Source organism: Aythya ferina (assembly GCF_964211825.1).
Source record: "Aythya ferina genome assembly, chromosome: 11".
Taxonomy (NCBI): domain Eukaryota; kingdom Metazoa; phylum Chordata; class Aves; order Anseriformes; family Anatidae; genus Aythya; species Aythya ferina.
In genome coordinates, this window is record NC_140307.1 from 10,194,563 (window position 1) to 10,337,339 (window position 142,777).

The following is a 142,777-nucleotide window of genomic DNA, read 5'->3' on the forward strand; positions in this document are numbered from 1 at the left end:
AGGCCTCATCCGGATCCATGGGATTTTTGCAATTGACTTCAGCTGGGGACAAGACTTCATCCTCTGTTTGGCAGCCACAAGAACACACCAGTGTGCCACACTTTGTAAAGGAGAATCTCTCATCCGTTTGGGACAACAGAGAGAATTTCAGAAGAAAGTGTGCTTTGAGAAACCCAAATATATGCAGAATGCTGGGGTTAACTCTCTACTAGACAAAATAGCTTAGGGTCCTTGAGAAGATGGGTCCACAACTCTGTATCTTCCAGAATATGGATCTGAAAAGAGAATAAATCAATGTTTACAGGTGGACAAGACCTTAAGAACAAAAGCAATATACAAACTATCATGTCATGTTCATTTCACAGCCAGATACGCTTCCATAAGCTTAACCCTTTTTTGTAGCTGGGGATGAAAATGCACTTCAATGCAGGATTGGAAAGACTAAAACATTAGAAAACGCTAAGAAGCTTCAGTTCAAATTTCCAGTTTCCAGCTTATCAGGAAACATGCAGTAAGTGCATTACTCCATCTTGGTCCAATTCCATCGGATATTTCTAAGTCCCACACAGTGCTGGTTCATAACACACAGTTTTCTGACGCTCACCAAAATGATCTAATAAGCCAGAGAACACTAAGACAACTTCTCTCTCATGAATGGTAGATGGAATTTAGCAAAATGAAGTAAATGGTGCAAACCAATGAGACAAACTCATCTGATTTCTCGTGGGAGTTTTTTCCACAAGATTGCCTGGCTGCTATTTTCTCCCCTTGGAGAAAGCCGGTCCTCGCCATTTCCCCATGGAAGCAGTTTTATCAAAGCAACATTCAAGGCTACAGACCCTCATGGACATGGAAGGATTATCACTTCTCCCATGACTATCCAGGGGAAACTCAGTGGGCAGAGCCAGACACGTGAGGTCTTCAGACTGCAGGGATTAGGCAGGGATCGAGGTCCCCTTCCCATTGTAACTTGCAAAAAGCACAGGTATGCTGGAGAGGTGCCACCCCACAGCCTGGGGAAACAGCTGGGCGGCTTCACAGCCCTTTGAAAATGTATTCACCCTGCTCTTTTTCCCTACTGCATCGACTTTGAGTGTATAGGATTGAAATTCTGTTTTGGTGTTCCAGACGTCAGGAGACATCCAACAGTTGGCTGTCAGAGAGGGAAGCAGCTCTGTGGTCTGTAGCTGGAAGGCGTTAGGTTGCTGGTGAGGTTTTCCTTCCCTGATGGTCCCCATGGGATCTCCACCTGATCCTGGGGATAATCCCAGTGACTGCGCACAAGGTTAAAGGACGCAAACCTAAAGCCTGCCCCACAGCTTCCAAACTTTCTGTGAAAGAAAGGATAAATCTACGCAAGATAATAGAAAGATGAAAATAATCCCTCTCGATGGCAGGGTATTAATTATAACTTTGTGTGGGAGAAGTTAAAATCCTCCCTGATGTGTGGATGAGGCGCCTTGTCCCCAGCACAGAAGAGCGGTGTCTGTGTGGAACTGTCCTGCAACCGGTACGAGCGGGGCCGTGGCTTTTGTATGATTTTGTATAATTTTGTATGATTTGTGCCCTGTGCTGGTCCCACGGCAGAGTCACCACGGCGGCGGGGTAGCCAAGACACGGCTCTCCCACGGGGATGCCATTTTGCCCTCGGTGGGTAGGAACTATCCCAATTTATCCCCATAAAATCACACGGGGCGGCGGGGCAGGAAAGGGGGGGGGGAGGGGGGGATTTTTTCTTCGCTTCCCTGGCAAAACGGATGAAAAGAGCGCAAAGGTGCCCCCCAGCTGTGTGTCCCCCCCTTCCCACCCCCAGCAGCTGCAGCTCCCGGCACCGGGACAGCGCAGCCGGTGCTCGGCCCCCCCCCCCAGCACTTCCCCCAAACTTTTCTCACCACCCCGAACCCCCCCCGGCCAGTCACCCCCCACCCCAAACCCACCCACCCCCGTCCCCTTATCCACGGGGGTGGGCACCGAGAAGCCCTCGGGGGCTTCCCCCACTCCATCCACCCCCTCCACCGCCGCCTGCCCGTGCCCGGTGGCGGAGAGTTGAAGGGGTCCCGGGCTTGGGGGGGGTCCCGGGGGTGCTCCCCCCCTCCAGGCAGCAGCGAGGGGGCGGCGGGAGGCTGCTCGGTGCCGCCGCCGCCCGGGAGGGAGGTTATGTAAGGGGGGAGGGAGGCGGTGGCAGAAGAAGGAGGAGGAGGAGGAGGAGGAGGAGGAGCGGGAGGAGCAGGACGCCTCGCCGCCGCCTGCTGCCGCCGTGCAGCCGCAGCCAGCCGGGAGCGGGATCGGGATCGGGGCGGCCGCATGTGCGAAGTGGGGACGCGGCCGCCGCCGGCCGCCGAGCGCGGGGAGCCGCCCGGGGGTGCCGCCGCCCCGGCCGAGAGGTGCCGAGACATGGGGTGAGTCCGCCGGGCACCCAGCGCCCCTCTCGCGTCCCGCCCCCCTCCCCCGGCACCCCCCGGCTCCACGCGGGGGTGCTCGCCCCCCAGCCCCGGTCCCTCCGCAGGTGCGCCCCGGTCGCCGCCGAGCAGGGAGGCGGCGGTTCGTTAAGGCAATTAATTCATTAAGCACTTACCGCCCGGCCGGGGGGCGCCCACCCGAGCCGCGCCGGCGGGGGTGGGAGCGCGGCAGAGGGGAAAAATTAAAAAAAATAGAGAAATAGATCAATACAAGCCCAGCTCGGGCATGCTGCTGGTGGCCACAGGCGGAGCTGGGGGGTCCCGGGCAGAGCCGGGGGGGCCCGGCGGGGGCAGCGCTGCCGGCCCCGGGGGCTCCGTGGGTGCGCTGGGGTCGTGCTGGGCTCTGCCGGGGCTCCCCGCCGGGGGGGGGCCGCCGCCAACTCGCCCGGACGGTGGGAGCCGTGCGGCAGTGTGGGCAAAGCCGCCCCGCACACGCACCCCAACCCTTTTTCCTCCCGGGGAATTGAGCCTGAGCTTTCCGAAAATCAGCCCTGCCTCGTTCCCAGCCTCCAAGTTTAATAGGGGGCAAAAATTGCCGGCGTTAAGGCAGGTCGTGAACTGAACGGTAGGGAGGGGAGGTTAACGTGGTGCTCTCGGCTGGAACTGCATGCGGGTTAGAGACCCGTCCTTTCGACCAGAATGTCTTGGGGGATTCCAAACCCACACGGTTAATTTGCTTTATTTTTATCCTATTGCGGTCCCTTCCACCTTTTCCTTGCTTCTCCTCACCCCCCTGTGGCAAGGAACCGTTCTCCGTTTTCTGGGCATCCTCATGCTGCTCCCAGCTGTGCAGCCTCCCACTCGAGATGCATTGATTATTGTCAAAGTGCTACCATTTGAGACAGTGTGGATAAATAATGAATTAAAATGCCACGCATGTGCCTGAATCGGATACCCAGCAGTTCTGAATAGGAGTGCAGGGGCAGAGGGGAGAAATAAGATCCGAAGAGTGTCTCCTGATGTTTTACTTCAGGATTACGAGGGGCTCTTCTTCATTATGTAAAGTTCCATTGGAAATAGCAGAGGTAGTGTTACAGCTTGGGGTTGTGGAAGGAAACATCAACACCTGGCTGGAGCAGTATGGCCACTCTGAGCCCAGGCTGGACAGGAACATCCAGCCCAGGGGAACTCATCCCAATCCTTCTTACCTGGGTGTCTCTAAAAACAAATAGTTTTGTCGTTGTTGTTTGATCTGGCTCTGTGCCGGTGGATGAGTGCAGCTGTGAAATTTGGCTGTGGCATGGAGGGAATCACGGGGCAGGTGGCAGCGATGCCCTGGCCCTTGGCTCAGCGTGGTGCTGCTCTGCCCACAGAGCTTCCCAGGGCCTGGGTCTCCGGAGTGCCCCAGGTGTGCTCGTGGCTGCACCCCTGTCTGTGCTGCCCTGCTTCATGGCACCTGCATAGGTATGAGGCACGTTTGTCGGTCCGGTTCCATACCCCAATGTAACACATTTGGCTTCGATTGAGTCGTTTCAGCCTGACACTGGTGCTGGGGAGGAAGATCAAGCTCCCGACACCATTCATTCCTGGGGTTTCAGTGTGGGTTGTACACACTCATACGCGCTGTACGCAGTGCAGGCGAGGTGTTTGCTGGATGTGTGTTTTGTAACTGTTTCCTGTCGTTATCTCGCCATCCACCTTTCTGACATAAAAAACATCAAAGTCTGCCCATGCAGGTTACTGCAGCAGGGGCTCAGCACACCTGACGCAGGAGCCACCCCTTGTGTCCCTGCTCCACCTCTGCTGGGAAATCCTTTACCTGGGTGTGCTTCAGCCTTGCCTTCTGTGAAATGGGTGCCTTTGTACTTACCTGTCCCTGTGACGCACTCTGCGATGGGAACACAGTGCCCAGCCTTTTGTATTGGAAGGAGCAGATTTTGTCCCAGGAATTCCAGCAGGATTTGCTTCCTGGGCACGCTCTGGTGTCACATAGGCAGGTTCTCACCGAAATTGCGACAATAACTTGATTCTTAGCACTTAAACGATTTTTTTTTTGTGTGTGTGGGGGGGGGGGTGACCATTGCTAATGATTCATTTAAATGCTGCCTATGGATTTGGCAGTGACTGATGGTGCTATGAAACCTGATATAGCTACTTGAGCTCAGCAAAGCTATTTAAATTGCTTATTAGCTGTGAGCTGAGCTATTTAAACTGTTGGTTTAGTTCAACTTAGTAGGCAGCAAGGTAGTGTCAAGTTTTACAAAAGTCATTGACATGTTTGGAAAAAATAAATGCATGTAATTCAGGGGATGTGGAAACAATGCTTTTTTTTTTTTTTTTTTTTTTAAAAAAAAAAAAGGTGTTTAGGCAAAAAAAAATCTGCCTCAGTGCTCATTAAAGTCAGTGTGAAGGTTCCTGCTGACCGAAAACCATTGTCTTTGGGTCAAGCCATTGTTTGAGCTCCCACTGTACAAATGTTTACTTTGTAGAAAAAAACTTTCAAAATCACCACTTTCTTCCACTCAACACATCTGGCAACTGTCCTTACCTCAACAGTACCAGGGATTAAACTTTAGCTATTTAAATAACCACAATGTAACAACAAATTTCCCATTGCGGAGGCTTTATTTTGTCTGAAAATTGCTTGATTTGTGTCTTGGTGTTACAAACAAACCCAAGAAAATGGCAAGCTTGTCTAGGGCTCCGATTTCTGTGAGCTGTGCATACTAATCTAATAGCCAGCATCTGATTCAATTGACCTCAATTTAAGCAGTATAAGCTAACTTTCCAGTTAGAAAGATGCCTCAGTCTTAGTTATTAGATGATTTTAAGGAGGTATTGGCTAGCTTCTTCCTCTGTGGTTACATTCTTTTACTATTTTCGTTTCTTTAGTGTCTTGGTATTTCCTTATCTGTCAGTGACAAAATATTTCTTGTTATGAGGCATGTGACAAGTACCCAGTTTGGATTAGATGTGGAAATCACTGCTGCTGAAGCTGTTATTTATATTATCTGTTGGATTAAAATTCCACTAATTTAAATATTCTCTAGCAATAAATTTGAGTTTCAAATCAGTTTTTATAAATCACATCAAATGAAAATCAGGCCTCCAACTGTTAGAAATTACCGCGAAAAGCTGCATGCCGATGTAAAAGCCGTATGACTGTGTATGTATATGTGCGTGCTATATAGGTTAATGATGAATTAGCACACATTTCGTGTGGCTGGTGAGAGCTGCTTCTCTGTGCTGCTTCTACGGGAGCTAACGTGGTCTGCTGGCGCTGGCTGGCTGGCAGCCCCCTACCCAGCAGGTGCCTCTGCCTGCCCCAGGTGGGCTGCAGGCCCCCACCACCCCCAGGAAGATGGAGAAGGTGAGTTTCCAAGCCTGGCTCCAGCGATGAAGTAACCTTGTCTTAGGGAGACTTCTGGACCCATGAGCAAAACTCTGCCCCTCCTGTAGTATTTATCATGAAAAGGTACGGTTGGGGGCCTATATTTCTGAGAGCAGTCGTATGTAATGCTTTTATTATGCAGTGACATTTAAGAGCACCAGGGAAGACTGCCTTGCACTTTTCCCTTCTGCTGTTAGCAGCAGCAGTGTCCATCGGCCGATGGATGGCTGCAGCCATCCGGGGAGCAAAAGACAAAAGGGAGGACGAGGACAGAAAAAGGTGATGGAGGCAAAAGATGTGATGAAATTAGTGTTATGGGAAAGCATTAATTTTGGATGCTGTTCAAGCTGGCCTTTCCCGGTACCAGCAGTACTTTAGATACCATGGTGATAAGCTTCGCCTAAGACGCTCCATAGCGGGGAATGGCGTGTTGCAGAGGAAACTCACCTTGGCCTTCATCCAGCTCCTGCTGGGATCCACGGGAGTCTTGCACTGCCTCCCTCCAAAGTTTGGCCAAGCCATCTGTCCCCAGGGAAGGGGGGGACGGTGCTGGATGTGCCTGAGCAGCCACAGCACTGCACTCCCAAAGCAACAGCACCCGGATGCCATCGTAAGGCCACCGCAAAGCCATTGTCCTTCAGACAGGGCTGGGGCAAGGCAGGCAGCCCAGTTGGTGCTGTGGGACTATTTTAGGGCGTTTTATGGTCTGTAGCTTCAGTTCAGATCCTAGCATAGTTCAGGGGGGTAGATTACACCAGGCAGCATCCACCTGGTGATGGTATTCAAGGAAAGAGACCGAGACCCAACAGACGCTAAGGCTGTCAGTCTTGGGATTTTCGAGGCAGCTGCCTGGGGATGCTTGGTTCTTCACTGCATCTATTCCTTATGTAGCTATTCCCATTTTTTTGCAGAGTGGGTATAAGCGGCTGCTGTTCTGATTTGGGGAATTCAGCATCTCTGTGTGCAGATCAAGGAGGTGTTTGTACAAAATCCAGTGGAAAAGTCAGGTCCAGAGAGCTTTAAGTTCTGGAGCTTTATCTTGAGTTCACTGAAATGGATGGGAGAACTCAGTTGACCTCAATGGCATTTATAAAACCTGTTCTCTGTAGCTCCTTTAACAAGTTTAACACAATTTTAATAAGGTTGGAGAGGCAGGGAGCTGGGAGACCTGGGGTGGAGACAAAGTGGATAGGCTGTGATAAGGATTTGTGTGCACTCAGGGATGGTGTGGTGTGTTCAGGTGAGAGCAAACCTGAAATGTTGGAGCATTTCACTCAGGTTTCATCAGGTAAAAGCCCTTGTCCCTTTATCCACAATTATTTGGGGAGCTTGTAATGCTGAAGATAAATGCACATAACTGAATTAGGGCAAAAATCCCATGGGTGAGTAAGAGCTACGGAAAATGAGAAATTGGGAGAAATTGCAAAACAAGCTAATAGAGGAGCAGGAAGAAATGATGAATGAATGACTGCCATGAGAGATAAACAGTGGGCTTAGAGATAACTTCAGCAAGCTACAATAGGAAAAATCCACCAGTACCACAGCTGGTTCAAGCGCCCTGGTGCAAATTTCACCAAAATTTGCTCAGGTAGTCAACGTTGAAGAAATGGTGAACAAAAAGAAAACTTAATGCTGAGAGAGTGATCGTAGTCAAGTTTCTCTCAACTACTAGACAAATTAATTACTGCTGTTAATTTGATTGTCACTTGAGAAGAAGCTTATAGATAAAATATCCTCCCCAAAGTTGGGATGTCCCTCAAGCCCCTCTTTCTATTTGAATAGAGGATGGTGAGTAGGTCTCCTGGTAACAAAAGCATCATTTGAAATGTTAAGAAGTTATTTGATGTTCAGTTCCTTTAAACCATAAGTAGTTTTAACTGGTTCAAGGTCTGACAAATTGTCTTAAATTGTTTGAGCACATTCCCAGTGTGACTGAAAGGGGCAGAGAGGAGCAATGAGTTTGCTGAGAACCCGAGAGCAAGGGCATCAGCCTGGTTTGGCAGCGTGACTTTCTGCGTTGCCTTTTATTCATTCTTTTGGTTGTATTAATGCAGTGCCTACAATAAATAGCCTCACCCCTGAAACTATATTTAAGGAAGCATAAGCATTTTGAATCAGCTGTTGGTTTTCCTGTTGACTTTTTGATAGGGAGTTTGCTGAGTGGGAAGGTCTTCGGTGCTGAAGCTTGCTCTGTGGTCAGATCCCTGCCTGCTTTCACCTTGAATGCTGTCCATCACCTTTGTGTGCTGCAAATACAGCACGCGGCTTATTTATACTGTGCTTTGGTGGTGGCTCTTTAGGATGTAAATGTGCTTAGGGGAACATATTTCAGTGAAGTTTCTCCCAATAATTCAGCTCTGTGCTGTAAATAGCTGACAATCCTGTTATTAAATCTCAGAATGTGGCAAGGCAAGGGCACTGCCTTCAAACAAAGACAGGAAGCGTTTAAGCTTGAGCATTAAAGAAGCACTTTTAATGGCAAGAGCAATTAGGTAGGGAATAGGCCATTAACATCAGGGGAGGTTACTGCTGCGCCACAACCACACATCACCCGGTGCAGGTTAGGGACGGCGTGAGGAGGGCTTGTGTAACAGCTACTCATGCAAAATGTACAAGATGAGATTGGATGATGCAGTTGATCTTTGATTATATTTTTGATGACGCATCCTAGCTGCTCTCTGCCTGCTGGTAGGAGAAAGATTTGCCCAATGCTGCTGGCTTGGATGCTCTGTGCTTAGCTCATGCGTGACACGAGTGGCTGGCTGCTCGCTCCTACTGACGTAGCAGCTATTAGGGGCTATCGGGCCCTCTTGCATCACTGGCAAATGCTTCGTAATGGTAATTCTGCCACTGGGGTCAGGATTAAAATGAAGGAAATACTTTAAATAATTGATGCTCTGGGCGTTTTAGGATTTGTTTAAAAAAGAATTGGTGTTGCTGGATGACATCACTAAGCGGGACAGCCTGCTTAATGACTCATATGGGAGCAGTAGGCTCTGCTGTGTAGGTGTTGTAGGATTTGTGGGCTTCATGGTGAAGGCTGGCAAGGCTAGGAGCTTTAGCTGCAAAACAACTGTGGCTTTATCATGGAGAAGAGAGCAGATTTGACACAGGGGAAAGAGGGCCTGGCAGTGGAGGTGTGAGCAGAAGTGGCTGCTGGTTACTGTGCAAAGCCTGTTCCCTTCTGTGGCAACTCATCCTCCTTTCCTGCCTCCCCCACACGCCAGTCTGATGTTATTTATTTGATGCAGCTTATCAAAATGCAAGATTGTAAGAATTTCTGAAGTGACAAACTGTTTTATTTCCGTCTGGAATTCTCACCACAGCCTACAGGATTTAGGAACTCGAACCCTGCAATTCAGAAAGAAATTTTCTGTAGAAGTTGCACTCCTCTGCCTACACATCGAGGGGCCTGAGAGAGCCCTCTGGAGCTGCTAGATGTTGCTTCCCATTAGGATTTGCATTATAATAATAATAGGAGTCCTGCCACTGCATTCTTATCAGACCAGGTTTAGTACATCAATGCAGCGAGACAGCAAAGGCCTCACTGGAATACATTCAAGAATATGTAGCCAGATTGTACAATTTTTTTTTTCCTGAAGCTGCTTCTAGTTGCGCTGAGGATCCTTCCTGGAGGACTGTGAAATGGTGTGTATAAGTGCCGACTGTGTAAATATTTGTTGTTTGCCTCTGTTTCACGCTTAGCGGTAGATCCTCAACAGATATGGAACACTGTATTTGGGGGAAAAAATATGAAATTTAAGTCTTGCAAGACTCAGAAACATTAATTTCACCATGTGGAGGTGTGAGCATCTTAATTTCAGTATTCATTACTGCTTGTTCCTGCATTGGAAGAGGGACAGGTATTGTAGCCAGAGCTGGGAGTATTTAAAAAGGCTTTTCCTTCTGGAAAGGTTGTGCTTCAACCAAGATGCACGCTCTCTCCTTTGTATTAATTGCATTGCAGTGACTGAGTCAAGTTCTTTGCTTTTGGTGAGTTGCTCTATAGTCTGCAACAGCAATGCTTTATTGTTGCCTGTTTTATTGGGATTTTGTATTCAGGCTTCCCACTATAAATCTGTTGCGCACATCTAAAATGTCTCCCTGCAGTTGTTTAAGTGGGAACATGTGATCTGTTTTGTGATATTGAAAACTGTCAATAAGAGCATTTGAAAAAAAAAAGGGGGGGGGGGGAGGGGGGAGGGGAGAGATGCTCTGAGCTGAGCCATGCAACATGCAGCCACCCACCAGAGCCCAGGGCTGCACAGGGGCCGCCGTGCTGCCTGCAGGGTGCGTGGGGAAATGCAAGAGTGGGACACCCGATTACTGTCCCTATCACTGATAGTGATGCCCAGAGATGAGGCAGGAGCGCTGTTCTGGTAGGTAGCTCAGGCACTAGTGCAAAACTGGCTACAGCTTAGGGACCTCATGTTAGTTATACATCGATTTACATCTGCCTGCTCTGTCTGTCCCCCTGCCTTGGTGTTGTCCCCTGTCTAACAGGGATGTGTCTACATGCTGCACCTCCAGGAGAGGGGTAAAGAGGTGCCCCCACTTACTCCTCCACGTATGCCAAACCCCTGTCACCAGAAGGCCAAAATAGTCCCAGACCTGCCAGGAAGCTTCCACGTGGAAGAGGCAGCCCCAAGTAGCTCACAGGGGAGATCAACAGCTGCCCTTGGGTGTATAGGAGATAAAAGCATCTTTGGACACTATTTATGTACACGTATAATCCAATGATTGTCATACTAATCCCTTCTTCCAGCTGGAAGAGGGAGAAATTTGTTCTTTCGTGGGACAATAAAGGAGATTTAGCTGCCTTAAACGTTATGGCACAGAGGTGAGCGAGAGCTCTCCCTTCATGATTATTTTATCTTGTATGCTTGACAGCTGTCTGTCACTTGTATATAGTCCATTACAGGAGACAGCCCTGTTTCTGTTGTGCATTTATAGAGGTGGTCTTCATAAGCTTGTATTTAAGGGATCTTCTGAAAATGCTAATACATAAATAGACTAATTTGGTTTATGGTCTTTTTCAAGACAAACAGAAACTGGCTTGGCTGAGAACAGGGACTTGACACTTCATTACACCCACCCAAATTCAAGGCAATTCAGTTAAAAGCTTCGATCTCTTATCTCAGGCACAAGAAAACCACGATAGCTGTGGGAAAGGGTCACACTGCGTGCTCTGGGACGGGATCTGCTGGTTCGGGGAAGTGGTCCGGGGATGGGCAGCGAGACGGGCCTCCTGCACACATCCAAAGTCTGCCTGGGTCTGTGCGTCCTCCGTCAGCCTTCTCTCGGTGCCTCTTCCACCTTCCTCTGTGCTTCAGAGCAGGCAAATGGGTTTTTGTGCATAATGATCTCTTTTGAGAGATCCGAAGGACAAATAACAGCTTTAAAGTTTTGCACAGCCCCCTTCACATTGCGCTGCTCAGAGACGTTCCCCAGACGCAGGCGGTTCTGAGCAGCTGGTTTTTGAGGCCCTCAGAAGTGCACATCACGGAAGATGCATCAGCTCTCAAGGACTTCATTAGCAGTACCCAGCCCCATGCTTCCACCAGGCTCTCTCACCCCACTTGTCCTCCCCAGGCTTCTCTGCAACACCCGTGGTTTTGCAGAAAGTTTTGCAACCCTCTTAGGCTGTGCTGAGCCCCTCATGATGCCAGGGTTAACCACCTCTCCTGTGGCTCTGGTCACCTGCTTTTCCCTCTGTAGAGAAGGTCTGCTCTGAATTTTTGGTCTCCAAGCAGTAACCCTGCGTGTGCGTTGTTTAGATCTGCTTGCAAGAACTTCTCTCCATTGACTTAGAAATTAGCATTTCAAATTCTGTGGGGGAGGAATTGCCAAAGTTCTTATATTTTAAGCTTCAAATTAGAGTATTAGAGTTTGGAACAGAATCAAAATATCTAATCCACTTTGCATTCCCTGTTTGATCTTTCCTTTCCGCCTTATGAATTGGCACTATTGTCCTTAGGAGGTACAGCGAGATAGTGCTACTCTGGGAGGCTTCTCCCACGAAATGTAAAAGCAGCGTTGCACTGATTTACAGTGCCCTTTCAAATAACTGTTAGATTAGCATAGATGACACGGGGTTGTACTGGAGAGAGTTTATGCTCGTCAGCTCCATTATTGAATGTCCTCTGAATTATTGGCCGGAGGAGAGAACAGGCTCACGGCGGCTGGGCACAGCTTGGTTGGCTCGGCGTTGCCTCGTATTCCCTAAAAGAATGACTGACTTCTGGGATTTAAGCAGGCTGGTCTGTGCTTTGCACCCCAGATGTAAGTTTCTTGTCCTCCCTTCCATCTCTGTCTCCATCTCCTTCCGTCTGTCCTTGCTCTATGGTGAGGCTGCAATCTGGCTCCCTGTGGGCCACAGCCCAGCCTAGTGGGGCAGCAGCGTTTTGCTAGGGGGAGCACGTGGAAACAAAGGCAGCCAGTTGCTTGTCTATGGAGAAATGAGCAATTGAAATGTTTTATTTTTTTGGCTGCTGCTTAAGGGTAGTAAAGCTTCCTAAGAGAAAACAGTGTTTAGAGATCTGTAATAGAGGCCTGATGAGACAAATTGATCGAATTCCTGGGGTGCTAAAGTGTGAATGTGCAAAAAGCCTAGTAAGAATTTCTCACCAATTGGCACCTGATCTGCAGCGGCTGTGTGAGCAGTTGATCCATGCTGCATGCTAACACCAGGCACTAATTTTAGACCACGGGGTCTATGAAGAGCACAGTTCCCAGCTCTTGACTTGCTATAATTTACTTAAGGCAACCGGGAAGCTGGTGCATGCACTTTGTCTATTCCAGCAAGGGAGGCATCTGCCTCCACTAGCAAGGAGTCTCGTACCAGGAGAGCATGCTTGAAACAAATTGCTGTGTAATACAAGAGATGATTTTTAATCCTATTTTAAAACAAATGTTCAGGGTTCTATCCTGAAAATGAAGAAAAAATAAATCATTGGAATTGTGTAATATGGCTTATTATTCTGGCATAAAAAGCCCATCTAGAATTTATTGAACTGATTTTGCTCACATTTGTTTGGTATAAATAAGCAGTAACTTAAAACAGAGAGGATCGGCTCTCCTGCGTGTACTCTCCAGTGGTTTTGAAGGGTGAATTTGCCACCACTTAAATCCTATAAAAGTTCAAAGCTCTACAGCAGAAGTATTAATAAAGGACATGGCCGTAAGCAGGTTGTGTCATCGGGGATGCATGTCGGCCTGACGTATCATCTGTGGAGTGCTTTGTTTGCCTTTGGTAAATGTGATGAGCTCCAGGCTTTGTGCTGAAGTGGCACTGCCAAACTTAGCCATGGCTTATCTGGCTGGCACTGAGCAGGATGAGCCTCTGCTTGTGATCCGGCCGGTCAGGGTGGTTTCACAACATTGCTGGAGCGTGGTGCTGCCCTCTCCAAGCTGGTTCCTCTCTTGGGAGCAGATATGGGGACAGGTGAATGAATGCAGTGCATGTATGGTCTTCCTGCAGAGACCCTGCTGCCATGCGTGGGGCTGTCCTCTGCATCTGCTTGGGCCAGGTGGCTGCCTTGAAAACTGTAAGGAAAATAACTCCAGTGTGTTTTAGACCAGAGAGAGAAAGACTAGGAAAAGTAAGTACCCATACCAGTGCTGCCAACTTTCGGGGCAGCTGGAATATCAAGCAGCAAATAGTGGCAACTACACAAGGGTGATGCCGAACAGCTGCAGTGAGGCATGTTATCCTCTGGCTGTAGCAGCAGCGCTGTATCTGGCTGGGACCCGGTGCACCCGGGTGGTTTCATCAATAACAGCGTGATGCCCGCCGGCATCCAGCCTGTGCCGAGTGGGAACCCTGGGAGGGAGCCTGACCCTAAGCACCAGCCCTTCCAAGCCAGTTGTTTTTGTCCCAGTTCATGGAAAAAAAATAAATTAGGTTATCTCATTCCTTTAAACATTTTGGTAAGTGTTAATATGCTTTTGGTGCAGTGGAAATAATTGCCATATGGCTGCAAGATTTGCCATCTGTCCAGAGAGGCTGAAATGCAATTAGTCCATGTAGTCCATTTATCAATCCATAAGTGACAATATTCACAGTCCTGGCAACTTTGGTTGCTGACAGAATCAGCGCTTGTATAGGCCTACCTGTCTGCCCTTATTACAATCAATACATAAATGAGATGGAAAAAAAAGCATCATTCAGCCGTGTCCTTCACCCCTGACAGAAAGGTAAAGAACTCTGCACTGATGTAAATGAGAAATGGTATGCCTTAATTTCTGGAGGTACTGATTTGATTTTTCTGTCCAGTAGGCCTTTATTTTAATAAGACAAAGCCAGGTTCATTTGCAGTCTTTCAGTCAAGAAATACCAAGAGGACAGAGTATGTCAACAGGGAAAAAATTGCTATTAAGTGCTTTCTTGTTGTATTAACTTAGGAAAAGCAAAACGTTAGCAACATGAGAAGCATGATCAGTAGTATCATACATGGCAGCAGGTGTTATTCTTCCAATGGTTCTTGTTCACCTCCCAAAAAGTGAGAAGATGGCTTCTCAGCAGAGGGAATAAATTCTGCAATCAGGTCAAGGCTTTCTTATTTTTAAACCACAAATGCTCTGGCACTGTGAGGGGTCCGACATCTCACTCTCCTGGAAGCACAGCCCTGGCTGTGGCATGGCTTGGCCACGCAGAATGGTTGGCCTCTTCGAACCTTGGGTTAATTTGTAAAGGCCTACGCACATCCAAAAAAAGCCTTGAACAACTGAACTGGTTTACATATTACCCCAACACATCTTGGCCTGTTAGTTCATAACAAGAACATGTGCTGGGCTTTGTTTGTTCTACGGGCTGCCAGCCAGCCCACGCTAATTTCTGAGACTCTGCTGACATAAGAATGCCATTTTTCACATTTTTCGCATCATAACCTGTAGTAATGTAACCTGCATCACGCGATCACTGGAACAATGCTGTTGATGGAATTAAATCCTCACATAGCCCATGAGGCCTGGGGCAGTGGCACCCAGAAATCCAAAGTGTCTGGGGCTTCAGAGCTAAGGGAATGGGACTGAGGGGATCTCAAACGGGTGGCTGTTGGGTTCAGGAACTTCTGGGAGGATCTTCTCCCAGTATTACCCACAAATGTGTGTAATGTGCTCCACTGCAGAGTTAGAAGGTTGTAGGGATTTGGTTTTGTGGTTTTGCTAATGTATTCTTTGGAGGATGTCTTTTTTTTGTTGTTGTTTTATAGATGCTGTTTCTCATGTGCAACTTTCTGGTTCTGGTTTTCAGATTTAGTACTTTTTCCTCTCTGACGCTCAGGAGATTTCCAAAGGATCTTCAGTTTTGTGCTATTTTTATGTCAACAAATAAGTGCATGCTTCTGAGATCTGTACTGTAAATCTGGTGGCAACAGATAGCTTTGTATTGGTAAATATTAAAATTATCAGTGAATAATATTAGTTTCTAAATGTTTCAATTCCTTTTGTATTTTCAACTTGAAGCAGATAAAATACGCCGTTCAGTGATCTCTAAGGCAAATGCTCTACCTTTAAGAATTATGTTCATCTGCTCTTTAGAGTGGTGCTGTTACATGCCAGCAGCAGCCAAAACGTTATGATTGTTGGCATTTTACTATTGAAATTCCCAGAGAAAGGAAGCCTGGTTTTCTCAATGTAGCCCAATTTAACCTGCACTGAGTGGAGAATGACACTCACTTTGGCAGCACTTGCTGGTGTCCAGCACCTTCCCTTTCCAGGCTGAGCGTGGTGGATGCACTCAGACCTGTCTTTTCCACTTCTCACGTGCAGTCTTTGGTGTCCCTGACTGCATTTGGTGATTTTGTTTTTCTCTCCTGGATGGCTTAATCTGGGAGGAGGCTGTAACGACAGACCTGGTTGAGCAGGGCAGTGCTGTTGCCAGCCCGCTGCTGTTCCCAGCACGGGCAAGCTGAAACACGCACCCAGGGCCCTGTGTGGGCACAGGTTTGCATCTTCCTAATCCTTTTTAGACCAAATTGCTTATTTGTTAATTGCCTTTAATTTTTACATGCTTCATCTTCAATAAAGGTGTGAATCCCTGTATTAAACCACCCATGGCACCTTTTTCATATCCTCCAACAAAGCACCTGGCCATGAGTGTCCTCTGCACTTCCCCGCTGCTTTGGCAGTGGCTCCAGTCACAGCGTGTACCCAGCAAAGGGCCTGTACCCAGCCCCGGACAAGCAAAACCTTATCATTTTCTGCTGGTGTTACGCTTGGTGGAATTCCATATTTGCCCCTTCAGGCAGCAGATCAGAGTTATCCAGCTTGGTCTTTAAACAGAGCTGATAGGCTCCCCCTGCCCCCTCCAAGTTTAACTGGGAAGAAAAGCCTCGAGGGAGAGCGTTTGAATAGAGGATGGGAAAGGATATCAATAATTACACATGTGGACTAGTGCACGGAAGAGCTCTCCTCCAAGGATCTGCTTGCTGCTGTGGTGTGTAAGATAATGGGGAGCTCAATCACATTATTTTGCAATAGGCTTTGATTATGCTGCTGATTAAAATCAACTTTTTTGGATTTGTGCGCAGATAACCTCATCTGTCATTTAAATTCTTGTGATGTGGGAAAGGAAAATGTCCTGAGCATGAAGATGCTGCCCTGCTGGTGGCAGTGGGTTTGCATGCACAAAGACACACATGGTCTTTCACTCCACTGTTGTTTGTAGGTACACAATATTTTGATTGTATATCCTCTGATATTTAACTTCTTTATTTTTTAAATGGACACCAAATAACACACACAACCTCAAAATATCCCTGACCTTCTGCAACATAGAAGGCATCTTCTAAAGGATTAATAATAATAATAATAGAGACTGAGGGATTTTCCTGCTGGCTTACAAATGCAAAATAAATTACTCTTCCTCCAGCATTGTCTGCATTATTTTCTCCTCCTTGGTAATTTCTCACCACAGTAACACAAGAGGGGTGCCAATCCATAGCAGCTACATAATGCAAGGCCGGGGGATGCTGGCTGTCGTTTTGAGGTGCTGCTCAAGGAACTTGGTGTAGGGCACGTCTGCAGCGAGCTGGCTTCATCCTCCTCAGCTGGAGCAGTTGTGGTGCACACACATGGCTCTGTGAGCTTTAAGGCACTAACGGGTGTCTCCTGCCCGGGTGGGAGATGCTGGCATCAGGGTGAGGTGGGGGCCAGTCTGCCTCCCCCCTCCTACAAACGTGGCCTCTCCGCTCCAAGTTTTATACTTCCAGTTTATTATCGAAATCTCTCACTGAAATGCTACAAGGCGAGCACTGTGCTATGGGGGAGGCTCTGCTAACGGCATTGATGCTATTGGGGCTGAGGTGAGCCCCAAAGATGTAATTTTAACCTATCCAGAGAAATGAGAAGGCTTCTGGGGGCAGTGTGTTTATGTGCTGACACAGCCTTATTTGTCAACAAAACTAGGAGAGTTTGTGTCTATCCTGGCAAAGGGGATAAACAGAGTACTGTTATTTCCATTTTTTCCCAGTTTTATTAGCTTTGAATTTATCCCTATGTACACAGGAGGCTGTGTAAACATTTCTAGGGGTGCAAATTTATGGAACCTCTTTCAGTGCCTTCTCAAGAAAGATCTGTGAAATAACCAGAGTAGCAGGACCAGTTTCACACATGCCTGAACTTGTTTTTTATTTTCAGAATAATCTTACCTATAGTGGAGTAGTTCAGGGTCTTTTCAGTTTTTATCCTCTGTGTGTGTTTATTCACAGAGTGTCTTAAAAGGTGAATAACCATCTGGAGATAGCCCAAAAGTTAAGTGTGAGCTTTTCCACTGCCCAAGATAAGCCTTTTCATTTATGTATTGGCTTCATAAAGGCATAATGGCATTGTGAGAGCTCCCAGATGTTACAGTGACTTTCACACTGAGAGCTTTTGTCCTGAAGACTTATTCTTTTGGACTTACTCAGCTGTGAACCAAAAATGAGTTTAATTAACATCTGTACTTTTGACAGAAAATTCCTCTTTAGCTAGCTATTTTTTTTTCTTATTTTTTTTGTCTAAGTAACTGGAACTATTATGTTGCCTACAAATGTAAGAAGCACTTCTGTTAATTACATTGTCTGTTGAAATAATAATGCCTGTAAATGAAAGGAGCTAAAAAGATGTCTTTTTTTTTTTTTTTTTTTTTGCATGAATTTAATACATTTCTGCAGGTGCAAAGATATCAAATCTAGCATAAAGTGGGCACTAGAGAGTTATGTCTGTAGTCATTTGAATAAGTTGCACAACCTTGCCCTTGGTTAGCACTGCTGCAACTTTGTCATCGCAGTCATGGGGAGAGAGAGAGGTCTGCCCACAGACCAGGGATTTCAGCAACTGGAGGATTGAAAAGAAGGACTTGGGGTAAATTTATATATTTGTAATTTTTTTTTTTCTTGTTCTTTCCTTTTTTTGGGGGGGGCAGTGTAATTTCTGTCCTAATAGCCTGTTTTTCCAAGAATTGCTCTGTCTGCACTGTAAGTGACCGCAGTCCGTCCTGCAGCTCGTTACTGCCGGAGGTGCAGGACTTGGATCCCATAGCACTGAAAAATGCACTTGTAGGGGTGCCTGCATTTTCTTACAGGCAGAAAACAGCAGAGCCAAAGCTGAGTGCAGCTGTCCCCTGCTAGCCCTGCCTGTCGCTCTGTGCCAGTTCTCCCATCCCCACTGTGCATAACAGACACTCTGATTTTCTCTCTGTCCTGACACTGCCTGGCCTGTTTTGCTCAGGGTTGCTGCTCCATCCTTCCGAGTAATTTTTGCGATGGAAGTTGCTGTGTTTGAAGGTGTGTTTGCATTTCAGGACCAACAGGAGCTGACCAGGTGCAGGAAAGTGTCCCACCGAGGAGCAGACCCAGTTTGCAAGGCAGGTATCCTGCCACCCCCAGCCTCCGAATTGTGTGGGAGCCGTTGTTAAAGCCACCGGCAGCATCCCTCTGGTATACGAAGACTGTTGGTTTTTACAATAGTAGCTTTTGTTGAGTGGTGAATATTCCACTATTGATTTCGCTTTTTCCACTCATGTAGTCAAAAACTTCCCAGGGTGAGAGATCTGCTACCAAACCACCCTCTGATGTTAGCAATAGCAAAGCTGTGGAGAGGAAATGAGGCGATTTAATTTTATTTCCAGGCTTGCTACTGGCTCTGTTATCCCAGGATGCCATCTCGCTCTTTATGGCTGCTTCCTCAGGTGTAAAATGGAGCCATTACCACCTGCTTGCTCCATGCTACCGATTTTGCAGTCTTGCACGTCGGAGCAGGCTCTCTGCTCCTGATGGCTATATGTGCTGGCAGCCGGGACCTGGACTTGTGTGTTGCATCTGATGAGATTTGACTGACCCGAATTAATTAGCACATGCCAATTTGGGAAGGTAGTGAGCTGCCTCGTTTCATAATGCTGGTTTTCTGCTATCACATCTGTAAAACATCCATGCTTATCTTTTGCCTCTGCCCAGTTCTGTGCGGCATTACCTAACGGTGACAATGCATGCCTGAAAGTCCTGGCTGCTTTTGCATGGAGAGCATAGCAGCACTGGTTAGTTTTTGGACAGCCGAGTCTTGCAGAGGTGTGTAAACAGCTTTACTAAAAATAAAACAAAAATATCTCCCCTCCACATGCTATTACTATATTTATGTGAAGGAAAAGGTGCCCTGCCCATGCACCTTGCTCAGAAGACTCTCAGGACCTCACACTGGGGACTCCAGAGGGTGGGTCCCTGTCTCCTGCTAGCAGGGTGCTTCTGGTTGCTGACCCTGCAGTGATGGACACAGAGCATGCAGTATATAGGGGCCTTGGGCTGCTCATGGCATATAAGGAGGATGTACTCATGCCGACTTGAGCACATGCGGTGAGGTTAGCAGTTTGAGCAAGGACAAAGCACCAGCACTGAGAAACTAATTTGTGTGTTTTTCCACTGCCTGGAAAGACTGCCAGGAGGATGGCCGGGCCCCTCTGTGTTTTGAGCAAAGGCAAATTCTGTGTACTGATAATATGTGATGATGCGACTGTAACTCTGTGTACGTTTGGGAGGCACTTGGAGACTTCTGAGGCTGTGGGGGAATGAGTGGAGAGCTTGCTGCTCTCTGGGTGCAGGATGGATTGGTTCAGGTTTGTTTGGGACTGAAGGCACCATGTTCCTCTGGCTGCATTTAACAAATATATCTTTTTGTATCATGATCAGTTGCAGTGATGGGGGGCATGTTGCAATGCAGCATTTTATCTTTGTACCTACTTTTCTTCTTCCTTGAAAGACGCTCATTATCTAATGCTCATGTAGCAAATCACAGCAGATCTGTCAAGCGGTGTAAAGCTCAGCGCATGCACGAAAGTGGCCCGTAGCGGGAAGCACCACGTTCCAAAAACTCTACTCTGCCACACGGTCTGGAGGCACGTGCATCCTCCACCAGATGTCAGCTATATGAAGATGTATTTAAAGGAGCCCGTCACACACTCGTAAAATTTGGCATGGTTATATGTTAACAGAATGTGGCACTGGACCTCACACAGCTGTGGATGAAGTTAGTTAGCTTTAGAGCCTTAGTTTTTGCTTTTCTAATTCCTGTGAAAAGGTTAATGACATATTCCTTCATTAATGGAGAATGATTGCTTATTGTGTGAGGGTTGTCTCACATAACACAGGGATGGAAATGAAAAGTCAACTAAAATCGATAAAACCGTGGCATGAAAATTATTATCATATTTATAAAACACGCCAGCCATGTGTAATAATAAAGTTTATCAAAGTGTGTTCTCTGTTTTAATCTGTGTTATTAAACAAAGAACCATTAACTATAATTTAGGTCTCCATTTGCTAGATTTCAAGCTGCTTTGCTTGAAACACTGGATATTACTGTCAAATAGATTTCTAAATAGATTTTTTCTAAAGAGAAATGTATTTGATTGATCATTAACAGATTCGGTTAGAATTCATGAGATTTTAAACATTCATAAATTCTCTTTGTTTTTTGATTTACAACTCACATTTTGGCTGCCTGGCAGAGCCAGTGCTTCTCACCTGCACTTTCACATCAAGACCAGGTTACGGGTTCACACACCAAATGACATTGCCAACATTTCAAGCTAGCATAGCAGCCATTTTTAGCATAAAACCTGATAAATCTTGGCTAAAATGAAAAGGAAAGAAACTGTGGAAAACAAAGTCATTCCTTAGTCAGGGAATTGCTTTCCTGAATGTCAAAGTTTGCAAGTAATGCAGTGAGGCATTGATGGAATAAAGCATCAGTCTGGAAGTCTCCAAGGCCGTGGTGTAGTTTAGGGGAAGAAAAAAAAAAAAAGACTAATTCAGTGTTTCTTTGGAAAATCGAAGTTTTATAGTTGCCTGTGTGCTCTTCACTGGCTGCTGGCTTCACTGACGGCGTGGTGCAAGGGGGAGCCTTTGTCGTTGTTGAATAATCATAAGGATTAGAAATATAGTTGGCTTTTGTCTTTAGCTTTTAATGACAGCAACAAATGACTGGATAGATGGCTATCTCAAGTCCTGAATGTTATTATCCATTAATTTACCCACTCAGATGCATGTATAAAGCCCTCACTGCCAGCAGTAGCTGCTACAAGACTCCTGAAGGAATGGAGATAGATAGTTGTTCCCTTCGTTTTGCATTTGTTATCTCCAGATTTACTTTATATGGTTACTGCTGCTGCTTCAGAGAGCCCAGGCATAATTTTAGCAGTATTTTCTGGTATTGTTAAGGTGAATTAACAGAAATGTGTATATAAAGTTGTTTGCAAGTTGGGCTTTCATGAAGGAAAAGTCTGAAACTTTTGAAAGTTTAGGCTGTGATATATAGGTCATATTCCCATTAGCAAAAACAATTAGTAATAAATCCACTACAAATACAGAGCTAAGTAGAAGGCTAAATAAATTCAAAATTATTCTTCACTCAGAGAATGTACGTATTTTTTAGACTAAAACAGTAAGTAGCTTGGGGGAAACCTCCCTTGCTAACCCTGTGTAATGTGTGATGGAAGTATCTAAAACATATTATGGAGCCCTGGCCCTGCTTTTCTCCCAGCTACAGACTGCAGTGACAGTAGTGTGGGAAACAAGAGGCAGATTTCCCGTGTTACTTCAGCTCCTCTGCTGAAGTAAAAGATGCTCCTGCACAGCTGTAACATGACAGTCCCCTTGTAATTTAAATATATTTCATATAAGTATTTTACAGAGTTTGGCACAGCTGTCTATCTAGAAGCATGCATGGCAGCCCCTGAAAAATGTAAAGCCTTGCATATGTCTTGCAAAGAAAAAAAAATGTTTCATTTCCTCCCTTCTGAGGCATTGTGGGGCTTTGCAAGATCACACCGGCCTTCCTGAGCTAGCTCTGCAGTTACATTGCTTCATCTGTGCAATGTTTATGAATTGCTTCCCTCAATTTTATTTAAAATATAGTGATCAAGATTGTGTATGGTGTTTTGTATGGTTCCCACATACAGAACTCAACTTCTTATATTCTAAAAAATGTAGAGGTGGATTTAAAAGGAGCTGAAGATTATAGAAATTAATAAAAATATAGTTCAAAAATGATGGGACTGAGAATAACAGAAGAGAATTATTTACATCGATATGAAAGAATGACTTGTGAGAGAGGTCTTCTGGCCTTTCACATACCGATCTTCATTTGCTTTGTGCAAAATTCAGCATGGCAGCCTTCTTGGTTTACATGAGGTAAATATTTAATAATGGACTCTATTGCAGTACAGTTGTTTTTGAATATTGTCAGAATTCTATTAATGATAAAATATTTTGTATGTGATAAGAAAATATCAAGTGGTACACTTTATATATACCATTATATACTGTAGCTTTTAAGAACAAAAAGCATAAAAATATATACCATATATATTTATATAAACACGACGTGGCTTTATTTGCAGTTTATTTTTTCTAAACTTGGATTAAAGGTAACACCTTGAGGTGAGTTTAGTTTTACAGCCTTTGAGTAAGTCTTAATTCTGATCTGGATGGCTTGGTGTGTATCATCAAGTTCTTGTTCTTTCAGTCCTGCATCCTCTCCGCTCCTACACGCAGTTTGCATTGCCATGTGTTCAGGGTCACACTGGTCACAAAATGTTTTTGAAGAGCGGTGCTGGTTAGGGCTGGGGTGCCAGGGGCCTTACCTCAGCCCTGGCACACGGCCCCTTGCACTGGCAGGGCCATGGGCCTGTTTCTTCCCCCCCCCCCCCCCCTCACTCCCCAGGCAGATTAACTGCATTTGCATCTGATGAATTTTTCAGGCACATCCACAATATGGTGCCATTCTCAGGATAGAGACGTTAGTGCTTCAGGAATGGCACCGTGCCTTTGTTTTGGTAGCATTGTTGGTGCCTCCACAGAGCAGTCCTGGCTCTAAGCAGGACCACAGGTCGCAGCGAGGAGCAGCAGGAGGAAAGCTGGCCATGTGGGGTTTGTGGTGCTTAGGAAAATGTGTGGATGGGGAAAGAAAGTGTGCATGTAAGCATCCTTTCCTGGAAATAAGTGTTTGGAGGAAAAAGTGGGTTACACAGTCAGCGTAACAAGAGGAGGAAAAATTGGCCTTGCGCTGCCTGGTCAGGTCTGGGCTTCCGGGACATTTCATCTTCCACAGACTCATGCATCCATTTCTCCTGTCCCTCCCTATTCCAGAGAACAGCCCATCTTCACCACCAGAGCCCATGTCTTCCAAATTGACCCCAGCACGAAGAAGAACTGGGTCCCCGCAAGCAAGCAGGCTGTAACTGTTTCCTACTTCTATGACAGCACGAGAAACAGCTATCGGATTATCAGTGTGGATGGAGCCAAGGTAGGAGGCTGATGGTACCCCGGCGTGTTTACTGTGTGGAGAGGATCGTGGCAGTCAGCCCTGGCTGGCGATAGACATAGATGGGCGGCATTGAACACATAAGTTCATAAATGCTCACTTTTTTTTTATTTATATAAACCATTGTGGACAGTTGTAGTGACAACTGAAAAAACACAGAGCAACTTAAAAGTGATTTTTCCAAAATGAATTGACCTAGACAGGATTCTATCACTGACTAGTTTTAATGAGCCAAGAGCTTTAACTGCCAAAATTTTGTCTGTAGCACAGTATCTAAACACACCACCTGTGCTAGGTAGATAGCACTGTGGCCTTTTTGGTGAAAAAATGTTCTTTTTAAAGGGAACAAGGAGACAGATATGTGCAGACAAGAGCTTTTGATTTAAATGCCAACTGCGTATTCCCTTTTGCATGGTTGAAATGTTTACAGGTTAGCACTTAATATTCTACTGCTTTTGCACTGGAGTTCATCAGCATTGGGTGACAAATTAGGCATGTAGACATTCCCTGCTGCCCATGCTTTTTCTCTTATTTTGTTTTGCATCCCCAAACAGTGTGCTGAAGTATTTCCTGCAAGAATCCTGGTCACTTGGGTTGAGTGGGTTGCTCAGACAACCATTTTAATACCTTTAGCACCTTCTCCCTCTGATTCGTCCCTCCAAACTAAGTTGTAAGGTGACCACTTTCCCCTAGCAGACTGCAGATGTGTAGGGTAAAACATTTCACTCTTGCACAGAAATCATTGGTCATTTCTGTCATTTCAGTCAAAGCACAAAACACAGAAAAATGAGACATGTTTACAGCCTGCTCATCTGTGTTCCCGTTCAAATGAGGGTGTTTAAAATGTCACTGTCCTGGGAGAGAGCTACCTCAGAAATCATCCCTCAATAAACCGCTTATGTCTGTCATGCCTACTTCACATGCTTGTTTTTCCAAACATCCCCTGTGCTGCATTTGGTTATATATTGGCTTATAAATCAGCCAAACCGCCTGTTGAAATTGATGGTGATGTTCCATTGAGATAGGTACAGCATGAATACATTGCCATCGTTACGCTGTCAGTGCCGGCATCCTCAGCTCCAGAAAGCCCCTGGTTTGCTGGGGAGCAAGCCAAGCCCTGTGCAAGCTGCTGGGGTTGTGGATGTGTGTTAAGAGTGATTAACGAAAAGCAAGCAATTATTGCTGTATGTGTTGGAGTGGGGGGGCTCAGGGCAGTGCATGCCCTCAGCCAGAGGGTCCTGCCCAGTGCTGCAGGGCATCCAAGCTCCGCTCCTTCATCAGCCCAAAAGACACCAAGAAGGAACCAGTCCCCCCGGTCGCGTGTACCCCAGGAGGCAGTGAGCCTTTCCCATTAAAATTCTCTCCTGTGGCTTCCCAAGCGAGAATCAATCACTCACCACATGAATTATTCGTATTGTATCGAACCTTTGCTGATTAAGGAGCAGGTCGAGAAGAAATGGTGCCTCCACGCTTGCCTCTGGAGAGTCCCATTACCTGACCTGTCTGCTTAAGAGTGCTGATATGGAAAAAGGACGGTGTTTGTACCCAGCTAATGATAGAAGTTGCTTTTTTCCCCTCAAACAACTATTGCTTAGCATTGTGACCTACTTTTCTAGTCCAAAATGAAGCCTGGTAGGACTGTGAGGAAGAATATAGGCAGCGCTGGTTGGCTTTGTCCTGCTTTCCATTCATCTCACTTATTAGAATAGAGTCTTCGTGTGTTGGCAAGTATCAGGCAGATTAGCATCGCTGCGGGCAAAATTATTCCTCTTTTAATGACAAAAAGCTGAAACTCAAGTGAAAGGAGGGACTTGGGCCTGGAGGGAAGGTGGAGATGAAGGACATGTATCACTCACAACTCTCCATCCTTGTCTTGGCTGCAAAGTGGCTGTTCTAACAGTGTGGGGCAAACACGTATAATGCACACTGGATTGAAGAGAAATCTCATTTAAATCCAACTCAGATGCAGATACTGGATTCTTTTTTAACCTTATGTTGACTTAGAAATCAATGATAAAAGTACTTTAAAATGATTAAGAATATTGGGCACTTCACTTAAACATTGTTCTTACTCAGTCACATAAGCTTCAGGTGTTCAGCATGTTACCCTGGGCACTGTGTTGAGTTGCAGGTGTGCAGAATAAAATGGGGCTGCCGAAACCCTCACTGTCCTACAGAGCATGGGGCAGGCTGCACGGCATGCACCAAAGGCATGCTGAGCACCCTTCTGAGGCTTTGCCAACCTGGTAGGCTGTGCTTTGTGTGTGGTGACAAAAAACCCCACTGAAATGCCTGGGGAGTCAAGCATGGAAGAGCAGCAACCCAGGATTCATAATAGCTTGTACCACTTTAATTCCTCTCTGGTTCCAAGGCTGGGAGAGAATGGGTTTTATAATTCCTCCATCTTCTACAGAAAAACAGGTGCTGTGGACAGTAGATTACAATTTATAGCAAAAGATTTCACAGATAGGATAAATGCATGCTCTGGATGATGTTAACCAAGATACCGTTACCAAACAAGGGAATAGATTAGTGTATCTTTTAATTACATTATAATTGACTTGTATGCTGTCGAGAAAGTAATTTCATCATGATGTTTTAAGAAGTTTCCAGCCAGAGGCTGTATAAACTGTAGCATAATGAGTGCTGGAGGAAATGATACAGTAAAATGCAAGGGCACACACTGATCTGGAGTTAATGAGACAGCCAAGAGACTTTACCATATGAAAGTCCCCAGCATTGTGGGCAAAAGTCAAACCTGTTGAAAAAATTACAAACTATGGCAATGATACAGGGAGAACATGAACTCAGAAGTGCCTGGATGCTCTGTAGCGTGTGGGGGAAGCCATGTGCAAGGCTCCTCATTAAAAGTGACCTACATTATGCAGCTTTTTAGAGGTGAAAAGGAAGTTTGAAAGCATGGAAATTGCACAGGCCGATATCCTCTGTCATCCTCTGGAATAATGCATGGCAGTGTCCTGACCAGTGGATCTGTTTGTTTTTATTTGTTATGAATTGGAAATAAGCATTATCCAAGCCAAATAGATGAGGGAGAAGATATGAAACTTGTTTCTGTATAGAATTTGAGAAAGAAGTATAACCCTGTTGCACCTCAGAAACAAGCTTCTGCCCTCATTTTCAAATGTTCTAAATTTATATGCCTATAAAACCTAGGATTGCAACAGCATTGTTTTTATATTTTGAAAAATAAGTTGTTAATAAGGAACACATAGCTATCTTTAAAACTTAATATCCAGCAATAAACTTGATAGTGGGACATTTTGAGACAGCTGCAGCAAAGAAAACTGAGGCAGGAAGAGTCATCTCAGATGCCAGTCTGAAGTTGTTTCTATGGGATGTTTAGTCAGATGGCCAGAAAAAAATCAAAATTGGGGTCAAAAGACTAATAGATTGCAAAAGTAGTTTTGGTAAATACATGATACAGAAAGAAGGGGTTTGTGTTTCAGGGAAAAAAAAAAAAGGTCGACTGACACTCATTCCCAGTTGCTAGATGATTTTAAAGAATTTATTACCTAATGATTACCTTGAATATTAAAGATCAGCCACTAAGTCAGACATAATTGTGCTAAAGTATTGAAGAGAGAATAAGAAAAATTGCTGTGCTGGGAAAGCAAAATCAGTGGATCTATTTCTGAAGTAAATTGCAGTCAGTAAGAATACAAATACGGGCCAAATTTTGCCAATCAATATTCATATACTGTTCCCCAAATTGAATACAGTACATGATACAGTATGGTGAAGCTGTTTGGGTGTTAAGAGGAACATACGCCCTTACATTAGGATCTATAAGGGCACATCCTGCCAAGAAGGACCAGTGTGTTTTGGAGAGCAGAGTGAAGCGTAGAGGGACAGAGCCCTGCAGCTTTTGGTAGCTGGTATTTGGGCCAGAAGGAATGGATGATGTGTAAATCCGTTAATATTTGGTGTATTTTTGGCTGTCTCAGTTCCTGTACCAGTCCTAATTGGTACCCAGTGTAATAGCTGCTCCCCCCAGCCTCATGACCGTGTTTTTTCTGTACTCGCGAATGGAGGCAGGCATCCTCTGTACATTTATAGGAAATTCTGAATTCTACCAGTTCTGTACAGAGATTCAAAACAAATAATTTCCTTTGCCTGTGGAAATTAAATTATTTTAAGTCAGAGTTGTTAAAAATATTCTAGGGTACTTTGCCAAAAGGTGACTCTTTGATTTAAGGAGCTTTCCTTCACAGGGAGAAAAAATTGCGGGGTATAGTAACATGGATGAAATTCCTTCATTTGGCTAGTTTTCGTGTGTGTGTGGTTTTTTTTCTTTCATTGACGTAAGTTCAGCCATTAAACCAATATCAACTGTTTCTCAGGAAAAAACTAACGAGTAATTTAGATATTACAAAGTTGGCACTGAATTAAAAGCAGGCTTCTGGCAACTTGTGCTGTGCAACAGCGCTGCACTGCTACGGTAGCCTTTAACTGTGCCTCTAAGACATCAGGGATGTGATTTGCAAGGAAGAGTGGTAGGAACAACCCTGACAGGGGCTGAATTGCATTCAGAGTGGTGGGTTTGCTGGTCCCGTGCTGGGTGAGCTGGCAGGAACGGAGCAGCAGGCAGGGGCATCCAAGGCTGCAGCAGGGCGAGCATGAGACCTCCCAGCACTTCTGCAGCCTTCACAGTGCTTGGCTCCATTGTAAGCAGATAATGAGTTGTGTAATTTGGTACTGAAACGATCAGGGGGTGTTTTACTGCCTTGGGTAGCCAAAGATAAAGGGAGGTAAAAGAATGTTAAAAGTGACCTCAGAAAGTGAAGTGTTCCCTCTGCCTCTTTCAAAGCTCATAGAGAAATCCTAAATTAAACGTTATGATTTTGAAAGGTGTGTGTGAGCAAATATGTGTTTTGTCAAAGGGACGGAGATCCTTTTATTTCCCGCTTTGCCTGCCCTAGTTTTATGCACTGTCACTGCCTGTCACTCGTTTTGTGTGCTGCCCGGGGTCAAGCCAGCTGCCCAGTGCCTGCCAAAACGCCAAGAGGCTGTGCTCCTTGCCCTGCTGGTGGTAGTACTGGTAGGGCTGTCACTGCCAGAGAGACCCTGCTGGTAAAATCTGGTTAAATTAGCAGAAAATACTTCTTATTCCATCTTCACAGGGCTTTTTTCACTGCTGAGTAGCTGAGCTGGATATTTTTTTCTTTCAAAACTTTTTCTGCTGTGCTCTTCTTGCCCTTCATGCGACTTCTTCCAGGCTTCTTTTCTGCTTGTCCCAGAAGGATTGCTCACCACAAAATGGGGGTCATGAGCTCCATCCTACTTATACTTCTGACACTGAAAACCAACATGAAAAGGCCCTTTCATCAAGAGGGCAATGTGTGACACTTGTTACTGTCTGAGGAGCCCCAAAGGTGCATCCCAGCTCAGGAAAGATGCTGTGCTGGGGTAAGGCAGAGGAGAGGAGAATGGGCTGTGAGCTCTGGAGCTCTGAATGATGCAGTGATCCTGATCCAGAAAGCTTCATGTGCCAAGAGATTTCCAGTACTCATCTAGCTCAGTACTATAATACAGAAAAGTGTGTGTATTTGGTTGCTTTCATCTTCTCTTTATTCCTATCATAGTATGCTAAGTATATCATGAACTATTGCAACTAATTTCAACAGGATTATTAGTGCTGGAGATGATCCTGGAGCCATAACAGAGTACTTCCAACAATGGAACTAATTAACCCCCACATAAAAGAGAATAACATCTTTTGAAATATGAAAACACAAACAATTGTAATGCATAATTCTGTCTTCCAGTGTGCACAGTTTGTATATTATAATAAACATCTCACTGCTTTTCTGCTAGTGAGATGACGAGTAAGTGAAAACATCAGTTGTGGCTTTATGATCTTTATAAATATGTAAATATAATACAGACAAGTACTTTACCATTGAGACTACAACTATAATCATACCCGTGTGTACATATTAAACTTCTGCAAATCCAGAGTAGAGCCTTTAAAATGATTTGATGCCATTTAATCCACTGCCATCCGATCAGTTTGCCTGGTAGGGCAGCTGCCGTGGGGCTTTTCCCACTTCAGATTTCCGAGCAGAAGCTGGAGGCTAGTGCTCGTCTCCCAGACACCTCCCAGCACCAACTGCACCACACAAAATACTTTGGAAGAGATGCCTGAACAGTGTCTAGCTGCTTCTCACCATCCCTTTTGGGCTTGTTGTTGCTGTAAATAATGAGGCTGGATGGGGCTGCTCTCTGAGAGGCAGCTGCAGGTTTTGTAACGAAGTTTTCTTTGGTTTTGTGTGACGAGCAGATTAAGAGCAGGAGAGCATCTGTCCCACCTTGGGTCATAGTGCACCAGTCTAACCCCAGCTGTGGTCTCTTTCACTCAGCTGAACTATTCACAGTAAAGAATTTGTATTTTACTGTGCTGGTTTTAACGTTTATTTCCCAATTTCATTTAAAGATGTTGTAGAGTTGTGGTGAGCGTAACTTCCAGATTTGTAGCATCGCAGTGAAGGGCTTCAGGAGGGACTCTGAGTTTAAGGGAAACTTGCCACCAAACACGAGGCACAACTTGCTCAGCCTATGGAGTATCCAAGAGAAATGTGAATTTTGGGGTGACACCAGGAAAATGCCTCTGATAATCTGTCAGGCAGTGAGTCACTAAACTGGCAGATGCAGCGTGCGAATAGAAAACAAAATGCACATTTAAAAATGAAGATAAATAGCTATGTGCAGCCAGCACACGGAGGTATACAGTGGGTCCTTCTGTTGTATAAACCAAGAGCTCATATTCTTCTTAAAAGACTTCTTTGAAATAAGAGTGAATGAAATTAAGGTAAAATGACAGCCCCCAGCGATCTTTAAATATTTGTGTTGTCTGTGTTTGTAGTGTACCCCTCTTGACTAAGCTGCTTATGTTTGTGTTTCTCTCTAGACGTTAAAATAACTTGAGAATATTTTCTTTGAAGTTTGGTGGTGAGGAAATACAGCATAAGGGAGAAGCAGAGCTGTCAGCCAAGCATGGGACTACCCACTTGCATCATCCTTTATTTGCTTAAGGTGATATCAAATATTCAAAAATTCAGGCTGAGGGGAGGTGCAAGGTTTCATAACTGATAAGACAGTACTTTGCCTGCAGTTGTGTCTGCAGAAGAATTTTTAGCGGTTGCCAGGACTGGTTTGGATAGGTAGAGCTGGTAACGTTGGGTGCGCTTGTGCAGACAGGTCCTTGAGTGAGGGGAAAAAAAAAAAAAAGTGCTGTTAAGGCTTAACTGCAGCAGTTATTTCCGAATTGCTAATACCAGTGGAGATGAGCTGGGAATGGAGGGAAGCATTAAAAATGTTTGTGCAAACAAGACCTGGGGCTGTGAGTGAAAGAGAGCTTGTCAGAAGCTGGGAAATGGAGCAAAGTAAATACCAGGAAATGTGGTAGGTCCCCTGAGACTGCATCAGCCACAAGTGCTGAGCGCCTGCTGAAGGTGTGTTTTGGTTGGAGCTGTGCAACTCGTATCGCTTCGATGTTTCTCTATTAATCTTTTTCCAAGTTATTACATTTGAAATGTGAAAAATCCTCTGCTCATTGTCTGGATTATTTCTGGAAGGAAATCCTTCAGAAGCCAGTTAGTAAGCTGAGGAGAACAGATAACACAGTGCTGGCAACAGCTGTACCTTTGACATAAGAATGGAAGCACATCTGCCGCTGCTTGATCCTATCTGGCTGATTTTCCTCCTTGCCTCTACAGTGCATGCATGTGCCACCGGCCCTGTGGAGAGAGCGCACACAACTGAATCACAGCATCAGTGCTGTGGAAACCTTCTCATAAACACAATTTATTACTCTTTAAAAAGTAAAAGTTAAAAATCCATGCTAGCGGATTTCTTGCTACACCAGCAAACGGGGAGACTTCTGACTGGGCTGTTTTTCCCTTTTTATAACCTCTCCATAAAATTTCTTGGAAAAGTTCTGTTTCAGGTCACAGTCCTTGATTTTAGTAGAGCTTTTGAAGAATCTGTAACAAGTTTTTGGAGAAAATAATCCATGACTGTAATTAGGTGAAAATTGACGGAAAAAAATCAAGATTTTTAGCGAGATCGTCAACACAGGCACAACATCGTAGGGTTTGCAGAAGCTTTCCCTTACCTTTTTGGTTTCATTAGATATACGGAGCAAAACCTTGGGGAAATGTGAGTTTTTACCTCATAAAACCTTTCATACTTGCTCACCAAAACTCAGGGAGCATGGTAGTGCTCACCTTGGGTGCAGGCTTTGCAGTGTGCTGCTTTTTTCCTCCAGAAGCAATGCTGAGGGGGTTGGTGCCTGGGGGTGAGCTGAGCACATGTTCTGTCCCCTTGAGCTTTCCTCAGCTTCATCCCAGAAGGACCTTGCTTGATTTGTTACAAGAAGCTCTGCCTCCTCTGCATTATATTAGGGACTTCTGTCAAGAATTGCAATTAATGCAGCACTACTTAGCTGTTGGTTGACTAATATGAGACTTTTACTCCCTCTTATTATTATTTTTTTAAGTTCAGCTACTGAAAGTAATAAAGGATGATTTCTATAAGCTGTGCTTTATGAAGCTCTGAGGATTGCTTGTCCAATGAAGCAGCTGCATCAATTATTTGTTCCCTTCTACCCCCTGCTGTAGTGCCAGAGGTATATAATACTTGGAAATCCCCACTCTGAGAGTTAACGTATCAGACGTGCTAATCAAGTCATGCCAGATGGAGTTTATAAATAAACTACACTGCATTGTGTATTCTTAAAATTTAAGCATCAAACATAATTCAATGTAATATTTTCCTAGCTCAAAAAATATAAATAAATAAATAAATGACAATGAAGCAAACAACAACAGCAACCAAAACACCTATTGCTCCTTCCTTGATTCTGGATTGTGGGGTTGCATCCAATGGCAACACAGTTGTTAGATGGAAAACAAGGAATTGTGTAAAAGACTGTCAGCCACTAAAAACTAAATGACATCCAAAGCTGGTTCTCCCTGAGGAGTGAACAAAATGATCTCACGAGCCCCAGATAACCTCCACCTACCTTTATTTTCTAACAGCAAAATAAGTGATGAGCCATCTCTGAGGATGCAGAAGGGTTTTTATTTTACATTGTCTCATGGCTACCGCATATGTTCAGTTAGGTTAGCATGTTGTTCCTAAGTGTTGCCAGGCCTGATTGCCCATGTCAGACTGTCATCTAACTGTGACCGCTTTTGTGTGCTTTAGAAGATGCCAAGTGGATCCTGTCCTCTCCCAAGAACAATGTACCTGTTCTTGGTCATTCCTCGTGCCAAGGGACACAAGGCAGTAGTAAACTACGTCATTGCTGACTGCTCGTTGGGGTGTGTAGGTTACTAATCAGAACAGAGGCATTTTTAAGGATTCCACTTGGCCATGGACTTGTCATTCTTCCTGTGTGATACTGCTCATGTCCTACGTCCCTGCTCCAGGCTGCTGGCTTCTCCTTCCCAGACATCATTTCAGCCCTGTCTTTAAGTAGCATTGGTCATCTTTTCTTTGTCTGACTCATTCAGTTTCTGCATCTTTAACTACTCCTACCTTTTTGCAAGTGCTGTTGTGACACATAAGCACTAGGACAATTTGGGATCCTGGGACAAGGCATTTCTGACCTCTGCACAGGGGCCTTCAGGCTGAAGAGAATCACAGGAGGATGTTGTGAGGCAGCTTCAAGGATGCAGACAAGGATGTGTGCTTAAATGCTTCATGTAGGCATTCGGTTATACTCTGCACAAAGGCTAGATGCTTTATTAAATCCTCAAAAGCATGAATGTGATATAACTATGTATTTTTTGTTGTACCTAACTGTAGATAATGCAGCCTTCTCCCCTACCCTATTTGTAGTCACCAGGAAAAAAAAACAAAAAAAAAAGATCTCCACTGTGTTCTCCTCCAATCTCTGATAGGTTAGAAATCTTTTTTCTCATGTGAAAATAACACACAAGCATATTTGTCTGTACATTTTATTAAGCATTGCATGAAATTCCTGGGTAACAATTTGTTCCAGAGCAGAGGGTCTGAAAAGCCTCGCTGTAGCTTTGCTTCATGAAACAGCTGCTGGTGCTCTGAGCCGGGTGGGTGGATGTGTGTGCTGTGCCGAAAAGGAAGAGAAATTCTAGTCAGATGTCAAAGCAAAAATAGGAGATTTTAGAGATTTAGACTGGGTGGAGGAGGTGGGAAACCAACTCTGCAGAGATGTTAATTACCTCAGGAAGAAAAAGAGCACAATGGAGTAGGTGTAGCAGGAGATTTGCTTAATAGAATTCACATCACTGTGAACCCACTTTTGTTGCATTTAGACAGGTTCTTGGTGAGGACTTTACAACAGAAATATTTTAATAGAGGAAAAACAGTTATTAGTCTTTTTATCTGGAGGGGAAGGTATTTTTACATCTCTTTTCATCAAAGAGGCCAAAAGCTACTTCCACATCCAAGTCATGCATGTTTTTTGTTTGATTTGTTGCCTTCTGGGGTTAAAAATGGATTATGCTGGGGATGGAAGGTGGATCTCTAGGGAAAAAAAAAATATCTAAACGCAGCTGTAGAAATGGCCCTTTTCCATGCAGAGCAAGCAGCAGCAGCAGCACGTGAGAGGTGTTACTCACAAAATGTGAATCTCCTCTCTGTAGAGGGAGCTTGGGCTGAAAAGGAAATGCTTTGGACTGCAGCAAGTCCTCTTTGGCTTCTGAGGAGCCCTGGCATCCTTCTGCTCGCATGGTGTGTGGGGATCACTGCACTTCCCCTTCCACTCCTGCCCCCTTAGCACTGCACAGTTATGGAAGCTTGAAAGCCATGGGTGGGTGAAATACTTGCATCCTGGTTAACCGGGTAGAATAGAAATTCTTGAAAAGCAGCAGCTGGCCTGGCTTGCCAGCACTGTGGGGGTACAGTGCTCAGTGGCTGGACCAAGAGCCTGGCGAGGCTGGCAGTGGATATCCTGGCAGCTCCAGGCCCCCCAGTAATGTCCAAGTGATGCAGTGGAGCAGGAGGAACAGAAACACTGAGAATTTCAGTGGTCTTTTTAACATGCTTATGATTGCTTCCAATCGACTTAAGATGCTGCTTTCTGTTTTCCCATGCTTTTTTCTTTTTTTTTTTTTTTTTTTTTTAAAGACCTTCTACAAAGACTTAGCAAATAGGGTGGGGAGAGACATTTCATCATATCTGCTGGCCCTGATTTGTAAAACAACCATACTTAATCCTCCTGCGTTACAGGTTCACTGTTTTGGCCAAAGGCTGTTCTTTCTTCCATCCCAAGTTCTTGCTATGAGTGTGTCTTTGTGCCTCTCCTGATCCCTTCTGGTAAACACACTGAGCTGGGGACGCTATTTTCCTTTTAGTGGAGCTGTCTCAATTAACAGTGCGTATGTATGTGCTAGCTTTGTGGGACTGGAGATGATCTGACATCACGGGGTCACAGCTAAGCACTTTACGTATGCAATCCAATGTGCAGGTGCTGCTACAGACTGCAGGTTACTTTTATTTATTTTTTAATTTGGAAGGAGACAAAGAGCTCTAAACGCCACACAGGTTAGCACCTTCCTCATGGTGTGATTTCACTCGTGTGTAATGCGCAGTTTCTGCCTCCATAGGCCAGTAATACATTGGTGAAAAGGCATTGCATGTAAGTCTGTTGGCAGAGATACAAAGCACGGTCGATAGCGAAGGATAGTGCAAATCATGGAAATGTAGGTGGATACATTCTACAAAGGAGTTGCTAAATGTTTGGGATAGAGGGAGAATTTCTCAGCAAATCCACCCTGTCTCGTCTTCAAATCCGGGGTCAGGAGCACTTCTGATTCCTGTCAACTTGGTGAGCTGGAAGAACCTGCTGAGCCTGTGATCGCTGTAGCCAGAGGACTGGCAGCTTCCTTCCCTCTTAATTCTGTTTTTAGACTGAGATACATCTTTACTGAAGATTAGCAACCTGGTGGGTTGGGGAAATTAAATTTCACAAGGGCTGCAAACTGGAAAGCATATATTGAGAGGTGTGAAAATGAAATGGGGAGGTTTTAATGTAGTGACTTCTTAATGAGTAGATACTATGGTCTTGAGCCTCAGGGCTTTTCTGGAGGTGAGGTTACTTCAGAATAACTGGTGATGTGATTTTAAAGGGGAAATTCCAGAATAATTCCTAACCTGGCACTGTTACCCCAGAATAATCATCAGTGTGGTGTTGTGACACGGAGTTTAGGAAGGGACCCTTTAATTACTCGCGGCTTCCCCTAAAATAAAAGGCGGCTGTGTACACTGCTCATAGGGTATGAGCGGTGTGAGCTGCCAATAACAATTTTTCTTCTGCACAGGTCATCGTGTGACCTCTCTGCTTGATTTATTTGGCAGTTTCTCTCTGTGGGAAGGCAGCAAGATGGGTCTGTTACAGCCTCTGAGGGTTCTGCTCTCCGCCAGCTTATTTGCATGGCTGTTATCTGATGAATATGCCCGGTGTGTTCCTAAACGTCTGGAGTCATTGCTGGTTGATGTAGCACTACCTTGTACTGTGAAAATTCTTCAGTGTCATCTTCAAATAAAAATTTAGATCTGTCAGGATTGTTTTTCTCCCAAAGGAAGTGAAATTAGTATAAGATTTTATTTGGCTTGTGCAGACATATCAGGAGTGTTTGCCATCTGATACGCTGGCATCTAGATGAGAGCATAGGCAGATTTTTTTTTAACCACATGTAGACAACGCAGTCAGTGTGATGAATGAGTTTATTATTCTGTGAGGTGCTTATTATATTATGCTCCCCTTTACCTTTGTCTGTAGGGAGAACTCTTTAACCACTTCAGGGACTGCACTGCAGTTGATTAGAGAGCTGCTTGGCTTTTGCATCCATTGCCCTGGATGAAAGTCCACAAGTTCATGCCGTTTTCTGATACAGCTGGAATTCTGTTGTGTGTTACAGGAATGAGGACCAACCACAAAACTGTCTCATAAGAGCACATTTGAACTGATGAGTGGATTATGGTAATGGATTGCAGGTAGGGGTGGACAGGAGGCTGGGGGCTTCTGCCAGGAACAGCTTTCAGACAGTGCACTTGCCCTCCTCTGCTATTCCTCTCAGCTCCTTCTTCCTTTGAAAGTCAAAAACTCTGGCCCATCCTTCCGTCAAAAAAGGAGACTTTACTGCTGTTGTTGAGCACCCTTGGTGCGATGGCCACAGACACCTCCCCACCTCCTCCCCAGACTGGAAACGTTGTCTTGGGTATAGGGAGGAGTGGTCAGGAGCATTTTCTTTCAGATTTCATGTAGCTAGGGTTGAGCCAGCTGTGGGGCAGGGGACAGGCTGCAATACCTGGCAGGATCACAAGCAACCCTTTTTCTTTGAAATACCAACACTGGTTGCCACCTTTCTTTCTTCTTAGCCCAACCATGGTGATTGCTTGCTAGCAAACATAGCTTCTGCTCTTGAGAGATTAGCAGGTTTACAGGTGAGGAACTGAGTCCAATGTGACAGCATCTTCCTGCAAGGGTGACGGGGTGAGGATGGGGAGGAGGACAAGGTGGCCAAGTGTAGTGTCCCCCTTCTCTGGACCGTTCCTGTGCAGCTCTGAGTTAATCTCCTTAAACTTTTCCTTAGGTTTTCACTTGTCTGCAGGAGCACAGGATGTCTGGAGTGCCTGACTGACAGAGAGGGTTTGAAAAAAAGGTAGAGCTGGCTTCCAAGCAGTTTTGCTAATTGCAGCTTATTATAAATTTAACAGATGAACTGTCAGTTTCTTGAAGGTGTGTGATCACCACAACCTTTTCCTGGATTCTGTGCTGGCTATAGAAAAAAATTAACCTCTAAGGTGCTACGCTAATGTGCTTCATCTCTGTGCTCAATAAGATGTTTTCCCATTTACAATTTGCAGGCTTCTTTATTCTTCTTATCACTTCTTTGATAATATTGGACTGTGGTCTAAGTGATCTCTTTGGTGTGTTTTTTTCTATTTGAATTTACTAAATTATTATTTTAGGAGGTATGGAAGGATGATGCTGTTCTCAGAGGCTGCTTCTCATGGAGGACACTCTTGCCTTTCAGTAAGAGGGGTTATTTTATTACTTTTTTTTCCCAAAGATGGCTAATTTGATAGGCACAGAAGGACTGAAATAATACCTTTTATCACTTGAATTTTCTGGGTATTTTAGAGCTTCTAAAATAAATTCAGTAACTCAAGAAACCAAGCATGTTTAAGTAGTTCACCTCTCTGACGTTAGATTTTTGAGTATACATATTGCACTTTGTTTAAAGTTTTGGGAAAACATCCTGATCTTTCTGGGTTGGTGGTAGCTTTCCCTCCCTTTCTTGTGACTAATTGTATCATACAGTCCTCCTATCATCATCCTCCCTTTGAATTGTCAAAACCATACATAAAGTCTTTGACAGATTTGATTTTCTTTTAATTTAAATCTCTGCAATTGCGCTTAGATTTTATATTGGCTGCATTTCTGCTGTGTGACTCAGCTAGAACAGAGCACATCTGGGCAGCTTTCTTTATGCCTCTACCTATGAGACAGCCACCCAAAAACAGGTTTTGTCTCCAAAAGCTCATTTCTATACAGTATGTGTCAACCAGCGCTGGTTGAAGTATCACCTCTCTCCCTTCTCATTCTGATTCTTCCCATGAAAAAAACAAAACAAAAAAATCACCACCCTACTACTTCAGGAGCATCAGTCACCTGGCCCTGCTCTGCTTTGATCCTCGTGGTGAAGCTTTCAGCGACAATGTTTTCACAGTGCTTTTGAACTTGGTCTGAAGCGACTCGTTTTGCATGAAAGGCATTACCTGTGCTCGTGGCAGGATGTTTGTGGGAAAGCGATGGTGCAAAGCAGGGGGAACCACTGAAGGTGAGCAAGTTCTAAGGGAGAAAATAAAAGCATCTGCACAGGGGTCAGAGTTAAGGAGAGGATGGAGGCAAGGAATGCTCTTTCTCTGATAAATTTAATTCACACTTTTTGCTAAATGTAAGAGACAGCTTAAGAAAAAAAAAAACTGCTCAGAATACATAGTAAATGATGTTGCCAGGATACTTCCTGATCATGTTAATTAAACTGTCCCACAGTTTTGGCTTAATTACTGCATAATTTGCATATTGGAAATGATGGTGCGCGGTACCAAAGAAAGCTTGTGTTCTGCTAGAAGGAAGAACATTGCACAGGAATTCATTTCCAAGGGAAGGAGTCTCTAGACTCATCTAACGATGTATCTGGAAAATAAAGTTAAGATTTTTGTTAATGAATTGGCATATATCTCATTCCTTTTTGTACGATTACATTTTATGCTTTTTCTGCTTAGTTCCTGAGAGACCTTGTCCCAGTGGCCTCCCTCCTGTTGGCTATTTCTTTAATTACAAGATCCAGTGCTGCTTTCAAGGCTGCTGAACCAGATATTAGTTAACCTGGGTAAAAGTGACAGAATATTTATTTTGAAGACGCCCACATTTGAAACTGTATATGCATTGTTGGTGACGCACTTTACAACCCTCCCAAGTTAAGCTCATTGTTAAGCTATCAGTTTCTCCTTGTCTTCATTTTTTTTTTCTGTTTCCCACATGTGTCTGGCATCCTACATGTGGCGGCCTGAGGCCAGATGGGGAAATGCAGAAATATCTCCAGTTCTGAGGCAGGTGCTGCTGGTGGACACCAGGCTTGGTGCCTGGCCAGGCAGTGGCAGTGGCTATGTGCTTCCACACTGAGACTCCAGCTTTGAAATGCTGAAAAAAAGTGGATTTTGGATCTGCATTTCTGCCAGGGTGGTTTTATACCTCCTGCCCCTGCTATTGCTTTGTGTTCAGTGGTGTTCCTGCAGTGGTGTTAAACTGCAGGACCATGATGGTACTCTGGAAAAAGAAGACAAGAAAATATCCAAATTCTTACAAGTAAAACAATATATGAAACTGTTTGTTTGGATAAAAATTCTTTGGAATGCAGCAATTTCCCAAGTCAGCCTGCTAATTGCTGTGAATGATGTTGTTGCTAGGATATACATTTCCGATGTGGCTTCTGCTTTTTAATCCTTTTTTGATCTGTTTCTAAACAGGTGATCATAAACAGCACAATCACACCCAACATGACCTTTACTAAAACATCACAGAAGTTCGGCCAGTGGGCAGACAGCAGAGCAAATACTGTGTTTGGTTTGGGCTTTCCCTCCGAGCAGCAGCTGACCAAGGTAACGGGGCGCGGGGAATTTCCACACAGGCTGTCTTGTTTGCTGAGAGTGAAGAATTGCATGCATCCATCCCACCTCTTCCAGACTGGATGTTTCTGCATGTCCTTTTCATTCATGGAAGTTGACTATTTCCTATATTTTTCTAGTGTCTGTATGTACAGAAGCAGGCTGTACATAAGCAAACTTCATGGTCAAAACCATAAATTAAATTGGATCACTGACAACAGTACTGCTGTGGTGATCTTGATCTCTTGCTCAGCATGGCTGAAAGCATTTGTGTTTCCAGATGTTTGCAGAAACAATCTGGCTCTGAAGGATTTTGTGCCATCTCCCTGGCCTATTTGCTCATTTCTGCGGATAGTGGCACTAAAAGCAAAGTGAACCACCTGCGTGTGGGCAGAGCTGGGGGATGAGCAGCCAGGGAGTTGGTCCCAAGTGTGGCTGCATCCCCCAGAGCTGCACCCAGACCTTGGTATGAACACAGTGCTGCTCTGGGGCAGGGACTGGCTGCAGCAGCAGGCTTGGAAAGTGTAGGGCTGCCTCTTGTAATGAATAACCAGCAGTTCAAAATACACTCTCTGTCATTAGATTAGTGGTCTTGCCAAGTGCTCATCAAATGGCTGAGATGTTTTTTTGTTCGTGCAACAAAAAAGCATTACTTATCTAGCACATAGCTGACACTTGAAGCATGGCTACTTGGCACCAGGTTTTAACAGTTAACTAAACATTGTGTCCTTGGGCATGGTACACAGTCTCTCATGCTGCTGTCCTCTTGCGTGCTTTGATTCAAAAGGAAGCCTGAGAACTAGAAGTTTCTTGTAGTGTCTAAAATAACAGAGGCAGGCCACTGGAATTGAAGGAAGACTTTTAATCAATTGAATTGCTACAGGATTTTATTATTCTAAAAATATCTTACCAAGTTCTTGCAATTTCCTTGCAAGTTCTTGCAAATAACTGGATGTTTTTTAATTTATTTTTTGCAAGTGTTTCTTAAATGCAAAGCATAGTTTACTTTACATGTTATTTTATTTTTGGACTTGAGACGTCCATAAAGGTGGCATGGCAATAATCTGCTATCCTGGGATGCTAAGGCCAGCCTATCAATCACGTGCAAAACTTTATAAAAAAGGAGATGTTGGTGACAATTATGTTTTATGATTCTTGGACTTAATCAAATGTAGAGGGGTGCTCAGTTCACCTGTGGATATTCTTCATTCCCATGACAAAGAGGCATTTATAATAGCTAAATAAGCAGCATGGGAATATTGGAGGGTTAAAGTAGACGTAGGCCAATAGTTGGGTTTGAGTAACAGAGAAGCATGATACAATGATACAATCCAAATGAAAGAATTAACACTTTTGGATGTCCTTGCACCCTAATGAGAGATTTTGCCATATTCTCCAACACTGTCCAAAGACACACTGAGAATAAGTTTAATGCTGGTGTTAGAAATACCAGCCACGATACTGGCCACTACAATGTGGGCAAACAGGAGCGGATCCAAAAAACATACTGTGTGGGCACAGGGGCCTCAGGAGCATCTGTGATCCCCTCCAGATCCATTTGCACATCTATTTGCACAGTGTGACCTGCTGAAGGACCCATTGCCAATACAACAGCCTTCTACTTGCAGGAAAAGCTTTCAAAACCAGCAGAAAGACTGTTTCTGGCCAGAATACTGAAGAGAGATGGCTTAAGGGGCACTTCTGAAAATGGCTTAAAATGATCTATTAAAAAAAAAAATCTGACAGTTGTCTGTCTGGAAAATGTTAGAAAATCTGGCTTATTACTGCCATGCAAAGCAATGGGACAAAGATATCCCTTATCATCGTGCTCCTCAGTTTAATTATTAAACCATTAGTACAGAAGATCAGAGATGGTGAAGGGATTAGAGAAGTATAAGTGTATTGGGAATAGTAAAATCAAGTTTCATTTTATTCTGATGTCATTACACTCATAAAAGATACAAATAAAAGCTTGCCAGCTTTACTGGAAATAACTGAAGCTTTTAGCTAGGAGTTAGGAGGACATGCTGAAGCTCCTCTAAACCAGAGATCAATATCCCTAGCTTAAAATAAATAAATAAGTAAATAAAACTGAAGAATATCTGCTGAAAACAATGAATAGTAATGAGACATGAGAAGAGGTTAGCATGCCTAAAAACTTATACACTTTCAAGCATATTGGCTGGCCTAATAAAAGATAATGCCTCTTTCTAATGCCTTGCCTCCCTGGAGACACTTAAGCATTAATCCATACCTATAGGGACGAGCAGCTCAAATTAAACATGAGCCATTAATGAAAACTGCTTTCAGTGACCTAGTAACCTAATTGCCATTCACATTGACCAGGAGAGTCCCAGTGTTTTTAGTTAATGTCCTGCTCGGGGTCCTTTTCCCTCCCTCCAGCACCTTTCCCCCTTCCTGCCCCATGCCTCAAAAAGGTCTCAGGACATTACTCAAACGTTGCTACACCAAAATTGAAGCAGGAATCAAAACAGAATTAATGGTGCGGCTGGCCGTGATGAAGAGGCAGGGCTGATGCTGTAAAAGTAGCGATGTGTTTTGCACACCAAGCTGTTAAGCAAAATTTCTGCTATCAGTCAAGGTGCTTTGGCACAGACATGATAATCTGAGGAGCTGGAGGTGGCCAAGGGCATGGGGACAGAGATTTATACAGGTGAGAAGCCCAGCAAACTTGGACTTTGCACATCGTAAAGTAACAACAGACGGCTTCTGGGAAGCACCAGACCTTAAATTTTGATTGATGCATGCGGGTTTTATGCGTGTGGCGTGCGGTATTTGCCCGGCAGGGCACAGGCAGCCCACCCTCGCCCCCAGCCCGACCGTGCTGGCAGTGCTCTTGCTGTGCTGCAGTAAGCTCCCGGCTGCTTTCTGCAGCAAATGCTCTCGTCCCCTGCCAGTCTGCCTGGCACTGAGATATGCATGGGACTGCTGCTGGCGGGAGCAGCTGCTCCACGTGTCCGACACCACCGCGATTTGTCAGGAGGAGACATAAATGCCAGATCAGGAGCTTAAAATTTACACGCACATAAATAATGCTTCTTAATGCATAAAATGCTAAGAAGGTCTCTCTCTATATATATATTTCTCCAGGTGACAGGCTGGCTGCAGATTTGAACAGCTTTTAAATAATCCGTGCAATGCACAGTAGCATCTTTGAGTCCCCACTAAATTTCCTTGGCCAAGACTCATAATCACCCAGCACTCGTGTGCTGCCATGTCCTTGGACTGAAGGGCTTTGCAAGTGTTGGGAGCTGAAAATCCGTTCTGCAGCTTGGCCTCAGCTTCCTAGGGCAATGGGAAATGCATCAGTAGCCACGATGGACCACTGAAGTGGTGTTTGGCTGGTGCTTCTCCTACTCTGGTCTGTCTTTGTCTGCCCAAGGAAAGGATGGAGGAGAGGGAAGGTGAAGGGAGCAGAGATGTAAAGGAGAAGGAGTGTGATGATTTCTGGAGTTGGTTTGGTTTATTTACACATGCTGTTGCCTCTTGAGACCACATTTATCAAGTTTTCATTTACAAAATAGAAGACTATTTCTCTTTTTAAACTAGGATTTCCCGTTTTAAAAGCACTCTCTGTTGTTGCGATGGTTTGATAGCTCAAAGCCAACTGACACGTTGTTTTTTTTCATATCAATTACTTGCCAGTTATTTGCATTTGCAGCAGAGTAAGTCAGTTACTGGAGGGATGGCATCTTTCTGATTTCTGCCAGTGATCAGATACCATGGTCTTGCCATCCCCCTTACAGACGGCGTCAGGATCGTGGTGGTTTCCGGAACATCTGCTCTGTCAGTGTAGCAATTAGTGTTGGTAACGCTGCACAAGTTTGGGCTGTCACCATCGTGTTTCCGCGCTCAGCAGAATAATCAAGCGAAGGCCTTTAATTTCATAGCAAGCCAAGTGATCCTCTGTAGCTTTCAAAAATAAACTGTGAGTAAAATCTAGCAGTTATTAATTAGCTAGGAATAAAAAAGGAGCAGCAGCAGAACTCTTTATGGACTGCTTCCAAATATATGGGATAAACAAAAACCAGAGACGTCTTTCACTGCAGATTCTGCTACAGAAGTCTTTACGTTATGACAATGATAAGAATTAAGGGTAATATTTTGTCTCTTAAAGCCAAAGATCTGTCTCTTGAGTTGGTGAAAAACCCACCTACTGGTGCTAGCTTCTAAAAGCAGATGTGTTAAATACACTTGTTGGTAAACTGGAGACATGACCAAAATCTATTGTGCAAAGAGAACTTCATCAGTTTTATATTGAAGATTGGCTTTATTTAGCCATATACAATTTTTATTATGGAACTGTGTAAAACTGTCCTCATCTTCGTGGCTCACATTGTTTTTCACAGCAGTCTCCCATGTGCTTTATGAAGATAGTTGCAAAATAAAATTTTTTGATAGATCACTTCCAATTCTTTTTGTTTGTTTTTCATAGTTCATATAGTCCATGAAGAACCTTCATAATTTTTTCATACTTGCCCATAAAGATTTATTGTGAAGGAGAGACTCAAAACAGCTCTTTACTACTTGCAAGAAACCCAAGTGTAGAACTTACTGTTGTCACCGTATTTTAGAAATAATCAGTACGCTATAGCTGTTTTGTCACAGTAGGAGATACTTTATGTAAAGTTGGAATTAAATCATGGAAAGCCAAAATGTAAAGTAGATGTTCCTAATGATCTTTATGGAGCTACAGATGTAGTCAAGTCATTTGTGTGTGTAGGGGACTGCACATGCCATCAGATAGCAACTAAATACCTTGCATATGCAATTCCAGCTGTTGTATAGAAGACAGCTGGATTCAAGAGCTCCATCTTCGTTTATAAGCATCATTACAGACTGTACTCCACAATTCTTCATAAGTGACACCTGAAATTTCACTTGGCTTTAAGGATGTGCTTGTTCGTGTGATTTAAGGATGATATGTGTTTATTGGAAATTTCCATTCTCTGTGTGCTGCACAAAATACAGGTACCTCCACATGCATGTATGATTTCTCTTAGATCAGTTGGAGAAGATTGATTTTATCGGTCTTTTTAGTCCCAGTATTTTACTGGGAGAGAGCATGCTAAATACCAGCTGTAAATCTAAAAGTTAGAAAATGAGAATAGTAAGTGGATGATTCTTCCCATTCCTTGACTATGTAATGTGATATTTGTCAGGCTTTTGTTTACAATCTTGTTATAAGTGTCCCAAATTATTCAAGGATATAATGTAAGTCTGAGTGAGCTCATTTACATTCTTTAATTTAATTGACTTGCTCTTAGGAACAGAAGACTGATAATAATTTTTTATCCAAATATGATTCCATGATCTTGTATACTAAACTTGAAAGTATGGAATCATATGTCCTTTCAACTATCAACTGACTGAAACAAACAATGGGGAAGAAATAAAAACCACATCATACCAAGGGGCACCAATAGCTCCTTTTTCTCTGTGGGATTTTACTATGGTCACCCAGAGCTGCAGAGATGTCCCTCTTTTAGAAACAATTTTACCGTTCCTTTTGGAAGTACCTCCATGCCAAAGAACTAAAATGCTTTTTCTTGCCAAAAATTTTAAATTATCAAAATTAGTTGTTCACTTCTGGAGATCTATGAACCATATCAAGATAGTAATCTGAACAGTTTAATAGATGGTAAATCATTTTAATAAGTATCTTTTATGCTTTTTCCAGTTTGCAGAAAAATTCCAAGAAGTGAAAGAGGCTGCCAAACTAGCAAGAGACAGATCTCAAGAGAAAATTGAGACCTCAAGCAATCATTCCCAGGTTTGTAATTTATCTTTAATACCTGTATGGATACAGGATAAATAATTTAAAGCTAAATTTTCTAATGGACTGTACCAGCCTCTGGCAGCAAGCTGAGAGTATATCAAATGAAGATTGCCAAAGGTAATTGTCAGCTGCTGGACATTAACATTGTCAGAGGAATATTTTTCATCCATCCATGCTCTTTGTCTTCATTTAAATGTATTTTTTTTCCTGCAGTTCTTGAACTGTTATAACTTTTTTTTAATAACAGAAGCTGTACATCCTTCGATTTGTACTGATACGTGTACTTTGGGTCACTAGAAAGCTCATCAGCATAGTTCTGCAAAAAATAATAAATAAGATTTATTGAGGCATTCCTTTTTGTCATGTCTAATCTACTTTTGTAGGAGTTCAGTTTGCCAGTGCGGAGGCTTGTTCATGGCCATTGTGTGTTTCATTGCCTAGATGTGATTAATTGAAAGCTGTGGTGCAGAAACAGGCCATGCTTTAGTGAGTAGCTGGAAGAAGCTTATGTTGCAATCTGTATAATATACATTTTTAGGCAGCACACCTCAATAAAGCCAAGTGCCTCTGTGTCCAGTGAGAGCTGGGTTTCTTACAAACTGAGGAAATTGAGTGTTGTCCCAGTCTCTCTGTAATCAATTTACTGTAATTTCATGAGCACTGCATTAGCCAAGAATGAGCCCTGGTTCAGTGGGAGCACTTGGCCTGTGCTGGTATTTGGAGAAAGGTTAGATTAATTTTGTTCAGGAAATTCAGCTGTGTATTTAGAAAAAATATGTTGAATATTCACTCCTGCAACCAGCCTCCTTGGTGGGGTCCCCAAGTACAGCTCTAAGAGGCTGACTTTGGATACTGGTGTTTTTTAAAGACTTTGGTCATGGCCTTTACATTTCTCTGCTGGTTCTGCATTCATGGTCAGCACCAAGCAGTATGTGAAAGTAAAATATTTGGAGTAGCAGTATCTTGTATGTATTTGTTTGGTCTTTGTGTGCTTTCAGGGGTACCATATTGTTCATTATCTTAAAAAACACAAACAAAACCCTTTAGAAACCACAAGACATTTAAATTAAAACATACAAGATTTTGTATTATTATTATTATTGAACATTTGAAACTTCTGTTCTGTGAATCATTATCATTCTTTCATTCTGTTTAAAGAGAACAGTTTTGCAGTTCTTACGGAGGACATTATCTGTCCTGCTCACTCATACCTACTTGCACTGACACATTGACCTGCAGGACCCTTTTTTAGCTGACACAAAGGAAAACACACCATCCTCCTGTTGCATGTAGCCATTGCATGCAAGTTGTGCTGCCTCTAGGCAACCTAGGTAATGTGGGAGGCAGAAAGAAGCCCCCTGTTAATCTGGGTGTTGTGCTGCAGGAATCTGGACGTGAAACACCATCTTCCACTCGAGCATCTAGTGTGAATGGGACAGATGATGAGAAGGCATCACATGGTGGTCCTGCTGAGACACATCTCAAGTCTGAGAATGATAAACTAAAAATTGCTCTAGCCCAAAGGTGAGGTTCCTTTAATACCTTAATTGCATCGAAATAGCATGCTGTAATTATCTGATGGCTAAGGGTATTAACAGAAATTATTCAAATGTAATTGCATTAATTTAAAATGATGCAGCAGAAAGAATGAATGAGCAGATTTTAGTAAGTACCTTCTGGTGTCTGATTGGGAGATATTTACATTTTTCCTGATCTGGTTCATGATGAGATAAGATCTCTTCCACTCTGGTGATGCCAACTCATACTCCACCTTTGTTTGCAGAGTTTTAGAGCTACAGAAATGACACCTACGAGCAATTACTACTGGTAACATGGGAAAACAGTCTGCTCTTCCTCTTTGAGTTTGCTATGTCTGCTTCAGTGCAAGTAGATCGGGATATTTAAAACTGTTAAAGAGGTCCACCTTAAAAAGTTGAAGTGAAAAATATAGTTTCACTGGGCTGTTTAGAAGTCTTAGGGAGATGTTTCTGAAGCTGCAGACAATGCCTCTTGAAGTCACATATTTTGCTATTTACTTTGATAAATTATTGGAAATACTGAGAAGAGTAATTTGCTGCCACAGTGAAAGCACAGGGGGCAGAATATGCAAAGCTGTAACATTAAAATATTGCAATGCTCTTCTGGGATCTTATTGCCTTGCCTGCCTCTTGTGTGTGAATGGAAAGAAAATACATCAGGATTGAGTTACTCTTATAAAGCCTTTTAAAAACTAAGGCAGCAGTGGCATGAGCAGCGTTACAGAGTGATCTGCTCTAAGGTTGCACATAATACACTTAAAATACATCATCGCTTTATGGACATTTCAACAACCAAACCTGTTTGAAATCGTAAGGCTTGCTCACTCTTCCTGCTGAAGACGCCTCCACAGACATGCAGCAGCTGGTGTGGGAGGACTTTCAGAGCCTCCATTCACTCCTGGATCTCTGGCTCTGCACGGTAGCTTGAAGCTTTGGGGAATGAGTAGTTTCATTCTCCAGCATTGTGTAACGCTTTTCTATTTAAGGCTGAGCATAAACAAAGCAGTTATATGTGGCGTCCACCCCCTGACATGGCCCATGCTGAAGGATCCCAGCACTGCTCGACAAGAGGTAGCGTTGCCCTGCTGTGAGCTGCCACGCACCCAGGCCTCAAGTGTGTTCGAAGCACCACAAGACCCAGCTCTCATCTCCACAGGGCAGCAGGGAACGTGCTCAAAGCCAGGGTAGAGCCCCTGCTTGTAGACAGTGGAGATCTCAGGTGGTGGCTTAGCCCAACAGCCTGCTTGGGCTGCAGCACTGTTGTTCCAGATGCACAGGTCTCTGCTGCTGGGTTTGGTGGATCCCTCTGTATTGCCAGGAGTCAAATCAAGGCTTATGTTCTCCTTAGGTGGGTAATACTAGAGGCAGTTATGTACATCTGAGGATGCTTTGATGTTATGGCAGCAAACATGTACCACCACCAGTGGATGAGTTTGTAGACAGGCAGAGAGTAATAACACAGGATTAATGCTCAGTGCACCTAATGATGTCCTGTCCTTCCCAGTTCCTCCAACGTAAAGAAGTGGGAGACGGAGCTGCAGACGCTGAGGGAGAGCAACGCCAGGCTGACCACAGCGCTGCAGGAGTCGGCCGCCAGCATAGAGCACTGGAAGAAGCAGTTCTCAGCCTGCAAGGAGGAGAACGACCAGCTCAGGATCAAGGTAGCCCCATGCTGGCTGCTGCGAGGGGGTGCCAGGGCATCCTTGTGCTCTGCTCTTTGTCAGCGCCAGCAAGCCAAGGCACAGCAGTTTTGTTTGATGGGAGTAGCCAAAAATAGTGCCAACACTGAGATGCAGCCATCAAGTTCAAATTTGTGGGTTTGAAGACATGGATACAAATGTCTGTTCTGGAGAGAAGGTGTCTGTAGTGAGAGCCTTAAAGGAAATTGGGAAAGTTGTCTCCAGGGCACTTTGAACACTGTTATGTGCTTCCCTTGTCTCCCCTGGGGCAGAGCACACACATCTCTCTGTGTTAGTTACTCCCTTCATTACTCTTTCTCTAGCATTTCTGCTGCTTTGTCTATTCATGTGTGTGTGGGACAGACCCTGTCTTTGAAAGGAAAGCAGTCTGGGGGAGCTAAGGCAGCAGGCAGGGGAGTTCAAGGGGCTGGGATCAGCAGGAGGACACGTGCTGCTGTGTCACATGGAGCTCCCAGCCTCTTGGCTTGGGCAACTTGGTGTCAGCTGGGTTGCTGGCCAGGGTGATAGACGTGGTAAAAGCAGGATTACAGCTGCATATGTCTTTCAAAGCTCGCTTCAATACTGCCACAGGGTGAGTGAGCAGAAGGCATAGTCATGGCATGGTTGCCCATGTGAGGCCAAGCTGAGAACCACACAGCAATAATGCCAGGCCTGGCAGTGGGCAGCAAGGATGGAAGCTGCTGCAGCAGGGTGCAGCCAGGACTGGGCTGAGAGCCTGGTGCTTTGGTGCTAATGCTGGGCACATCTTGTCCAGAAACCTGCAAGAGAACATCAGCAAAAGCCTGCTCCCCTCCATTATAGAGCACATTTCTGAGTAGTGTAACAATAGGAGAGAGCATCAGCTGAAACAGAGAACAGCTGAGAAGTTTAAGTAAAGTAAAGCTGCAGTTTAGAGTATTCACTGGCACTGCTCCTCAATAACACCGTGCTGTCTGCCAGGAGCTGGTGTCAGCCCCACATAGTGAAGGCACCAGCCTGAGCACGGGTGGGGGGCTTGGTTTCCTTGAGCACCACTTGCAGGGATCACTTCATGCTATCCATCTCTGACTTCTTTGGAAAAGCTGCATCCTTTCCCTGTCTGCTTATGTGGCTCTCTGGGACGTGGTGTAGAGATCAGGTTGTATCAGTCTGCTGAGGATTTTTGTTTGCTTAGCGTTTGCTTTCAAGGAAGGAATTTCATATCTTTTTGTATGTCAGTAGGCTGCAAATAGTATTTCAGCAGTGACCTGGGCTGTCTGTCAGCACTGAAATTCCCCACGAAGCAACCTTTTCCCCAGGCAGATATTCTCTGCCTATTAGTGTGTGTTTTAGGAGTGCACAGTTTGTAATTCAGAGATCAAATCGGAGCTATGTTAGCTGATGTAACACAAACAATATTAATTGTTAGAAGATTTAGGTTCCTCCATCCAGCTTCTTTTTGGGTAGGGGAGAAGTGAAAGCCTGGAACAGCATGTTGTAAGAAAACAGTATAAGTTGCAGTGTAGCTTTTTACTTTTCTGTACGGTTGCAGAGTTGTCCTCGCCAACATTACCCAAGGAAATATGCCACTTCTCAGTAGCTGTAGCCTAGATATGAAGAGATTATCAAAGCACCACCTTGCTACTGCTGCAAAGTCACCATGCTGGTGACTAGCCAGACTGTGCAGCAGCACTGTTTGTACAACACACTGTCTTTCTGCATGCAGAGAGGTTTATCTCAGCCTTTCCCCACGTAGGTTCCTCCTCACCAGGCACTCACACGGCCCCGCTGCAGTGCCCTGGGAAGCTCCTTCCCCTTCATTAACTGGGTCAGCATTTTTTGCATATTGCTCTACCTTTAAATGAGTGAAGTTATAATCCCAAAGCAGCGTGAAGCTGAGAATTAAAATACACACTTTAATGAGCTGGTCCATCAGCCTGTGGGAAGTGCAGCTCCCAGGAGCGATGTCTGGAGAGAGGGAAAGGGAAGCACAGGAGGAGCAAAGCAGGTCCCCGGGCAAGGGAGCAGCAGGGCAAACACTGCTCCCAGCTGGTTCTGCCAGCGAGGGTTGGATGCCCTGTCTCTCTTACTGCAGCCAGAATGACAAGCAACCCCTGAGGAGGCAAAACTGGGAGTGCAGGAGAGATTTCTTCTCCTTGCTGCGTTAAGAAAGCCCACCGTTACCATCCTGTGCTGGTTTCACAGAAATGAAGTGTAGATTTTATCCCCAGCCCCACTTACATTAGCAGCTCCTTGTTGTGCACATCCTTGGGTAATTATATGAGATACTGTGTGCAAGAGAGTAAACACAGCCCCATGGCTCCCTCGTGGATGTGTACATGGACTCTTTCTAAGGCAAGAAGTGATGATTTTGTTGCAGTAATCAAGTGCTATGATCTAGGAAACAGATCCATGACAGCTAAATTTGTCTGCACTTCCCTATGCTCAGTGGAGCAATGCTTGTTCACGTCAGCCATGATCTGCCCCAGACTTTCAGAAAACTGAATATTTCACCTGTTGTCTGACATTTCTTAAAGATTGAAGAACTGGAGGAGCAGTGCAATGAAATAAATAAAGAGAAGGAGAGAAATGCACAGCTGAGCAGACGTCTCCAGGAGCTGGAAACAGAGCTTCAAGACAAAGAGCTGGTAAGTGCCACAATAACAGAGCAGGCATATATTTCAGAGTTTGAGTTGGTCTGTCTGCTTCTCACTATGGATGTGGATTTATGAACTGACCCACCTACAGCCAGAAAAAGCCCAAAGTCTGGGGTGTTGCCGGTTTCTAGATTTTCTGGGCAGAACTCTTCAGCAATAGTTTGGTAGAGTTCCTCAGGTCTTCGTTTCATGATGCGTTATGTGCTGTGACAGCACACTATTTTGGTGGTTGCTGTACGCAGTGCGTTACTCCTAATAGAAGAGCTGGAGTGGTGAAACAAGTTGCCCCAAGCCAGACAGATGTCCACTGAGAACAGTCTTGGTTGCCGGTGCCTACGTACTGTGTTCCCTCAGACATCAGGAGCAGGGGGTCTTGTCATTAAAAAGACATCATTTACAAAGCAACTGGGCATTTGCGTAACAGATCCTCGTTTCTTTTCCTTTTTATTTTTCTTTTTATTTTATTTTTTTTTCCCGGATGGCTCGTATGCTTCAGCTTTGCCATTTTACGGTCCCTCTGATCTCAAGACTAATGCCAGGAGTGAGAAATTCAGATTCATTTTGAGTACCTCAGTTTGTCATTTTTGACGTACAGGGTGGTCATTTTTCTAAGGAGAATGATGTTGATGGCTTGGAGCCCCTGAACAGTGGGGAAAATAATGGGATCCTTGTCTTTTCCTTCATTACAGTGACCAAATGCTCTGTGCTGGCTGAAGAGAAAAAGCTGTCAGCAGGTGCAGTAAAGTTTGCCATGTGCCATTACAGCATCTCAGCTGGTGCTCTTAAAAGCAGTACTGTTAAGGGGCTTTAAGATGGCACAAGGAAATAGTTTAGGGAGATGGATTTTGATGCACTGTTATAAATATAATATGGTTTTCAGCACCATATTTCAAAGGAAAATGTCATGCTTTCTTCTCAGCCTTCCTGTGGTAATAGCATGTATAATAACCCTTATTTGCTAGCATTTTCCTCAAGATTCACATTTATGTGGTACCAAATGAACCAGAAAATCAATTGACTTGTGAATATCACAGCCTATCATCCATTTACACTGGCAATATATTAACTTGTTTTCCAACTGCATACTTATATTAGCAGGTTCTTGATTAGTTCTAAACCACCCATAAGTGACCTTTTCATGGTTTGCAATTCAAACCAGCGTGAAGTCCGCTCACGGATGTTGCTGTGTGGGAAGAACTGCTGATACTCTCTTCATGTAGGAAATGAGGAGAGAGATGTAAAGACATGAGAGCAGGGCAAAACTATCTATTGAAATATTTGTATAGACATATATATTATATACCATATATTGTATACCATATACCATATATATAATATATATATGCAAATGCATACTATATGTAGTACATATACAGTATGATAGTATATGTAGTATGGTATATTTATATTTTAACGTGAGCTCCCAGGTATTATGTGTATATATACACACACACACATATATATGCACATGGGAACATATATCTCAAAATAAAAAGTAAATTACATTTTCCTTCCCCATATCAGTGGCTGGGATATTGCCTGGATATAATTACTCTTAGATCAGTTAAACAAATTATTCAGTGCAGTTTACAAAAAATCTATAGTATTAAGTGATGTGTCTTTTTATGTGAATGTAAACTGATGCTGGAAAATTGGGAGGAAAAAATAAAAACATTTAGAGTTGGAATTAGAGAGTTTCCCAAAAAGAAACTAATTTATTCAGCTTTTGGCAAAACATACAATCATAGAATGGCTTGAGTTGGAAGGGACGTTAAAGCTCATCGAGTTCCAACCCCCCCCACAATAGGCAGGGACGCCACCCACTAGATCAGGTTGGCCAAGGCCCCGTCCAGCCTGGCCTTGAACACCTCTAGGGATGGGGCATCCCCAGCTTCTCTGGGCAACCTGATCCAATGCCTCCCTGCACCTACAGTGAAGAATTTCTTCCTAATGTCTAATCTAAATCTCCCCTCTTTTAGTTTAAGACCATTCTCCCTTCTCCTATCGTTACCTACCCAAGTAAATAGTCCTTCTCTATCCTTTTAATAACACCACTCTAAGTATCGAAAGCATTACTGTCTGGCTCTGAGGAAGAGCATGAATTGTGTATCGTTACACTCGTATCATGCTGTAAGTTCACCTGTTGTGAAAGAAATTACATTTCATAGCCAAGTAGTCTGCCTTTAGGAAGGGAATGGTTTTGCTGTGCTGTGTCAACACACCCGCATTTGCTCTTGAGACCATGACCCATGTGGGCAGAGTTTTTGCAGGAGAATCTTGCATTTTCTTCAAGGCAGAGTTTCTCTTGAGCCTGCAAATGTGCTTTTCACTCTGACAATCCTGCAAAATACACAGGCTTTCTTAGTCTTTCCCTGCTACCCACTTCGGTGGTGTTCATTTGTGGTGTTAACATAGTCAGCACTCCACCAGAGACACAGTCTCCTCTCAAGTCACGTTGCTCTTTTCATGAACCCCTTTCAGCTAGTTCTCTCCATTTTGATAGCAATGCCCAAATAGGACACAAATTTGGGGAGGTGTTGCTCAGTTCTGTGCGACAGTGAAGAGCCCATCACAGCTGTGCTCTGTAATGATGCCTCTCTACATGCAGCTCATAATTTCACTGGTCTTTTTTGCTGCCACATATCATTGAAAATTCATGTCTAATTTGCTCTTTGCTACCATCTATAAATTGCTTGTAGCATTACAGCACTTCAGATTTCCCTCCTATTGAATGTATCTTTTGCATGGATATGTGTTTTAGGTTAAGATTTCATTAATATAATTAATGGCATTCATGCTAGATATTGGATTACATTGTCTGTTGTAGAAGAACAAAGTCAAAAATACAGCAAAAAATGTATTCTAGCAGAAAATTAGCATGTGTTTTTGAATGCAGACATGCTATTTTGATTATTTTACATCCAAATACTGTGCAGAGTACAGTAAAATATGCAAAGTCCTTTCATATTCTCAAATTTTCATTATGTTTTAAATTGAAGCTTGCATTAATTATTTTTCTTTCATGTTTTCAAAGGAACTGGAAGAGCTCCGAAAGCAGGGTGAAATTATACCACAGCTAATGTCAGAATGTGAATCTGTATCTCAACAATTACAGGTACAGTTTAGCAATGAAATTAATTATCATATACTTGATTCATCTATTTTCTTCCTTATAGCTACATGTTTTTCTCTGTTCAGACTTCAAGATTTGAAGGCAAAGAGCTCCATTTTGCAAAACCAAAAAATACTAATTCCTTGCAAAATTCACCACGCCTTTCCCAGCAAAGGAATAAATAAATAACTCTCTTTCTTTGCCTTGCTGTTTGCACAGATTGGTTCACCCAGGTTCATGTTACATCTCTCTCCTGACAATTCCAGGCTATTCCCCATCCCATATTTCCACTGATCCACGCTGGCAAAGCTGCCAGCAGCTGCCTGTGCTGAGCAGCACACCAAGACCTGCAGCTAATCGTCCTGGTGGCACCAGGGAAGGCTTTTAGGAAAGAAGCATAGATGAGCATAGCTGTGTACCACCAGGGACAAAGTTCCTGGGAGGCCGCGTTTGCTTGCTGCATGGCTCCGTCCCATCAGTGCTGCTCTGCTGGAGGTGGTCGCACCCAGCAGGGCGCAGGGCTTGCCATGGCCTATGCTTGTTAATCAGGGCTTGCTTAAGTGCAATAAATTAATACATGGAAGGAGGGCACATATAAGCAGGCTCATGAACGAAATCACATCCAATCAATCATGCCACCGCTCTAATAATCCAAGTGATGTAAAGTCAGTCAGAAGGCTGCTGAAGGGTGGCTGGTGTGCTGCAGAAGGTTTGCTTCAGCGTGGTAAAGTATGATGCCTCTGGCTTTTGGGGAGAGTAGGCATGTGCCTACACTCATGAAACGGAGAACAGGCAGGACAGCTCAAGAGCAGGAGCAAAATGCAGCAAGGGAAGTGTTACCGGGCTGCCCCACAGCATGCCTGAGCGCTCGCAAAGAGGCGATGCAGAACTTCAAAAAAGTACCACTAAATCCCAAAATACTGAATAAAGCAATATTATTCCTTGGGCAGTGTTTTCTAAAGCTTGTCTTTGAAGGCTAAACCGCCATAGATAATTCTGTATGTAATTGCTGGCACAGTGTCTAATTCTCCAAGTGTAGCAATGACAGAAATATATGCACAGTGTGTGATTTAAATCCAGCTGAATTTTAAGATATCAACCAAATGACAAAATCTGATGCAAAGCATCTTTTCCACTTAATGTGTCCTTTCCTGCGTGGGCTTTTTTTCCCTTTAATCTGACTAGCACTTGTCAGTTGCTTCAGAGGTGCTTGTGTTAATCAGTTTGCAGAAGTTGAAGCAAACTTTTCTGATCTGGTGCCATTTGTTGCTTTACTCTGTTAAATGCTGCTCATCATTCTTCTCTATGATTCATCTTACTGTCTTTTTTGTCTTTAAGGATGCTGAGAATAAGAACAAAGATCTTGAAGAGAAAGTCAGAACACTAAGGACAGAAGTTGAAGAGAGCAAACATAGGCAGACCAACCTTAAAACTGAATTAAAGAATTTTTTAGATGTACTAGACGGGAAAATAGATGAATTACACGATTTCCGACAAGGACTGTCTAAACTTGGGGTTGACAACTAGATGGCAATAGATTTTTGTAATCTAGCGTCTGGATGTTTGATGTTTTGTTGATCTCAAACATGTGTTTTACAAAATATAACTAGAATGTTCCACCTGTTTGCATTGTTTTTGTACATAGAGGCTGAAAATTTGCTGTGGGTTATTTTGAGTTTTTGTTTTTTGTTTGTTTGTTTATATGTTTTCCAAACCAATCGTGCTGCTCACTGAATTCTGTTGAGATTAGAAACTTTCTATATTGCTGCTCCGGCTTTGTGGGGTTGGGAACAGGTAGAGGGTTCTGTCTCAGGAATCTGGAACTAGATCTACCTTAAAATGAATATGCAGTTAGTTGTTGCAGGGAAATTTATATCTTTCTTAAGGGCTGTTGCAACCATAGAAACAGAAAACAAGTCTTTTTCTTGTCCGGACTATCAGCGCTCCTAGCAACATACACTTTTATTCCTTGGCGGAGCGGAGAGAAGATTAGATGGAGCTCCTGCAGTTTGTAAATCAACCTGGTAAAATGTGCCTGTGATGAGCTGCAGTCAAGTAAATCACTTCACACACATACCAGTATCTTTAGGGACCATGTCAATCAGGCCTGATTCGCAGAAAAAATCCGGAGGGTTTCATGTATCCTTCAATTCAGGTAGCATGTGCTTGCCTGGGTCCATGCAAAGTTGACAGTGTAGAAATGAATTCCAGCTCTTACTTCAAGGCAAGCATCTTAACCAGTAGGAAAGGACAGCTTCCCTTGCTTAGCAAGATAGCATCTCTCTTTGGCCCTCAGTTTTGAACCTGTATAGTTCAGTCACTGTGTGTATCTGAAAAATGCACACCTGTGTCTTGGGACCAGATATTTATTTTGGAAGGAGTCGTACTGCTGCTTTGTATGCAGGGCACATGCACCTCTGTGCACCTCGATCACTGCTGTTCAGTTTCCACAGTGGTAGATCAGGAGACATTGATGTGAAAAGCGTCACAAAGTTGGTAGGAAGGGTGTTATTCAGAAACAGCTTCCTGCCCAGGAGACTTGCAGGTAATGACTGCATGAAACCCAAAGTCTTTCTTTCCTATGATTTCTGCATTCTCCCCTCAGGGAATAGGGGGTGGGTGTTAGTCACAAAGTTAGACTGTCAAAAAAAACAACAAACAACCCCAAAGGCAGAAAGGGTTGTAGTCTCTCACTGATTATTCAGCAGCTCTAAATACATTTTGAGTAATGCAAGGTCGTACATCAGGTTCCAGCAAGAAGGATGCTCTCTGCATCACCAGCTGATGTACAGAGGACCAGGGAAGAGAATTCAGCCCAAGTTTTGCTTTTATCCCTAGGACTGCCTCAGCTTCTCTCTTTTCTTTCTCTGTATCCTGGTTTGAGATTCTGTTCATACAGCATCTGAATTCATTCAGGAAAGAACTTCTGATTAGGGGATGTTATTATTTATTTCTATCAGGTGAAAGCTTGGTTAAGCACCTGGTTAGTGCTTTCCAGCAGTGGCTCATATGAAGTCGCCATGCCGTGCTGTTTGCATATTGTTCTTAGTTGTTTTTTTTTTTTGTTTGTTTGTTTGTTTTTAATTCTCAGCACATCTCTATTATAAAAGTGACCTTTAAAAGACAGGTGGGTTATACATGAGACATGCATTGAATAATTTTTGCACATGGGCATATAACCCACGTGCTGGAGATAGATTTGGTTTCCAATTGTCCCTTGAGTTTTCATTTCATCTGTTACTGTTGTGTTACCACATTGCCTGTTGTTTAGACTGGAGTTTTTTGTATTTTTGCTTTTAATCCTTTTAAACAACAGATGTGAAGCTAGGACCTTTTACAACCAGTATGACCATTTAAGTCTCTTAAAAAAAATGCTGTAGGCTGTTGATATTTAAAAATAAAAATAAAAATCAGGTACATAGCATGTAGGCGTGTGAAAATTAGACTTTGCCAGCGTGGAATATTCAACAGTTGCATAATGCGGGGTTAGATCAGACTTCTCAAAACCGAAAATGACGTCAGAAACTGTGTGTGGTTGTGAGCAAGCAATCTCCGTTTTTAGTCTTATTTGATAGCAAGTCAGACAGACTCAGTCATGTAACAGGCAGCTCATCCAGCTTCTCCTCTCCTCCCCTGCTCCCTTGTGCAGCCAGTGCCTGCAGCGGCTGGGAGCCAGGAGACAGCCCTGTGAAGAGCTGCAAGCAGTACAGGTGGTTGGGGCTTCCCGTCACAGTGCTCATCACTTTCACACGGAGGACCCTGCTCCATCTTCTGCTTCCTTTTTGCCGTTGAGTGATCTTACGGTTTTTGCTCTGGTTTTAATACATTTTTTTAAATGTCATTCTGGTTAGAGGGGTGCAAAAGAGTCTGAGAACAAGTTATTTTATTGGGGTTAATCCAGATTCATTATTTTTTTTCCAGCTTTAGTCAGGTCTATCACAGATTCTGTTCATTAGGAATGTGTTAAGCCACTCTTAAATTGCAGGAAAAGTGTTTCTATGGGATTGCATCAATCTAATAGATTAGGTTTAATACCAGCATGTTAACCCAGTGCGTAGCTGTGACATAGGTAATTATTTTTGGCTGCTTCATGCTCTCCAGAGGAGCGATAAGAGATGTCCTTCCAGGAATCCCTGTGCTGCCTCTCCTAGTCTGACCCCAAATGTATGCTCTCTGTATCTGCTCTTGCTGTGATGTCGAGCTGTCAGGAATACCTCTACATGGCTGTATGCTGTGGGAAACTCCAAGCATGTTTCCATCCTCCAAGCACCCAAAGTCTTGCTATAATCATCCGCTTTCTCTCTTTTTCCTCCCCAACTGCAGGAAGTTGAGAGCTTCTATGTATAACCCCTTTAAAACCCCTCATAAACTCCATATTTTTAACCTTTCCCTCTCTTACATTCTATTTTTCCTCTTCAAAATACAAAAGCACACTGGCCGGGCATCTGCCAGCTGCAGCTCGTCTCTCCAGCCCCTGCCCCACTGCTGGAAGCCCATTGATCCCACTGTGTGGGAAACGGGGGTATAAAACACCATTTCTTCCTAGAAGCTCTGTGAAGGTCTGGCAGTAACCTCTTCATGCCAAACTGTGAGCCCCAGGCAGCTCCCTGGGACTTGTCCTGACATCAAATTGCCTCCTTTCCCCTGGCAGCATTCTGCAGGCACAGGTATGGCGGTGCAGGAGGAGTTCGCCCAACCCACAAATGTCTCTGAAATGGCCTCAGATGCTGCCAACAGATGCTCATCTCCCCTACCCAGTACAGAGCTTGTTTCTATTCATTACTGCAGCGCTGTGCAAACCCAGATTTCCCCATGCCATTGCTGATGAAGGAAGGTTAGCTCTATGTCCATTAAGCTTAAGTGGAGGTCTCTTTATGCAAGGCTGAATCTCACCTTGAGCAACCCTGGATTCACCTTCCAGACACAGGTTTCTCCCTCCGAGTGGTTCTTGGCAGGATATCTCCTACCTCAGCTGCACGGTCGTTGTTGGCAAAGGCCTTGTGCGTGGCACGCCGAGTACCAGCACCACCGCCGCACCGCTGCCCGCCGGCTGTGTCCTGCCCTGGTGGCACCCACAGGCTGGTGGCTCGGGGAGCAAACATCCGTGCTGACCTCTTTGGACACTCGGTTAGAGAGTGTCTGTCTGCCTTCTGTGTTTTCCAGTGAGGTTCTCCTTTGACCTGGTGTTAGAGCTGCTGAATAATGGTGTGTTTTGTTCTTTTTCTCCCAGTTCTGTGGCCAAAATAAGGGATAAACTAAACAGTTCTACTAAAAACTTCAGAACATTCAGTGACAGAAAAATACCTTGAGATAATTGCTGTCAAGGGGAATAATCTGCTTCATCAGATAGATTATTTAGCATTTTGGAAGATTACCTTAGCCTAGTCATTGGAATAAATTATTTCAAAATGAAAAAAAAAAGTTAAAACCTTGTTTCACACACCAAAATAAAACAGTTTGACCTTTTGCTTTTTTCCTATTTGACTGAATCTTTCTTTGCTGAATTTGAGTCAAAATCACAATTAGTTTTGTTTTTTCTTAAAAGTGCATTTTCAGCGAAATCAATACTTCTCATTGTTTTTCTGTCTGGGTCTAATTGGCATCTCTTTTATTAAGTTTTTGTAAGTAATTCAGTGCCTCCTCACACTTCGTATATCCTACCTTTCAAAGTACACAATTATTTTCAATGGTTTTACACTAGGTGTGCCTGTGCCCAGCAAACACATGCTATTTAGGCAATACCTTTTTTAAATACAAACATCTGATTTTATTTTTAGTTAGAAACAAAGTGTGAACTTTTTTTAAAGCAGCTCGATGAACTGAAGAGAGCAGGAGGGTTTCTGCTATCCGTGACAGCCCGTCACTTCCGAAGCACTACGTCCCCTCCAAGCCAGGCACAAACCGTCCCTGTGCTTTGTCACTCTTCTGTCACACCATTTAATTTTTTCCCCGAGTGTTCACTTTCTCCCCTTATTCATTGCTGGTCACCTCTGGCTGCTCCCCAGCTAACAGAGGACAAGTCCCCATCACTGCCACTGCCATGACCCAGAGAGTGTCTTTAGGCTCTTCCGAACACAGCCCTTCAAAGGCTTAATGGCTTCTAACGAATACAGCGTTGTCTTCCTGAGCCTATGAGTTAACCAAGAGAACATCACCATTGAGGTGAAGCGCCCCGTTCATCTCAGTGCATTACAGATGCTGAGTCCAAAGGGAAGAGGTGTAAGTTGCTTAAGCAGCAGCTGAGTTTGATGATCATTTTATCAGAGCTTCAGTGAAGGACGTGCTCCATCCGCAGCCCCAGACTGTCTAGGTGTAGGATGGCGACTGCCAAAAGATCGGCCCCTCCGGCTTTGTCCGGGAAGTTCTGGGCTTGTGAAGCCTGAAAATATCAAAAAGTCTTCAGCATATCAAAAACGTTGCGACGTGGGGAATGAGAGGTGAACACCCACCCACAGCCGAGCAGCATGAGAACCCGGCAGGACCGATCAAACAGCGCTGGCTTACACTCAGAAGCTTTCCATCAAGCACACGAAGAGCTGTTGTTGTCCCACGAGGGCTCTGCAGTGGGACCTTGAGAGAGGTAGGAAGTCAGGTTCAGCCCTGGGGGAGCATCTTGTGGTGATGGGCATGGTTTAGTAGCTGTAAGGCACAGAGCTACCCTACGGTCACACTTCTTCCCGTGACTTAACGCTCACCACACAGCTGTGTGTCTGGCAAAGCAATACATAGGCACACGGTGTTCAATCCAGAAGCAGGCCCCAGTGGAGAGTCCAGGCTGACCCACATAGGCGGCTGGGGTGCCACACACGCAGTCCTGAGGAGCTCTCAGTGCTTTCTACTGATTTTTAGAAGATAAACTTGACCATTCTGTGAAGTCTGCTTGTCTTAAATAATGTTCTCTATGGTAAACAGTAAGATACCTAAAGTGAAACGCACAGTCAGGAGATTAATGGTAAATGTGACACGCTTCCAAAAGGAGGCTGCTCCTGCAGGCTGCAGGGCAGAGCTGGTCCTGGCCGGGGGGCTTTGCTTGGGGTATTTCGGGATGTCTCACAGTTTGACTTTCTGCTGTGTTTTGTGTTCGCTCTTCTCTCTCTCTTTTTTTTTTTTTTTTTTTTTTTTTTCAAAGTGACAGCCTAAACTCAGTCTTCAAATGAAGGTGCCTATACCTCCAAAAAGTTTTATATGCATATTTTGAAATAGATCGCTTTTTCCTTTCTGTTCATTTAGTTACCTGGTAATAATGGCACATACAAAGAGAGGCACTTGAGAAAAATCTATCCGCTGTTGTATTTTTGTTTAACACTGGTCAGCAATAATTATTTTAGCCATATACTAGCTAAAAAAAGACTGATAATGCAAGTTTTGTGAACTAAGCTTCTAAGTTTGCAGTACATTGATTAATCTGGGTGTGTGAAAAGGGAGTTATGCTCAATAAAAGAGTATTTTGCAGCATTTAGATGTTTTCATTTAATTGCCTAATAGTGATCATGAACATAATATTCTGTAAAACTCATCATGAAGAACAAACAAAGCACATCGATTTTAACATAAATATATCCCTTGTAGTTGAAAGTTCTGGGAATGTTTTAGTGTGGTCTGCTATACCAAAATATTTAGATTATTCTGAGATTTTAGTACTGAAGATAAACATACACCCTGTTTTTACTGTTTCAAGTAAAGTTTAGTGAATGACTGACAATTTGTTGATATACAACTGTGGGAAAACACTGCAGTGCTCTAAATGTATATTTTTCTTTGGTTTTGTTATATTTAGTATATGGTTTAATGAAAACTGAAGTGTTTACTACAGTTGGATCATTGTAAAAACATCTCTTACCTCGTCATTTTGTCTGCTGTGAAAAAGTACTTTCCTCCTTTTTTTTTTTTTTTCTCAAATTGGCCATAGACAGTCATTGTTAACATTTAGACTCCTAGTAGCAGTAAATGCTGGGTTTTATATATATAAAAGAAAAACTTGATTTTTTTCTTTATGAACTTATTATACAACTTTGTGATTTTTATCTGATTTTATTGTAACATAAAGTTGTTTTATGTAAAAATATATAGTTTAAGTAAAATCTCTTGTCTCACTGTCTTCATTGGCTTCAGAAAATGAACATCCTTTCCTTAAAGTGTATCAGGTGGTTGTGACGCTGAATTCAAGGTAATCCCGTTATTTAATAAGAATGTGATTTTGATCTATACATGTGATATAGTGCCTTAGATATACCCTCTTTAAAACCTTTTTTCCATGAGGTGGAGCTTAAAAGCCTTTGTCCTCTTTCACTTATTTCATACTGTTAGTACATCGAGGGCTGAATGGGTACATGCATGCTACACTGGAAAAGTAGTTTCTAGAAATACAGTGGCATGAAATTTGGGACTTAATGCATGCTGAGAAATGCCTATCACTAGAAGAAGGCTTTTTGTCACCTTTTCTGGAGGATGCTCAGGACTGAGCATACCCCAAGCCCCATGGGAGTCCTGTAACAGATAAAGCAGCACCAGAGGCAGGTGGAGCTGCTCTGACATTTTCTTTGGAGGGACTAATAAGACACAGAATTAACTCTTTGCTTTGAAATTAGAGGTGTTTTGACATCAATCATCTCTGTCAGCAACCAGAGGTTAACAAAAGCCCTCTCAGAGGAGGGTTTCCTAATGTCCCCACTGGTGTCCACTGACACAGTCCTTGTTCAACAGCCCATCCCTGGGGAGGGGGTAACACTGCAGTGCAGCTCTATATTGCACACAAACATGCTCTCAGCATCATTGTATTCATCGTACAGAAACAGTGTTCGCTGTCTTGGCATCAGCCCAGGCTTTCCCAAAGGAATTTAAAAGGCTTGAAGAATGTTAAATGGATAAGGCTCACTGTGCCTTTGTTACTCTGGGTTACAAGGCTGCAAATGTCAGGCTTGGGGTGAGCAAGAAGCACATCTGCCCCTGACCTTTCGCCAAAGCTCTTCTACAAGGAGCCATCAATAGCTCTGACAAGCCGCTCAGCAAACTTGAGCAGTCCATGAGCTCTGAAAGCAGCTTATGTGTGCTGCAGTAGAATGCAAGTGGTCAGCAGGAAAGGCTGCTCCTCGCTGGCTGCTTGGCGTGCAGGTGATGAACGCTTCCAACAGAAACAGCCGGGCTGGAGAGCCGTCAGGGAAATCAGCTGCTGCGTGCTGATAATCCCTTCATTTTCACTTTTGACTGGATTCATATCAGAAAGCTTGGAGAGCCTCCAAAATGGGGTTTGTACTTCTCGAGTTATTCATTAAACAGGTTTTTGCCTAGCTATGTGGTATCGAGCTGTGATATGCCACCTTGGGATTTCTGATGAAAATACGAGCGAAGGTGAGATGAAGTTTTGGTGTAATGTTTGACACACCAGCAGATGAATGACTTTGTAATATGTGCTCCTTCTGGTATTCTCTGTGCACTCCATGTATTCATTCAGCAACATAGGAAAACTTAAACTCTAACATCTTTCCTTTTAGAGGGAAAAGCCACCACAGCACCACTGGGGAGTGCTATATAAAAGCAGCGTGTTCTGGGCAAGATCACCAGGCAGGAGCAAGCTTGTTCTCTGTGTGCCACATGTAACTGGTGACTGAACTGAATTTACACAAAATCCCTTGTTACTCTGTCCAAACGCTTTTCATCCACCACACTTTTCATCTAAAGGCATGCCTGCACAGAACAAGGGCAGGGAACCCAAGGTGTTAATTACCTGTTGTTCTCATCACTACTTCCAGACTTTAGAGGAGACCTGGGTGTTGCTCGCACACAAATCCCATCCTTCTCACCATCTTTATGAATATCCTGTGGATCCTGCACACTTCCCTGCAGTAGAGACTCTCTGTCAGTTTATAAGCAGCGAAATGTCTGTGCATTTTCATCTATTTCTTTTTATCTCCTATGTAGTGTCCAAAAGCTAGTAGGTCAATTTAAAGATTTACGACGTGAAATATCCTTTACCTAATCAGCATTGCCGACCAGAGCAGAACAGCACAGCAGTGAGCCTAATGTGGGACAGGCCAGCCTTGTCCTGTGAACAACTGCATTGTGTGTGAGATAGCAATGTACAGCAGCAGCGGCTGGAGAGGTAAAGCCAGGCAGTGAACGCAGCTCTGGCCCTGCCCTGCAGGTGTGCTTCAGCCACTGCACTGCCTGGAGCAAAGCCTAACCACCCCTTACAAACAGCAGAAACTACCCTACCGGGGGCCCTGCCAGATCTGATTGCAGTTGGCAGCACTGAAGGCAGCCACACAGCCTCAGAAATGAGCTCTACAGAGGCCAGGCGGGCAACCTGGAATGCCTTCTGATGGCATTACTTGACACACATCAGAGCAGGGTGGCCATGTAGCTGTCCCATGTCCCGGGCTACAAAGGTCTGAGGGCTGGTGAATTTTAAGAGCTTGGCTAACCTTTCCAAGACAAACACCTCCAAGCTTATTGCAATCATGCATGGCAGGGAACATCTGCCAGACTGTCACAGCTGAGTGGTACCTAACTTGCACCTCTGCCTGCGAATCCTTCACCGACAGATCTTGCTAGCTCCCCTTCAGGTCTTAACACTTTCCTTTGAAATCAAATACATTTCAATACCTTGTCAGAATAGCTCAATCTTCCCAGAAGCGCTGTCTGACATGATTTCTAGACAGAAAGCTGTTGACTTTCATTTGGGGTGAAAACAAGAAATCCTTGTTGCCGCTTGGTTTTATTGGTGACAATTTGGGGCCTGGCCTCTTTAAGGCCCCAAATGCACAGGAGCAGCAGCTAGAAACATCTTTCTGAGTCAATTCTGCCTGAGCAGAGCTTTAGGGCCAACTGGGCTGCAATGCAGAAGGCCTCTGGTAAGAAATGCACATCCTCATGCTCGTGTGTGGCAGCAGTTTGGGGCCAGCATCACTGCGCCGATTGCCACGCCGACCTCCCCTCCGGGGACGGACACCACAGTTTGCACAAGGGCTTACATATCCTGAACAACATTTCGTGACAATGGTCTGCAGCTAATTATTCATATTTCTGAGCAGAAATATCCATCATTACATGAAGGACATTGATTTGAGTATTTTTGTTTTCCTTTCATGTGCTCTTCACTCCTTAGTACTGGCAGTCTGCAAAAAAAGAAGTCTGCAGCTCGTTGTAATCAAGAGAGATCAAGCTTTTGCTTTTCTCCCAAGTTTCCATCATTGAATATGATTTGTTGCATATGCCTTGGATTGTGTTTAATGTATGCTGGCTGGAGGGAATTCAGGCATACAGGGAATTACAAATAACACCCGGACAAGCAACCTTTTTGCATTATCATGTCATACTGAATTGTATCAGTTTTCAAAGCAATTTATTTTTAGACTTTTGCCATTTATTTCATTGGTACCATTAGCCATAGCTTTCATTTTACGGCAAGTACAGGTTTGCATTGTTCATTAGCCTGGCAATGAATGATGCCAAATGAGATCCTGCAGTTTCATGAAGAAAGAACCCAAGAAAGAAATTATTTATGTTGCTCAAATCCTGCTTATATATAGCAGTGCTGGGTGCATTTATAGAGATAATCCCTGGCTCTGAAACCTGGGAAATTGCAGTGATTCACTTCCTCCTTACAGTGCAGAGGTCCCACGGTCATCAGCACAGTCATTGCAGTGGGAGGGGAATAGGTTTAGGACAGCACTGAGACACACACAAATGCTATTAAAAAAGAAGAAGAAGAAGAGGCAGTGACACATTGCACAGCAGCATTGCTCTTCTCCATTAAATTGAAATTTTTGTATGACTTGTTGGTACAAATGAAAGATGAGGGAGGTCCAGGGTCCTGGGCTCTCCATCAGGTGAGCCGTCCCCACCCTAGGGAAGCACAGCTTCAGCTTTCCTACTTTTGTATCCCACAGATATAGATGCTGTTATAACTTTGATTTTTGGTCATTTTGGAATACAACCGCCGTTGCTGATCACGTCTCCTCTTTTGAAAAGAAACGTAAATGCAAGGGTAGAGTATTACTGATGTACAAGTCCCTGTTTCTGTCTGTGATAAATACATGTGAAGGTTATGGGAGTGTTATGTGTGTAAACAGATAACACTGAGTATGAGATCCCCAGGGGATGCAGGATGCTGCCGTGCTTCATGCCCTGGCTGTGCTTCCCAGTCTCTTTTTGCTGTTTGCTGCTGGACCACGATGTGGCCAAGCAAACAACAAACACCCCCCCCCCCAGTGGCGAGTGTTTCTTCATAGGTGAGGCCAGCAGAGGAGGCACGTATCAAGGGGTTTCGCTAGACACCTGATTCTCCTCTGGTCCAGATGTCTCCTTACCCAGCTGAAGATTAATTAGAGCTGCACAGATGACTGCAACCCTGCCAGAAAGCCACTCACATCGCCATGGGAAACAGTGCTCGCAGCAATCCTGCGGGGACAGAGGCTGGTCCAGTGAGGCAGGTGCAGGTGTGGGGACCCTGCCCTCACAGGGCAGGCAGCGGCCGCGTCCCCAAGGGTCCACACGATCTGATTCCCACAGCATTTACCTGTGACAAGCACTCATTTGGGCACAGCAGACAGAACATATCTCTGCTTTGCCCCTCTGTGTGCCTGGCTGCGGACTCGTGTGCTCGTGCACACTTCTCAGCATATTTATTCTGAAGTACTTGGCCTGACGGCTCTGGAGGAGGGGACGGCAGCAGAGTTTCCGTGTAGGCTAGGGGACGTGTAGGCGCTCGATCCCTTTTTGCCGTCACCGCTGCTTAGCAGGAAGAGACCGTGGGACGGGCAGTGACTCACTTGCTGATGAATATCGATTCGAGCATCTTTCCTGGAGCAGGACAGATCCGCTTTGTCACCCCAGTGCCTGTAGTGCCCACTGCTGAAGGGCCAGGACCCCGTCACTGGTCCTGGTGCTCTCAAACCTGCCTCAGTGGGAGGCAGATGGAAGCTGGGCTGGAGGCAGCTGCTGGTTCTGAGCTACCCTGTGCTTTTGAACAGACGTCCATAGGGTGGTGTTCAGAGCAAGGCAAGACATATTGCCTTGGGACAGAGGGCATTTGCAAGTGTTGTTATGACATTAAGAGTGACTAACTGAATCGAACTGGGATCAGACCACTCTCCCAGTACAACGCTGAGCACCTTTTCCCAGCTGCAGCACAGCCAGGAGGGAGGGGATGGTGGATATCTGCATTTCCCTGGTTTGGGGATAATGAGCTGTTAACCATCAAAACAGAAGCCATGTGAGAGCATTTCCCCACACTCCGGCATCTTTTGGCTATCAGCAGGGCAGCTCTGTGTTTTGCTGTGGCTTGCTGCTGCCTTTTCCCTTGGGATGCACTTCTTCAGGGCTGGCTGTGCTCACCTGCAGCCCGCTGCCCTGGAAGCTGCATTTTGTCCACATCCTCTGCTCTTTGCTGGAGATGTCCTGGTCCTTCAGGAGATGCCATTGCCCCCAGCCAAGGGCTGAAGTCAGAGGATGAAGCCCCAAAACTGTGGCAGATAAACCTGGAGGATTTGCTTGGGTGATGATAGGAGGGGAGCTTGAGAAGAGGCTGGGGAGCTGGGGCAGGAGGGGGTGTCCAAGGGAAAATAAGCAAGGGTAGATTGTGGTTAAATATATTTTCTGAGCACTTAGTGGATCGTTTTTAATGCTAGAGCAATGGCTTGCTAAGGATGGCTTGTTTTACACAGCATTTTTCACTAGTAGCTGAGCTGTTAATGTCACTGCTACCTGAGCAGATTTAATTCTGCTGCTTCTTGCTTTCAGCATAGCATGACATGCTGAGAATGAAAATCACACGCTTTTTCACCAGGAAAAAAAAATGCCATGTTCTGGAGCAGCTTCCAGTGTGTGCTCCCTCCACAGGGATTCAGTCACATATTGTTCTGAGCTGTTCCCACTGCCAGGCGCTGCCGTGGCATTTATTAAAAGATGCCTTCAATACCATTCACCTTTTATCATCACTGTGGATTTAATTGAAATGATGCATCCCTCTTTCTCACAATACCACGTTATTATGGCATGCAGCGTGCAACTGTTCTCTCTGATGCAAACAGGAAGTTTGGGGATTAAAAATGCTTTTCAATTGAAAGCATGTGTAACCTCAAATCTCGTTTTTCTCAAAGGGTGCACACTTATCTACCCACCTCTTCTCCGTAAAGGACAGCAGCAAGAAGCATTTTTCATCTTTTTGTTTTCCTAATGAATGCTTTCATACTGATCAGCTTTGTTCTTCTTGCTCCAGGTGTCCTGACATACATCTGCATTTTCTCATTTTAAGGGATAAAAGAAGTGACTGGAAGTGGGCGAAGGGGTTTCTGGGGCATGAGGGGCAGCAGGAGGCCAGCAGCAGCAGCACCAGCAATGGGATTTCAGCCTTTGTCCAGCTGTTTTAACAAGAAGGCAGAGAAAGGCAAGTGCCTGCAGCTGTCAGGCATGGTGTAGCCCTCTTGTTCTGCTTGCATTGATGGTATGTCTTAAAACAGGCTAAAGAAGCAGGTAAATTCAACACCCACGCCCCTGTCAGAGCCATCCATAAGGCAGTGAAGCCTTGGAGTTGCTCAGTTATGGATTGGAGAAGTGACACTGAGCTGGCAGGCGTTGCTCAATACCATCAACCCAGCTGCAGTCCTCGGGCCATTCAGAACCACGAGGGCATGGGCACGCAGGCTGACACAGGCTGCTCCCCGGCCTCTGCCAGCAGCACAGCTTAGAAATCAGCTGGGGGAAGGAGGAGCCCATGGTCTGAATGGGGAGAGTTCTTTGGGTCTTTAATATCGGGTGAAGCACATTACATACATCAGTATCAATTGCCAAATGGTATTAAATGAATCCAAGGAGGCTTTTCGAGCTGAGACCACATGCACGAACCAAATGACATCCTTCTGTAAGACCCTCGTTAGATCAGCCTCTGGATCACTTTGGGGTGTCCACATTCAGGCCTGACTCACCTAATGCAGTATCATTTTGCAGAAGAAAAGAGTCTGTCCCCAGCCTGATAATCAGCCCTGTCTGCTGCTGGGGGCTTCTTCACAGAGGAGCTTTGTGAGGAGGAGCTTCGGAGGTGCTGGGTGCTGGCTGCGTGCGATCCTGCTCATGCTGCGATCAAAGTGCTGGGCTGTCAAAGGGAAACTGTCTCCATCAGACCAAATAGTCTTTGAATATATTAACTTTAAACATCCCTAAAAACACCGCCAGCTGCTGCCTGGCCTGCCCATGTCTAGTTTGAGAGTTCACAAGCTGCCGGGACACTGACTGATTTGTAGGAACCAATTCTTTGCCTCCTTGATGGGCTACAGCAGTTCTGTGCACTATTAACCCTTTAAAGCCAGAGAGCTGCATTTCTCAGGTTTAACAGCTGGACAGTCAGGGCAGACTTCCCACTGAGGGGTCCATTTACTAGCCCCAGAGGAGATTCTTTAATAAAGGTATTACATTTCAAGAGCTGTCACAGCAGTTCTGCAGATTAATATTAATCCTGTCTGGCAGAGCAGCTCGCCACAGAACCAAGCAGCCACCCCACTTTCTCCACTTTTTTGTCCCTGCATGGTGCAAATATCCCAGTGCCAGCAGCACAGTACAGATCACAGTCACAGAGAGCCAGAAGATAAATCTGAAAGTACTTCAGTAAGGAATCTTTTTTTTTGGTCCTCTTATATTGGGGCATCTCAAAGAAAAGCTGCTGCAGCTTGGCCCTGTGGAACAAACCGAGCCTCACAGCAGCAAATGCACACATGGCTGCGGGGCACCAGCGTCCCATGGGCTGCAGTGCAGCAGCAATGCCAGGAACAGGCCTCAGGGCTTGCTGAAAACACAGCAGATTTGGAAAGATACACAACACAGCAGATTTAGAAAGATACACATCGTTCTGTTTTGTTTTGTCCTTTTCTTCAGTTCTCCCTTTCCACAACCACACCGCAATACATGAAGCTCAAGAGTCTGCATCTCACATAACCTTGAGGAAGAGCTCTCCATGTTCGCAGCAAGTTTTTGCTCAGCTTCATCCTACTGAAGGAAAAGATTTTGTCCTCAGTCCTGTTCTGTGTGAGAAATTCAGCACATGGGATGCTGAATTCTGTGCCATAAAACACCCCTGCCTCCCCCCAGCTCAGTGAGGCCTTCGCACCCAGCTGAGCTCGGCCTTGGCATGTGGCAGTCCCATGGGCACTAGTTCCCCTCTGCACACATCATGTCAGAGGTGGCTTGTGCTGACAAAGCACCGGCCTGTGCTTCTGCTGCCACTTTTGTCTGCTTGGTTTGCTGTCAGTGAACGGAAAAAAAAAAGTCTCACTCCCAAAAAAGCAGGCGACAAAATGGTAAAAAATGAATCCCCACCTGTTGCTTCTGTCACAAAAATTGCTGCATTTACTGATTAAATAGATCTGTTTACTGTAAAACAGGGATAAGGCACCATATTTGCCAACCTGCTATCGAATTATATTTCATAAATATTTGAGAAAACATGGACATTTACATATGCCATTAGCATAATAACATGGCTGCTTTACAGTTCACACTTACTATCAAAATCCAGAGTACTGTAGTGCAAGTGAATTTTGTGTCACAGCAGAATCTGAAAACGAGAGCACACTGTCACTTCTGTCAGGATATATTTTTATTAAGGGTTAGTATAAATTTCCAAAGAAATTATGAATCATTTTTGTCACTAATTTCCCAAAATAGAAACAGTCTTTAAATGAAATGTGGCTGAATTTTTAAATAGTCAGGTTCCAGGCACAATGCAAATAACTGTCATTTATAAGGCTATCAGGTAATTTAAATTCATCAGAGTAGCTATAAACATGTGTTGACATTCTCAGTGGAGAAATGCAGCTCTGTTTTACATGGCTACATCCAAGGAAATATTATATACAAAATTTTGGCTTTCTCCCATAGCAACAGTTCATTGCAGCTGCAAAGGTATTAAAAACACTTTGCATCTAGAAACACTACATTTAAGTTTCTGGCTAAAAAGCAAACTTTTAAGTAATTACTACAGTAGTTTTTATCTCAAACTTGATAGTAATTAATCCAATCAACACTGCTAAGCTCCTTTGTAAGAACACATTTTACAATATGACAATGAGTGGAGCATCCAATGTAGTTATTTGAGTGCACTGTGTTAGACAAGCAATATTTTAAATAAATTTCTGGGCAACAGAAGTAGGAATGAAAAATTCTGAACTATGTTAAGTGTTCTGGTCTGCCTTTACCATTACAGGCTGTGTTATACTTTTATGTGACAAAATAGATTTTCAGTTTTCATTCCTGAAGTGTTCTTGTGATAGTATTACCTACAATGTAGGTAACAAGCTAAATAATGTATGTTTCACTTTAGTATTTTATCTGTCTTCTGATGCGGTGAAAATTCTACATACTTGAGCCAGAAATATCTAATGCAAACATATTTTGGAATATATCTCATGCAAAAATAAGAATCTTGCAAGCATAATTTGGAGTATGATAACTCATGCAAAAATAAGAATCTGTAGCTCCTGTAGAAAACCATCAGGATCCTTTTACTCTACAGAAAATTTTTGCACCACATACACACACACAATCACACTTCTTTCATTTTGAAAGATACATTCTTCTACAGTGTACAAAATGAGACCAATACTCTGTTCCAGTCAGTAGTCTGTTACTTTAAATTGGTTAGCTGTCCCATTCTCCATTATTCTGATCATTGTTTTCCTCTTCTTCAGAATCAGCAGACACTTTCTTAATTCTCTGGATGGCTGCCTTAATGCTTCTCTCCAGATCATTAGAGGATCCGTTACTGACATCTTTCTCAGTATCTTGATTCACTTTTCTTAGTTTAACTCCCTGCCGTATGGCAGAGAGGATGCTGTCTTTCACAGAGGCATACGGATTTGACTGTTCCACTTTGCGAAGGTGAACTTCTCCACGTTTTAGAGAAGCCAAAACCTCATCCATTGTACCTGCAACAGATAAGTCTATTGTTACCAAACAAAATAATCACACTTTACGAGGTGAAGAACTCTACCAATGTGCTCAGGGTTATTCCTCTCGTCTTTACTAGAGACAGGAAAAATAACGGTCCATTCTGGCACACTCTTATGAGCTTCTGCAATGCCAAGCTCTGGAAATGAAGAGTTGAACCTTTGTATTTTGAATTGAGAATCCAGTACCTCTTCAACATAATACAAGGTTGTGCACTAACGAAGAATCATATACAAAGGAGAATGCTTCTTTTTCATCATAAATTTATGGGCTTTCAAAAAAAAATTACTGAACCAAAAAATCTCTTGTACTTTGTATTAGAAACAATCTACCATTCCTACTAGTTTGTTCAGATGCCTGCTGAGACTGTCAATTGCATTTTTGCTCAGTCAAGAGAAAAATGAAAGGATCTGAGTAGAAGAGCTTCAAACTACACCACTGAAGTCAGTGGGAGCTAGATCGGGCCCTAAGCAGGCAGGCAGCTCTTTTCTGTATGGACTTAATAAATAAATAAATAAATAAATAATAATCCTGTTTTACATGATTTAAATCTCAGGCTGTGTTTCTGAGCTTCATACCATAAAGAACACCACATTAAGAAAGCTTCTACTTGTTCTCTTAATACATGGTGTAATTTATGGTTTACTCCTTTTGTTGGATTCCTTGTTGCTGGCTTCGGACTGTCAGACAGGGAAGGCAGTTTCCCTGGACAGCAGTCGACTCCTACAGCCACAGGTCCAGACCATCTGTGCTTCACAGCTGAAAGTATTTTTGTCATGCGCAGCGTGTAGCGGGTTATGAGATTAACATCAAGTGCTGAAAATAAAACATTCTGCTGAATTCTGTGGTACCTTCATAGTGATAGATATGCCAGAAAAAAATCAAGCAAAGATGCACAAAGTTGTCTTGCGAAGCCTTCCAGTAAGTTAAGTCTTAAAGCTATTAATCAGATGGGCTGCACAGTCAAAGAGTAGTCAGACTAACAAGTGATAAGAGACACTGCCTTTGGGAAGTATGATAACACATTAGAGACTATTTTCAGCACCAGAATATGAAGCTCTCCTGGCTTTTCATGTGCAAAGACAAGAGTAGCCCATGTATAACACAATGTGTTCACAAAGCTGTTGCAGTATGTTCTTATGGCAATAATTTATCAATTACTATTACAGCAAATAACATGCTGTTTTTCTTCATAAAATGCGTATGCAACTTAGTGGATCTCTCTGATGAGCAAAAAAGGATTTTTCCTATATAAAATTAATGAAACATCAATGCTAGGCTGTGAGTGGTAGTAAATATTAGCTACTATCAAGGCTGTGCCAGTAGCAGTCAGAATACTCTGGTGTACAGCTCCTGTTGCTCATCAAAGGTTTTTATGAGCATCTGTGGTACACTAATCCCATGGACCTCTCAGCCTAAAGCCAGCACACTGACCCATTGGATGCACAGTGGTTTGTCATGGTAACCTGACTGCATCTCAGGCTCTCGACTGCTTGTACTTCCTCACACCTTGGAAGAACTAAAAATGCTGAACTTTCCTCGGCATTTCTGCCTGTGGTTTGCCTTTTAACTGAGGGGATACAAAGGCTGCTTAGATGTATTGTGAACAGTCTGAAAAGGAAAAGGAATGTACTACATTTAAAGACCTGCTTCAGTCTAGTATAAGCTCTACTGTGAAAAATGACAATAAAAAATTGCTGCCTTCTGACTTAGATCAATCTGCCTGACATAGTAAGAGTATCTGCTTGCTTTAGAGGCAAAAATAAGCCTGTTAGCAGGATGTAACCAGCACAGCCTTGAGAGGCTGCTGAGTTCTATTCTCATTGAAACTACTGTGTTTCAATTGCAGAGTTCAGCCTTCAATTACACCTGCACGATCTTACTAACAAAGCAGAGGTGTAACAGAGCAGAATTTTTGCCCTAGGAATGCAAGTATGCCAAAGCTATCCATCTGCCTTTCAAATCCTGGTTGAATTCTGTATGAATTCTCTTAAGGAACCTTTATTTAGAAACAAAGCACACCAATGGACACAGGCTGTGCATACCTTAGAAATGCAAGCAGCCCAGCTGCTAGCTCTGTAGTACCAAAATCACAAACAATAAAGAATAGCCTTAGCACAACCACAGATTTACCCACAGTAGTCTTCTGACTGGACAGGTGATTAATCCACCATCAAAATGATACATTCAGTTCAACTGCTGGAAAATTGTGGCAAGAGTAAGTTTAATAATAAAGACTGCTTCTCATCAGCATAAGAAATCCTCTCTCTCCTTGGAATTTCCTCTGACACCTTTCTACCTATTACACCACTGGGATCGTGAGAAATACAGGTCTTGAATTAAGATCTCCTCGGAATTAGTAGTGCTGTCATTAAGCATGTTTTAATCTAACTTATAATGCTGTACTTTACAGATGCTGGATTACAGCAGAAATTCAAACACGGTAAGAGATTGACCAGAACGTCCAACTTGACAGCATTTCCCAAAAACACTGAATGACACACTCTGGAAGTCAGGACCCTGAGCACATCAGACTGGATCAACAGATCAGTTACTCATTCAGGGTCCTGAGTAACAGTCAGTGTTACTGTATATGGTCTCAATCAAAGCTCTCTCAGGACTCCACTCTCTTCAGTGAGAGCGCCCACTACTACTGGCCAGAAACAGAGGGACGGAAAACTGGACAATATAAACAATGAAAAATGAAAAACACCAGTCAATGTGAGCCTACTTACCTATGCAATTATTTATAGACCTCATGGATGAGTCATCCTGTTTGTGCAGTGCAGAGCTTCCTGCAGGGCCATCAGCTCTAAGGGGAAGTGGCTTGTCCTCTACTGGAGATCGTGTCTTTAAATGGAGAGGTAAGGGAGGAGGTGGGGGGGGAGGTGGTAGAGGTGGCGGTGGTGGTGGAGGGGAGGATGGAGAGACCACCAACTCTTCACTGTCCTTTTGTTGCTTTGATTTATCAGCAGTAACAAGAATCTGGACAGGGATATCTGCTGGAATATTCTCCTGTGGAGCTTCTGATGCTTTGGTTTCTACTATCAGCAAGCTCTTTGGCTGCTCTGGTTCTGGCCTTGTTCTTAATGAAGGCGGAGGGCACGGTACTGCAGCCCGTTGGGTGACACTTCGTGGCAACCTGGGACTGAGAGGTTGTGGACGAGATGTTTTCAGCACAACATGAGCTGGGCACTTCTAAAAAAACAAATGGTAAAGCAAAGAGTCACATCTCCATTGGTTTGGCCAAAACAGCATCCCCAAAGAGACAAAAAGATACAGAGCACAAACCTGTACCACTCAAGGAGAACACTGAATACTGACCAAGGAACATAAAGGTATTTCTTTCCAAGTCATTTCCTCATTTCTATTCTTTGCAGCAGGTTCTGCACCTGGAAACTACTTCCTTAGTAGACTGAATCCTCACTACACACAATCCTTTCAGGCTACCCAAGCAGAGGTCTCCAATTTGGATCATGCTCACTTGTGAGCTCTGGCTACTTTCTGGTAGGTTCAGACACCATTTAGGACTACTGCAGTTCACATTACGTACCTCCCTGAATGTCTTCAGCCTCTCCAGTGTTTTCTGACGTTCCTGGCTTATCCAAGCTTTTTTCTTTTTCTCCTCCTCTTTTTGCTTGTCTCTTTTCTGCATTAAAACACAAGTAAGAGAGCATTTAGATGTGAAAGCAAGCAGCTGCCAGATTCTCCAAGGCTGTTATTGAGTACTCACTATCTGTATGCTGTGATGCTGCAGGAAGCGTTTCTTGCACTCTTCTGCCTGTTGTAGTCTCTGTCGATGTTTTGCTTCACATTGATCCTGGTAGAACAGCAAAATCCATGAATTACTTGGTTAGTTCACGTTCACTGTGTGCCACCAACTCCCATGTACAAGCCACTAACGATGACCAAGGCCCAGTGCTTGGCTGTGCCATGAAGGATGGCTAAGCTCAATAGGTGGCAGATGTGAGACCCTGAAGGTTATTTACATGGGACTCCTTCATGGCTAAAGCCAATGAGATTTTTTTTACCCTAACTAATGAGAGGGTTATTCATGCTCCAAAGGGAGTATACCCAGATCTTAACAGACCCTTCTGTCTTACATTTAGATTAAAAAAAACAAAAAAACAAACAAAAAAAAAAACACAGCAACAAACTGAAGAAATTTCACCCAAGTACCACCTAGAGGAATGGGGCACTAAGATATGAGAAAGAAGGCAAGAAGGAAGTTAGAATGGCACTGCACAAATACAGAGCTACTTTCCCTCTGTCCGTTATTTGCCATAGCTCCTACATACAAAGGTGAGGGAAGCAAAGGTATGTGAAGCACAACAAATGGGGTACATTTTGTTAGTAACAAAGTGCCTCAGAGAAACTGCAGGCTTCAGGATTTTCTCCAGGAGTCGCTATTTGTCACTGTACAGAGGGGAATTATCCACATGGCTGTGTAAGCATTTGCAAATCATCTGGCATTCGGCTGTAGTGTTATGTAACCAATAGACAGCAATTAAGTGAATGAAAACAGAAGCAAAGGAAGTGTCTGCCAAGGAAGCAGTTGCAAGCAAGAGACAATGATCATTCACAAAGCGTTTCCAGTGTCATTCCCACTTTGTCCCGGCTAGCAAAGGGCAAATGGCCAGACAGACTTGAGCTTAAACTCTGCTCTCTGCCTCAGCAAAACTGTGCAGGTATAAGGTAAATCCAGCTCACTGGGGAGGTTCATGAGAGTCAACTGTGATCTCAACTTGTGTCTTCCTACTGTTCTGCTTCAAATGGGAAAAAAATGGAAAAAATGCCTTTTACACAGAACTGAGAGGCTGGAGAGAGAATTGCAGCAGTCGGATCTCCCCTTCCCTCCCATTCAAAGGTAATGTAAGCATCGCTGTGTGGGTTCTGTCAGTGCAACTTCCTTCATTGCAGGCCAGGTTTTCTCCTGTGCTGCAGCTGCTTTGTGAAAGGCTGCCAGGGCAAAGCTCCAGCTGGCCACAGCAGGGCTCTGCACGAGGTTCAGATGATAGGGGAACACCTCCTGGGTCACCCACATGTCTGTGCTCTCAATACACTTGAGAGACACTTGCACCACACAGTGGAGAGTAAAGTTGGCTTAAAAATCACATTGCCCCTCTTTCTGCTTAGGAGGCCTTGGCACCACATCACTTATCATCTTGCACACTCCACCCAAACCCTTGTTGATTCCTCTCCGTCCCTCGAGTCAACACTCATGACATCAGCTACAGAAAATGCACATCTCCAGGACTGCATTTACTTTTTTGTTCCTGAGGTAGGCTCTCCTCGCACAGACAGTCCCACGCTTTGTCTCCAACTGTTTAATCTTCTGCCTCAGCATCGTCATTTCTGACAAGTTAGCGTAATGTTGTTCCATTGTCTGTTCAATGACCTTGAGCTCCTCAGGATTTTCACATGTATCATAGTAAACAACTTCATCCTGTTTCTCTAGAAAGGCATTTGGCATTTTTTTAAAAACCCAAAAATTGCCACAGTTATTTAAACATTTAAAGAACTAATGACATTTTAAAAGCCACTGAAGGCAGTGAGTTAGTTATTAGAAAGTGTAATGCTCCAGAGCCGAGCTTGGTCCTTCAAAGTCTTAAGCAAACACGTCATGTTACTCACAGGGGTGCTTTGCAGGATCAAATTTATGTTGTTAGCATTTGCTGTTATTTAGCTTCCTCTTTCAAATGTCTCTCTGTGCTTTAACTCCTACCTTCACCGATTGGAGTTTTCCTGGAAAACTGAAGACTGTTCTAATCAACACTGGGTGACTTATTTTATTATTTACCAGGTTTTAATTATGCAACAAGCAGGAGTGATGTTTACCTCAGGGCGTACACAGTAACAGAGAATTCATAGAGCACGAATAAACATAAACAAGACTGATGCCTATTTTTGTCATAAGTATGTTATGAACAGACACTTAAATGGGAACATAAGCAGCACTCAAGTAGCATCTAGCTATAATCACTTCTTTTTGTCATTACAGAAGCATTTTGCCATTTCTACATGTTAAATTACAACAGATTTGTGATGAAATCTGGACCCATTACAGCAGGTCACAATTTCCACAGTTTCTATACAAAGATCCTGTAAATACATGATCAGTATACATTTGCAATAGAAGTTACTCCACATGCCAAACCAGTGAGTGCGTGCATTTATCACAGCTGCTGTCAAGATGAGCTATCAAGTACAGCTTTCTTTTTGAAAACTTGTGTTATCAATTAAGTGTCAGAAGGCCATATTACAGATGCTACAGCACCTATGTTTTCCATTGATGCTTTCTTCTAGTGAAACTTAAGTAGGATTTTTTTTTTTTTTTAATGTATCTTACAAAGACAGAGATGTCATACCACCACTCCTGTGTCTTGGATACGTCCTTAAGTATTTCTTTATTCTTACCTTTGATCTGCCTCCTCAAAGCATCCAACTGTACAATGAGCAGCATCTCTTCATGTTTCAATACCTCAAGCTGTATATTATATAATTCTAGTTGGGTTTCATAATAATGTATTTCTAGCTCCTCCACCACAGCTAGATTCTCTTCTTTTTCATCAAGGTTCTCCATCTGTACAGCCCCAAATAGAAAATAAAAAGCATTAATAACAAAATAAGCACATGGGAAACAAGCACACATGCATGAGTTAAGATACACAGATGCCCAAGTGTCTGCACAGAGCCTGGCCTAACTGGTAGCTGCTTAGGTGGGGAAGTAACATAACATTAGAAAAGGATTGGAGCAGAACTCCAAGGAGCAGAGTCTCATTAGCCTAAAGCTGTAATTTTACCTTAAGTCTACCACAAAAGACTTCATTATAATCTGCACAAATAACATTACTACTACTCTTGGAAAATAAAAATCAGGTACTCCTAGCAACAGTTAGATAACCTCAAATACAAAAGATCAGAAATTAAAATTAAATAAATATCTCAAGTTTGAAGTGTCTACTGAAGATAATAGCTGCTCTTTATCTTCCTAGAAGTAACAATTTTAAAGGTTAGTGCCATAAATGCTAACATGATACTTGAAATGTAATCATTTATCTTAACCTTTCCTAAATGCCTTCATGTGGGCATGAACAATTTAAAAAAACTAGAAACAAGTATTTTTTCATAACTTAAAACTGTGCTCAAAACCATCTAGTTCAAGACGTTTGCTTCTTTTTTTTTTTCCCTAAACTGTGAAGAAACACTAGGTTGTTATGGTTTTAATTCTGAAGTACTTATGCATATTTGGGTCAGCTCTGCAATCCTGTAAAATACTACGCACAGAATGCAGGTGCTTTGCTGAAAGAGGCCTTTCTCAGCTGTTTCATAGCCAAGGAGTTTGAAAATCTCCCCATGATCCCTTTGGTAGATTTTGATCAGACTTTCACAAAATGTTGACAGAAAAGGAGGTTTTGCAGGGTCTTACGTTTTTCTGAATGGCAGCCCTCTTCTGTTTCACACATAATTCTTTTGCCCTCAGATGCTGAAGGGTTTCTTTAGCTAACATACATTTCAGGTTTTCTAGTCGTGGCAAAGCTGATGCCCAGGTGGCTTTACCAAATCTTTCCTGATCTTGTTCCATCTGTTTCTGCATTGCTGCAGATTAAAACATTGCAATAAGATGAGAGAAATGCAGTAAACTAATAACACTAGCGCGTTTCTACTATAGATGCAATAGTAAAAATGCTGATGCTGCTAAACAATTTATGAATCTTCTTTAGAAATTACAAGAAAAAACAATTGAATTTATTATTTTGTATAGGTAAGCAAAATGCTTACCTATACAAAAATGCTTACCACAGACATGTCGTAACAGTTACACAGTGATCTACTCAGTTAACACATTGAAATCCTTGATGCTTGCATACCAAGGGTTAAAAGCATGCGTGTTTTTTGTTCACAGGTTTGCAGCTGTGAAGTCTCGGTCCTTGATAATGTTTACGTGCAAGCAAAATGCAAGGCATAAATCAAATTGGTTAAACGATGTCAATCTTAGATGAATAAAATGTTTCTTTATTAAGCTGGACACTCACCCTAACAACAGGGTCTGCCAAGAGAGACTAGCAAAGGTGCTAAGAGGAGCTCTCAGTACCATAAATCAAGTACTTAGGAAACCTTTTGTGTAAATCATTCTGATTACCCGTTAGAGCCTTTACAGTTTCCTTGAAGTAGTTCACAGTTATATCCTGAATGGAGCACACAGCATTCTCAGCTCTCTTAGTCCATTCTTCAGCATCTTTCTGCAAAGCTGCTACTCTTTTAGGCCCCAAATTATCATACTGCAAAGATTTCTGCAAGGAGACAGAATTCTCAGTTATCAGCTGGTTACCATAGTGGTGAAGCCCACATTACGCTGCACTGACAGACAATTCAAACAAGGCACAGCTCAGTGGCAAACATGACCTTCCCCTCACCTGCCACAAAGTGAATCACTGCTCATGCTTGTGCATTACCCCGTTCCTCATTCTCTGGTTAACTCAGAACCTTTGATCCCTAATCATGACTTTAACATTCGCTTTCGATTAGTGAATTGGGTTATTTAAGAAAAATACTTCTTAAAATATTTTTAAACTACCATCTTAAAAATCATGACCAACAGAAGTGTTTTAGTTGTTACTAAAAGTAACCCAGAAACACTCTTCTACGTGCAATGTTCTCTTCTATTTTTCCCCTATGTGTTGACAGCACTTCACACTGTCAGGTTCTCCAGCTTGGCAGACTTTCACATAGGAACAGGGATAAAGAAAAGAAACATAAGAGTATTTTCAAGTCCAAAGAGAGCACATGGGTACAAGACTAGTATTCAAATCCTTCTTTTAAAAAAAAATCTAGATTTCATGAGCCTAAGCACCCCTTTGAATTATTTATATAGAGGCCAACTTTGTGTTTCATCCATTCCAATTTTCATTTTACAGCATACTTAAAACAGTCCAGCTCTTTTCTGGAACATTAACAGCTTATTTAAATTTGAACAGACCATTTAAGGAAAAATCAAAATAGTAGATGGCTCTCTTTTCCAGGGATATCATAACTTTCAGTATGTGTTTCCAGTTTAACATGCACATAAAATTAAATTCATAAAGTGGCAAGTTTGAGTCTGTACTTCTAAAGAGGCTGTAGCAGCAACAGAGAACTGCTTGGGGTGGTAAGGTCTCCTCTGCCTTCTGTTCTACTACCACAGCTGAGGTAATGTGGTGTCCCAGCACTGGGGGGATGGCATTCTCAATGTCACAAACTAATCCCATTGAACAAGGGCTACTCAGATCTCTAAATTCAGCTCACTGAAGAATAGTCCACAGACAGGTGGTGCCTGGGGATGTTTTCCTTTCAAGTCCTCAAAATGTAGGGAAGGGGGAACACTGGTGGAATATGGCTGCACTTCTATTCAAGCCAGTACCACGGACTCAGACATCACCCGAGAGTGGTCCTGCCCTACCTCTGAATTTCTCTGTCACGTTTGGTAGATTTGCAGGGGGGAAGTAGGTGAAGACAAAACCAGAGAATGTTAAATGATTTGAGCCTAAACTGCTCCAAGAGCAGCCAACGCCCCGCTATGTAACTTGGCCTTTCACTTGATAAGGGCAGACCCACCAGGATTTCCAGTTTGTACAGTGTCGCCAGTTCTCGCATATCTCTGAAGGGCTGCAGCAAATACTGGTAGAACTGCGTCGCCATGGTTACCAAATCCTGATAAGCTTCGTCTTCTTCTTCATAAACCTTCATCAAAGCCACCATTGTGTCAGCACTTTTATGCTGCTGGAGAACCTAGGGGGATAAAAGGTAAATAAGAGTTGGCTGTTTTGCATTTGTGTGTGCTGACTGCCAACAAGGGAAGAACCTGCTCTTTATCTTTGGATAGCATAGGCAAGGCTTCCCCGTGCACCAAGCAGTCAGCAGCCACCCCCAGCAGGAAATATCATTAGCACCACACTCTTAAGGGCACTAATTGCTGCATGTTGCATTAGGAGACTTCAAGGAACATCAGACCTAGGGCCATCCACGTCAGGAATTCCAGTAGCTGCGTGCAGATGACTTGGTCACTGGTTTTTGGAAACACAAGTGGTAAATGGGAATTCTGCAGACTGGAAGGACAAGGAAAGTATTCTTGAACTAGTTTTTGCATCTCTTCCACAATTACTGAATGCCTGCTAATGAGTTTCTGGACCCCAGATTTCAGATTTGGCAATGGAAACATCAGACTGCCATCTAAAAATAAGAATTCAGAACCAGATTCCTACTCCTAATATAGCCTGCAGTTAGGTTCCTTTATCATTTGCACAATTTGTGATAGCTTTCTCTAATCTCAGGCCTAGCAATATTACTTTGTAACCTGTAATTCTTCCAGTGAATGACTCTTTCTGACACATCAGCCCCATCTGAGATCTTTATCTGCTCTTTGACAAAAATGAAGTTGGAAGCTTCCCCTCAATTACTTGTGCTTCTTATTGGTACCAATCAAAACTTCAAAAATCCTTCTTTGATAACAGCTGCCGGGGACCATGGCACACTCTACACACCAGGACATGGTGAGCCAGCTGGAGAAGCACAGCTGAGCTCTACTGAGGAACACAGACCTTCCTGGAAGGACACTGCTCGCTCTACGGCTCCTTAAGGGAAGGGAACAGGGGGTGCTTGGTGCTACAAGTGGGGAAAAAAAGCCTCAGAAACACAGGCTTGATTGTGCCTCAAATGAAAAGCACTGGAATTAAGCTATCACCTTTGCTCTTGCCCACTGGGTCTGGGTAAGAAGAATCACAGCAGCAAGAGTCCCAGCTGCAGAGCAACCTGCCCAGGGAAGGTCTGTGGAAGTTAAGCTCAAGAGCACTGCCTGCCCATCCTCTTCCCAAGCCCAGCACAGTGGAACAAAAGGATATGAATGCATTGTTTCTGATAATCCCAGAAGTCCTGTGGCCCCTTATACAGTTGCAGGAGCCCATGGTATCTCACAGCTCCAGGGCTCACCTGTAGGAATTTAACACATACACAGTGCCAACGCCTAACAGAAACACATGCTGCTCCTGGAGGCTGTTTACAGTGCACAGAGGGAAATTACTTGTGAAAGTCACAAGTCACCTCCTGAGAAAGGAGGAGCTTTTGGTACGGAAGGGAGAAAGGGCTAACAATCAGCTCATACAACAGTCAGGCCAGACTTTGACACTTAAGAACTCTGACCACAAAACACCTATCTGGTGCAGGCCCGCAGCTTCACTTGGTTTTAATGAAGAACTTGGCCAAGAAGCCCCCAGTGAAAGGCATCACTGAACTTGACCACGAAAGGAGTCACTGCAAAGAGGCTGACACCTTCACAAAGAGGTTAGAGAACTACGTCACGCTTGTACTTTCACTTCTGGTTGTCATTCCACTCGGTGCACACCGCTGGGTATTTTTAGCAACGTGTTCTTGTCGGAGCACTTGCAGCTTAAGCAAGCCCCCGATGTCTTACACTGAGCTGGGTTACTCCCCACTTAATACAGACGGGCTTGTGCAGGGCGAGGACGCCGTACTTGAGAGCACTGCCTTAGCAGTTCCTGCTCACCAGGAGTGTCTGTGTAAGCACTCAGCCGAGCGCTGGGCAGGCCCAGGGGCAGGACAACATCACAGACACCCCCCTCGCTCCTTCCCCACCACCCCAGGCCCCTACAGCCGAGCACCGTGCCCGACCCCAAGGCTCCACGACCACCAGGGGCCGAGCCCCGCTGCCCTCACCCCCTTCCCACCCCCGGGGGGGGCCCGTACCCGCCGCAGGGCCTCCTTGGCCCGGGCCAGGTGCCCTCGCAGGGCCCTCCCGCGGAGCTCGCGGAGGCTCTCGAAGTACTCCTCGTCGCGGGGCCGCTCGGCGGCGAACAGGGCGTCCAGCAGCACGCCGCCGCCGCACAGCTCCAGGGCCCAGCCCAGGTAGCGCTCCAGCGCCCGGCACAGCTCCTGCGCCTCCGCCTCGCCCAGCACCGGGGCTCCACCGGGGAACAGCAGAGCCCAGAGCCCGGCGGCGGCGGCGGAGCGGGGCAGGGCGGGGAAGGCGGGCTCCAGGCGCGGGCACACGGCCGCCAGCTGCCGGTGGACGCCGAGCAGGGCCGGCGCCGAGAAGAGCCCGGCCCAGCTCCGCGGGGCTTCCCCCTCCGCCCGGCCGTGGTGGCAGGTGACGGCGAAGGCGTCCTCCGCGGCGTTCCAGCCCACCAGGAAGCGGAGCCGCGGCGGCGGCTGCTGCGGCGGGGCGAAGGCGGTGTCGCGCACGGCCACCCAGCCCTCCAGGCTGTCCGCCGCCGGCTCCGCCATGGCGCCGCGGGACCGTCCCGGGACCTTCCCCCGCCGCCTTAACCAGGGGCGGAGCTCAGCGCGCCGCTCCCATTGGTGGGGAGCCGCCAGGGGGCGGGGACTAGAGGGGTGGGTGTGGTTTATCGTGGGGGTGGGTGTGGATTATCGTGGGGGGTGGGCGGGGCTTTTCGTGGGGGTGGGCGGGGCGAGCAGCGCCTCACGCCGGCGGTGTGGAAATAAATAAATAAATAAATAATGGCTGGGGAGTGAGGGCTGAGGGATAGGCGTGTGTGGAGGCGTGGTGTGTGAGAAAAAAAAAACAAGCACACAGAGTCTGTAAGGTTGGAAAAGACCTTCAAGGTTATCATGCCCAACTGTCCCCCTACCACCAATATCGCCCACTAAAGCCATGTCCCTAACCACTGTGTCCAACCTTTCCTTGAACACCCCCAGGGATGGTGACTCCACCACCTCCCTGCACAACCCGTCCCAATGCTCTGACTACTCTATTATTTTATTAAATATTTATTATTATTTAATATAATTATTAATAATAGTTATTATTTATATTAATTATTTATATTACTAATTAATGTTAATCATTATTATTTAATAATAATAATAATAGACTATTATTTTATTGGATAAAAATTATAATAAAAGAGGCATTATCTTCATGAAAAACAGCAGGCAGAGCACATCAGCCAAGTGCGAGGCAGCACCGCCACCTTCCCTCAGGGAGAGTGGCACCAGGTGCACCTCAGGGGCTGCCGCCATCTTCCTGCACTGCTGTGGTGTCAGTTGTTCGCTGCCCAGGGCACAGTCACAGAAAGCTGCCATGTGCCAGCAGGCTTCTTTCCCTACAGCCACCATCCCCCAAATCTTGCTTCTTTTCTTCACCAACACAACCCTACGCTCCTTCCCTGACGTGCAAAATTTGAGGCGCCCAGTGGCTGAGGCCACACACTGCCTCCCTGCACTTCACTGCCCTGGGTGGGCTCCCCGCTCCTGTGTAGGCTGGCAACTCTGAGGTTTTGTCTAAATCCAGCCCCAAAAGATGGTCCCCCAATACTGGATTGCCAAATGAGGCCAGCTCCTGTAGAGGATTGCTCCTCAGCCTTGCAAATATCCCACCCTTTCTTGGCAGTTGAATGACTTCAGGAGGATGGCAGCGTGGTAGCCCGCTCCGAGAAGGCCCTGTGAAAGGACCTGCGGGCCTCGGGGGGGAGCGGGAAGTGAAGCAGCTTTTTGTCTAGCACATATCTCTTGTTCTGACATTGCGTGCAAGGCTGAATTTAATTTACGGTAAACAAAATGCTATGTTCTAGTCTTTGGAAGTAAAGCTGACACGACTAATTTTTCAACAGATGAAGGCCTGTGAGATTTTGTAGATTAACAGCACAGAGACATAAATAAGTTCCCATCCAAAAAATTAATAAAATCTGTCTGACAGCATAAATGTTAACATTCCTGCAAAGGCGACATCAGTTACGTGAAAACATCATTTCTGCTCTGATCTCACAGATGATAGAGGCACTGTCAGCAGTAATGAGATCATGACTACATGGATAATTAACTTGTAATTCCTTTCTGAAACAGCAAACAATTGCACGGCTAGAAATGTGAGGAAATGACACCGAGTTTAATTGGAATGGAGGAAAACGCAGAGCTGTGTCAAGATGCAACAGACATTTCCTATTGCACTGTCTCCTGAGCTCAAGATGTATACACTGCGGTGTTCTCAAACATGCTTAAAAGTCTGCCAGCAAGGTTAGCTCTCCAGCGAGTTCACAAGCAGAATGTTTTGTATTCTGGACACCTGCAAGGGTTGTGGATTGCAGTGGGTACATAGAGCTCAAGTAATCACAGTAATCACAATGATCAGTAATAATATATGTCTTATTTTTTATTGGGTGAACCACTACTGAGCACAGACTGAAGCTTTACGTTCCTGTGAAAACCCTCCCCTGGCTTGGCCATTAGCCATTTTCTTCTCTATAAATAGCTTTACAAAGGTCCAGCATACACATATGGGGTTTGGATGTTGTATATGTGCAAGTGTATGGAACACTATGATTTCTGTGTTTTTCTAAATTCTGATGGGTTTTAGATTTTCTAGGTGTTTTTTGTAGAATCTGATCTTAATTCTGACTCAAACCAGTAGTAAAGTTTCTACTCATTTATTACAGACTTTTTCAAAGAGTAGCACACATATTTACGTGTAACTGTTCAGCAATGCTGTATGCATGCATCTATCAATTTGAGCTGGTTTGTGCAGAGTGCACAGTCTGTGTATCTGACACAAGACAATCTGCCTAGAACCACAGCCTTGGAAATCACATCTAGAGTCAGTGACTGCACTCTGCTGGGTTTATTAATACCAGCTCAGAAAGTGAGAGGGTGCTCTGGCTTTAGCAAGGGGCTTGTACAAATGTTCCAAGTACTCCAGGTCCAGGAATCACACGGAACCTTCAGAGCCTTTTCTCAGTAGATGACATTCACCCTGGTGACACTCAAGTAGCATGCTGCTGAAGGACAGCCGGGGCACATCTATATTTGTGCCATTGCTCACTGCTGGCATGTCCCTATCTGAGGAAAGAGGCGGTCTAGGGTTACTGCAATAAGTCTTCCAACTGCAGTCATAGGAAAGTGGCAGGGAATTGCGTTTGTGTGAATTAATTTTTACTAGGGGAAATAAATGGGAAGTTTGATGTCATCTGAGCTATCAGAAGAATTTATGACGTCTTAAGATAGAAGGCAAGTTTTTAGGTAGTAACATTGTTTGCTGTATATTTCTGATAATTGACGGTGATGGACTTAAACATTCTTCACTGTAATTGTATCTGTCTCTGTAAACTGAGCAAACACATAATCTGAAAATCTTATTTAGGCAGCAGGGTTCCAGACAAGCTTAATTATGCTAATTCTAATTTATATAATTTAATTTCATTTTGGTAGGAAAAATATTTGCTAATTCACTTTTTTAGTTAGTAGTAGCTTCTAAGGGAAGCCTTATTGTTACCATTATGGGAAAAAAAGTCTTTTGGGGAGCCAGACAACATTTTCTGGTATGTTTCAAGATATTTTCTCTCTTCAGTATGTTAGAATTTGCATGATTTATTTTATCACCTTTACCATAAATAGTATTTCTGCATAACTTCAATGTTTTTGTCTACTGTAAGATATTGCTAGCTCTAGAATTCACATTCATGTTTGCAGTGCTACGAGAGAATGGTGAACGTCTTTGTGTGCTTTCTTACAGCCCCAGGAGGCTGGACTGTTTTCAGTCATTGATATCAAACTGGGGAATGGGAAGTTTCTTACCATTTTTCACCAGTTCAAAAAGTTGCTTTATAATAAGTCACTGAATTTGTTGACTTTGTTAGCTCTGTTATCCTCACGAATATTAGTAAAATATTGATTAAATAAATTTGAGGTGATACCAAGTACTTGAAACTATACAGACAGTGAAAAGTAGTTTGAAAGCAAAGCTTATGTGAAAGCTGCAGAAGCACTGATAACCTTGTTGAGTGACTGAACTTTTATATTTTTTATTTTCTGTGAGAAAGTGGTTTCAAAGCTTGTATCTATTTCACTGAGTTAGAAATACGTACAACTATGGATTCCTCAATATTTGGCTGAAACATTTCCATGAACTCTGTTGATCGTAGTAGCAAATTCCTAGGAAAATGGACCCGAGCAGTTTTGTATCCACGATTTTGTTGAGCACTGGAGGGCTGTGGGAACACTGCAGCTGACAGAGCACCAGGTGGTCTCCCTGTACTAGCATTATTTCATGTGCTATTATTAATAGTGGGAGGGTGGGAAGGAGTGGGCTTGGGGAATCAGCATTAAGATTGTCTGCATACCTGTTGTCCCACATGCATCTGCTTTATCATACAGCTTGATATTTCACATCCATGTGCTCTTTTCACACCTCCCACGTTGCATGGGATGGATAAAGTGTGCAAGCTCTGGGTCAGAGCAAACTTCTCTCAATTCAAGGGTCAATGGCCTGCCTTGCTTCCTAGTAACTCTATGCTGTAACTCTATGCTATGATGGGGATCATCGCTGATCTTTTTCTGTGAACTTCTTTTATGTGAAAAAAAAAATATTTTCACACCTGCAAACCCCCAAAGGGCAGTATGTATCCCTGTTTTTTAGAAAGGTTTGGAGACCTGGAGTCAGAATAAAGTTAAAAGAAACATCAAGTTTCAATTTCAAGAATGATCACTTGAAAAATTGAGAACAGGGTTTTTCAGGTCATTTGCTAATGTATTATGGGTCACAAGAGAGGGCTTCCTACAGGATGCCTGAGTGACAGTACAGTGACAGTGCTTGCCAGCAGCTGAAGGGTAAACAGAAAGGTGAACTGCACAAGATACCTGAAGCACAGTCGCAGTGCTGAGCTGAAGACAGGACTACTCCACAGTTTGGAAATTGGATGTCAGGGACACAGATGAGCCACTCAGAAGACAGAAGATACACACCAAAGACACAGAGGCAAGAAAAGCCAAGCATCCTGATAGGAAATGACGCTACCAGCTTTGTTTTTTCCCATGAATACTTCCAGGCCCTGAGCAGTCCTCGTACAAACCTATTCCATCTATACATTTTTAAGTAAGAAAAACTCATGCTTGAAATCAAAGTATGTAGCTAAGGATCTTTCCTTTCTATTACAGGGCTGAGAGTCATCATCCCAAAAGCCTCACTGAGGATACCAATGTCAGCCAGATCTGGCAGGGCAAGACAATATGAAAGTAGTGGCCAGCTGCCTGATCAGTCAGGTTCCCCACCAATTGCAGATTCTAGTGAGACTGAGGCTGAAGGCTTGATATTTTATCACATGGATCTTTATGGATCAAAGGAAAGGTTTGATATCTTTCCCGAGGAGCCATCCGGTCAAGCAGACAGATCTCGGGGGAATAGCAGAAAGGAACCTGCACTGAGCAGTGAAAAAATTCAGCACTCACAAGAAGCTGGATATGACTTGGAAAAGGAGGTTGCAGAGCTGGCCAAGATGTATGGACTTGATGAGGATAAAGAAAAAGAGCTTGAGCTTCTTGGAGGACATCCGCAGACGGTGGAGAGAAGATGGCCACCTGCTCACACACAAAAAGCAGGATCACAAGGCTCTGTATACAGTGCATCAAAAAGCAGCTCTCCCGTGAAAGATCAAAGTACAAAGCAACAGGGACTTCCTGGCGAGGCTTCTCAAGATGAAGATCAGAGCAAAGCCAGAGCAGAGGATGACGCTGAGAGCCGCACGTGGTCCAGAGAGGGGCTTAGCAGCGGTGGCATGTCAGATGAACGGAGCAGCCAGGCAGTCAGCGAGGAGGAGGAAACAGCAGATGTTTTTTGCTCTACCTGCAAGATGCCAATCCGGGCCTTTGACAAACTGTTTGGTGAGCACAGGGACCATGAGGTGGCTCAGCTCTCCAATGCCGTGGAAAGCGAGAAGGTAAGAATAGAGCAAGTGTGCTGTGGTGCCTCTAAAACAGTGTTTGGATATGCTGAGACTCATGGTGGGTTTTTCTGGTAGGAGGAGATTCATAAAAACATGTGCAAATTGGAAGAACAGATTGCTCAGATAGAAAACTTTGCCAGTCACTTGGAAGAAATCTTCATCACTGTAGAGGTAAGGCATTTCTCCTCGGGCTAACGCTTTGGTACTGGGGTTGGAACTGTTTTGACAGAGTCACAGTATTCAGTAGTTAGAGGGGTAAGTAATTAGAGTACCAGAACTCAGAGTTATCTTGGGGTTTGCCTAGACTGGGGTACTCTGAAAAATTCATTGTAATTGTTTTTTTAAGTGGGCTGGTAAAACCACATTAAACCTTTGCACAAAACTTGCTTTCAGAAATAAATCCATACCCACCCAGGTTGTCTTAGTTTGAAGTGGCCAATCCATCCACAGCGTATCCTTTGTGCTCACTCGGTTTCGTTTACAGATCCAGGCAAACCCTTGGACCAGCTGCTTCGAGAGACAGCACTTCAGGGGTTGTGCTCCTCTTGGCTCATGTCAACTTGGCCCTGGGGGAAGGGGTCCAGCTGGTAGCAAGTCAGATGGAAGCCATAACTCAAGGCACCTACTGTCTTTTCTCTGCTGCATGTGGCACAGAAGGACATCAGTGCCTGAGCAGTGGGCAGCTGCTGACAATAAAGCCTTGCCTGCTCCTTAAATCTTCCTTCCTAGTGCTTTCTCCAGCAGCAAGTGAAGATACCAGCATTAACTGCTCAGCTCCCCCACAGTGAATCCATGGATCCCACTGGGTTGCCATGGTTTCTTTAGTGGAAGGATTTGCTTGGTTGTGTAGGTAGAAATACTGGAGAGATTAGGGCTAGGATCTAGCCCAAGTTGTGCTCCCTAGGCTTAGGTTGGAGACAGTTGCTTTGCATCATTGTTTTTATTATAATTTCTCATGCTCTTATCATGTCTGGAACCAAATCCAACACGCTTGTGCCTCAGTGAGGGAGAAATATTAGAATGAACACTTAAAATGCAAGTTAGTCAAATAACATCTTCTGTGTACTGGCATTGCATCACTGTCAAGGAGAATTTTAGGCAGGCCTGAGAAACATTTTTCATTGGCTGAGTTACAGATCAGGTCTGATACCAAGGAACAAAACCCCAAATGCCTTGCAGGAGAATTTTGGGAGGCAGGAGCAGAACTTCGAGGTGCATTACAACGATGCAGTGCAAGTGCTTGCTCAGAAGTACGAAGAACAGTTGGAAGCTCTGGGGGAAGAGAAGAGGCAGAAGCTGGAAGCATTGTATGGGCAGCTCGTCAGCTGTGGGGAACATCTTGACACCTGTAAGGAGCTGACAGACACAACCCAGGAGCTTTACCTGGAAAACGACAAAGCCAATTTTATGAAGGTAAAGAGCTTTGATTGTCAAGGCCCCTTCTAAGTGCTTTTTGCTGCTTGCAGGTAGTCTACAGGTAGTCTACTTCATTGCTAGAGAGTATTTGGGGTTCCCAGTCTGAGTGCTGTCACTGCTCTAGGTGCTTGGCATTGGGCATTGACTTGATGGGGCAACACAATGGGGCCAAAATGCAGTGGCAGCAGAAATTTGTCATTTGGATATGCAATGATTTAGGAGTCTTACTGGGATTCAGAGAGAAGATAACTCTAAAAAAACTTGCCTCAGGAAACTGTGGAAACACTTAGCAGCGTTCATTGCCCCATGCAGGCTCAGCTCCCTTGCTCTGTCTTGTGCTCACAGGAAGCAGGCTGATGCATCTACTTTGGAAGATGTTTCTTTTCCTTGCTCATTTTTTTGGACAGCTCAGCTGAACAGGAGGCTCCAAACTAAATACATTATGAGCTCCTGCAAAGTGATGGATGAATCCCACTGTTGAGGAGGTGTCGAGAGTTATTTCTCTTAAAAGGTAGAAAAATAATAGGGGGAAAAAATTCACTACTGATGAATGATTGCTCTAATGTAAGCTGTCCTGTAACTTGGATGAGTGGGAGTATTTCTATAGCAAAGTTACAGCAACTTCTGAACTGGACAGTAAATGAAGCGCTCAAACACCTCCTGTCCATTCCAATGGAAGGACTTGCATGGGCAGTCCAACCTGATGAACTCTTTTCATGAGCTGACTTTTCCATTCCTCTGCATCTCTGGGAATAACTTTATTTTCTCCTTATCTCATAAACAGCTCTACATCATCCATAATAACCACTGTTCCAATCTTTTGGGGGGTGGGGCTGAGGGTCCTCTCCCCAGCATAGCACCAAGTGGTGAATAGCTCTTGCTCATGAGCTCTCAGCTGCTTAGGTCCTCCAGGGGCTGTATGGCTGCCTTCCAGGCCACTCTTTGCCACACTGACTGCAATCAGTGCTGGCCTTTGGTCTCTTGGGATGTTCCCAGTGTGGCCCTTGGCTGGGCAAATTATGGTAGGAATGCTCAGATTACCTCCAATACAGACAACGTTCACAAAGTTATTTTCACCAACCATTGTTGTCTTCTGTTGGCTTTCCTTCTGAGGAAGGAAAGAGTCTAGAGCCTAGCTGGGCAGATGCTGCTCCCTGCTTGAAGCTGCGTGTTATCTTATTGGAAATGCCCCATGACCCGTCCATTTGAATGGGCTGTCACAGAAAGCTTTGCTCCTAGAGCTGTGCAAGAGCCAATTAGCTCACCCCAAGGGCTGCATTTGGGACATATAAGACAGGTCAGCAGCACGATGTAGTCTTCTCTGGCCTGATGCAAGAAATACATCTTTTCTGTCTTTAACACACACTCTCTTTTTTTCTACAGGCAGCAGTAACCATGGTTGACAGGTAGTATCACAGTTTGGGATTTTTGTGTCACATTTCTTCCTGCTAATTGGAGCTGTTATTGCAGACATTTGCATGTTCTATATTCCATTCAGGCACACAGATTTTACCTAAGCTACTAGAGCTATGGAAACCTTTAGTATTTCTTGTCTAAACTGCTGCAAGAGAAGTTGCTCTAGGAAGTTTAACGCTCAAAACTAGTTTTGAGCCAATTCCAGAAAAACTCAGAAGGAGAGTTAGAGCATGAATAAATCACTGTTTTCAGCTGAGTCATAAGGAACCGATTTCAATGACTGAAAAACAGGATTCCTAAAGATCTTGAAAGAAAGGCCCTGGATACAAATCTGCCTAAAACCAATCTCCCTAAATAGATTACTAACAAGCTAATTTATGCATTAATACAGAGGGGTAGAAAGTCAAGCTGTAAGTGCTCAAGGCAGATCATGAAAGATGTTGAAAGAGTTGGAAGAAATCTTAAGCAAGACTACATAATTTACATTATATATATATACATATTTAAATTGATTGGCATCCGTTTTGAAAACATACAGAAAAGATACTCCTTTGTTTCAAAGTTACAACACCTAAAACCATGAGATCCTGATTAGTAACAGAGTCATCAATTCTAAAAACTAGATGAAAGCCAAGGAGCTAATGGCTTGTATCCTGCAGGGGGGTGCTAGGGGAAACCCCACGCACCTGCTCCGTGGCAGCACAGGCCACACAAAGCATGGTCCCACAGTCCCGTCTGCATCCAGCTGCTTGCGTTTGGCATCTTGGACACTGATCTGATGTGGCCACACACCCAAGCAAAGGGCATGGGAAGGCTGAGCTTTAAACAGCTATGGAAACATTGTTTTAAGGAAACAGCTGTTAATTCAGAGCTTGCTGTTCTTTTCCTTTAAACAATAGATATCATAGAATGGTATCTCCAATACCATGGTACTCCCAATTAGACTTTTTTTTTTTTTTAATATTTATAGACTGGAAGAATTCTTAAGGAAAGAAGTGGATTTAGAGCTTTCAACACTGCCAGACTTTGAAGAGCGCAAGATAGATTTCTCAGAAGTTGAACAACTAATGAACTCCATTAATACTATTCCAGGTACTCTTCCTATCTGATTATTATTTAAGACTTGTTTACATTCAATCAAGTATATGTATTAAACAGAAGTCCATCACTTCTTTTAAAGGAGAACTGCAAAGGCAGAGTTAGCTTCTCCCTAAATTGCCCTCTAGATATTTTTAGTTTTCCTATATATGCAGAGACTCTGGAAGTTATTTCTGTATTTTTTTTCACTTGTTTTTAGTATAAAATTACCAGAACTTTCTAGTTCCCTGCTTTTGCTGGATGATTTCCTAGAAGACTCACAAAGCCACCCACCTTTTTGATGACGGGTCAGGCATGCTGAGGTGGTGATAACTTGTCTTTCCTTGTAGTTACTTGAATAAAACACAGGGGGATACCAGAACAATACCAATCAAACAATCTTTCCAGCTTCTCTCAATAACTAGATTTCAGCACTTTGTTCCTCTGCTATTTAGTAAATGTTTTCCTGTCACCCACAGGAAACAAAGCAAAATCCAAATAAATTCCTAATGATAAAAAAAAAATAAAAAATAAAAAAAAAAAAATGAGAGAGTAAACTTTTTCTGGCACACCACAAATAGTCAGAAATAATCAGACAATATGCATTTTTTTCCTGCCCATACACAGTGGTTTTTAAAAGGAAAATAGCATTTACCACTTGCTTGTTTGTGCTGCTGACCCTCTGTTGGACAGCTTTTCATTTGTCTTTCCTCTCGAGGCTCTTCAGCAGCAGGGCTGGCCCCCAGGAGTGCAGTGCATGTTGGATGCTGCTCTTGCAGGGCTGTACTAGCTGGCTGGGGAACAGCAGCTCTCAGAGATGGGGTGGTGAAGTTTACAGAGGAGTGAGCTGAGGTTTTTGTTGTTTTGTTGTTCTGATTTTGATTTGAAGAAAGAAGAGTTTGTACACCAGAGACCTGATTCTCATCTCCAGCTATTTACTGGGTCAGCTCCTAACTCTTCTCCATGTGAGAGGAACATGACTCCACTCAATGCCTAGGCTTTGTGTTTATGCTTTTGTGGGAGGAGAAGTGTTTGCTTGTCAGCAACAGATCATGCTTCACGTACATTCAAAAACCGATCTATTTTTCCCTCTGCAGCTCCTTGTGCCCCTGTGATCAATCCCCAGGCTCCCAATGCAGCGACTGGCACCTCACTGAGAGTTTGCTGGGGCCTCTTCTCAGATGACACTGTCGAGTGCTACCAGCTGTGCTACAAACCAGTGAGCAATGAGAGGCACGGTGATGAGCAAGCAGGTAAAGGAGGCTGAGACCCGAGGGGAAAACCTTGGTCCCCACTGGCAAAAACAGCTTGTTCCAAAGTGGCAATCAGTGCCCCTTCAGCAGCTACTCTGCCACCAAAATGTCATATGTGCCACCACAGCTCCTGCTTCCAGCTTTGTTACACTTTCCCTGCCAGGTCTGTCATGCTGCCAGCTGCATCAGGACCCATCACAGGTGCAAAGACAGGATCATGGGAGCATCTGGGATAGCAATAGTGGGAAGGAGGGGCAGTGGATGCAGTCAGGTCCCAACAGAAGCATTCCCTTTCCTGAGGGGCAGACACTGCAGCAGACACATACACCGCATCCACTGCAAAGGACGGTATTTTTAGAAAGCAAATCATCCTATTATCGGCACGCCCACTTAAACCCCCACAGTCATTTTACAGTTTATCTCAATGCTAATAATAGGTAGCAACTCCCCAACACCCACACACCCAAAAAAGAACCACAGAACCATTCTAAAATGTCTCAGCTTTATGATAAAACTGCATTTTCTAATAGTAGTGTTTCAGAACCTTTACTGCAAACACCCAGACACTTCTCAGATTCAAGCAGAAGCCTATACAGTGCCAAATGGCCAGTTCAGAAAGAAAAGCAGAACTGTCCAAATTTTATAAAACAAAAAATGAAAAAATAGTATTGAAATTGCTTCAGCTCTCATCCTGCTGCTGGGGAGAGCTGTATGGATAGCATCCCCAGAGTGGTAATGTGCAGGGTCTTTAAAAAAAAAAATCAGTGATGGGTGGTTGACATACCTTTCTGTTTGTTTTTTTCTGAGTGATGTTGCTCCTACAGAAGCTGATGCATTATCCAATTTGTCAGTTCTTAGGTGAAGCAGCCTAGTCAAAGGGTAGGGAGCAAAGGAGCTCTTGAACTCATCACACAAAACAATAAACTGCAACTCCCATTATTTGAGGAGGCCTTGGGGAAGGGCGGGTAACTGTGTAATGACACTAAATACTTTGTTTTTTCCATTTCAGAGCATATGCTAAAAGTCAAAGAAACTTACTGCACCATTACTAATCTGTTGCCAAATACACAATACGAGTTTTGGGTCAGTGCTTTAAATGCTTCTGGCATCAGTCCACCAAGTGAAAGAGCTGTTTATGTAACAGGTAAATGTATTTTGCTCATATGACTATGGGATCTTCATAGTGAAATTCACGGTAGTCCTTGGACTTCATGTCAGTAATGCAGGTCAGAGTGAGACCTTGAAACACTCATTCCAGAGATCTTTGACATCTTAGAGCAGAAAAGGGATGAACCTTTATGGCAAAGATAAAAACAATGATAGAAAGAGAATGAGCATGCACAGAGACAAGTTATACATCCCTTTTCTGACTAATTATCTTGGAACCTTTATAGTCCAAATGAAGTTTTTGAATAGTACTGTTAAACACCCTGCCTGCTGTTTATTGTCCACTGGGGAAGCAGCTTTCTTTAACCATGTAATATTGAGTAAACAACTTTGCTCTATGTTTTAAAATTCTTTCAAGCATGCTTGTTGCAAACACCTTCAAGCAATTTCTTAAATTGCTCTTTTGCCTACTTTTTAGCTCCTTCGCCACCTATAATTAAGAGTAAAAAGATACGAAGCTGTGAAAATGCAGCACTGGTGTGCTGGGAATCTAGAGATATTAACCCTGTTGATTCCTACATGGTTGAATTGTCCAAGCTGACAGATGAAGAAAATGATGACACTATTACTGAGTGAGTCACTATTCTATCAAGTTCACAATATGTAGAGATGAAACCATTTAAAGTCATGTGACACCAGGTAGCAGTAAGAAAGGACCCTTTGGTCAAAAGCCTAAGCCAATGTGTTCAGAAAAGTGCAAGCACAAGTATGTGCAGAACAACCTCTGGGGAACTGTGGACCATACAGGGCTGAAGAAATGATTTGTGCCACATGAAGCATTTTAGTAGCCCGTGATTTGATTTGCCTGGGGTAGGGAGAAGAAAATCTCAGTTGTGATTAGGAAATACCTGTACTGACATTATCAGAAACTGGATCAGGCACACATATTCAAGCTTTTGAGTCTTAAAAAAATTTTTGGACTAACGTCAGCCCCAAACTACTTGGCTTTGGAGGTTCCAGAGTGGCACTGCAAGGGTTAGCTCTGCATGTCAGTATCTCAGGGTATGGTGAAAGAATACACCTGTGAATCTGCTCTTCCTTTTTTCACTATGACTTAGCCCAGCCAAAAGGAAGAAATATATAAAATCATAAAATCCTATCACAAAAGTCTAGCTCTGTTACAATGGCATTGAAATACCCTCTCTCTCCCTGAAAAACAAGCTGCATGTGTTAGTTCATCCATTAAGTATATGGGAAATTTAAATGGAATTTAAATAATTAGATGCAATTGTGAGTGATGGTTGTGGGAATATTTCATAACAAATTATTTAAAAGAATTTGATTTCTGTGTTTGCACACTATCCATGAACAGCCTGTGGTATTTTTTCAATTTTACTCTCTGCTGGAAATGGTTTAAGGACATTTCCCATTTTAGAGTTGCAGAAATATCTTTCCATATGAAGCTTACATATAAAAATTCAAGATATGATGTCTACTTGTGAGCAGTCAAATGAGATAATATTTTCTCCCTGACCTCTGTTTTGGCAGCAACTTCTGTTAGGAACTGGATTTGACAACTTACGAGAAGCAAACTTAAAATTTGTTTTACTTTTGTAGAATTTACCTTTATAAACATTCATTTCAGTAAACTTAATTGTATAATTGTTAATGGAAAATGAATATACAGGGCATGGGGAAAAGCTTAGAAACAAATGTAAAAATCTCAGAGTCTCTTTTATCTCTGGCAACTTACTAGTAAAGCTGAAATCTTGTTGAAGGTTATAAGAGAAGCTGATCATGTAATTTCTTCTCTGTTGTTCAGAAAAATAATCTCAAAGGCCCACCTTTGTTCTCTACCCTATCATTTTCCTCGGATTTATTTTCTATAGATCTATTGTTGGGATTCCTAACTGTGAAGTCCTAATTCACCTCCAGCCAATACAAAGCTATCGCATCTGTGTTAGAGCCTTAAACCTGGGTGGTTCCAGTGAAAGCAGCGAGCCTGTCCTGATACACACCACAGGTACTGTACAGCTTGGATAACTCCCGCAGCTTACCATAGCATCTATTATCCCAACAGAAAGCTTCCTGCTGGCTCCAATGGTGCCTGGATCAGGTCCTAATCTCTTACATCTAATTACACATCTGGTAACATTTTAGAAATGAAAAAAAAGTCTTTTTGTAACAATAAGTGCATTGCTTTAGCTCTGTTATTCAAAAACATTTTTTTTTTTCCCACTTTTTTTGAGAAGAAAATTTCTGATTTCTAAACATTTTTAAGGAGTAGATCAGCCCAGTGTTCCCAGATATCACCAGCTTGCCAAGAACTGACACACCAGGGAAGACAGCTGAGGTGTGATTTCAGTTTACTTTGGAGATTACCTTGAATGCTGCTGCTGGAAGGTATAACTGAGGCAGTCAGCACTTTCCAGAGTAATGTGGGTATGTGAAACCTTCCTGTGTCTATATTAGCACATCTCCTGCTTGGCTGGGGGAAGCTCTGAAGGCTGATTTATTTATTTGTTGGAAAAAGGTAGTCCAGCTTTCAGCTGAAAGTTTTGGTTTCTGGTAACTGTCACAGTATTGTATTATCCTCTCTGCTCATAGTGCCCCACTGGACATGCATTAAGCTTCTCTGCCAAGGGGAATTTGGAAGCCCTTTCACTTCCCAACCTCTAATCAGAGCTCATTTTAGTGCCTTATAATTACAGACACCCATTTTCATCTTTAACACAGCTATAACAATGCTGCAACTTTGCTGGGCTGTCTCAAATCTCCCATGTCATTCACAAATGCACTCACACCACACCTGTCTCTCTTCTGCACTTACCTCGTGTGAGATTTTCAAATTTTGCTTATTCAGCAGGCTGACCACACACCCATGCAAGACATTAGTCCCTGAACAGGCTTTAACACAGCTCTGGCTGCATGTCAGTTACACATCTGCCTGCTACACGTTGGTGACACCCCAGAAAAGACATAGTCACTGTTACATCCCGAGGGAGGAGGACTCGTGCGACTATTGTTTGTGTCTATTTCAGCTACTCAAATTAAACTCAGTATTTGACATTACCATTTTTGCTAGCACAGCATGTCTGTATTCAGCAGCACATGCCTATAATTGTGCTGTCATTGTTTGTGTTGTATTTGCTTTGAAGTAACTGCACTTTGATTATAATGATTTAATTTGGGATTAGCACAGAGATTTATCTTCTCAGAGCCTACATTATGTAAACAGCCGATGCAAATTGTTCTGTCAGCTGCAAGCACTCACCTCCAGCGCTGGGAATGACCTTTGGTTCCTCCTTGCTGGGGCTGATGCACAAACACAAACTACTACAGCAGCCCTGGTGCCTGCTCAGCCGAGCACCGTGTGCCAGACATGCCTCATGACATCTCCAAAGGTGGCGAGGCAGAAGTGCTTTCATCTCAGGCTGGTGTAGCCGACCTGCCTCTCTGAGGGCTGCTCTGGGGAGGAGCTGCTGAAGCACGAGGGATGTTTGCTGCGCTGGTCAGGCAGCTCTCTCCCAGGCCTCACAACTCCTGGACAGAGGGGGGCACACACTGCTGGGGGCGTTGTAGCAGCTTTTGCAGCAGTCTCCTCCTGGGGAAGGCTCTCAGAGGGCTGTTAGCATCAGTCGCATCCAGCCCGCACTCCGTGAAGACAGAAGGCTGAACTGGGTGGCCCTTTGGGAATGAGCCCCACGCTGGGGTGCTGCGTGTGGCACCTTTGTAGTCATCCCTTCTCTTTGGTGTGCCCAGCATTTACATGTATATAGAAGAGTGGCGCCATGGAGAGGGCTTTAAACCTCTCCCTTCTTCTTTCAGTGATTAAAAATATATCACTTCAGCTCTGGGGAAGATGACGGAATTGGACAGTCTGTTGCAGGAAGGAGCTGTCATCTTTGAATAGCTGCTTCCTGCGAAATGCCTGCAGCTTTGAGCCTTGGCTGGATTTAAAACTAGGCTAAGGCCCATTTTCTGCTTTTCTCAAAGCTGTAACTTAACAGTGTTAAGCTGTGAGTTGCTCCTTTAACACCCATTTGTTTGAAAAATCTCAAAACAGGACAACCTGGTCCTCTCAATGTCAGCCAAATTCCTTCCAGAATGCTGTTAATCTTTTTGTGGATCCTAACATTTCCCCCACACCCTTGCTGCAAACCATAATGCCTTAAGGAGTTGCTGGAGTTCTCAAACATTCTTCTCTCTCACAGGCACCTACTTCTGTCTTAATGAGGACACAGCCCATCCTTTATTGGCAATCCTGGATGATGGATTTACAATTGCCTGTGATGAACTGGAAAACCCGGAGTGCGATCTGCCTGTCTATGATAACAGCTTTACAAGGTACACAAGATTATTTCAGTTGCAACTAATGTGTGGTTTGTGGCTGCTTCACCCATCACACACCCCTACCTTGAATTCAACTCCACTAAAAAGGTGTGCTGGTGTTGCAGCTCTTCTCACCTCCAAGCCAGGCACAGATCAAGTAAAACTTCCAGACGATGTAGTAGATTTTTCCATCTTGGTTTTTGCACAAATTATGTTTGTCTTCAATTTTAGACAACTGTAAACATATCCAGAGGTATTTTAAAGGACTATAAAATACCTTTAAGAAAATCAGACTTATTTTAACCTAAACCATCTCTTTGTGTGATGTGTGTAACAACTTCTATTCATTTCTGAAACTTGTCCCCATTTAATTCCTTACAAAGCCCAAAGAACCTAGATAAATATCACACACAAAAAAAAATCAAAATCCATTTACTCTTTAAAAATCTTAAAATAATCTTCATAATTATTAGTCTCTCTTTAATTATAGTGATCTAGCACTTGCAGATTTCCAAGACTCAAGGAGCTGCTCCTCTGTATTGGCTGTTGCTCCCTCTCCCCTGCCCCTTCTTCTGCAAGCTGCCAAGGTGATGCAGCCTTGAGCATAATGTGCATGAGTCTGCCCATCCTTCCTTCGTCTCATTTTCACCCTGTGATCTGAGAGCTGTTTTCATGAAGCTCTGTTCAGTGGAAGACACTCAATGCATCTTATGTAAAACTTGTTCACTACAGTGAACACTACAGAACAGGCAGAAAAAAAAATAAAATTGGTGCTTTGGGCACCTGAGCCTCTTGTTTGAAAGGGGCTTGTGTAGTACAGAGCACAGACATTTTAAAAATAGATTCCAGGAAGTGTCTAATGGAACATGGACAATAAGGAGGTGATAGGTGATAGCCAACACGGCTTCACTGAGGGCAGATTGTGCCTGATGAATCTGCTGACCTTCTACAACACGGCTACTGCATTGGTGGAGAGGGGATGAGCAAGCGACATCATCCACCTGGATTCATGCAAAGCATTTGACACTGTCCCCCATGATATCTTTGTCTCTAAATTGGAGAGATTTGCTGGATGGACCACTCGGTGGGGAAGGAATTGGCTGGATGGTTGCAGTCAGTGTTGTGGTCAACAGCTCAATGTCCAGGTGGAGACCAGCAATGAAGGGTGTTCCTCAGGAGTCGTTATGGGGACCAGCACTGTTTAACATCTTGGTCAGTGACACGGACAGTGCCATGGAGTACACCCTCAGCAAGTTTGCAGATGACCAAGCCAGGTTGGATGGGGCTTTGAGCACCTTGGTCTAGTGGGAGGTGTCCCTGCCCATGGCAGGGGTTGGAATTAGGGGGGCTTTAAGGTCCCTTCTAACCCAGCCCACTCCATAGTTCTACGGTAATGGGGCTTTCAGCAGCTGTCATTGATTTTGTGAGCTGGAATCTCTCTCCCTTGTTAATCTTTGGAATTTAAGCATCCCATGGAAGTCAATGCACGTTAGCAAAGAGGATTACAGATGCAGACAGCCACATTTATGTGTAAATCTACTTACATGTTGGGCACCTTGAGCTAAATTTAAACAGGTATTATGCACCAAAGGAAATGCTAAAAAGAGAGGGATACAAATACTTATCCCTTGCTGAAAAATATAGCTGAATTGGTCAACTCTTTGCTTAGCTCATATTATTAGTTTTGAAACAGAATTAGGCCCTTTGCCATTAAAGTGAGAGCCTCATCTTGCCAAAATGCATCAGTTTCCAGTCAGCACCACAGAAACAACATATAAGCAGCACGGGCAACTGCAGATGCAGGGCAATATGTGCTCACAACTCAGCCCCTGCATGGAAATGCAAGGCTGTTTTTGCCATACGATGTTACGAGGGGGCTTGGTTGGAAAGAGACAGGAGGTAGAAGGTTCTCTTCATGAAAGTCATCATGATGATCCTAAATGGGATTTCATCCACCCTTCCACAGGGTGCTTTTATGTTTCACATAAGCAGCCAGAGCTGGCACTCATCTCATTCTGAACTCTGAGGCTGTTTTTGATGCCACTGTGAACTCTCAGAAGCCTCACTCATGCCAAGATGCTGTGAAAAAAAATTAAAAAGCCCTCAAGTTGAAATGACTAACGTTCACACAAGATTACATTGCAAACTCTTCTTACTAAAGTTTACACGATCTCCAAAAGGCTTATGTGCTTCCTAACCACAGCAGCTCCTGCAGTCTGATTCAGGTTTGCCTTGGTCGCTTTGCAACCCTCATTACTATGGTAATATTTTGTTCACAGATGTTTGCCCATCCATTTTGCATCATTCCTTTTCGAGCTGTAGCAGCACAGCCTCTCTCAGGCTCAATTTCAGCAGCCTTTAAGCTATTCCCAAGACACACACATGCACTTCTAATGAACTGCACACTTACTTTACATGATTGCTGCTGGGGTGGCACAAAGTACAGCCCACCCTTGCTGTGCCTGTTACACATCAGGCCCTCAGCATGCTGAGTGCAGTTATTTCTTGGTATTACCTGGAGGTAGAGAAGCTCAGCCAGCAACATCCTTTGCCTCTGTAATTTACATCCTTTGACAATTCTACCTCAAAAATATAGAGGCTGTGACTCCACATCCAAATCTTCAGGTGTGTTTTGAAACATGCTATGCCCTGTGATGCAGCAATGATAGTTAATACACTATCCACTTCTTCTGAAGCAAAGCTGGGGTGTAGTCTTACAGGACTCATGCTGCCCTCTTAAATTGAGCTGGGTCCTTTTGCCCAGTTTTCTTGCTTCAGAAACTGTTTTTGCAGACTTGCCTCTTCAAAGGTACCAACTCCTTTGACTTACAGACTGTTCATGTAAAACAAGCTGAAGGGTCTCTGTGGCGTGTTATCTCTGTCAGTTTCTCTCAGACATCTTTTTTAAGTATCTGTTTTACATGGTTCCTGTCACGAAGGATAGCAGACTATGGTTCCTACCTTTTAGGATAGAAGCCAAAATCTACTGTCAAAACATTTACTTGCCCAGGTACCCAAGCATATTCCAAGCCCTACTACCATGTTCAATTCTTGGTGGTTTATCTACCCACATCGCTGGCTGGCCTCCCCCTCCCCAGCTGCCCCAGCAGTTTCACACTGTTACAGTGCTCCATTCCTCATAGCGGGTGACATAAAATTTCTTCCCGGCTTGTTTGGGAAGAAAACACAAAACGTGTAGATTTTTTCCCTACTACACTGGGGTTTACCAGAGCACTCTTCTTTTCTAGCAAGTAAAAATTTCCCCAGACAACCCAGGCAGCACAGGATGCTATTCTCCCTAGTCCTGAAAGTGCCCAGGGCATTCATTCATACAAAGCTGCCCAAAGATAAAATAGGGTTGGTGTCACAAAGAAACCTGCCAGGTCCTTAGCATGTGGACTTCACTGTCATCAAAAATCCGCGCTGCACTATGGAAACAACACTATTTATTGATATGTAACATCCAGGTATATTACATAGCTAAACATTTTAAATAGCATTGCAAAGAGTCCCTGCCAGAGCTTATTCCTGTCTCTCTCACAGGTGCATTGGGATTCTGGGCAGTCTGATCCCATTCCCAGGGAAGCATTACTGGGAGGTGGAAGCTGAGGAAGATACAGAGTACAGAATTGGCGTGGCTTTTGAAAACACTCCAAGACATGGTTATCTGGGGGCAAACAACTCATCCTGGTGCATGAGGCACATCATCACACCATCAAGGTAAGAGCTGTTGGAGGCTACAGGTCTCCTACACAACACCTCCTGCATGTACACCTGCAGACAGAGCAGCAGAGAGCTCAGGCCTACAGGGGTGGTTGGAGATCTTACATCAAAGCCCCAGCCAAACACTTAACCTGGGGCGTGTGATTATTCCACCATTGGCACTGTAATCCGGTGTTGAATGGATACTGAAACCTTTAAGCACATCCTACTGCTTTATGACATTCTCGCATTGAAAGAGGCAGTCCCAGGAACAAAAATTTGAACAGAATCTGCATTACAGAAGTTAGCTATAAAAGCCTTGTTATAGGTCACTAAAACCCCAGTGGGAAGACAGCCAGTAACAGATCCATGCCACTTAGAAAGTACAAACCTAGCTAAACCCTGCTGTATGCACCATGTTTTGACTTCTGTCCTCATGGAGGTACTGGACAGGCACACCTGCACACAGAAATGCCAGCTGCCCCTTATGCCTCCGCTGGGACTACTGGCTCTCCCCTGGACAATGACAACTGAACTAACATCATCGCCTTAGAACCTCACGGGAGATTCAGGCACCCTGTGAAGGACCCAGGAGCAAGCCTCAGGCATCCCTGAGTAACTCCCATCGCCTGTCTGAATGCCACTCAGCCTGCATGATTTGCTAGTGTGGTGCTGGGTCCCCCTGAACAAGGACACTTGGACGCCACCTGAGAGCCCCAGCATGCACACTGTCAGCAGATGGTAATGATGGCACAGCGTGCTTCCAAAGCTTCCTGTCCTTGCCAGCTGGTACACAGAGGTTTTAGATGCAGCTCAGCTGGCAGGAGCACACACTCCCAGGTGCTTGCTGCTCACAACTCCCCAGCCATCGGCCTGCTGCACAACCGAAGTCCTTGGCAGTGCTGGCATTTGCCTCCCACACAGCAAGAAGTGCTGCTTAATGAGAGGGACTAAACCCACTGAGGTTAATGACTCTTCCATACACTGCAGGAAGGCTAATTTGATTTGCGTGCTACATTGAGCTAAGAGGTACATTGAGGTTTGCTCTTATTCTTCTGAAGCAATGAGCATGGACTTCAGGGAAGAGAATGCAGAGCCAGGCCATTGCTCAGTTTGAGTCACTGTCATACCCAGCTCTACAGGGAAATTTTCTCAGGTTTGAGCAGTGTGGGTGGAGGAGGTGGTTAGTGAAGAAGCTGGCCCTTGTGAAATACCAGATAACTCACTTTAGCTGAATAAATCTTCTCACTTCAGCTCAGAAAGGCACACGTTCCCATAGAAGTCTCATATTTTTGGTTGCAGCGTGCCACACTAGGGAGAGCAGATTGAGTAACTGTTACAGGACCTCAGCATTACTCAAACTGTGATTGCATATGGAAGAAGAGGGCTACCCTCACGACAAAGCAGTTATGTACAGTGCACCTTCACGGCCTCCATTAATCCACAGCTCAGGAATCATGATTAAAAGAGGTCACCCTCTAGTAAATGAGGGCTGGAAATTCCTCATCTACACCCCCCTGGCTCAGGAGGGAGCTGTCTTGTAGGAAGAGCAGCCAGAAACGTAATTTAGAGAACGGGGTTTGAAAAATGAAATCAAATGGTCTGGAGGATGCCGAGCCACACTCTGAGTCAGTCTCTGCCCGAGGGATTACACTCCCTCATTGCTGCTGCAGACGTGGGCGTGAGCAGTTCCCAGTTCCTGTGCCTTTGGCAGGAAAGGGGGCTCGGTACCACAGGCCTCAGGGAGCAAGTGGGCAGCACTGCAGGGCCTGGCTGAGTCACCTCATCAACTCTCCTTGGCTGGGCCTACAGCTGTGGAGCTGCAAGGCTGAGGAGACAAGTGGTGCTCTGGGGCAAGCCTAACCGGCCTGAAAGAGCACAGCTCCTTTATGCAGTAAGGGACAACTTCAGATAAAACCTAGTAGAGGAGAAAAATTAAGTCCCACAGTCTGCTCTGACCTCATCCTTTCCCAAGTGTCACCACCCAGCCGTTTGCAGCCAGCTGGGAACATGAAATAAAGGCCTGTTACATCCTGTTACATGGGTCAGGCAGATCTGAGCACTGAGGGATAAGGTCGTGAGGGATAAAGCAGCACTCACCTGCAGATAAACAGCCATTGCTCAGTGCAGGGGCAGGAGCAGTAAACACGGGGCACACAGGAGGGATGGGACTGTCCATAGCATACATGTGAAGTGGAACAAACACCCTGCCACATACCTGCGTGCACAAAGTGCTTCGCTTTGAGAGAAACAGGGCACCCTTCGGTATTTCTGACTGTGCTTCTTGCCTACAGGCACAAATACGAATTCCTGCACAGCGGGATGACACCAGACATCAGAATTACCATTCCCCCCACAAGGATTGGCGTCCTGCTGGACTATGAGAACTACAGACTGTCATTTTTCAATGCTGATATTGCCCAGCACCTTTACACGTTCAATTCACACTTCCAGCATTACGTCCACCCCTGCTTTGCTTTAGAAACACCTGGTATCCTACAGATACGTACTGGCATTGCAGCACCCCCATGGACAGCCCTCCCATAAACTGTGTTCCTCTGCTGCCACACCTACATATAGCATTGAGAAATGCCCTTTTTCAGCATTAACTGCTCAGGCACACTCCCTATAAACCAGCTCTCTCCTAAGAAGGATGGCAAAATATCCCTGATCCAAACAAGCTCCCAGGCCTAAGCCTTAGACAATTCCTCTCATCTTAGGCAGGATCTCAGTAGAAAAACATTAGTCAGAAGATCCATCAGCATCCTGGAGCTGTTCTCCAAATCACTGAGGGTTGAAAGGACTCCCATCCTTCCCACAAGTGACACTGTTACCAAGCAGCAGTGGCAACTGGATTACTGTTTCCCCCAGTACCCATTTATGCTTGGGGAACTCCCTTATTCCACAGCAATCCTAAACTCCACTCCTGTGTCTGCTGAAGAGCTAAAAATTAAACGAAAAACAAAAATAGCAAAATGCATAATCACTGTACAGCTGCTAGACAGAGCTGAAAACACTCCAAGCATGAAGCTGATCTCACAATCAAGTATTCTCGCCACTACACAGTCTGTGACACGAGATAATCAAAAACGCCTCCCTTGTGTGTGAACTGTTAGTGCATACTATACGCAGTAAGTGGATTGAAACTGTGAAGCTTATTGAAATAATCAACCATGCCCTAGTCTCAAATATTTTAAATAAATGAGAAGCATTCTGTAAGAATGCTTTTTGTGAGGGAAAAAGCAAAACCAAAACCAGATGGAGGCGTTTTGCAGTGATTGGTTGCCAGTCTAAAGCACTTTTTTTTTTAGCTTTTTGTTTGTTTGTTTGTTTGTTTGATGGCCATGCTCATCCCTGCCTTGGTATATCCTCCATACTCATAGATTTTTCCACCCCCTCAGCACTGAGAACTTTTGACCTTTGATGCCATGTCCCAGAAGCCTAGGGGCTCCAATGTAGGCTGGAAGCAGCAGTCCAGTACTCAACTGAAATGTTCTTGTTCAGACTTCATTTCCAGACACGAGACAGGCACTGCCCCTCAAGCAGGCTGTCCTGCTCCAAACAGCCTCACTTGTGGATGTCAAAACTACCTGAGTTCAATCAAGACTCACTAACACAGAAAGAAGCTTTTCCATAAATTTATTGTACGTTCATTACAAAAACCATTGGTTCGAAATTTCCATTCTAGGGGTTAGTCAGGAACAGGTAGTCCCTACAACACACAGGGTCCACATGAATAAACAGAGCCTGGCAAAACTTAAGAGACTTGGTGTAAACTGTGTGCCAAATGCTTGTCTGTTCTTTCCTATTTGGCTGAGAGAAAGAATAAATGTGTCTCTCCAAAACAGGCTTTGCAGAAAAACATGTGAACAGGAGCTGAATACACTGCTACGGCAGGATTAGTCTCTTGAGTATCGATTTGTTTTGCAAGCCACAAAAAAAGGTGGGTTTAGCAACACTGAACTATGCAAGTATAGCTTCACAGCCTACCAGGAAGTCACAGATTTCCAAAGCAGAAAGGGTTGTTATGATTACCTTGTTACACCTCCTATGAGGCAGTCCAGAGAATTTCAGTTGCTGTTTCTTGCAGCGAGCACAACGCGTGTCTGCTAGAGACAGGCGACTCAGCCAGCAACCACCACCAAGGCCCAGGACAGAAGGTGGCCAGGTGAGCCTATTGACGTTGTAAGGCTGTACCACAGAACAGCAGCTACAGTGTACATCTGACAGTGCTGAGATAGCACCACACCCCAAGTTGTTTTAACACTATTTTTTTTCCCTTTGGATAAAAATCATATACCTTGATTCTGGGTCCAACTTCCCCCCGCTGGAGCATGTTTTACTTTTACCTGCCAAAATCGAGCGCCACCATCTTCTTTACAATTAGAGAGACATCTGGAAGTAAAACACACAAGTATCAGAGCAGGGGTATTAGGATGTCTGAACCCCCCACCCACCAAGAACACCTTTCCTGCAGACAGACTGCCTGGTGATCCAAAGGGTTCTGCTGGAAGCACTAAGTCGTGGTGTGATCAGCCCCACCACACCACTCCCCACCAACAGCTTCTGTCCCAGCTGCTCAAACCACTCCGTGTTCTGGCATCAGGATTAGCTGTCCACCTCAGGTGGTACAAGAGCCCCGTAACTTGGGTCCCAGGGGCTTCACAATCACCTCACAGGCATGCTGCAAGGCTAGATTTGATGAGTCAAACATGAGGTACTTGGACACCGCACAAGTGGGACTCTACAGGTACCAAACAGCTCTGTCATCATGTTGCCAGCTCCATGAATCTGCTGGAGATCGCAGGAGCAGCCTGCTTAGCAGAGCGTGACTCAGTGGGCATCACCAGGGATGGCACAGGACTGCTAAGGCAGCAATACCTGGGAAAAAAAAAAAAAAAAAAGAATAAATAAGCAATAATCAGCTGCCAGGCTGAAAAGAGGATAGGAAATGAGTTTGCATGTTTCTCTTTAATAAAAGATTCACCTGTCAGCTGTAACCCAGGCATCTCCTCTCTTAGGAATCCTAACCTTGTCACTTAAATATTTTTCAGCAAAGCAAAAGGGATGAACAGTTTCAATTTTTTAAAACTGTCACTGTGAATCATCTTTGTATGTGTCCTTTACAAGAAGGCCACCATTTACACTGCAGGTACTACTGATCTGAGCAGTAAGGCACCCAAACTGGAACCACAGCATATCCTGAATTGGAAGGGACCCACAAGGATCATCAAGTCCAATTCCTGGCTCCACACAGGACCACCCCAAAAAATCAGACTAAATATCTGAGGGAGTTGTCCAAATGCTTCTTGAACTCTGGCAGGCTGGGTACTGTGACCAGTTCCCTGGGGAGCCTGCCACATGGCCCAACAAACCCCTCAGTAAAGAACCTTTTCCAAACACCCAGCCTGAACCTCCCCGATGCAGCTTCAGACCATTCCCTCAGCATGTTCACATCAACTTTGTGCTTCTGTGTAAGTCCACCCAACAGGGAGATGTGCCAAACATCTGTTAAGGGCCAAACCCTGCACAGAACTGGAAGCTGTGCTTCAGAGTAAAAGGGGAGTCCCTTCAGAAAGCCAGAAGGCACTAACAGGTCCTGCACTGCACCCCAGAGAAGACTAACATTAAATGTATTCTGTTTAGATGGAAACCTGGGTAAAGTGCTCGTCTTGGAGAGCTGTGTTGAGCAGTCAACTGAAAGGGCTCTCAGAGGACGCAAAACCTCTTCTCGTCCATGGCCTATCTACTGACACTGGCTCACTGCTGAACTAGACTACATGAAATGACAAAGGTCCATTAAAAAACAAGTTGCCTTTATCTTTGATGAGTTATATACCACAAGACACATTCTTCCTGGTACCTGCTCACATTTTTCTTTCTGTTCATTTCATTACATGCACTTGCTGGCACACAGAATAAGCTGTCTTCAGTGAAGGATGGGGGCTCATGCCTAAAGCTCTGGTATTGGCCACCTGATTCCCACAGGCTGGCCCCAATCTGCAGCAGTGATCTGCACAGCCCTGCAGATGCTGCAGCAGCAGGAGCTACTCAGAGGCTCTTGGGCTTAGAACAAGTTACACCCAAACCCCTTTATGGTGGGCAGAAACACCAGAAGGCAATGCTGACCTAACCTTCGGTACCTAGTGAGAGTCATCTTATTTGGTTTGTGGTAGGCTTCTGTGCAGAACAGCAGGGAGCAAGGCAGAAAAAATATAATAAAACCACAGCTGGCTGAGGAGATTAAGAAACAGAATCTGAGACTTTGCTGCAAGCCGCCAGCATCTCTTGAAATCACCAGGCTGGCCAGAGTCATTCTCCCTCTGAGCACAGTTATTTCTGTGCTGACCAGAGGGCTAAGTCAATAGCAGGGTTCTGCCAGAGATCAAAGTGATTTTTTTTCTGGACTGTTTTTAGGCACTCCTTCCAGGGTTCTCTCGAGGCACCTTGTTCTCCCAACATCCTGTAATAACACAGAAACAGCACAGACAAGGGAACACAGGGACTGTGGCACAACAGGGACTTGAAACCACACTCAGGAGTCTTGGCCTCATGCAGAAAACAACAGGGTTTCCTCCTCTGTGAGAAACCACATGTGCTAAGACCCAAGGTACCTTTGCATCTAGGGGTATCAAATATTTAGGACCACTTCTTCCCATTCCCTTCTGTTTCCTCTTGATTCAAAATACCAGTACACACTGTTGCCACTGGAGGGCATCGCACCAAGCCCTTTCACAAGGCTGCACGGGTTAACAGGTTTAAACCAAATGAGGAGGGCTAAGCACCCATTACCACAAGCACAGTTTTCACACTGGTTACCATAATCCTCGGCTAATCCTTGGCGTGTCGTGTCCTTCATCACCCAGTCCTGGAGCCACGGACAAAGGAACCCAGGGGCTGTGAGCAAGCACAGGTGAGAACATCAGAAGCGTTAAGTGCAACAACAGGCAACGCAACTGCCCTGGAACATGGTGCATTGTGTCCTGTTTAAATCAAACCCACCCAGCGTTTTCCATACAAACACTTAGCTTTTAACCTGCTCTGATTACCATGAAAAAAAAGCCTTGTAGGTAGAGGAAGTAGGTCCCGACTTTATCTCACAGGCAGGCCTTGCTCTTCCACCGTTTAATTTAGGAGGATAGTATCAGTGGAGCCAATATAACGTCACCGGCTCCACTTTCTTAGTCCTCCAGCTAAACCCTCAGCAAGAAACTCGGGGCAACCTCACGGCGTGCCTGATCTCTGCCGCACAGCCCGGCTCCTTCCCTGCACCCAGCACCACGGAGGCAGCGCTCAGCCTCCCCTCAGCGCAGCCGGCCCGGAGCCGGCCCCTGGCAGCCAACGAGGCGCCCGGGGCGCGGGGCCGAGCGGCGCCTCCATCCTCACCTGCCTCAGTGCCCGGGCTCCTCACCGGCCTCGGCACGCGGTCCGGGGGCGGCGCGGAAATGGCGGCCGGGTGCCGGGGCCCGTCGCAGCCCCCTCGGAGGCCGGCAGCCGAGCGGGGGGAGGTCCGGGCTCTGCCCGCCGCCGCCCGGTGCCTCCCGGTCCCCGCCGCCGCCGCCGTGAGGGGTCCGGGGCCCGCCCGGCCTCGCCCCGCGGCCGGCGCCGCCGCCGCCATTTCCTGAGGGCCGAGCCCCGCCGCCGCTTCCTGGCGCGTTCCTGCCCGCCCGGAACAGAGCGGGCGCTGCCTCCGCCCCCCTCAGCTGCCCTGCCCTGCCCGGGGGAACACAGATTTTTTTTTAGGAGGGAGATGTGATTTTAATTTATTTATTTTTTAAAGAGAGTTCTTGGCCCTGGCCAAGTTCCCGATGTATTCCAGCCCCCGTGCCCACAGCTCCCACAGTCCGTGAGGACGCTAACCATGCATGTAGGGTTGGGCCAATGGTGGCACCTGAGAGGCTTTGTTTGGAGGCATTTTGGAGGCATTTGGTTTTCTTTTGATCCTAAAACAAAATTCCTTGTGTTCCAGTTGCAGGCTTTGAAAACACACGGTCAGGAGGGGCCCCGGACACTTCTGCACCTCCTGTCTCTGTTCCACACTGACTGACAGCTGCAGTACACGTGGTTAATGTGCCAGCGCACTCAGGGTCAGATAGGCCTCACGGCTCCCTGGGTAGTAAAACATTTAATGAAGTGAACATTGAAAGCCCTCACCATTTATAATCTGAGTTATAAAGCTTTCTTGTAGCCTCCCAGGCCAGTCCCAGGCAGGAAAAAACAGCCATGGGAGAGCAAGCTGAGGGGCAAGGCGGTTGCTAAGGCTCAGCACAGGAGCAGCTGTCATGCATGAGGCCAGGCCGCTGGGCTTCGTGCATGAGTTTTTATCCGTACACAAAGCAAAGAAATAGCCAGCAGTAACGAGCAGTAGCCATAAACCACTTCTGTGGTCTCCATATTCTAGGGATAACAAAGCTCTGCTTGGCATCAGCAAAAGAAAAGCAAATTGCTCATCAGGCTTCTCTTCCAAGCAAACACTGCCTACTGCCTTTCAAACGGCTTACCAAAGAGCAGTATCTAAGCAAAGCTTCTTTCAAACCTGGGCTAACTACTGTTCCTGCTGTTATTAACTTGAGGCAATTTGGAGGTAGGGGTCTTTGATTCCTCTGACATGAAAGGTTTAAAGAAGAGAAGGAAGTCACAGTATCGACCTGTGATGCCATGGCATACAGATAAAAGCCTAGCTGGCATTTTTCCCTGCAGAGCTTCACTATGAATTCAGGGTATCTCAAGCCTGATTTATAAACTGCAGTTTTCCCCCTTGGGTCCCACAGAGCACAACCTTTCCGCCTCACCCACACCCCACAATGGCAGGGAGAAGGAGGTGGAAGTATGTGGTCTATGGTAATGATTTATTAAGCCCCAAATTTCTGAGCAGGCAAAGAGATAACATGTATTGACATACAGGAAAGGACACTTAAGGAGCACTCTGACTTCCTCACCACCCATCAGACGTAAAATAAAGCCTTTGTTCCCAGTGCAGGACTTCACAACAACAATTTTAAACTCAGCATCACAATGGTTATAGACTGCTCTTGCTTTGCATTCCTCTGTCTACACATTAACCCTAGAGTTAATATCTGGCTCTTACAAAAGTTAAATAAGCAAACATCAAAGGATAGACAAAATAACAAATACATTTACATAGGTCAATTTAAATTAGACATTGATACTTTTTTCTTTTGCTGCATGTGATAAAGCAACCATCAGCTTTCAGGCTGTGCTGCGCCCTCTTGGTCCCTCAGTGGCTTTCTGCACATTGCTAGCGTACCTTGGCAGCCTCTGGGTCAAGTCCGTCGTGGTTCCAGCCTCCCCAGGGCCTCACATCATTTTAGCCCTATGAGGTGGTCCCTAGCCCCCTAAAAAGCCTTGCTGTAGTCAAGGATAGCAGTGAGCCTAGTTTTTGCCAGACCTCAGGGAGCAGCAGCTGATCAGAAGAGGTGGAATGTGTTAGAACTTTATTCAGCCACAGCACTGTGGCATTTCAGATAGACTATAATAATAGGGCTGCATTTGCAGTCTTGGGGCAGACAATTCAGAAAGCCATAGTGATAAAAGAAAGTGGATTTATGGGTAAAAAATAACACTTCAGAGGCAGAACATGAACTGAACTAAGCCAATGAAAGAGAAATATGATTTCAGTGAAATCAGTACCTTAGGAAGGTTTTTTCTTGAAAGTCCTGAGGCGGGTCTGCTGCTCAGCAGGTATTTCTGTGTGACACTAAGTGGAAAAAAAAGAAAAACCCTTTTTTCAGATCATCTTCTAGAAATGCTATTGACTCTTGTTACAACAAAAGCAGCACAAATACCACTTTGCTAATACATACTAAGCCAGACTTAAATATGTCACTGATAGTTACTTAACAAATATTATTAGGTTTGTACTCTACGGTGGTTCAAAAGAATATTTGCTTATTTAAAACCATTTATTTTAAAACAAAGCTTTTTGTTTTCTTTCTTTCTTTCTTTTTATTCCTGGCATGATGGAGTGCAGAAAACTTTTTGCTTTCTGACCTTGGCACGTCAGCAATTTGTCATAGCAAGGAATAGCATATTCGCACTGAGTCTGCCAGCATGGATTTTCAGGGGCTGGGAAAGGCTGCTCAGTTTTAGGGCTTGGTTGCATGGTGAGGAGAATTTCATTCTGTTCTGATAATGTCCTGAGAACTGTCTATTCATGCAGTTGGGTGCTTTCTCCCTCACTATGCCCCAAAACTGTCTGATGTGATGCATGCCATTCCCAGCCCAGGCTCTGGCTCTGTGTGTCGGCTGGGCACCTTGCCTGGTTCATAGCACTTACATTCACCCTATATCATTGCAGTCTTACTTACGGTAAACAGTGTCTGAAATAGCTGGCACCACCCACCACTGGGGACAGGCGCTGGGACACGGTGTGCACGCAGCGGTGTCTCTGGGCTCTCCTGTGAGCCTCGCTGAAGTTCAGTGAAGGTGGTGAGGGAGGGCGGATTTCTGGCTTCTCAGGAGCTCTGATCAGTGTCTCTGTAAAGTGGCAGTGGCAAACCATTACGAAATCACCTGCTTTCTAAACTTCTCTCCTTGCTTTTTTTTTGAAGGTCAGCATGGTTAAGCCCAGAGCCCTCAGCAGTAGCCTGGCACCCCCCAGCTCCAGGCCAGGGTGGGTGCAGACAAAGCACTGGCTGGCCTGCAGCTTGTTTTACCCGCTTGCAAGAGGGCTACTGGGGAGGGGGGGGAACGTGTCTTCTTGTAAAGCATTTAGGGATCTATGAAGAAAAAAGAATTTTCTTATAAAGGAAAAATTTCATGTAAAGAAAAATATCAGTAGCAAAATAACATCTAATTTAGGCAAAAAGGGACATTTCCTGGTGGAAAAGCAATACTCTCACACATTCTGTGTTGAAAACAGTAAGGGAATTTGGTCAAACATTTAGGCTGAAGACAAAACCATGCCTTCTCCCAAGGAGCTAGGGAGCTGCAGGATCACTAGCATGACGTCGTTCTGCTTGGTTATAAAATGCGCTGCACACCCAACTTGGCACTCAGTGTGCTCAGGTTGAGCTAAGAGCTAATGTAATGAACTCTAGGGAAGGATTTACATCAAATACTACTCTGGAACATTAAAGACAGACGGGAGCAACTTCTTACTTGAATAATTGCACACTAGCTAAATTCCTCCTTTCATTTCAAAGCCAGGCAATCACCTTCCTCACTTCCCCTCTAAAACTATACATCGCTGTGCTATTCCTCAACCTCAAGAAAAATCAATGTGATTAAAGGATGAAGTAACTTTTGTTAATTACCATGGACTGAACTAAGATTAGTTTTAGCTCTAGCAATGACTCTTGCCACTCGAGGGGGGGAGCAAGCAAACCAAGAAAGGCGAGATTCAAATTTCAAGTGTCCAGGGCTGCTTTTATTTGCTGACATAACCCCAGAGGCAGAGATGCTTGCAAACACTCCTGAACTTCCATTTGTACGTGGGAGAACAATGTAAAAGACCTTGCATATGTGTCCATACTGCATGCAGCAGCAATGCACTGCTCACAAGCTGCTTCAGTTAACTTATGCCCTCTCCTGTCTGCGGGTACCAGTGTAAGGCTTTCAGCCAATACTGGGTATTTTCCCTTGAAGTTGTATCAGAAAAAGAAGACTGCCTTGTGCAGTTGTTGCAAGCAGCAAGTGTCCGTTTGACTGGCAGGGTTTAGTCCCAGTGTTAGAGCTGTGTGTTCGAGGGAGATCCACAGCCTGTGCAAGCTGAGGGAAGTACTTCTAGCAAATGGCATCGGAAGAAAAATGGAAGACAAAGAAGCTGAGAGGGAAAAAAATGGAAGATCAAAACATGAGAATCCTTTCCCTGGCCTGAGAAATACCTATGGTTATTCCATGGGCTGGGCTTGAAGGTGCAGGATCTCAGAGGCATTTAGAAGCCTCAAGCCCATTTTGCTTAATGGCTCTGAATACTCTGTCCTTTTCTAATTCAGTTGGCTTGCTTGTTAAAGAGGATGCTAACACATAACCAGACAAGATTTGCAAAGCTAAATTCACTGAGGTTTGTTTGGGAAGTGTGGGAGGAGATCCTTAAAGATGTTAAATAAGGAAAAAAATGAAAACATGAGACACTTTGCCCTAGTAACATTCAAAGCAGGAGTAAGAGAAAGCATTTAGTGGAGATACAACAAAGAAATCCTTTGCCTACAGAACCAAAGCTTCAGCAAAGCAAAAAAAAATACGTGAAGCACCTGGACATCCCCTTTGCTCTGAACCTGCAGCACAGGAGGGACATGCAGTAATTTAAAAGCTTGTTTTCTGCATCCAAACATCATGTAAGGATGAAATGCAATCCATCCCACTATCATTTAATGAGCACCCCGGGACCACTGTACCTTGGAGGCATGATGTCACACGTCAGCAGAGAGATTACTTGTTTTGAAGCTTGTGAACAGCTCTGAGACTTCATTTCGGAGTGCTCCACTCAGAGTCATGACTCAAACCCTTCTGGTCTCACAGAAGGACACAATTGGCTATAGTTTCCCTGTGCTGTCTCTGAGCATCCTGTGAGGGATTAGTAGATAGTTAATTTTATTATCCTTTCTCCTTTTTCATGTAGGAAAGGCTTTGTCATTGCTTGAATTCCTTCATGTTCATGACACATTTTCTCAAGTATCGTATCAATGATGTGTCTACTGAGACAAGCAGAGACAGCTACCAAGAAAAGCACTGAAACAAAAACCAAGACATTCATTTAATTTTGGGTGATTTTTAATTTATATAGAGCCATTGGAAAAACTAGTATGAAATCCAGATTCAGACCTGTGACAAGTTGGCTACACGCAATAACTCCTTTGTAAAAAGCAGTTATTACCCAGAATTTTATACCTATCCCTTGAAGGGACCAAGGTATTCATCTCGGGCAATTTGCTGAAGTACCAACTTTTTTTTTTTTTCTCCAGATCATAACAGCTCCAGAGTCACCTGGAAGCAACTAAATTGATAGCCAGGTTTAGCAGCAGTATTGCCTGAATAAAAATATGCAACATGAAAACCAGCTAACAATTCTGAACGGCTCATTTAATGCTCAATTGCTGAACCTTATTCAGTTTTAAAACAAGCTGTAAGATTAAAGCCCCAGAGGTGAATAAAAGAACTCTCCATTATCATGTCTACATTGGAATTTACTCTTGTATTAGCATTAAACCAAGAATAAAGGAAAAGTGTAGACTCTGTATAAGACTGTCTGAAACTGTGAATAATTTTAAACATACTCTTCCAGTTTATTCCAGTGTTCTCCCTTCCATAGTCAAGGACCATCAATACATCAGTAAACTCATGGTTCCTGTCCCCAGCAGAGCTCCATCCCTGGGAGCCAGACTGAAAAAGCAAAAGGGATGTAATCCACTGAGAGACTGGCTCAGCGGGAAAAGAACTTGGGTGAGGATCAGGCATGCTGGTTCCAGACTTTCTTTAATTATAAACTGTTCCTGGCAACAGGAAAATTTAGATGGACAACAGAATGAACAGAGCTGCATTCAGTGGCTGCAAATTACTGTTTTACGTTTAGTGAATTTATTGTACAGCAATACGGGCATAAATCTAGCTGATACAGAGGGCTGATTAGCACAGCTCTACACTCCAAGTAATGGCATTAAAGACGCAGTGTGAATTTCAGGGAATTAATCATATTGTTCACATCTTTTCAGTGATGATTCAGCAGGCATTCTTACAGCAGATTAACTGCTTTTACCATTCGTTAATACAACCCAGAACATTAACTACGCTTATGAAGGAAGTTTTTTACCCCCTTCCTGAAGGCATTCTCTGGACTCATATGCTGTTACTTTTCCTCTCCTATCCTCTTTGCAGCTCGTTAGTAGAGATATTGAAGGCCTGATGCAGCTTTCCTCTAAAGGAGCCAGAGTAGTTTTTTTTCCTTGAACTAGGCACAGGAGCCTGCATGCAATGGAAGAGATTAACACCAGGTGGCAAATTACAGCTGATTACAATAGGTTCATGTGTATGGGGAGACAGTGTAACGCTGCCAGGAAAACAACACATCTGGCAGCTAACTCACCCTCTACTTGCACATTCCCTTTGAAAAGAGTGGTTTGTTGTTGTTTGTTTTGTTTTTAACCTTCAGTAATGATTGTCAAACCCCTGGAAGATCAACAAGGACCCCGTACCCTCCATCCAACTATAATCACCGAAATATTGGTATGGTCTGGATGTTCCTAGGCAGGGTCTGAGCCCCACCAGATTTGGCAATATACAAGCACTGATAAAATAATGGGAATTAGGAAAGGAAATTGCCTGCTGCCCCAACACTTAACCCAGATACCAAGTAGGAAGGAAGAACATACAAACATGGTGAGGGCAGCACTAGCAGAAAGGCACAATGCAAACACAAAGAGCAGTGAGCTACAAATAGTAGCATATCATGAATATCATTAGCTAGGAGATGAAGGAGAAACACAGAAACAGGTAACACCTGGAGCAGTCACCTGTTCCTTTCTTACCTGCTTTAAGGCTCCTGCTGCTGCAGCCCCTGAACTGCTCCATCGTCCACCTCTCCTCAGCTTGTGAATCTTGAGGAATGGTTCAAAATGTCCCTTCTCTAAAATCAGTCAATTGACTCTGAACTGACAATAGTTAGCAATTCCTTCAGTGCTTTTGGAGTGGCTTCCTGCCTACTGGAAAGGCTGACAGGATACTCCTTCAGTCCTTCAGTGCAATACAGCATGGCACTGCTTCTAGCTGTGTACACTGTCTTAAGTGCACAGAAGGGTTTGATGGGTTTGCCAAGGGCAGGCCACAAACAGAGGGACTTGCTAGCCATATACCACCTTTCATCACCCTTATTGCCAATCCAACCCCCTCAACTCCTCCCTTCCCCAGACAGCAGTTATTTTAAAAAGGACTTTAAAAAGATTTGTTCATCTGCAAACTACAAAGTACGTATACATTTCAAATGAAATGGCTAGGACTTTGACACTTCTTAAAATATACATTTTATTATTTTCTGGTGTTTGCTATGAAGGTTTCATTCAAATTGTGAAGGTACACAGCCTTTACAAACTTGTTGAGTTAAAGGTTTTTGTTGGAGGTTTTATGTTCTGTTTCTTTCATGGCAGAGGAAAATACATACGCTATAAAATGTTGAAATTCATTAGATGTTTAGTATTACCTCTTCATATATGCTGTGGAATGCTTTGTAGAAATACTATATAAAATAAGGCAGACTTTGACAGGGAATTCAGTCATAAAATTTCATGGGAGAAAACAAAAAGTTCCAACATATTATTATCTTCTGTAGCCAAGGGAAGATCAGGTGGTCGTCACTGGTTTGTGGGAGAACTACTGCAGTTCTGGTGCTCAGACAGTATACATTTCTTGTTTATTCTACTATTCTCAAGTGAGACCTTTGCAATAAAACTTATTTTAATTAACATAAATCAGACAATATTTAAACATACACATCTATCCTTACAGTGCAATAAAAATGTATCATTGTATAGTATTTTGTATTTGCATTATGAAAATAAAAGGTCTGTACATCAATTAAATGTATATTAATGAGTATGAATCATGTAAATTTGTAATGCATCTAAAGTTGGCTTTGGCTTTTAAGTATTTATAAATTCATAGAAAATATTGAACATCTAACAAAATAAATAAAACATATCATTTTAATCATAGATGCTAACGATCAACCTCAAAAATTCTTGTGTTATTTTTTACATTTGCTACTAAATTTCTTAAAGAGAACTCACTTTCAGTAGTGCTCAGAAGTGAATGATTGCACCTTCTGTGATGTGAAAAAATAGAGTACATCTATTTTTCATAGATCAAAAATTCCTTCATGGAGAGTTGCATTTTAAATGTCTGATTGTTCTATGTAACTGTCTTAAGTGCTTATAAAAAGCATGTAGCTTTCTCATAAAAGCTGTGAGTCATTATTAACAGATATTTCTTTTTCACTTGCGGAATTGAGGATTATGCAAAATCTTCTGGTGAATGTCCTTTTTTATGAGAATTCTTCAAGGTCTTCCAGCTTCACATACTGGTATGAAGATAGCACAAAAACATGTTCACTAATGAACCCTCTTCAGTACAAGTACTGCAGCAATCCAGTGTAATTCCACTTGATAGGCTTATTTCATTGGAGTCCACACATGGTAGTTTGTGGAAGTCAACTGCTGACCTCATGTTCTCTTGAATTTGAAAGTTCCCCAAGTGCACGGGCTAGCCTGACTGTAATACTGAAGAGACCAAAACAAATCTCAAATCACATGAACAAAAGTGAGCTTGAATAAATATGCATCTGGTTAGTAAATTACACACCATAGTCTAATTGCTATTCTGGTGGTGGTGGTCGAAGGCTCCGCAGCTTCCTTTCATCTAGTCCTTTCCAGTATTTAAAGTTATTATCCAGATGCTGCATCAAATTTGGCAGGTCTGCAAATGCTAGGGAAGAAAGGGCAGAGTGTATTTAGTTTGCAGAATTGGAACAGTCACATGATTCTGTCTGCTTAAATATCACTTGAAATGTCTGGGCAACTGTGTTAAGTAGGAAAGCTTAAATCTGTCATACTGATACTTGAAATGTTTCTGGCTTTATAGCTCTCATCACTCATGTATCTTCCCAGGCTATTGAGAACAATTCTGTGAGTCTATTTAATACTAGTAATGCAAACACCAGCAAAGGGGCGCAGTTTTGCAGGAGGGGCATAACTAATTATGCCTGTAATTATCCTACTTTATCAAATCTCAGTCACATGTCATGATCTGGCATTCAGGAGAGTCACATTTCTGACCACTTTTACCAGGGAGGCAGCACTTGGAAGGAAATAGCTGCTCCCCCAAGCAGTTTCCAGACTGTAGAAATTTGTCTTGAAGAGTAACTGATATTAACACAGACAAAATGATTATGCCCAAAGTGCTATCAAAGAGAATGTGTTCTGTTCTCCATTGATAGAGAGGCAAGTTTTAAAAAAAGAAAGTTAAACTCTGTCTGAAACTAATATATTAAAGAGAAGCCATGAGAATATAGTTTGTAGTAGTATCAAAATACTTTTAAGCAATAATGACACTACTAAGCTTACTTGAACTGTAGAAATCTTCCTTTTTCTCCCATTTTCTTTAGGAGCCATAAGAAAGCAATTTTATATCACAGTACTTTCAAATGTTTACAAAATGCTTCTTGTTAGGAAATAGAGCAGAGTTTCACTTACCGTCCCAGGCATCAAACATATCAGTGATGAAGTAATCGATGAACGATATTTGTGACTTGGGGATGCTGCAAGTATTTCTGTCAAAAACTGGCATCACAACTGGTAAACCTTGTCTCTTTTCTTCATCAGTCTGCAAAGAACACTCTTGTGATTATTCTACGACACATTACATTAACGGCTTCTTTTAGCAGCAGATTGTTTGACACTGACTAGATCATGCAACTGCTAAATAAACAGAGAAACCTCAAGAAACCTGAAGCAGCAGCAATTAATCTTAAGCACCTACTTGCACAGGTTTCAGCCAAACGGTAGCTGAATAGTGCCTTCCAGTGTTTTGCACAACGTGACATTTATCATCTGCATTTACACACAAAGCCATCCCTAAGTTACTCCATGCACTACTAATTGAAGTTATGACTGCTTCAGAGCTAAAACATGCATATCCATGGTCACACACTAATAGAAGAGCATTCTGTGCAAATAAGAGGTAGCAAAGTATCTTTTTTATCTTTTTTTTTTTTTTTTCCCCCATTGAGGTCCCAAGGCCCAGTTTCCATATTTGGTCTGTCATCAGTAATAATGAATCTGCCTGCCCCATGTTCCCATCTTCCTGAAAACCTTCTTCAGCATGGTTTACTAAGGTCTTAGAGTATTTTTTGGAGTGAGTGCTGCTCCCATGCTAACACTAGAACCTCATGATCCTATTCTTGAGACATATCGGGTATTTAGAGGCCCCCTTTCTCTGCCTTGTGATGGGAACACATGCAAGCAAAATGCACACATACACACACACACACAAAAAAACAACCTCCAAACTGAACAACTTAAAGGCTTAAGTTTTTCAAAAACTGCATTGTAGTCTTGAAGAATTTGCATTGTAGATGTCAACTTTCTTCTGTCTGAAGGTATCTAGTAGTGGCATGAGTAATATCCCATCATTTCAGATTAAAACAACCAGTATTTTTCAGATTGCTTAATGCACTCTTAGATGTTTTGAAACATTGGCAGTATATGCACACTTCTCTTTGCTTTTACAGAGATGCTCACATGTAATGTCAGCAGCCCTTTTTAGCTGTCTTACCTGTGCAAAGTACTCCTCAGAGATGCGTCCAGCCCACTCTATACATTGCTCTATGGGTCTGCATGGATTGGAAATGTCTGCACACTTTATCAACATGCGTTTGATAAGGATACGGTTTTCAGGAGACGTGAGAACAGTTTTGATTGATTCTCCATCACCATTATTCTGTAACATTTGAGAATTAAAAACAATACATTAACAAAAACTGTTATCTGTTAGTCAAAAGCTTCCTGCCTTGGGAATGTCTTCAGCAGATCCTATAGGGATTGGTCCTGTTACTGACTGTCATATTTGATGTCCAGCTGAATTTATAGGGGGATTATGAAAGTTCGCCACAGCTCTGAGCTAGCACCGGAATTCAGTTTCTGGATCCATTCACTGTATTTGTGACAAATCTCTTGGGCATCTTTGGGCAAGTCACCTAATCCCTCTATGTCTTACGTGCCTCTAAAAGTGTGGAGAGGATCCATTTATCACTGCATAGTCAGTGACGAGCACTATGTAGGCAGAAAAAGGTAATTCTCTGCTGAAATGCAAGGATTAATAGACGTGCACATTAACAGTGGAATAGCTGGTTTAACAAAAAAAGAACTGACACGACATGCACAGTCGTCCTCTGCATGCAAAGCTCACCAGCATGAGCATTGATCATTATGACAGTGCCGCTGCCATTAGGAGAGCCAGATCCCACACTGCCTCTCAGGCATGCTCCTCGTTCTCTTCCACTGCAGCCATGTGAGCCCATCAGTCTCTGACCTGACTGGGCATTTTGCTTTCTGAGAGTTTATTGGTATTAAAGCAATATATTAAAACCATGCTTCTGAACACAGCCTCATCTTTCCTCTGCAAGTCTAGGAAAGGTTTCAGCCCACACACGGCTTATATTTGGTTCCCAGGCTGCACATACAAGCACGTCAACAGTACTCTATATTTGGAGGCAGCATACAGCTAATATGAGTAAAGGTTCCAAGGATCCAGATTGGAAGCTATTTTCTGTGGAGCTCTGATAAGTGAGTTTCCAAAGAACAGACATTCAGGATTAAAATATCTTAAAAATCACATCTAAGGGCCTTATTATTACCTGACTCTTTCAGGATGAGTAGGTACAGAAATTTTTAAAGTCTCATCTTCTACTTGGAAAAAAAATATTGTGAAGCAAGGAATATACTAGACTTCTCTAGCACTCAACAAAGTTTTGGTCTACAGACAATGCAGTGAAGGAGTCACAGGGATAGTAGCAAGAACAATAAGCCACCAGTTTCTGCAGCACTTTGCACAAAGAGGAGGATACTATCCAGCTTCTACAAAGCAGCAGAAACATTCTGATCTTTTATTAGGACATATTTTTCGGAAGAAAGTTCTTCTGAGGAAGAAAGTTCTTTCTGAAGGAAGAATATAATAATTATTAGATTATTAATTGTCGTTTGGTAGACTACTGGTTCAGAAACATCAGCTCCACAATTCCTACTAAAATGAGACTCTCAAACCAATTCTTTTCCCTCATTTTTAGATATGCTGAAGGGAAAGTACAGGGGAAACAAAGTGAGTTGCATACATCTCCAAATGCATAGAAACATGAGGCAAGAGAAAGTCAACATAAAGTAAAGGAGGCTCTAGAAACAAAAGCTATGAGTAAAAACTAAGCACTGAAAATGATTAGAGATCATTCAGCTAAGGGTAGTAGAGAATATCCTACTAGGTAAACCACCAGGAATCGAGAAAGGATGTTTGCTTCCGTGATCCGTTCAAACCAAGGGCACAGCTCTACTTGCTGGATGCGGATGTCTTGGGAATAAAATGTGCTAACTGTGCTTAGTCCCAGCATCCTGCTCAGAGTGCAGAGGTGTCTCTGCATGTCAGATGTTGGCTTCCTGTCATAGGCTTAGGTGACATCATGAAGGGAAATGGGAGGATAAAGGATGCTGGAGCTGGAAAGGATTTTTTTCAGTTTATGAAACAAAAGAAGAAAGGAAACAAACAGAGCAGCTTCTCAGCATGGCTCTTTGAACAAATATGTACAAAAATAATAAATAAAAAAAAAAAATAAGTGGAACTGTCCCATTTGGAACACACGGTTGGCAGCTCAGCCTGCAAACATTACACTGAGTCACAGCCACGACTGGAAATCGGGCCAGGAAACACACGCTGCCGCTGCAACCAGATATACGACCAGACTTGAAAGGGGATCTGTCAGTGTTGTTCTGCTAGTAATAAGCACAGCAAATGATTGGTTTCACCCACTCACACATTACAGGCCTTTTAATAGGAACCTGCTGAACTGAGAAACTCCCAGCTAGAAGGAAAACATTTTGCTTCTTGATTTCAATACAAATTATATAGCCTTTGTCTTTCCACCCACTTTTGGGCAGAATTTGCTATAAATCACAAATGCTTTGTGGGGCAGGTTATTTCTCTGCAGCCCCTGGCCCTCAAGGGCAGAATCAAACTTAGTTTGATTTCTGTATGTCACTGTTCTTATTTTTACTGCCTGACTGTACAGGCTCAGGTAGCAGCAGCCATCCAGCTTTCTGTAACAGGCGAGATGAGTGTGGCTCTTTGGACAGACACTGCTGCTCAGAAAGTTGCCCCCTGGTTCTCCTCCGAGTCTCTTCCTCTCTCTGGGAACAGGCCCCCAGAGAGGCTGTGCCTTCTGCATCCCTGACAGCTGTAAACATGAGCCTCTTCGAAGCAGTTCTGTAGGTAAAATTACTCCTGCTTAGTGGATGGGCTAGATAATCTCTTGAGTTCACCCCTGCCCCGTTCTCTACGTTGCATCCCCTACTTCACAGGTTTCTGCAGCTCCTCTTAGTCCCCCTTCCTCATCACAACAGCCATTATATCCTCCTTGCTTCTGTCAGATATACCCATTACTCATCCTCCTTTCTTCCCCCATCTACTCCCTTTCTATTCCTTTTCTTTCTGACCGGAGAATAGCTCCTTAGTGTGTCTACATGCCAGGGTAAACTGGGGGCTGAGCAGGGCTGCAGTATGGTAGCACTGGGATGATACCGGATGGTAACACCGCAGACTGTTGTGTACAGAAACAGAAGTGCCCTGGCTTTTCCTGGCTAGCTCACTTACTCGTAATCTACAAAGAATTACTCCCCCTTCTTTTTCTCTTGTTTGTTACAATCAAGAAACTGAGCAGCAAAACATTTACCCTTACAATTTTCCATCCATTTTGCTGGCTTTATGTTTCCATTAAACAATCCTGAAACAAAAAATGTTTATCCAGCATCCAAATATATGTATTAGCGTGCTATGTCTTACAACCATTCAACAACAACAACAACAACAAATCTACATCTACAGCTATGGTTGTAGGCTAGCCTGCAGACTGATACTTCACATCGAAAGATTTTGTTTAATACTGTCCATGATTGCCAACTGAAATTGTTTGGTTGAATTTTCCCCACCAGGTGTCTGCCTTAGGCAGATTTTTTTTTTTTTCTTGAAAACTGCAGTTAAAAATGATTTGGTGGCTTCTAAATATGAGATTGGGGAAATAAGGTCTTCATGCTGATGTTAAAAATTACTGCTGTTTCTCACATCTTCATGAATGAGGACCTGGAATTCAGTTAGAGGAATGGTTTTGGGTTAAGCCAGTCACCATCTCTGAAAAGCTGCTGGACATGTTACAAACTTTGGGGAAAAAAAAAAAAACAACGTGGTTTGTGTATATTCAATAGGGATTGCTGGAGCCTGGGTCTGAACAAGACTCTTGCTGCAACTGTAGTTCTTGGCTATGCCGGAGCAGACACTGTCCAAATCCAGGTTTTATAACTAAGAACAGGGAGCCTCTCTCTCCCTTACTTGCAGTAAACAAAACCTGCAGAAAAACAGCAGCAGGGAAGAGGAGGTTGTTGCCTGCTTTGAATGCAAAAATGGAGAAGGGAACAAGTAGAATGGCATAAAAGTCCTGGGAGCTGTGAAAGAGAGAGTAGAGTAGCAAGCCAACACCGTTGGAAGAGGGGAGGAAAACAGGAAAGATTTGGTGAGTGTGAGAACTAGTGCAGGGAAAAGGAGGAGGAAGAGAGGCAGAGCCAGTGAGAAGTCAAGGAGCAAAATGGTGGGTGAGAACTGAAAATGGCATGACAAGACAGTGGGCAGTGAAAGAAGTCAAAGAAGTCAAAGAAGAGTCAGTGAAAACAGAATCTGAAGATAGAATTAAGGCCTGAATGCATTGTAATAGGCATATAAATGGAGCCACTACATCAAAGAGAAGGTAAGAAGGTAAAGAGAGGTTACCAAATGGAAGGTAGTCCTTCCATTTGGTAACCTCTGACAACTTTACAATTTAAGCATGTTTTTTCACTATCCTTCCTTTTTTTGTGAGAGATAGGAGACCAACTGCGATAACAAAGGCTTAGCTATTGAATGATGAATCTAAGGACAAACACGCACAAACTAGTTTTGGTCTTCTCTAGGTGCTGTTAGCAATGAGCAGACACTTAAAGTGTAGGCATGCCCTAGGTGGTGAACAACTACACAAGGTCCAACACAGCACCTGCAGAAGTCAACAATATTTGTCTGTGACTTTAAAGCCTTCTGCAACGTGGAGCTGTCTGGGAAAAATACTTCACAGCCACAGAATTAACAGCCTTTCTCCTAGTTTAGTCAGTAAAACCAGTATCCTACTGGGACTTTGGCTCCACGTTCATGTAGTTCTCATTAGCATCTCTGGGTGCCAAGAACAAAGCTAATTCTAGCACATACTCTTGTGGACAAAGGTACTTTCCTCCAATTAAGCTCCAGTCTGCTTCTGATGGGTGAGGAACAAGATCTGTCCCTCTCCCGCCTTCTGATAATAAAAAAGACTGCCCTCCCCCACTGCACACAACAGTCACAAATGTGGCTTTCTAAAAAAAACATTGTAAGAAAACACAGAAAACCATTACAGCTCCTGCAGGACATTGCCACCGTTGCAAACTTTATTATAACCATTTCTGAAAATCTTCTCTTTGCAAAAACCATTCCAACAAAATTATACGCTGCTCTTACTGGCAAAAAAAAATCTGCTAGTTGAAGCTGTTATTGAAACTGGTGTGGTTTTTTAGAATGAGCTCCTAACAGGCAATTTCATTGTGTCCATGGGGTTCCAGATGGCTATTGATTATGTCTATATGATACATAATGCCACCATGATCTATTTTAAAGATTAAAAAAGAAAGTAGGCAGAAAATCCATGAATGCTGCCAGGCAGCACTGAAAGCTGAGGGCCCTGATTTCCACAGACTGTGCCATATGGCAGTCAGTGTACCTGCCCTTATGCTGCACCACCAGTGGTTCCCGTTGTGAGTGAGGGAGTAATTCAGCTTCTGTCCTGAGACAAATCTTGGCCCCTTTGCAGAAATGGCCAAAAAGAATGCAAGGTCTTGCTGCTAGCACTCTCTCCACTGGAGCGACTGGGTTCATCAAAATGACATTTTTAAGAGGAACATATACAGGCTTCTGGTCCCCAGTACATGGCTGGTTTTCATAAAACATCATAGTGCTGCAATATTAATAGGAACCAAGTGAGTCCCACTCATCCTCAAAATGGGTGATGATGACATTAAGTAGATGGGTACTGAAACCCAGAGGTGAAAGACACATTTCTAACCTCTCTTTCTCCATGTTTCTCATGAACTTTCTCAGAATACCACATGGAGATTTCCTACTGCCAACAGTTCCCAGTCCCTGCTTATTTATTTTAAGGAAGATTTACAGTGTTGCTTACCCCATTTTCTTCAAGCGCTGCCAAGGGTTTATTAATGCTGTTGACAAACTTGTTGACATGCTCAAAGTGCTTTGTCATTTCTGTTGCTAAGACCATGTCAATAATGGCTTGGCGAAGGGTTCGATACTCATTCCTGTTTAAAGAAGGAAACAATTAAGAATGTTGGCTGGTGCACAAAGGGCTGCTTGCTAAAACAAGTCTAACAAAAATGCTAAAGACCATTTGTGCTGCTGAGAGGTGCGAGGGGAAGAAAGAATAGTAAGAAAGGCTTGGGTAGCTACATCTATGCTGGATGAAGTACCCTTTGGTGCACAGAGACATATATGCTAGAGGCATGACTGGATCTCTGGGAGAAACAATGTAAGAGCTGTGCAGAAGCAGAGGCACCAGCTACTCAGGAGGGCTGCCAGGACACATCACACCGGTGTGTTCCCAAGGCTTTTAGCACAGACACTCAACCACAGCTCAAGCTCCCGCCAAGTTTTCAGCAATACTTTTCAGCTGTATCTTGAATGAGCCAAGGCAGTGGTCATCCTCACCCTAAATGTATTTCCTGCTCTGTGCTGGAAGGAGAAGAGCAGGTCCTTCACTACCCTTCCCATTGCAAGAAGACATTTAATGTTTTAGTGATTCTTCCTGACTCTTTCCATCTTTGTTCTACCCAGCAAACATACATCCACTCATCCATAGTTTATCTTCAGTGTCCAAGAATACAAAATAAGACTTTGCTAACGTCAGGATTTACATTGAAAGCTCCTTAGACAAGGTCTGTCTTTTTATTCACAGGAGGAACTGAAACCATGGAATGACTCCTAAGCCTGTGCAGGACAGGCAGAAGTATTGTACTGTTTTAGAAGCAAACTTTCACAAAGGCTACATACAGTTATCCACAAGGCATGCTCTCCTCTAGGATGCTTGTTTGCATAATCTTGTACTACTCAGAAGAAACCGAGAGATGTTAGTGGGCAGACAGGGACCCTGTGTTTAAGCTTACCTTTCCATGTTTTTAAATATATTGCATTTGTCATCCCGGGTGGTGAGCTGGAAAGCCAGGGCAGCATGATGGCTCTCCAGCACTGCAGTGTCATTGTAGAGAATTGCTAGCTCACTGCCAGCATTGCACAGGAAAGAATTTGTTCTTCCTGGGTGATCCACGTCATGGACTGTGGCAGCAATAAGTGCGGCAACCTCATCAATCGGATCCAAAGTTTGCTGGAAATAGAAAGATGCTTAGTTTTCCTGGCAGACTCATTAGAAACCCTACTCTGTCCATAAAGGTTAAGCCAAGTTGCTAAGGGAGAAAAGCCAGAACTCTGCAGATCAGTAAGGGTCAGATGTTCTAGACAGAGCAATGGAAAATTCATTATAAGCTTCATTGAACACTGCATGACTTTTTAAGTCATTTTGTTCCTCTTGAATTTAGCCACACCTTTCACAAAGCACATCAAATTAAATAAATGCGAAGTAATAAATTAGTTTGTGTTTTCTAACAACACATGAACCACCTTCACTTGAGTTAGGGAAATACCCTTGGAAAAAAAATGAACACTGCTAAAAATAATTATATTTCCACCAGACTCCTTCATTTCTTTTGGAAACTGAATGTGTCCTAATCATATTCCACTTATGTGCTGGCTAGGTTTGTGATTTGTAAAGAGTATTTCACATACATCCAGTTCTATAATAGTGTCCTGAGGCTAGAGTTAATGAGTTCTGTGAAGAATTCTTGATGGTTTATATCCATGGATATACATCCATGACTATACTAATAGGAGAAAAAGCACTAAGGATCTCAGAAAACTTTATTGTATGCTTCTTGAAACTAACCGTTATGCTGTGTTTATGCTGTGCTTTTTGTGAAGGACCATAAATACAAAACACTTATGTTAAAATTTTTAATAAAATGAAAGAGACATGAGCAGAATTGTTCCCCTGCTGAATCTAGATGCAGGACAGATAATTTCCAGTTCAATTAGCTTGAGTTAAGGTCCACATTTTTTTACTGACTTTGATTGTACCATTCACAATGGTCAGACTTTTCACTCATACTTTTTCACTCAGTAGAAAAGACTGTGTATACCTTATTTCGCTGTGTGAAATTAACGCAGTGACTTTGATGGAGCAAGGATATTATTCAGTGAGGACTGCAAAAAGGTTCTTGTGGAGAAAAAGAAAAGGCAAAGAAGTATTTCTACCCTAGGTTCATAGTTACCATTGTCTGAAATACTATCTCCTGTGTGTTAGGTTCTTCCTTCTTTCTTTCATCTGCTGCTCATGTGATTCTAATTTTGAGGTATAAAGTTAGGGGAGAGGGATTTTAGAACAAGTTCTCCTGGGAGGGCCACACTGATCTCTGTCTGGCTGAGAAAGACTTGTGCAGATGGAAAGTGGCAAGAAACTGGAGAATACTTGACCTGTAGTGCCACAGCAATGTATCTCATGCTTATTTCCTGAGTGTGACATAACAAACTTCAAAGGGATTTACAGTACCTTTACCTCTGACTTCAGGTCAAGGATTCTAACTTTGTTGTGTTAACTCCTATGGCACAGAAGTGGAAATGATTCTGAGAATACTGCTTTAATTTGGGAGCCAGAAAATTTTCCCAGACAAGAACAGAGTTCAATTTACTAAAAAAAAATCTTTGTGTGATTCTGAGTGGCAGAATCTGGCCTTCTGTATTTAACTTAAGTTGAACTCTGGACAACACAAAAGCAGCTGGGCTGTAAATCTGAGAAGATAAAGAGAGAATCTTGAACTTTGATTCTACTCCTTCTTCTGTTGCAACATTTTTTTTTTTCTTTTGCTATGCCTACAGAGGAATGGAAATAACATTTTTGAAAAGGAGGAGGCAGTCATGCTTCTGTGGCATTGAAATGATTCCAGATCTTGTCTGTTTTTCATAGATGTTCTTGGGAAGACCAGTTAAACCTCTGGCAAATAAGGGACTGCAAATATCCTGTGAAGTTCTATTCCCACTTGGCATATGGTATCTGTGAGTCAGCCTCTGGAGAGCACACTAATAAGCTGCAGCTCCAGGTTAAGGGATTTACTACAATTTTAATGAGCTGTCAGAAGCTTGTTTACAATCACAAATGTCTCAGCCGAGTGCCCATCACTAGCACTATCCTTAGGCAGGCCAATTCAGGGTAGGAATTTCTATCTAAAAATGCAACTCAGAAATACGTACTGCCACTCCACTGCGTACACATGCAAGCACTGTTTTAATTCCCCTTCTCACACTCCAGTCTGCCCTCTGGGTGTGTGAGAACAAACGCTGCTCTGATTTATTCTGCTTGTCAGAGGCTCTAATACACCACTGGGCATTATGGTACAAGGAACTTCAACAACTAATCTGTTTCAACACTCTTCTCCAATGCAGTCTCTTTAAGCCTCAGGGCATCTCGTCTAGTGGGTAATACAGCTTTGGAAGTACCAAAAATATTTTATGGCCTATATTGTCCTGGGAGTCTTTTGCAAAAAGGCATAAGAAATGATGATTGATTAAATCTGTATGTGTGGGGACCATCACAAAAATAGTGTCATTAGCTCATCTATGTGAGAAAAATTAACTATACCAGGAATTTTTGTTTTAAAAGGAGGCTCTCTTATTCTCATCAAGTATAGCTCAATTCCTGTAATACTAGTATCCATTCTTCCACATATACTACACAACAGATCCTAGAACTTGTGTAAAGCAACCCAGTTCTTTGACCTCAGAGCTGCCACATGGGTTAGCACTAAGTAGACATATGGGTCTTGGCATCTTTTCTGAGAGGTCTTGCTTTAATCCCACCTATACTTTCCACCTGTGCTGTTTCTTAGAATTGTGGACTCACCTTTACTCTTTCTTTAGACAAGAAATAAGCAGTGGCATGTAGCACGTCTGCCGAATGAGTAGAATTATGATAGGAGTTGGAGGAATGGTAGTTAGCTTCAATAACTTGTAACCACGACCTCAGAGTTGATTCTGAGCAGTTTAGGAATTCACAGATTCCAAAGCGAGCAAATATTTTGAGACCTAGATAAACCAAGGGTCTGTGAAGAAAAACAAACACAAAGTTTTAAAACAAATGAGGTTGAAAGCACATTACATAATGTGAATAGTATGAATCTATACTTTTTTTTTTTTTTAAACTAAAGATGTGTCAGGTCTGTATACAGACTTGCTTGTTTCAGAATTGTAATCCAGATCTGTAGAAATCCAGATCTGTAGAAATCTTCCTATCATGTGCCAACTCTCAGAATATGCCAGTTCCTCACACTATCAGGAATATTAAGCAGGCTCTATATTTATACTGTATTCCATGTAGCAGCACTTTGGGGCTTGGGGAAACTATGCTGGGTAAATGTAGACTGCAGCTAAAATGAGATAAATTAGTATGTACTGAACACAGAACATTAGAGGAGGGAGGTAATCTTACTACTGCCAGTTTCCTAAACCAGCTTGTTTACAGTTAGATTAAGTATATCTATACTATATATTGCTGCAATCAGTATTCTTTCTGCTCTGCAGAGCTGCTCCATTTCTTTCACACACCCCACTTGAAGGTTTCCATTGCTCATTGATTTTGTATGCAATAGAGGATGAGATATGGAAGCATTCTGGAAGTAAATGAAAACAGGTGCTGGCTGGGATTTCACTAAAGTGAGATCTCCCTGACTGCTAGATCGTTAATACCACATGTACCACTGCCAAAGATCTCTCCAGGTTTCTGTGTCAGGGAGCCGCAATGTCTACTGTAGTAGGCTTAGATTTAATGAATTATCTTGGCTTACTACCATAAGTCTGCTTAGGCTTGAAGACAGTATTAATAACATATTCATGGTTGTGATTCATTGAAGATCACCTTAATTCCCTTAATAAATGAATTGCCTTTATTTAACAGCAGCAGGAGGCAATCCTAATTATAATACCTTTAGGCAACAAAACACCTCCTTCGTCCTCCTGTGGCCTCTTCAAGTCAATAAGAAAAGATAAGCCTGTCTGGTCATCTCATACATGTTACCTGGGATATTTAATTCTTTTAGCTACTGCAATGTGCATATTAAAAATTGTAAATCACACTGACTACATTAACTTTATTTTTCAATTACGGTATCCATAATACTTCACCAGAAATAAAAACATGGAAAAAAGAACCTAAAATAATGGTGCAAATTTCTTTACTTACAAAGAAATTTAAAGTTGGATCACTTTAAGGAAAAAAAAAATCTGAATGTTTTCCATCTTTTTGAATCAAAAAACATTGCCTAAAATTAAAATGTGTATGTATTAATTAAATACCTTAGTATCTTGCTTAGACACTGTTTTTAAATATCTTTCAAAGCTCTCATGGATCTGGGATTTTGATGGGGGCTTAAAATAGTCAATTTCATTGCAGAATCTAGCCTTCAAATTACAATCTCACAGAAGCTTTAAGCTAAGAGAAACCGCGACACATGAAACTAGACCCTGAGGAGAATTTTTGATAGGCATCAGGAAATAAAACCAATGATTTAAACAAAAAGATTGATTTACAATCATAGTGGGAGCATTTGCTAATGAAGTACAGACTATCAAAACTTTTGGAAATGCTTGTGATGGAAATTGGTATGCTTTACTTTTTATCAGTAAATATTCTTCAGTTAACCTTATACATAAAATGTAGCCTGCTAAATTGATAGAATAAAGAAATTCTTTTGATCCCAGAAATGAGAATTCTGCTGAAAAGCTGTATTTGAACTGTCCAGGAACAAAAAAATACCCAATTACATAAAGACAACATAAATCATGATCTATAACAACTGATCAAATTAGGACTAGTGTGTTGACTTTGTGTGTAGCTGCACATAATTTGAATTTGAATCCCCACAAGATAACAATTTGATTGATAGAACTTTTCTATTTTCAAAAACAGAAAAGGAAGGCTTGTAAAATGATGTTGCTTTGTTATTATACCATATCAAAGATACATAATTTTCACTTACATCAACTGGGAATCTGCAGGAAAGAACATATGATGAAACAAAAATATATAATCGGTTCATACACAATGAGAAAAATTCAAACATTTGACTTTGAAAATATAAGTAATTCCATTTGAAAAGCAAAGGTAGAGAAATTGAAGAGCTGATTACAGGATGACATTTAAGTCAATTTTCAGCAACTTGAATTTATGAGCCCTTGAGTTTACTGACCTTTTATGGGTGGCAGCCTCAAGTTCAAAAATATCAAAATCCCAGTGTTCTTCATTTTCCATTGCCTGTGTTATCCGTGGGGGTATGTCATTGAGGGAGATTGGAGAGATCAAACTGCCAGCGACCTGATGAGTTTCTGTTGAAGAATATATTTGCAGATCACTATTAATAACCTCAAGATACACTACTATTCCTTACATACTTTCTTTTCCGTACAAATGCCAAGCAGGTCTCATTTCTGTATAGCTCAGTAATGTGCAGAAAAATGTTTATAAATAAAGTAAAAACAATGTTCATAAAAAGAACAACTGATCACTCTGCATATTTCTTAAAATTTTTAATATGCTAACGTCTAATGAAGTGCCAAATTAAGACTTACGTTTTGCTGACAGTATGTATTCATTCCCTGATAATCTTCGCAAACCATCCTGTTCAATGAAAGTTGAGAATTAAATGCAGGGTATTGTAAAAGAGGTCTATACAATGATGACAACAAATAGCACAATAACATTAGAGAACCCTGATTACAACATATCATAGTCATCAAAGCTGCCTCTGCTATATCTGTGTGCCCTGTTAACATTTGCTTGTTTTACATACAGCTCATTATGGATGAGAAACTGCAAGAGGTGGGATACAATATGAACTTTGATAGGTGCAAACTTGAGTACCTCAGGTGTAGATAGAAGTCTGGAATTACAGCTTCACATCCACTCTTGTTTGGACAACACAGACACCAGGTCTGGGTGTATGCCACAAACCAGACACCATATGTCTGTATACTTCCCTTCAACAAGCAAAGGTGGGTGGTGGGAGGGCACAGATGGAGACATGGTTCTGCTCTCCTCCCCTGGTATTGACAGATCAAGTCACCTCAGCAGCATAAGAATCTTGTGATTTGTTGCTGGGATTACAGAGCAACAAATTACTCTGGGCTTCCCTTCTATCAAAGAACGTGTGCTTGTGTATTCTCCAGCTCAGTGCCTCCTAGGTGTAATTCTGGCATGATGCCTAATGTGAAAACTCAGCCAAAGGATTAAAACTAACTGAATGATCCATTTAATATTTACCTTTCTGCTCATAATTCTAAATGCTGTGGCCCAAATTCTGCCTCCTCTTTTGATGTATACAGACTGTTAGTTACCACACATCAATGTTTACATCAATGTCATGATGTAAAAAAAATGGTTATAAAAAAAATCAGTCTTTCTGAATGTACCTCCCTATGCTATGTACCCAAAGCATAGCTGAGGTAAATGTGGATGCTGTATCTGAACATGCAATTCCTGCACGTACAGGAACTGTTACAACTCATTTTTATTTTTCAAATTTGGAAGCAAATTAGTCTGAAGTTCTGCGATATAAAGGAAAGGGAGTACTACCACTCTAATTGGCTCAGTGACTCTTCAATAGCACTGCTATGAAACAAGGATTTGGTACACCAGATGCTGTGAATCCTTTAGAATCAAAGATTATTTTTTTAGGAGTTGAAATAGTAGGTGTAATTGTATCTGGAAAATCCATCTTTGAACTCCAAATGCCCTTCCCATCATGAATTCTGTGTAAGAGTTCAAATCCAATAACCTACTGCTTGTTCCCTACAACTCAGATATAGCTTCTGAACATGACATGGAATAATAAGATTCTGGTCCCCTTTGCTGGAAAAAATATTTCTCCCAGATCATTTTAAAACTCAGCATACACCATATACCCTGAAATGGGTTTTCTCAGCTTTTCTATTGCTCCATAAAATAGCCTTTGTTTTATATTCAGGAAGGATTTTGTATTTTGTAATTTTGTTACCTGCATGTTCTGGGACCATAGACTGAATTACAAGCAGGACGAGGGGGAATGGGCTTAAGTTGAGCCAGGGGAGTTTTAGGTTAGATGTTAGGAAGAACTTCTTTACAGAAAGGGTTGTGAGGCATTGGAACAGGCTGCCCAGGGAAGTGGTGGAGTCACCATCCCTGGAAGTCTTCAAAAGACGCTTAGATGTAGAGCTTAGGGATATGGTTTAGTGGAGGGCTGTTAGCGTTAGGTTGGAGGTTGGACTCGATGACCTTGAGGTCTCTTCCAACCTAGAAAATTCTGTGTGATTCTGTGAAATGTATGTAAAGAACACACCATCTACAAAAAGGAGTACCCAGCTAAGTTTATGGACTGCATCGTCAACAGGAGAAAAGATTCACTTTGAGACTCTAATGCATTGCCATTCCAACAATATTTTTATGGTTAATGTAAAGATATATTTTGTTTCCTGTGCTAGTAAATTCAACCCTGTAGGAAACATTCTGATCCTCTGGAATTCTTGAAGTCTCACATATGTTTCTCCTCATTAGACATTTGCTGTGTTATTGTACAAGGCAACAATATATTTAAACTCTTTCAAGACTTTAATGGATACTGCAAAGTTGTCTTGAGCATGAAATTGTAATAGCCCAGAGACATCTCTGAAAAGCTCACATTTTGTGAGCCTTTTGCACCCAACACACTGTCTTCTTTTTTTTCCTGAGGTAGCCTTTTATATGCAATCTACAGACTAATGGGAACACATATCCTGGAGGCACAGGTAACATTCAACCAAGTTCATCTAGTTATCATCAGGAGGGCCACACTCCAGACTCTGAAGGTTTGAGTTCAATTCTTTGCTTTGCTTCATGCCCTTTGTTCAATTTTGGGTACAACGCTTCTTTTTCTAATATCCCTGTTCCTTTTTAGATAACGTAGTAATATATGCTGCCTCCTCCAGTCCTTTTTTTTTGCCTTATTTATTTAAATTATGAGTTCTGTGGAGCATCATTTTGTTTTCATGTGAACGTTCATGTTCTTAGCTCAAAGCACTGATCTTTCTGAGTCTCTAAATATTCGAATATAATCTAAGAAATAGCAACTCAAAAGTATTTTCCATTCTTCTGTAAACCCATACTTCTTATTTATATACTTTTTATACAGTCCATTCTAATCCTAATTAATAAATATACATGTCTAGCTGTCTTTCCTTCTTCCTCTCCCATCTATGTATTTCTAAAACAATACACATTGGAAAAAAGTGTTTTACTTCCCACTTCTAGTGAAACTTATGCTTGAAAGGGACTGGTCAATTTTATTCTAGAGCTACATTAATAAAAGGGGTGGGGAGAAAACACAAAAAGAAGTGAGCAGTTTTTCATGAAAATTTGGCATTTTTAGGCAAAGCATCTGCCAGATAATAACGATCAGGTAACCAGGAACATCAGGCAGCAGAACATCAATAGCCGTTTGTAGCAGTATATACTTACTGTCATCAACCCTCCAACGAGGTCGCTTGTATGTGGATCCTCATCTTTTGTTCCCAGTTGTGGAGAGTACAATTCAGTGGTTCTTAATATCTCCAAAACTCGGTCTAAAGCTTCTGCAACTGGCATTGGACTGCTTTCTTGTGCAGCATTGATGATGTTTATTACCTAGTTTAACATCAGACATGATTTGAATTTAAAAGTAATTTAAGAAAGAACCAACACTCTCATCAATTATTACGAAAAACTCACAGCAATTAAATCAGATCTAAAACTTTAATCCACATGTGGGGAATAAAAGTGAAAGGGATGTTAACAAAACACTGACATTTACGATTACCTTTAGGAACAAGATAACAGCCTTAAAGACAACAGCCTTATTAATACTTTCCTGTTCAAGGCACAGCCCCCAAATGACTCTGAATGGATTCAGTGTAACCTTCTTCCATTTGCCTCTGCCACTTTATAGAAGAGGTGATTTTTGACAAATCCTTGAATGGTTTCAGAAGGCAGTTTATAATGCGTAAGTAAGAAGGAGGAACTCCAGTCTCCTCCTCCACAAAGGCAAGAATCCTTCAAAAGGATCATGCTGTGGCTGGCCACAGGGAGGGCACTCTGCTACACAGCCTTGGGAGGACTCAGTTCAAAGCATCTGTTTCTTGGAGCTCCATCAGTGGTCTGGTAGAAGGGGGGAAGAAGTTGCACTGGAGACCAACACTGCCTTGCTCCTCAGTCTAGATGCTTTGTTGGAGCCTTGGGCCATGGTATTCCAGTACAGCACAACTGCCAGTAGCCAGCAACAGTTGCACATTACCTTGGTAATAGGTGCTTCAATAGTCATGGAATGTATCCTGGCCATAGAAGAGTGCCTCCTTTGTGAGCTGCCTGCATGGGAAACAAAGCAGAATTAGTATCCTGAATCCAGTGACATGGCAGGACAGGAGGTTTCAGCCAAGAAATCTAGATTCGTTTTCTAAACTGCTTACCCTGCTGTGCCCTTCACAAGTGATCTACTGTAGAATGCATACACATGCTTGTTATGCTCGGGACACACAGGTGCAAAAAGATGCCTGCTGAACCATTGCTATCCAGATTAGAGATAAGTAGCTGTAACAGCCTGGCAAAATCATTGCTTTGTTTTTGTATTTGAACTGATTAAAATATTTAAGGAAATACTGAGTTAAAAGACTATACGGATGTGTGTGTGCGTAAACTGGCAGGCACATGTAGGTAACAATTGCATTTAGGTTATTATAAGATACAAATACTTTTTCTGACTGGTTCTACATGACAAGTCATAATGAGTCAGCTACCATGCTGAGGTAAATCAGTGAAGCTCTTATGAAGTGAAGAAAGCTATGCCAAATTAAAATAGCAGAAGTCCTGGCCCCTCATTTATTAAAAATTAAAAAAAAAAAAAGAAAAAGAAAAAGTTTTATTTCAGTTAGCAACTCTGATTTTGTAGAGAAAAGGCCCAAAAGGGAATTTTCTATATAATTATGTTGTGTTCCTATAAAATACAGACAGATCTCTGTTACTTCGTACTGAACACCTATTTAGAAAAAGAATCAATGCTATTCTTGTCATACTGGGGCATGATAGTATACTCATTGCCACAGACCTCCTCCCATGTTTCACTAGTGCATGCTCCCTAGACTGTAATGATCCGTGCTTTAGCAGAGCCATGCAAGTATCAGGAAAAGTTTTCAATATGTGATTCATCTATCAAGGTCGGGGTGCTATGATGAAATACAGTACAAAACAGTGACAAGAAAACAAAACTCATAAGAAAATTTACATCATATATTTATCGAGAGAAGAGGTAAGAAATGCAGTAATTTGTTAGGTTTAGAGTCTGCGATTTGTAGTTGAAAGTACTGCTATTGAATCTCCTAAGGTCTTCCATGCAGGATGATAGATGATAGCCTTCCATTCTTCAGTGGTTCAAGAAAATGGGGCTGTTGTTCACAGGCGAATGCCTTGCTGTTTTTTTAGTATATGTATATACACATATATACTTATCTGTATTTGTATGTGTATGCGTGCATGCACATAAAAAATTGAATATATGTAGAAATAAAAAAAATCTGCTTGTTTAACATACCATCACTCCCTCTTGATGTTGTAGATCTGACATCTAGTGATCCTTTCCTCCTGTCTTTGTGTCTGGAAGTCTGAATATCTGTTGAGAAAATTATATGAGGACATAAGCTCTGCCTAAGATGTATGATAAAGGAACCGAAACTCAGAGAAAGCCTCACAGCAGCTGAGTGATATTTAGCAGAATGCTCCAACAGATGAGGGACAATGAAAACTCATTTTTAAACTCTTGCCCAATTACATTGTCATTGTCCCAGTCATGCATTCTGACAAAACATGACAATATGTTTTTGCAGAATGGATCTACCAGAGGGAAAAGTTCCTCTCTTGACACAATGTAAATGTACTTGTGAATACAACTTATGCAACACACCCGACGAGTTCACTCAAGTGATAACTGCCAAAAGAATTGTTGTCCCAAAGTACAATACACACTAGTAAACTAGGCAATGCATTCCAGATCCCTGACAGACTCCAACAGATACAACCTGTCCTACCAAACACTACAATTAAGAAGTACTCATGGCACAGATGCCAAAGATGTCTTAACTGCAGTGTTGATACGTGGGATGAGGGTGAACAGTAGTGGTGGTGATACTCATTTCCTTCCCCATGGAAATACTCCACAGGACAGTTAAAAGCAATGCAAGCAGACATACAGCAAGCTATAGACCAGCTGTAGCAACATGCTGACTAGACAGCAACCTCGGTATCTTTAATTTTGCCACAGAGATCCACTACCCACAACTGAAACATGACACCAAATCCAGCAATACCACAACACCAACCCGGCCCCTCTTGTATTTTTGAGTTGCTTTATATCATTTCTGGGTTTATAGCATTTTGGGTTTGTTTTATAGCATTTCTAAGACAAATGTGGCAGGTAGAGAGAGTTTCTATTTATTTTGCTGCCTTTTGAGATGGATTCCCAGTTTATTGCTAGCTAAATAGTACTGTTCAGACTGTCCTTAGCTAAATAGTACTGCCCAGACTTGGACTACCCTGTGCAGCTGTGGTTTTCAGTCATATACTAGCAACTGGCTTCTTTCTTTTCCCAGGTACATTTTCCACTTATTATGACAGAAGAGATGTGTCATACCTGTCTGAGATTCAGCCTGAACACGTTCACATGTCTTCTCCGCCTACAAATCAGTATGAGAAATCCAGTTAGTCAGAACTTTTCCATTATTTTGTAGTATTTAGGGCTCAAACTAAAGCAAGCGTATCACCATTTTCACTTACCTTATTGTTGTCATTGCACAGTCTACTAATTGACACATAGTGTCTAATCTTTCTGCAGGCAAAAAACAGCGTGTTAATTCCCATCCAAACCTCAGCTCTAATTCAGTGCTGATACACAAAATGGGCAATAGCAACAAATTAATGTAAGACAAATCCTGTTCTGGCAGGAAGGCTAGGTAGGGAATGGAAAAAAGACCAAAACAGTTCTGCTGCAGGTGACAGGGAATACAAAATGGAAACATCCTTTGCAAAGATTGTTCCTTCCTCTTTCTCCATGCCCCCCCTACCTTCTTTTGGGCAACTGTAGGATGCTTCAGGTATGATATAACTGAAAAAATATGCAACACTGCAGTCCAACAACTGAAGCTTTCTATAGGATTTAGGGACAGGGCAATCAATCTGAAAACTAAATCTTTGATTAGCAGGAAACTTTCTAAGCCAGTTTCAAATGAGCTTAGATTTCTCCTTAAGTAACAATGTACACAGAATATATTAGTTTTACAAGTTTGGCATAATAAGCTGGAAATATCTTCATGCTATTGATGTAGACTAGAGAACATGAATTACTTCCAAGGGATGAAATCAACCTAAAACACTTTTTTTTTTTTTTTTTCTTTTAAAGGAAGTAACTGCATGAAGAAGCTGCATTTGGCCTCTCCTTCACATTGACACAACTTCCTAAAGAAGTGTCTCAGCCAAGTCTGGAGATAATGCACAGTGCTTTTAATTAATGTCTGTGTTGCCTTAAAGGGATTTTTATACTGCTACTGCATGTGATTTGATACACTTTCTTTTCCAATATCATACAGATGTACTCATCACAAACGTACCAACAACTAACATATACCTGCATGCTCCAAAATGCTTTACCTGGGGACCAAGACATGCTTGAATTTGGACCAGGATCAAAGCACCCAGTAACCTCATCACAGAAAGACACCTGACAACGGCCATGAGTACGTGAGGGACATGCTACAGGTGAACAGTAGAACAGGATGTAGGTTCTGGTGCTCCCCACACAATACACAGAAAGAGTCACAAGTGAGCACATCTGGATCTCTGGCTCCTTTCTAGGGAGAATTGGGAGAATTTCACATTTCTTGTACACAACATGGAAAGGTGATTTTAACCCAAGGAATTAAATACAGAGGTCTGACGCTCCCTTCTTTGCATAAGTTTCCTTTATACTGGGATAGATAATCCAACACCTGCTGACAGTAGCTGAATTCTGAACTGAACCTTGATTCACACCTAAATTATGGCTTTAGCATTCATACTTACCCTCCCTGTCCGACAACAGGTAATATCTTCACATTTTGCTGTATGCTATCTCCGTTTTTCTTTTTCGCATAGTACATTCCTTGCCATTCCTGAAAAAGGAATTCAAGCAAAAGGAAGTTCAAGATGCAATCATCAAACCAAATATGTTCTTCTACATATTCTCCTTCATTTGGCAACTTGGAGAAGTGAGATAACACAGGAAGA

The 142,777-nt window shown here is 43.4% G+C and overlaps 4 protein-coding genes across 25 annotated transcripts in view; 2 read left to right on the plus strand and 2 right to left on the minus strand.

Moving 5' to 3' along the window:
* The first annotated feature begins 2,243 nt into the window (after positions 1 to 2,243).
* On the plus strand, positions 2,244 to 62,614 carry HOMER2 (homer scaffold protein 2). Its single transcript, XM_084532112.1, has 9 exons — positions 2,244 to 2,399; positions 23,412 to 23,568; positions 39,631 to 39,762; positions 45,470 to 45,562; positions 46,953 to 47,092; positions 48,611 to 48,767; positions 51,302 to 51,412; positions 54,456 to 54,536; positions 55,872 to 62,614. Exons 1-9 carry the CDS (start codon positions 2,305 to 2,307, stop codon positions 56,058 to 56,060), a joined length of 1,155 nt encoding a protein of 384 aa, XP_084388238.1. The 5' UTR covers positions 2,244 to 2,304; the 3' UTR covers positions 56,061 to 62,614.
* Positions 62,615 to 71,103: 8,489 nt separating this feature from the next.
* WHAMM (WASP homolog associated with actin, golgi membranes and microtubules) lies at positions 71,104 to 84,759 on the minus strand. The gene is made up of 10 exons (XM_084532325.1): positions 84,210 to 84,759; positions 82,065 to 82,238; positions 80,614 to 80,764; positions 79,900 to 80,069; positions 78,888 to 79,053; positions 77,737 to 77,924; positions 76,204 to 76,290; positions 76,024 to 76,119; positions 75,206 to 75,668; positions 71,104 to 72,448 (listed from the first exon to the last, which is right to left on the minus strand). Exons 1-10 carry the CDS (start codon positions 84,744 to 84,746, stop codon positions 72,162 to 72,164), a joined length of 2,319 nt encoding a protein of 772 aa, XP_084388451.1. The 5' UTR covers positions 84,747 to 84,759; the 3' UTR covers positions 71,104 to 72,161.
* A 2,484-nt stretch (positions 84,760 to 87,243) lies between these two features.
* On the plus strand, positions 87,244 to 108,615 carry FSD2 (fibronectin type III and SPRY domain containing 2). Of its 3 annotated transcripts, none has more exons than XM_084532133.1 (13): positions 87,244 to 87,793; positions 89,409 to 90,187; positions 90,269 to 90,364; positions 91,373 to 91,606; positions 92,993 to 93,015; positions 93,996 to 94,117; positions 95,200 to 95,355; positions 96,365 to 96,499; positions 96,941 to 97,094; positions 98,352 to 98,485; positions 100,677 to 100,809; positions 104,338 to 104,514; positions 106,791 to 108,615. In XM_084532133.1, the coding sequence occupies exons 2-13, from the start codon at positions 89,450 to 89,452 to the stop codon at positions 107,041 to 107,043; spliced, it is 2,355 nt and encodes a 784-aa protein (XP_084388259.1). In that variant the 5' UTR covers positions 87,244 to 87,793; positions 89,409 to 89,449; the 3' UTR covers positions 107,044 to 108,615. The 3 variants fall into 3 exon arrangements, with proteins under 3 accessions (XP_084388259.1, XP_084388261.1, XP_084388260.1); XM_084532135.1 differs by having other exon boundaries at positions 87,244 to 87,494; XM_084532134.1 differs by having other exon boundaries at positions 87,244 to 87,482.
* Positions 108,119 to 142,777, minus strand: part of PDE8A (phosphodiesterase 8A) — a 139,603-nt gene continuing 104,944 nt past the window's right edge. For 11 of the 20 annotated variants that reach the window (XM_084532132.1, XM_084532113.1, XM_084532123.1 and 8 more), the window contains 19 exons: positions 142,574 to 142,662; positions 141,293 to 141,344; positions 141,150 to 141,192; positions 140,055 to 140,132; positions 138,765 to 138,835; positions 137,954 to 138,118; positions 135,055 to 135,103; positions 134,676 to 134,811; positions 132,335 to 132,533; positions 129,492 to 129,709; positions 128,498 to 128,630; positions 122,779 to 122,943; positions 121,698 to 121,827; positions 117,735 to 120,930; positions 116,856 to 117,189; positions 114,825 to 114,993; positions 114,148 to 114,214; positions 111,316 to 111,393; positions 108,119 to 109,377 (listed from right to left, as the gene is read on the minus strand). In XM_084532132.1, coding sequence (XP_084388258.1) covers positions 120,821 to 120,930; positions 121,698 to 121,827; positions 122,779 to 122,943; positions 128,498 to 128,630; positions 129,492 to 129,709; positions 132,335 to 132,533; positions 134,676 to 134,811; positions 135,055 to 135,103; positions 137,954 to 138,118; positions 138,765 to 138,835; positions 140,055 to 140,132; positions 141,150 to 141,192; positions 141,293 to 141,344; positions 142,574 to 142,662 — 1,638 coding nt within the window. In that variant the 3' untranslated portion in view covers positions 108,119 to 109,377; positions 111,316 to 111,393; positions 114,148 to 114,214; ... (1 more) ...; positions 116,856 to 117,189; positions 117,735 to 120,820. The remainder of the gene's footprint in view (positions 109,378 to 111,315; positions 111,394 to 114,147; positions 114,215 to 114,824; positions 114,994 to 116,855; positions 117,190 to 117,734; positions 120,931 to 121,697; positions 121,828 to 122,778; positions 122,944 to 128,497; positions 128,631 to 129,491; positions 129,710 to 132,334; positions 132,534 to 134,675; positions 134,812 to 135,054; positions 135,104 to 137,953; positions 138,119 to 138,764; positions 138,836 to 140,054; positions 140,133 to 141,149; positions 141,193 to 141,292; positions 141,345 to 142,573; positions 142,663 to 142,777) is intronic. The other 9 variants (XM_084532131.1, XM_084532125.1, XM_084532120.1 and 6 more) reach the window with 7 other exon arrangements.

What these genes read in the sequence shown, in the direction of transcription:
- HOMER2 (XM_084532112.1), top strand. Translation starts at nt 2,305, where the DNA reads ATGTGCGAAGTGGGGACGCGGCCGCCGCCGGCCGCCGAGCGCGGGGAG. An exon ending in CCTCAAGCAATCATTCCCAG is followed by an intron (nt 45,563 to 46,952) that starts GTTTGTAATTTA and finishes GTTGTGCTGCAG; the next exon opens with GAATCTGGACGTGAAACACC. An exon ending in CTGTATCTCAACAATTACAG is followed by an intron (nt 54,537 to 55,871) that starts GTACAGTTTAGC and finishes TTTGTCTTTAAG; the next exon opens with GATGCTGAGAATAAGAACAA.
- WHAMM (XM_084532325.1), bottom strand. Translation starts at nt 84,746, where the DNA reads ATGGCGGAGCCGGCGGCGGACAGCCTGGAGGGCTGGGTGGCCGTGCGC. An exon ending in TGTACAAACTGGAAATCCTG is followed by an intron (nt 80,765 to 82,064) that starts GTGGGTCTGCCC and finishes GTCTCCTTGCAG; the next exon opens with AAATCTTTGCAGTATGATAA. An exon ending in GTCTATAAATAATTGCATAG is followed by an intron (nt 72,449 to 75,205) that starts GTAAGTAGGCTC and finishes TATCTGTTGCAG; the next exon opens with GTACAATGGATGAGGTTTTG.
- FSD2 (XM_084532133.1), top strand. Translation starts at nt 89,450, where the DNA reads ATGTCAGCCAGATCTGGCAGGGCAAGACAATATGAAAGTAGTGGCCAG. An exon ending in AATGATGACACTATTACTGA is followed by an intron (nt 97,095 to 98,351) that starts GTGAGTCACTAT and finishes TATTTTCTATAG; the next exon opens with ATCTATTGTTGGGATTCCTA. An exon ending in TATGATAACAGCTTTACAAG is followed by an intron (nt 100,810 to 104,337) that starts GTACACAAGATT and finishes TCTCTCTCACAG; the next exon opens with GTGCATTGGGATTCTGGGCA.